This window comes from Phocoena phocoena, chromosome 14 (assembly GCF_963924675.1).
Source record: "Phocoena phocoena chromosome 14, mPhoPho1.1, whole genome shotgun sequence".
Taxonomy (NCBI): Eukaryota; Metazoa; Chordata; class Mammalia; order Artiodactyla; family Phocoenidae; genus Phocoena; species Phocoena phocoena.
Window position 1 is genome coordinate 87,064,795 of NC_089232.1, and position 144,179 is coordinate 87,208,973.

A 144,179-nucleotide genomic window follows, 5' to 3' on the forward strand; every position below is an offset into this window, starting at 1 on the left:
TGCCAAACTTGCATCCTTTCAATGTGATTTCTTTCTTCATCATAACCATGCTCACACACTTACCCACAGACAGACATCTTTCTCCCAGTGCCTCACTGAGTTATACAATCCATCACACCGCTTTAAACATCGTCACCTGTACACACCTCTTCAAACTTTTCTTCTTGGTGACCAGAAACGTCAATTAAAGAGCTTCAGGAGTGCTTGTCTCAGGATTTATCTACAGTAATTGTCCTTCTAAAATCAGAATTTGAAACGTTGAGTGTCAGATTTGCAAATGTCTCTGCCACCATGAGTTAGCTTATTACAATTAATACTTCAAATCAGAAAAGTTAACACGCCACGTATCATACAAGGGCATCATTTACTTTGTAAGCCATCACCTGATTTAATAAAATGTCAGTGTGAAGTAAGGAATGCTGCATCTGGGAGCTTTAGGTTCATATTTAAATGCCATTTGTATCCACCTGTTATAACACTGATTTATATACTGAAGAAAACAAGGATGAATCTCTTCTGAAATGTTATGAAGTTATATAACCTTTATATAAGTTATAAAGATCTTTAATAATGTGGATTTTTCCACTCTTGTTGCCATAATGCTTTTTAACAAGTATTTTGTTATTTGTGGAATTTCAGAATTATCCTTTGGAAGAAAAGGAGCTTCCTGTGCTTCTCCCTGTGACCTGTAGGTAATGATGTTTCATTGGGGCATCATGTTATAGCCAGAGTCAAAACTACTTTTCTTAAGGGAACCATCCTACACTGTTGGTGGGAATGTAAGTTGGTGCAGCCACTGTGGAAAACAGTATGGAGGTTTCTCAGAAAACCAAAAATAGAGTTGCCATATGATCCCGCAATCCCACTCCTGGGCATGTATCTGGACAAAAAGATAGATGCACCCCTATGTTCATAGCAGCACTATTCACAATAGCCAAGACATGGAATAAACCTAAATGTCCATTGACAGATGAATGGATAAAGAAGATGTGGTACATATATATAATGGAATACTACTCAGCCATAAGAAAGAATGCAACCATGCCACTTACAGCAACATGGATGGACCTAAAGGCTGTCATACTGAGTGAAGTAAGTCAGAAAGAGAAAGACAAATACCATATGATATCACTTATGTGTGGAATCTAAAATCTGACACAAATTAACCTGTCTATGAAACAGAAACAGAATCACAGACATAGAGAACAGACTGGTGGTTGCCAAGGGGGAGGGGTTTGGGGGAGGAGTGGATTTGGAGTTTGGGATTAGCAGATGTAAACTTTTATATATAGAATGGATAAACAACAAGGTCCTACTGTATAGCACAGAGAACTATATTAAATATCCTATGATAAAACCATAAAGGAAAAGAATATAAAAAGAGAATGTGTACATATACATATAACTTTGCTGTACAGCAGTAATTTTTTTTTTTTAGTTTTTTTTTTTTTTTTAAGTGTTTTCAGCCATTCTCTAATGTGGTTTAATTAATTAATTAATTTATTTTTGCTGTGTTGGGTCTTCGTTTCTGTGCGAGGGCTTTCTCCAGCTGTGGCAAGCGGGGGCCACTCTTCATCGCAGTGCGCGGGCCTCTCACTATCCTGGCCTCTCTTGTTGCGGAGCACAGGCTCCAGACGCGCAGGCTCAGTCGTTGTGGCTCACGGGCCTAGCTGCTCCACGGCATGTGGGATCCTCCCAGACCAGGGCTCGAACCCGTGTCCCCTGCATTAGCAGGCAGATTCTCAACCACTGCGCCACCAGGGAAGCCCTGTACAGCAGTAATTAACACAACATTGTAAATCAAATATACTTCTATAAAAAAATAAAAAAAAAATACTACTTCTCTTTAAGTGGCCTACATCCCTCCCAAGGACTATCTTCCAGCTCCTTACTATATTAATATTAAAGCTAATCCAAATACCACTCCCATCTCCATTTCTTTAGAAAGTCTAGGCACACCCAGCCAGGAATCTTTCTGAATGTAAAGGTGCCCCTCAGAAGGCAAGGCTGGCAGCTCAATGTAGACGGGACTAGAAGAACAGAAGACCAGCAAATTTACATACGTGTGGGAATTATAAGGACCTCAGAAGTCCAATGAAAATAGGTGGAGGACCCCGGCAGGCCTGTGAATGCTGCTTGAATGCTCACACTGTGATGAGCAATGTCTCCTAAGCATTAGCTGGAATGACTCTGGTTGACCCATGGGTCCTGTGATTCACCTGGGTGACTTCAGATCCACTGATCCAGGTGTTGGTGGAAGGAACATAACACAGGTACAAAGGAAGGAGGGGCGGGTTGCCATTTGGGTGTAACTACATGAGGAACCCAGACATGGGCATGTCTTTGGATCTTCTCTTTTTCTTCCTGGTTGTTTTTAAGGGTTTGTCTATATTGAATAATATTCCCCAACTTAATTATGCTCTTTTGAAAAAGAGCCTTGGAGGAGGGGGAGTTCTTCCATGACAGTAACGATATCTTAACAGTATCTTTGAAGTTAAGATAATGTCAGACTACCCAGGGCCTTGGGCAAATCTCTGTTCCTCTCTCTGGGCTTTCATTTTCTCATCTGGAAGACAGTAGTTGAAATTGAACTGTGTAATATCTAAGGTTCTTTACAATTTTAATTTTCTTTGGGGTAAATTTTCATAATCTGGTTTCATAGTCCTAGGTTTATAGCACCCGTTTTGGGAATACATGAGTGAGTGAAGCGGAGACAGATAGTTTAATATATGTAAACATTTAGATGTAAAGGTTATTCTAATTACTTGTAGGAACACTTTTATGTAAAAAAATGTTCTGACTGGTCGCCATCAGCAAAGCGCATGTGAGGATAATGTAGGAACACCTCCCTCAAAGAGCATGGAATCCAGTGGAGAATGAAACACAGTCATGTCAGTCACTGTGTTGTGAAGCGGCACCTGATATAAGGCATTTGAGTAGCCCATAGAATCAGACAGGAGTGGCTGGGAAGGAAGGTTTTCTGTTTGAAAGTGCCAGTGAATTTTTCAGGCTGGAGGAAGCATGTGTGCTGGACCTTGAAAATGAGCAGGGGATACTTGTGGGAAATAGAATTACAACTCCACATGCTGAGTCATTTGTCTACGCCAAGTCAGGGAGGTAAAACAGAGGGGAAATGTGTGGGAGAAGACAGAGATTTGTGTAGGAGCTGAGCATAGGTGTGGGAACAGAGGCAGTGGGAAAGCAGGGAGGGTCCAACTGAGAAAGTCTCAGCTCCAGGATCTGACGGGAGGAGGGTAGTTAGAGGGTTGTTATTGAAAATATGACTGATTTTTACAAATAGACAATCAGTTATTAGTATAATTTGATTAAATCAGAAGTAGAACGGGGGGCAAAAAGTAGTTGAAAAGAGGCCTCCATGCTTCAGTCAAAAGGTTTTGTTCTTGTTTAAGTTATTCTGGCAATTATTTAGCAACCACGAGTTCACCCCCTTGTTCAAAACACCTCAACCACTAACGACCCCTCTTTTTTCTCTAAGAGTAAATATCTAAAGTTTACCTGGCTTTTAATCTGATTACACAAAATCTCAGGATTCTGATTTTTAAAAATGTGATAGTTAAAAGTACACGTCTATTTTACTCGGGAAAAAAATAAAAGCATAGAAGAATGAATATTCACCAGATCATCAAAGACCCTGCTGTTTGGGCCCTGATGTTCCTATGTCAGTTCTGCCCTTCATCCAGCAAGAAACCAAGAAGCAGCATTCTTTAGTATGTGTACACCCAACCATGAGCAATTTGATTTTTATGAGTGTGCAAGAGCTGAATTATGTGAATTATACTAATTGCATTAATCTTGCTTCTCCAACATTGTTATTGATAATAAACCACTCAGTTGCACTTCTAACTAATCTCTCTGTGTAGTCAAAAAATCACCATTATGCTTTCTTTTCTTTTAGGACTTAGGGACTAGTGATTGGTCCTATAAAGACTTTGATCGAGTATTAGTTTTAGAAATTTAAATCAAACGTAAAACTATCCTCATTTTTAAAATCCTGCAAGCCATTTTAAGGTCATCAATCTACCAAATTTAAGATCATCAGTAATACCATTTGCGGCAACATGGATGGACCTGGAGATGCTCATGCTTAGTGAATGAAGTAAGGCAGACAGAGAAAGACAAATACCATATGATGTCACTTATTTGTGGAATCTTACCAAAGGATACAAATGAACTTCTTTACAAAACAGAAGCAATATCACAGACTTTGAAAACAAACTTATGGTTACCAAAGAGGAAATGTGGTGGGGAGAGATAAATTGGGAGTTTGGGATTAACAAGAACACACTACTATATATAAAATAGGTAACTAATAAGGACCTACCGTATAGCACAGGGAACTCTACTCAATACTCTGTAATAACCTATACGGGAAAAGAATCTGAAAAAGAATGTATATATGTATATGTATAACTGAATCACTTTGCCGTACACCTGCAACAAACACAACACTGTAAAAATCCACTACACTCCAATATAAAATAAAAATTAAATTAAAAAATTTAATCGGAAAAAATATATCAAATCCTAATTAAACATTAGGTACACAAATATATTGACAAGGCATTACACAAGTAAAACTAATACGTTGGATTTTATGTTTACACCCCTGGATACAAATATGGGTCTTAAAATGTGTTGGTAAAACCACAAAGTGCCTGTTTCCATGAATGCAGAATTCTTCACATCATTGTGAGAGAAAGTTGCTTCGCCTCGTGTCCCCTTACATTCGTGAGGACTCTGACTGGACAGGAAGCAATGAGGGGGCCCTTTGCGTCTAAAAACTCCCATGGTTTTCACCCCACGTCCCCTCAGATTGGGCGGTGACAGTGGTCACTGAGAATTGCTAAGTCGGGCCAGAGAAATAAAGGACGTGTGTGATTATAAAGAGAGAAAGAAGGGAGGATGAGAGGATCAAAGGATGCTCTTGGAGGCCATAAGTGATCCATTCATAGGGAGTTTCTCTGAACTGATTCAAGCCATGAGCTCCTATCACTCTCCTTTCTCAGTCATTCCTCAGTAACCGCTGTGACAGTTTGCACAGGGGTCTAATTATAAAAGAAGCTCACTAGTTTAATGATAACTGTACATTAAAGACTGAATGTTGAAAATAAAAATATCAAAAGTCCTGCCCAAACCCTGCTTTTTGGTTTAGCAAAATATTGACTATATTCGATCATTGTAAACAAACCCAACCATCAATGCCCTACGTTGCTAAATCTTTCCCAAACTTTCAAACTGTATTTTACCAGGATTTTGGTGTAATAATCAAGAGTGATAGTCACTGCACAACTCTCACCTCCTCTTTTCTTATTAAATTCCAGCTGCTTTTAAAATGACAAGTATTGCCATGCAATCACCAAAATCATACATATATTAGTAATAATTATCCTAACCATTTTAATCACTTGATGCCTTGAACAGTTTTAATATGTAAACACAATAATATAGGTGTCACTTGACAACTCAACACAATAGGCAATATGCTTTTTATTGCAAACAACTCCTTTGAGATAGTGAGAAACCACATTTTTTTTTTAGACAATAGTAACATTTAAACATAGCTTGCTTCAAACAAAAACAATTCCTAAAAATGTTCTAAAAAGTTAAGAAACAAAAGGAGCTGGTCTTAAGTTGATATTATAGGGCAGATTTTCTGGCTGGGGGATTACTTAAGGCAATGAAAACAATCAGAATGTTAGAAAATACTTTTGTTTTATATTCTTGATAAAGATATTTTTTTTCTCATGTCTCTAAATTAGACAGCGTTTTTCTGCTTAAAAATTGGGGTTTCCAGAAGTAAAGGCATCAACCCTTCTCTTCAGATTTGGACAGGGCTAGAACAGCCTGGTTTCAGGAGAGGTGTCCCTGGGAAGTGACAGAGCCCAGTAGGAGGCGGTGAGCTAGACAGTGGACCAGTGGCACCGTGACAAAGAGGTCTACTCCTAGGCTTGGAGCAGATGTTGACTGAACAGACAAAGTAAATGCCTTGCGCAATTTGGTGTGAGAAATGGAGTGCTTAGAACCTCTAAGAGAAAAAAAAGTATGCAAGGGAGGAAACACAGACAAGTAAAGAAGCGAAGGAGACCATTCCAAAAGCAAATTTGCAGATTTGCAGCAAGAGAAGCAGAACTCTAGTACTAACCAGAGATTGTCAATACAATCTGTGAGTTTCTGGCAAATGCCTTTTGTGTTTATTCTCCAGTAATATTCAAACCTTCATGGTTTCCTAACTAATAAGTCTATTTCACGTGTCTTGGCCATTGCACATTTTCTTCCTGTTTTGTGTGCATCCCTCCAGCCTCTGTGCACAGCCAGAGCATCCACTGGAATTCTAGGTGGGAATTCCCAAATCCCAGAGGCTTATCTAAGTGACCGGATCCTGAAAATCTGTGCCGGATTCAAAATTTGAAACGAAAAACAGTAAAATTATAATCAACCAATGTTATGTCTGCAACACATACATTATGCCAACTTTATTGTTCACTATAATTCCTAATTTCTAGAAAAAAATATTATATGTATACAAGTTCAGATGTTATATTTTCTTATTTCCATACTGGCTTGGCTAAATTATCTATAATTGCCAAGAAAGCAGAACCAACAATAATGAATATCTTCAAAACAAAATTATAAAATACCTCTAAAAATTAAAACAAATCATTCTTCAATTATACCCCAATAAAGATGTTTAAGAAAAAAAAAATCATTCTTTTCATGGATATGGATTCGTGGAGTGTTTTGTTGTTGTTGTTGTTGTTTTTGCGGTACGCAGGCGTTGTGGCCTCTCCCATTGCAGAGCACAGGCTCTGGATGCGCAGGCTCAGCGTCCACAGCTCATGGGCCTAGCCGCCCCGCGGCATGTGTGATCTTCCTGGACCGGGGCATGAACCCGTGTTCCCTGCATCAGCAGGCAGACTCTCAACCACTTCGCCACCTGGGAAGCCCCGTGGAGTGTATTTTATGAAATCAGTGTGCTGGGTGTGGGAAAGTGATCCACACAGAGACCCTGGGGATTCGGAAACACTGCTCACCCCCTTGGGAACTAGTTCACAACTCACTCTTCAACAGACTGTTGAGGTGTCAACTCTTCTGCAGAGCTTTCCCTAATCCCCTCAATCACTCACTATTTCACTCCTTTCCTCTCCTATCTGCCACATTCTGCTCTAATTATTGTTTACAAGTATGTCTTCTCTCCCAGATTAAGATCTACATTTTATTCTTCTCTTTATTCCAAGAATGCTTTGGGATTAGAATCTACATTTTATTCTTTTCATCCCAAGAACCTTTCAAAGTTTTGGAAATTTGATACAACTTAATAAATATTTGTCAAATGGAACTAAATCTATAGACAAAACCACCAAAACGAAAGCATACCAAAGACAAAAGAAAAAAAAAACATTATACAAAGAAGACGTAGCATTTCAAGACCTAAAAAAATGTAGCAGCAAAACCAAAGCATAGATCTGATGTTTGATCTCCTGGCTAGAGAACGTTTGTCCTCACCACCAGTAACACCCCATTAAGGAAGAATCGGGGAGCTCTTTTCACCCAAAATATGTGTATTGAGCACTTATTCTGTATTATGGACCGTATTGTTTGATGAGGACAGAGAAGCAAGTGTATATATTTTGCAGGTTCATAGCTAGCAGTAAAAATATAAATGAAAACATAACCCTTAGTATGTGACAAGTAGTACAGTAATGAAACATACACAGTAGTTTGAGAGAAATTATTTTTCTTGGAGAAGGTTCACAGAAACTTCACAGGGAAAGTAGGTTTAGTGCTATGTATGAAGAGTACATAGGACTCCACTAGCTTAGAACAGAGCCCTGGTCTCTGATGGGCAAGGTGGACAAAATATAAGCAAAGTTTAGGTGGGGTGGGAGATCTCAAATATTCCGGCATGGCTGAAATTAAGGATAATTAGCAACCACAGGAGGTAAAAGTGGACATGTGGGTGGTCCCAGTAGGTCAGGTCTTAAATGCTAAGCTTGTACTTAATCCTATAGCAAACCATTAAATGTTCCATTTTTCATATGGCTGTGTGTGTCTGTGTGTGTGTGGTGTGTGCACGTGTATGTGAATTTATACATATGTCTCTAGAACTACAGGATAACATACGTGCTTCACATTTAAAACTGGAAATTAGAGTTTGTATGAAAAGGGCTTTTTCTGAAACAAGATGGTTTTAATTCAGATCCTGGCTCTGCCCCTTAATGATTGGATTATCCTAGATGTGCTCCTTGAACATTTTATGCCTTTACTCATCTGAAATGGAGGGAATGGTAGTAAAGACCTCCTCAATTATGGGTCCTGATGAGACAGCTGGGCAGGAGTGGGCAGTCAGCTCTGTCTGGGGTCTTTCCAAAGACAGTGTGAGCCCTGTGGGCAGAAATGCTTTCTTATATTCACCTTTATGTCTTTCAAAGACCAAGGCAATCACAGGAATTCATCTGTGATCACAGTTAACATCTGTTCATTAAGTAGGTGTTAGATGTAAGAAAATACTAAGAATGTTTAGATTAATTTCAACCTTTCTGTCTGATCTGCCCTTCTTCCACCTCCTTTATCACCTGGTCAAGCTGTTTGGCATTTCCTAGGGTCATGTTTTTCTCTTATGCCTCTGAATTTGGTCACTTTCTCTTCCCTGTTTGTGATGCTTGAGGCGATGTGCTATTTCTCTGAGGTCTCTTCTGCTAATTGCCGCCCCTCACCACAGTGTGCTGCCTTCATCCATGAGCATCTTCCCTCCCCATCCTTTGGCTATAAGAATTGAGGGTGAAGAATATGTTCTCTATGCAGGCTCCCCAAAACCTAGCACAGGACCTTGCACCAGTGTGTGTGTAATTGTTTGTCCTAACAGGGCGGTACTGAGATGCTATACGTCATCCAATTTCATCACTGCTGCACTTTGCTCTGTTCTTTCTAAGTTGATGATTATCGTGCTCCATGCTTAAAGTATTGAGTGTTTCTTGGCTGGCTCAGCATCTTGTGGAGAGTGGGCTCCTGCTGCCGTCACTTCCCTTTCTTGGACAGTCCCCACCTCAGGGCAACTTGTTTTTGATGCTTTTGATCTTTCCTCCCTGCCCATCCCTGCTCACGTCCTTGACTCTCTCATGATTTTCTCTCTCAAACCAAAGGATCTCATAAGAGTTCTATTTCACAAGAACCAGTTTGCAGCATTTCAGGGAAAACCCTAGAAGGAACTGTACAACCAGAGAAGCTATTTTTGTCATGAAGGAAGACAAAATGAGTCAGAGCAGACCTAAATTAGTTTTTCTCTCTAGTAGATCAAAAGGCAGGTGACTAGGTGTTCATGAATTTTTGTCTTAGAGCAAATCAAAAGAACAGATGACACTGTTTGAAAGACTTAAAAGACTTAGAACCTTATCAGTATCTGTGGAAAATATTTTAATAAGAGGCATTTCCAAAGCCAACTGTTTTGGGTTTTTTTGAGGAAATTATCTTGAAGAACAACTCTGAGGAGTTTAAATAAATATTTTTATAGAGAATTCCCCAAAGAACCATAAAAGTCTCTTACTGCTTTTTTTTTTTTTTAATCAAATTTGCTTGTTTTGACCTTCTTCAGAGCGATAGTTCATGTTTAGAGGCAAATCCTTCCAGGTTCAACCACTGTGTGGGTGACTCAGGTTGAGCTTAATTTAATGACTGGCATTTTTATCTTTTGATATTTCTAAATCTGTTTATTAAATTAGCTATGGGATTCCCCTTACAATTGAGGAAACAAGTACTGTGAAATAATGTCTAAGCAGTAAGAAAAATAAAAATAATTTCTGAATAGTAACTTGGAACTTTGGAGGTATAATTATTTATTTTTTTTAGTTAGCCTTTTAAAATTTCAACCTGTTTTCTACCACTTTAAAGTTAGTCAAGGAATTACGGGGAAAAACATTAAGGAAAAAAGCCACAGCAACAACAATTACTGTGTAGCACCATCTAAACACCTGTAACTAGAGGTGTTGTGTTCTTTGGAAGACATTTAAGGCATTGATGGTGAGCATTTTCTGTTAGTATCAGACAAGAAAATGAGCATTAAACAAACACCTATTAGGAGTTAAAAATATGTAGGGAGACATTTATGCCCAAGAGATTTGCATGTAACAACACATTGGATTGAGATGGTCCTCGGGAGGAAGGGTAGGACAGACAGCCTGCACTTGAGAACATGTCAGTCAAGAGAAACTTCTACTTTTACCTCTGAAAGTCAGATGACCTCCCAGCTAGAGCTGTGCCTTACAATAAAATGACTGCAAAGAACATGGGCTTTGAGGTCAGACATAGTTATGACTTTAGTGTTATCACTTACTGAGAAGTTGTCATTTTCAGCAAATGACTGTCCATGCCTCTGTTACTTCACCAGCAAAATGAGAATACTGACTTTTCATTCTTGAGCCTCACACCATATCGGATACAAGGCAGGTTCCATTACTGGACTCTCGCATTACTATTACTAAATTTCCAATTACTTATCACTTCATTTAGGTGCTGAGATATCCTAGTTTTCTTCTTTTCTCTCTATTTTTTCCAAGACAACAGGTACTTGAGAGCAAAGACCCAGTCTACCTGCCCTTGCATTTCCTGCAGCCCTTAGCAGAAAGAGTTGATGCATAATTAAGCATACAGATTTGTTTTACAGAACAAAGTACTATAAAGATAATCCAGAGAAAATCATAGAATCTACTCAGTTTCAGGAGATCTAGAACCACCTACTTTGGCAGTAAATCTGCTTCACAGCTTCCAGATTCCAGACAGTTCTGCATTGGTTACTCCCATTTAGATATCCCATGTGACAGTAGGATGCTTGGGGTCATTGGTATCTCCCCAAAGATTCTTTCATATCACACAAAATTGCTGGTCCAAATATGGGTTCTCTTCCCCCTCAAACTTCAGTTTGACTCAGAGTTTCCTGTGCTGAACAGCAAGCACATATCATCCATTAATTTAAAATGGGATACACTCACTGCTATATTTCTCTCTTTGGTTCCTTGTCTCTGAGCTCCTGGTTGTTCCTTTAATAAGACACTTATTTTTAATAACATAGGTTAAACTAAAAAGCAAATGGGATCAGGTTTTATTTGTCCCTTTTGACAGATCTGGTTCAATATTATTCTTGATATTATGCCTCAAGTGTAAAAAACCAATTTGAATAATTTTACAAGCTTGGAATTAAAGTTGTTTTCACGGTGGATTGATGACTTAGATCATGTACTTAGTCATAATCCAGTGGTTCTGCTGTTGCCACTGAAGCTTGCTCATCCCAGCTGGAGCAGACTAGGAGCCACGGTCCTGCTCTGGGACCCTGCATGCTTCCTTCCAAGAAAACCTCTGACGTGGGCCCAAACCCCTTTGGATCATCAGTAGCCAAACCCTGCAGCTGTACCAGACCTGAGTCCGTGCAGGCCACCCGCACTGTGTTCTGAAATCCTCCACAGAAAGAAACAATCATGGAGGATTTACCTTGGTGAGAATATGAGAAAAGAAAAGAACAGGAGATGCAGTGTCCAAGGTCCAGGCCTGATTTCTGGCTATGTCATCAGTTAGCTTGGTAATCCAAGGCAATTTGGCTATAACTTCGCTGAGTTTGTTTTTTACCCTGAAAATTAAGAGTACAATTCGTTTCCTGATTAGCTTATTATGGAAAAAACAAACAAAAATGTCCAGAACGTTGCTTTTCATGTGACAGTTACTAAATAATTTTTTCTTCTGCTGCTAAAAGCAAACTCAGTACCATTTTTTCATCTCTGGACAACTTAGATTTTTAAATAGCTATGTTTTAAACTGAAGTGAAAATTTTCCTAAGAGTTTCTTTTGGTCTTGGTTTAATCCTTCAGGCCAGATAGTATATAAGTCTTATTCTTTTTTTTGCTTGAGTGTCCTTGACATATGAAGTTATTTTTATGTTCTCCTCAGCCTGTTTTCCATCAAGCTAGGGGGTTGGAATTTCTTTAACTAATTCTTAAAATATATGGTTTAAAACCTCTCAATCTTGCAGTCACTCACATCTGCACAGCTTCTAGTTTTCTGAGATCCCGCTTACATGTGTGGAACTGGATTCATGAAGATATTTTGGCTAGAGGAAAAAGGCACTAATGCATGGGACACAGCCTTCCCACACCCCATGCAAAGTTTTTGGTACTCTGTGGGCTGATGAATGATGGATAAGCCACCAGAAAGGAGAAAAACAATGAATATACTGTGGAAAGTGTCATCAGTGTGTTGCTATCATCAGTTAGATGAGTTCAAATCATCAGAATGCCTCTATTTATTCAGACCAGGGGTTACCAGAGGGAAAATCGGAAGTTTGAAAGAGACACAGGCAGTGTTGTCAACTGGATCTGCCCATTTCAAATTCTAGTGAGTTTTGAGAAAAATGAAAACTGTCCATGGAATATCGGATATTTTTAAAAACTTTGTGATAATTAAATACCTGAATATTTTTAAGTAATAAACACATGCCTGTTGGTACAGTGTAACAGTTTTTAGGTTAGGCTGTATGATGAAGTACTGTGGGTGAGAACAGATGTGAGCCTTGCTGTAGGCTCCGTGAGCACATAGGGCCCTACCTAAATCTGTGGGTACACCTTGGGAGCCCGCCTTAGAGAGGTGATCTGCCCTTCAGTGTTTCTCTAACTTGGCCTTCTTTCTTTTCACAAATGATAACATTTTATTATAGAAAAAGCATCCCAAATATAGGACTTTGTAAACACTGGTAGGTGAGCAAGTGCAACTTTAAAAGTGGGAGAATGAAAGACAGCTCCTTGGAATAAGCACAGCCTTGGATTTATATTCAGCTTGTTTCCAATCGTGTGTGTAACTTTGACGAGTTTCTAAAATATGTGAGCTTCATTTTGCATGTATGTGAAATGGGGATGATAACACTTGTCTCAAGAATCTTCAGGCATGTGTACATAACACCTTTTCCATGTAGCCTCTTCAGTTCTTGTGAACAAATCTAGGTGACGTCACCCATAGCCAGTCTTTAAGAGAACATATCACGTGAAGGCAGCAGACACTAAAAATGTGTCTTATTTTTGCTGCTCAAGAAAAATGTCAGGTTTGTACATTCTTTGGAAACAAACAAAAAACAAATCAGTGTATTTTAGTTTACAGTAATCCTTCCAAGCACTACTATGCAAGGCTCTGTTCTTAGTGTGGAGAATCCCAGAACGAAGAAGACAAAAACAGAGCTTACCTTCTCATCAGTGCAAACTGATCATACACAAGTAAACACACAAGGAGGGTGGTTTGATGTTGACAAATTTCATGCATAAATGCAACCTGGAGGTGGTATTTTAGATGAGGAGGCCAGAAGAGAGGAGGTGACACTTGAGATGAGATCTATGGGGCAATGAACATATAGTCATGGTAAACACTGGAGATAGAATCATGGTGATGATGGGACTCCCAGTTTATTGGACAAAACATCCAGGTTAAAAAAATGATAAAAATAATTGTAATATATCGTCACTGGGAATGAATTTGACTCTTGCTTATGGCGGGCCCAATGGATCATTCATATCAAAGAGTAAGTATTCATGGTGGGCAGCAAGGACCAGCCACAACTAAAGTTGCATATTTTAATGCTGTGAGTATAATGAGGAACTACAGCTGACTGTACCTGGGACAAAAGACCACGTCATGGTAGCTGATAGCACAGACAGTGAGCCGGTGAAAAGGAATGAAGGCTGATTTACTGCGTGATGGCTATGGACATGTTATTTTTCTGCATGACTGTCTTTTCTCATTTTTAACATAGAGATATCATTTTGTTGCAAAGATTTACTAAGACTATATTCATAAAATACTTCACAACTTAAGATTTGTACATCATGATATGTATACGTGTACACATATACATACGTTCATATATTTACATCTATAGACACACTTTATGTAAAATATCATATATTTTTCATTGAGGTGATGTAAACATCAAGTGAAATAAACACATATTCACATAGCAGGCCTGTGAATGGGATGGTTTTCACTAAAAGCAAAGGTGAGAAGCCCAATTGCCTAAATCCAATTGGAACACTTCACCTTAGGCATCTTGCTGGTTTACCTACTACTCCAAAGAAGATAACCCCTTGCTGCCTCAAGACTTGTGGATGAAGTTTTGCTCTTATATGACGCTGATAAAAAGCACAAGATTCTTTCTGATACTATGTGATGATCATATTTTACGGTAATACATGTCTTTTTCTTTTTTTTAAATAGTGAAGATCTCTGAAGTTAAAGAAAAAAATGGAATGTCTATGAAAAGTGATCATGCGTTCAAATTATATAAAAATTTCAAAAGCCTTTTATATTTCCCAGATGATTTTAGCCAAGCAAATTCAACATCAAGTCCACACGACGATAAATTTGTGTTTTGATTGCAAGCATACATATGTTAAGGATAACCCTACATTTGGAGGCAAGTATAAAAGAAGAGAGCACAAGAGTAAATTTTAGGTCAGGCCCCTAAAATGTTTAGAAGATGGCAATTCCTAGGTAACAAACCATGCTCATGTGTTCTTGAAACTGCACAATGAGATTTTAGTGTGTATATTTGGCTTCAGGTTGGCTTCAGATCAGTACTGGGTAAATATTGTACATGAGGATGAGGTTTTCTTAGGCCTTAATCTTGAACCCTTCAGATCATTCTAACCTGAAAATAAGCCTCTTTAAAGAATCCTACAAAAGGATTTCAGACCAAAGCCGGTGGCATGATAACATGATTATAAATCACTGATCTAGCTGAATGACTGCAGACCATTAAGAAAGAAACTGCTATTGAATCAGCAAAACCCTTTAATTACTGATTAAAGATATAAGCAAGTGACAGGGGCTACAGTTTTAGTCTTGGGCCTCATCATTGTGTCTTCTTGTAATTGGTCGGGTTCTACCACAGATCTATATTTCAAATGGATTTTTAGTTAAAAAAATAAAAAGAAGAAAGAAAAGCTTTTCAATTATATAACCACGCTATACATACACACACATTATTATATCTATTTATCTATCTATTGACAGAGAAAAAATGAACATGTTTATAAAATACATAAATCTGAGAGAGCTTTGAATGGAATATAATTGAATAAAAACAGCCATTTTCTTTAGAAAGTGAAATTATAAGTGATTTTTTCATCTTTGTATGTTTTATGTTTTTCCTTTCATCATAAAGATATATTGCTTTTATTATTTGAAGAAAAGTAAATCCTATTACCATTTTTTTGCTACTAACTGCTTCAGACTTTTCTTATGTGCAGAAATTCTCCTGTACCAAACATTTTAAAAACAATGTAACTGATAGAACCCTTTTCTCACTATTGACAAGTGTCATATCATATTTGCGGTTAAACATGTATCATTGCATGTAATTCAGTGTCGATACGTGTTACTTTCTAAGAATTAATAATTTTGTATTTTTCCTGAATTTCTAATAAATGTCCAGTACTGCCCCAACCCTCCCTGACACCTCAGTTTATTTAAACAAAAGTAGAGTGTTGGAATCTAATAGGTAGGGAGTACTTGCACCGTGAGTTGTGTGAAGAGGATAAAGATAAAACTTTTTTCTTTTACTTTTGGGGCTTCTGAAGTATCTTTAGAAGTAAGCAACTGCCTCCTACGTATAGGGAACTTGGTCTGGATGGTATAAGTCTAGAACTAGGGACACCAGTTAGTAAACATTTGATTTTGTTCTACTCAGTGGCACACCTGTTTCTGTCTCGAGCTGGCATTTAACCCTTGTGCCACTAGCTGTTTTTCTCTTCGTGACCTGTGTCCCTGAGTCTGTGACAAGCTTCTTGGGAGAAAGGAGTATGTTTCCTGCTCCTGGGTCTTCTGCCCCCAACGCAGAGCACAGTGATTCTCTCTATCTCCTAGGAGAAGCCCAGAAGGTGTTCCTATAGGCACTGTTCAGTCTAGTATAACCCATTTTACACCCCCAAACACTGATTGTATGTATTTTCCCCTTCTTTAATCAGATAATACAGCAGAGATTATTTACAAATTTCCTAATTGTAAATCACAATTGTAGTCCTGGGTAAACCTAGGGTTTGGGGGTATATATTGCACTATTTGGATTGCTATGCTTTCTTTAAGATTTAACATGTAATTGAGATTCATTAGGAGTTTGGCCAGTCATTACCTCCTTTTTACTACTATCGTATTACTCCCCAAGTTTGGTTTTGGTAAGAAGGTTACGCCATTGTCATAAATCACAGGAAGGCATGCTATCTCATTCTCTGTTCTCTGGAGCAGTTTCCATAAGATGGAATTATCTGTTTATTGTGAGATTTTTTTTTTCAATGAAATCTCCTCTATGGAAATCTAGCTTCTTGTTCTCTCTGTAGGCAAGTATTTAAGTTATGAACTCAATTTCTTTAATGTTGTATAATTATTCCTCTATTTCATCTCATCCATTTTAAGTTAACTCTTTTCTAGGAATTTGCCCATTTCCTCTAAACATTCAAAATGATTGACATGAAGTTTTTGATGGCATTTTCTTACCATTTTAAAGACAGCTGGATATGTAGCTGAGTTCCCTTATTCATTATCAATATTATTTGTGTCTTATCTCTTTATTTCTTGGATGAATCATTCCAGAGGTTTGCTGATTATTTAAACAAACTTTTAAAAAATATTTGAATAGTTTAAATACTTATAGATTTGTAGAAAAGTTGCAAATATAGTACAGAGAATTCCCATATCCCAGGTTCATATATTTGTCACAAATAAAAATCTAACATGGATACAGTATTATTAACTCAATTCCATACAGTATTCAGATTTTACTTTTATTTGTTAATAGTGCCCTTGTTATGTCCCAGGATTCTATCCAAGATACCACACTGTATTTAATCAACATGTCTCTTTAGCCTCCTATGGTCTGTAATAGTTTCTCAGACATTGCCTATTTTTCAAGATCTTGACAGTTTCAAGGCCAAGTAATTTGTAGAATAATCCTCCATTTGTATTGACTTGAGATTTTTCTCATGGTCAGCCTGAGGTTTTGGGTTTTGGGGAAGAATCCCAGAGAGGAGAAGTGCCCTTCACTACCACGAAACATCAAAAGTCCTGTTATCAACATGACATCCTGTAGGTATTCCACTTGACGACCTGGGAGATGGAGTGTTTGCCAAATTTTTTCACTATAAAGTTTCTTTGTGTATCCCCCTTTCATACTCTCTTCTTTGAAGCAAGTTACTAAGTATAGAACACACGGGGGTGGAGAATGCACAGTGAGGAAGGGAATTAACTCACCTTATCCACATACGTTATTTGGAATTCTCCTGTAAAGAAGATTTGTCTCTTCTCCCATAATAATTTATTTATAAAGTCCTTTATTTATACCACTATGGACTCAGGACATGTGTTTTATACCCTTGATTTTAATCCAATACTGCATTTTTTATCTTGTTTCTCCAATTGTTCTTCTTTTGGCCTTTGGGGGCCCCTTGGGTCCTTTTAATAAACCTCATTCTTTGTTTTCATTTTCTGAGCCCTCCCTTCCTTGGGGGGAATAGGAGATGATTCAGGCACATTATTATTTTTATGACCCAGATCTAGAATCAGCTATTTCTCCAAGGAGCCTGTGGGGCTTTTATTAGTTCTGATTTTCTATGTGTAATTAACTTTTAATTTAATTGCTTTGCTTTCAGAGAATGTACTCCATACTATACTGTTTGGTTTTTATTTTTGAAATTTGTTAAGTCTTTCTTTATGGCCTAGAATCTGGCAACTTTTTGTAAATGTTTTACATGTGCTCTGGAACAGCAGTAGATAATTGCTGGGTACAATATTTTATAGATATCTAATAAATCAAGTTTATTGATGTTTATTTTCCATTTGTATGTAACATTTAAACTTTTGGGTGCCCTTAATTAATTCAGAGAGAGGGGAGAGAGAGATGTGTTGAAATCTTCCAGTATAATGCTGGGCATGGTATTTGTGTTGCAATTCTATCATATTTTCATTTTTGCTCATTTGAGGCCACTTAAACAGTGCATCTAAAATGGGTCTGTCACATACTATGGAAGGTCCAATGCGAAAGAAAAGTGTAGGACCCTGGTCATGGGCAGAGTGGTTAATATCTTCTTCCCACAGGCCCGCCGCCCTGACCCAAGAATAATGCCCAGTGCACTGCAAACTCACACTGGTACAGGTCAGGTACTTGGATTGGGGGTGAGCAAGAGACACCATCAAGTCATCTGCCAAATGCACCGTGGTGCTGTCCGGTCACTCTGCTCTAAGACATCGTGGGACCCATGCCCATCTTTCACATGTGCATATACAGTCCACTTCTCAGTGCAGAGGGAAATGGCAGAATGTGGGCACCCCCGATTGATGTGACCAAGGAAGCAGAGAAAGAGGAGGCCAGGTAGGGACCAGGGCTCCTGGGGGCAGGTGTGAGGATCAGAAACTTGTCCCTGGGAGGTGGAGAGGTGGTACAAGCCATGACCACATGTGAGCTGAAGCTCCAAGCCACTGGCATGTGTTCCATGTTTCGCTGAATTTCACTTATAAAAATAATTTCAAGGTGAATAGTATTAAAAATTTAAAGATGGCTAATGCAAATCATGAAAACCAAGATGCAGGGTTCTCCTGAGTGCAGGACTCTGTATGACCATGTTGGGGCACACCCAGGAAGCTGGCCCTGCATGCGTGTTCTTTCTGTATTTCTTGTTGAATTTTTAAAAATTAATTTTGTAATAAATTTGTTTATCCACAAAATACTTTTTATCTTAACATTTACTAAGCCTTTATTCATTATTATTTGCTCAATATATCTTCGTCATTTCATTATCAATGTTTTGTTTGTTTAAGTTGTGCCCCTTGCAAATAGTACATAACTTCATTTAGTAATATATTTATTTATTAATCTATGTTTCTCATATTAGTGTTTTCCCCACTTACATTTATTTATTTATTTATTTTTGGATTTTCTTTTTTTTGACTGGGGTATAGTTGCTTTACAATGTTGTTAGTTTCTGTTGTACAAAAAAGTGAATCAGCTATATATACACATATATCCCTTCCCTCTTGGACCTCCTTCCTACCCACCCCCATCCCACCCATCTAGATCATCACAGAGATTTACATTTATTTTGATTTGAATATTTCACTTCACCCCTTTAACTTTGTACTATCTACTGTCTTGATTTTTCAATACATTATTTTCATTTTCCCCTTTGATTGTTTTAAAAAAATAATTTACAATTCCAGTACTCCTTTAACTGATAAAATGCAAAACATCTATTTCTATGCATTTTGTCACTGTCAGTTTTAACATGCATAATTATTCAGTTCTGACGTTTATGCCTTAAGTCCCATCCTAAAGAACAAAATAGCTTTAGAATCTGTTATGCCGATTCTTTCTTCCACTGACCCTGAATTTCTGCACACATGCTATTATCATCGATTAAGTGTTTTGATAGTAATTCCTCAGTTTATGTATATTAAAATACCTTTATTTTGCCTTTATCCACAAAATCATTTTTGGCATGCATAATTGAGAATTGGCATTTATTTTTATCTCATCTTTTTGAAGACATATCGTCCACTGTCTTCCAACTTCCATTATTAGGTTGAAGGGTGTAATGTAAATGTAATTTTTTTTCCTTTGTAAGAAAGCTGTCTTTTTCCTATTTAAAATTTCTCCTTCACTTGAGTTCTCTGGTTTCACTACAATTGGTCTAAACGTGGTTTTCTTTGTTTTAATTCTGTTTGTCACATGTTGTTTTTACTGTGGATTCTGTGGCTCTAACTGTAGACCCATGCATTTCATTAGTCTTAAAGAAGTCCCTTTTATTAGCTCTTCAAGTACTGCCTTTCCCCTACCCTCTGTAGTCTCGCCTTGTGGAGTACCCATTAGATGTTGGATAGACTTTCTCATCCTACCCCTTTATCTCTTGAATTTTTCTTCAAATTTTCTGACTCTGGTGACTTTAGGCTGCATTCTGGGTGAGTTTTGTGGATTTATCTGAGAATATGCATTTTCTCTTTATTTAATCAACTGTTAAATAATTAATTGGGTTATTATGTCTCATATATCAAACACACACATTTATATACTTACAGATAGATACATCTATACCTATCTACATCTGCCATCTAAATAGATATATCTCTACCTCTACCTATATCTATATATCTAGACTATATATAAATGTTTTATCTGTTATTTTTCAAAGCTGTGTTGTCATTTAGGAGAGTTTCTTGTTGTCTTCTCAGTTCATCGATTTAAAAATATACATATCTGATATGCATAACACTAAATAATATGTATCTTGTAATCCCAATACCAGGAAGTCTAAATGTGCTGCTTGCATTTCTAACTGAATCTCATGCACATGGTGGCTCTTTTGTATGTTTGCTGATCTTTGACTGCAGTCTCTCATATTTGGTTTATTGTAACACGTGGAAAGCCAGAATCCCGAGTCTGAGGATGTTTTTCAGGGGGGGACTTATGTTGGGTTCTATTTAGATCTTGGGTCACCATTGACATGGGACCATTTTGTTCTGAAACACTGGAGAATGATGAAGCCATTGGACGCAGTGAACAGGTTTGATCAGGTAGGAATACAGACTTTCCTTTGATAGTGGGAAGTGACTTACAAGTAGTTTGAAAAGTGTAATGTGAGTACTGGTGAAGTTCAGAACTTCAGAAAGAAAGGCTGAAGAATGGTTTTTGTAGAAATAAAAAAGCTGAAGCCCTAAGTGTGTATGAGATCATGAAAGGACTGAAAAAAATTGTAATTTTAAAGCTTTTCTATACAGTAAGTTTTCAAATTACGATATATTTAATGGAAGGAAATTGAAAGAAGTAAAGATTATTTACTATATATATAAACATATATAAATCTTTTGCTCATAATGTGTGTATAAACACACACACACACATACAATGGAATACTACTCACCATAAAAAAGAATGAAACTTTGTCATTTGCAAATAACAAATGGATGAACTTGGAAGGCATTATGCTAAGTGAAATAAGTCAGACAAAGGAAGACAAATACTATATGATATCACTTATATATGGGATCTAAAATATACAATAAACTAGTGAATATGACAAAAAAGAAGCAGACACACAGATACAGAGAACAAACTAGTGGTTACCAGTGGGGAGGGGGGAGGGGCAATTAAGGAATGAGGGGGGGGGAGGTACAAACTATTGGGTGTAAGACAGACTCAGGGATGTATGGCACAACAGGGGAATAGAGCCAATATCTTGTAATAACTGGAAATGGAAAGTAACCTTGAAAATTGTATATTTTTTTAAATTTAAAAATTATATATATAAACACACACACACACACACATACAGTCCTTGGTGTAAGTTCAAATATAATATGGCAGAGTGAGAGAAGAGTATTTAGCTTCAAGCTTCAGCTCTGTAACAGAATAACCATCTGCAGAGTGGTTGCTAGTTGTCATTCTTCCCCAGGAGCAGAACTGACTTTTATTTGGGATGGCAAAATGCACAGCAAAAGACTGCATTCTCATCTTCCTTGCAAGTCTGTGTGGCCACTATCTGTAAGTAGAAATTGTCACTAGTGTATATTCCAGAAAATACCTTTTAAAGTGTGTTGACTCAGGGACTTCCCTGATGGCGCAGTGGTTAAGAATCCACCTGCCAATGCAGGGGACACGGGTTTGATACCTGGTCTGGGAAGATCCCACACGCCGTGGAGCAACTAAGCCTGTGCACCACAACTACTGAGCCCACACGCCTCAACTAATGAAACCCACGCGCCTTGAGCCCATGCTCCGCAACAAGAGAAGCCACTGCAATGAGAAGCCCGCGCACCGCAACAAAGAGTAGGCCCCACTCCCCGCAACTAGAGAAAAGCCCGCGCGCAGCAACGAAGACCCAACGCAGCCAAAAAAAAAAAAAAAGTGTGACTCCGCTAGGAAGTAAATGTTCTTGTTCTTCCTTTCTTTCCCCTTTTTCCTGCCAGAAACTAATATCCATGACCTGTAGTAGCATCTCTGAACATTTAAGATGGAGGCAAATGATGTCAGCAGAAAAACAAACACATCCGGGGCTCTGATAACTTCCTGGATCTACCACACAGACAGTGGCTGTCTGATTCCAGAAAATCAATCAAATACACCCCTACCTGACACACTACGGAACCTTTATCAGGAGAGCTGTGACTAAACTAAGATGAAAATAGTATCTGCCTCACGGGGTGGATGAGATACACAATGATAGAGATGAGTTTGTAAGACCCTAAAGGGCTGAAGATGAGTTACTGTGTGTGCAACTCAATAATCCAGGAAACATTTCCATATTGCTTATTTTCCAAATGCACGACATCTTGTTCATGTAATGTTTAGGAATTTTTAAAATCACCGCCCTATTCAAAATGTGTGTGTTAAACTCTAGCCATTATTTATGTATTAGGGATGGTACATTTTATTTCACATCTTGGTGCCAAATGTCCAATTCTATGGGTTAGAAGGAGAAAAAGAGGAAGGAAACAGACTTAAAGGTGGCCATGTCGTAAAATTTAGCCTTTTTGCTCTTCATCCTAATGTTGTCGCCCCTCCACTGCTTTACTGAGAGTGTCAATACAGTAGGTGAGGTGTGACATCCCCTAACTTTCTGCAAGCCTTCCCTGTGACAGCTAGTGTGGTTTCCCTAGTCTGGGCTCCTGAACCATAACTCTCTTCTTCCTTGTTACACACGGAACCTCTTAGATACAACTGTTACCCCTAAAATATTCCATTTTTGACATAAATGAGTCATTTTTGAATCCTAAGAAGTGGAACAAGTTAATCAATGCTGCATTGGCTTTACTGCCTTTTGTTTCCCCATCAGCAGCTACATGGCCCTTTGGAAACAATGGCAGGATCATTGACAGTAATAGGCAGGGAGCAACGTGTATAGTCTAAGCATCCAGACTTGGAATGAGGTCTCCAGAAAGGTTACTTGCATCTGTAAGGACTCTAAGAAAGTACGGGGAATCATATACGTAACATCACTGGAAAGGAATGCGGAGAATACTTTCAAAATTCTCATGAAGCAATAGCATACGTCAGCTCTGGTGAAGACACCCCAGGGAAATGTACTTGAAAAGCCTGAATGTAGAGTGAGTGTTAGATTGTAATCAGGCTTGTCTAAGCATTCTGTAATTTCATCCAATTATAACTTTTAAAACAGGAATGATCTTGGTTTGCAATCTTTATAACAATCAGCTTCTGACCAGAAACCTTTCTAAGAGCTAATGAGGGAAAGACCCTTAAGATTGGAAGAAAGATCCACAGTAGCAGCATTGAAAGTTCGCACAACTTGAAAAGAATCGAACACCCCAGGAAAATTATTTTCTTCTAGGTAACATTTTCAATTAAATTCAAAAACTATTTACCATCTTTGTGTTTTCTGGGAGGCAAATTATATTAGGTATGGTCCCTGCCCTGGAGGAGACTTCATTCTATTGAAAGGCAGGTGATAGGCTATTCAAAAGTTATGTCTAAAAACCAAAGTGAGGGTGAGAAACATTCTGAATCAGGAGCTTGGGGTGATTCCACTAGTGAGGACAGTGTGCAGACGAGTGCTAGTGAGCAATGGTACGGAGACGGTGAAATGATATAATACCAATGGGACAGATGAATATATTGGTTTCCAAGACTGTGACTCTCGAAACCAGGATGGGCTCACAGCAGAAACGAGGGGGTGGGGAAGTGACAAGACGGGGCTCCATGTCTCCAACTCCCACTGGAGATGAAGCAGTTCTTTTAAACCTTATAATATTGTCTACATATTTTTTTGTGTGAAAATACTTTAAATTATTTGAAAGCCACTAAATTTGACTACAGAGCAGGAGTAACAGTGTGGTCTGTGGGCCTCTGAGGTGCCTTAAGAGTCTGTCAGGGGACCATGAGGTCAAAACTATTTTCACAGCACCAAGACATTTCCACCTTTTTAAATTTGCTGACGTTCATCCTGACGATACAAAAGCAGTGATGGGTAAACTGCCAATGCCTTACCGTGAATCAAGGCAGTAGCACCCAACCATGCATCCCAATACTTAAAGACTATTTTGATGATACTAATGAATCAACATTGTAAAATGTTGTTTCTGGCTATTATATAATGAAACATGCCAACATTTGGGAGATTTGCACAACTCAGTGAGGTAATATTTTATTTTCTAAATGACCAATGCATGATGTTACAAAATTATGATAGGTAAATGATCCATTCAAAGTGCAAAATAGACCAAGACGATTTAAAGTAAGCATACTAAAACTTAACTGATATGCTTTTGGATTTCACATTGAAAGTAAACTTTTAAGAAACTACTGCTTCTTGAATTTTGGTTTGCATTTAAGTGGAATAGTCACAAACATCTGAAGGGCTATTAAAATATTCCTCCTTTTTCCAACTACATATTTGTGGGAAAGAGGATGTTCTGTGTATATTTTAAACAAATCAACATATGACAATGGATAGAATCAACAAATATATATATGATTATCCAGCTTTCATTTATGAAGTCAGATGTTAGAGATTTGCCAAAATGGAAAATAACATCACTCTTTTAACAAAAATTTTTGGGGTTTGGAAATTACAAATTGTTTTTTACAAGAAATACTATGTTCATATATGATGGGCATATTACTGTTATTTTTACATGAATTATCAAATAGATAATTCAAAAATTTAAGTTTAATTTCTAAGTATCTACAAATATAACACACACAAATAAAATAATACTTGGTGTCCTCAGCAGTCTTTAAGAGTATAAATGAATACTGAGACAAAAGTATGTGAGAAACTCTGATGTATCAGGAAAGTAATTAGAGACAGATATGTAAAGATACACTAGCTCCAGACCGTGGAAGTATGGAATGTCACTGCAAAGAGCTGGCCTTTTATCAGAAGCAATACATGAAGATATTATAGCCAAAGAGTAATGCTTTCCTAATTACACTGGACTTAGAATACAACATTGATTAGGATAGGAAGTGACACAAGGTGGGAAGACCAATTAGAAGACCAGCTATAATAAGGCTCTTCCAGTGAGATCTTAGAATAGAAACTAAGAGAGTGTCGTTTGAGAATTTGCAGGAATATGAGTCAGTGACTGATTAGATATGGAAGGAGAGATTGCACAACATTGGGATTCTTGACGCAATGACTTGGAGGATAGAGACTCTGAAGGTGTTCCCTGAGACTCCAAGAGAAAAAGGTACAGGTAGAGGAGAGATTGAGGTTTCAATTCATGGCGCGCTGAATTTTTGTTTCCAGAGACTCACACGGTAGACTGGATATGGTGGGAGGAGGCTCCCCGAGAGGTAGTTGGGCAGTTTGGAATTCAACTTGAGAAAAATATCCAAGCTGGAGGTGTATGGTTGATTCTATCAAGATGGAAGGGGTCGTAGAAGCCTTGGGAATGGAAATGGACACCAGCGAAAATAACACACGTAGAGATGAAAAGTAGATATGTGGTATTTCCAGGCGGTGGGGCAGCGGGCAGGAAGAATAGGAAGAGTGAGAAAAGAAATCATCAGAGGCAGGAGAATATAAAAAATCCCATAGCAACAAATAGGGACAGGAAATTTTTGCAAAGAGTAGACTTTGCGGGACTTTTCATTAGTATCATTTACATAATTGCTAAATAAATGGCAAATAGATTTTCTTTTCCTCTTCTTGTGACACAGAGAAGAGATACTCACAGCTGTATAAATGGATATTTTTTACTTAAGTATAGCTGATATTAACTTCCATATATTCTTTTGCTGAGTTGTATTTCTAAGATTTGCATGGTATTCAGATACTTAAGCAATTTCAAATCCAGTGTTCAAGTAAGCCAGTTACTTGCCTACTGCTGCTGGAAGAGGCAAGGAAACAGATTATTTCACAGAAATCTGACATGGATTTCACTGGGGTAAAATCAAAGTATTGGATGGTGCATTGACTTCTGGAGGCTGTAGGGAGAATCCATTCCTTCATTTTACTAGATTCTAGGGGCGACCTGCCTTCCTTGGCTCATGGCCCCTTCCAGCTTCAAAGTCAAACATGGCCAATCGAGTCTTCTTAAGTCACATCATTTGACACTGAGTGTTCTGTCACCCTGTTCTACATTTCAAGACCCTTGTGATTACACTAGACCCACTGGAATAATTCAGTATAATCTCCCTACTTTAGGATCTAGTGATTAGCAGACTTAATTCTATCTGCTACCATAATTTCCCTTTGCCATGTAAGTTAACATAGTCACATATTCCAGGATTAGAATGTGGGTGGGCATCTTTGGGGACTGTTCTTCTGCTAAACTCATGTGTGCTTACTGACTCATTAATTATTTAGTAAGTATTTATAAAACTTAAGAAACCAAATCATTAACATAGCTCTACTGAGTTCCTTTTCTTTAACTGAAAAAAGTACAGAAATTTTTATGTCTTTTATTTGGGAAGAATTTTATGAATAACAAATGCATTTTATAAAATGGCAAAATAATTTCCTTCTTAAGTTACATTAATCAAAGCATGCCAACATCTTGCAAATCATACTTGTGGCAAAAAATTATCTTTGGAAGACAAAAGTTTCTGAAAAGCTGTTGATGGCAGTGGTTCCTCTGGTGTAGGAAAGAGATACTCTTTTTGTGTTATATGATCTATTGTACTGCTGAATGTTATTATTTAAAACATAAATATATGTAATTTGCATCATGAAATTGATTTATTCTTTGCTTGATTTAATACAATATGGTTTTCTATTTTACAAAGCACTTTTGATATACTGTATGATTTGCTTCCCATATCAGTTTTTATGCGTTATTATCATTTTGTTGTTGAAAAATTTTGAAATATATTTCAGAGATTTGAAGTAATTTGCCCAATGTAGCATGTCCACTAAAATATTAACAATAGAATTTAAACACATATCTTTTCACCAGAGAGCTTTCTCTTTCTACCATGCCATTTTACTATTAAAATATGTAATTTGGAGTTAATAGTTAAAAGATAATGTCAAGTCTCCTGATGGCTTATTTTATTATATTGCCTAAGAGGCCCTACAGTCATGGAAATTGACTCTATTCACTGGAGGCCCACAATTAAAGCTGATTTCTGAAAACTGTGCATTCCAAGTCATCCTGACAGCTGATGCAGGCAGATGGGTTTCTGCATGTTAAAAGGTGGTGTCTATTGTTAGAAGCAGCACAGGTACCTCATATGGAGCAACTGGGAAAAACTAATGCACCTCCAACCCCACCCATCCTTTTGAGGGAAAAATATCATTCTGGTAAAGAAGATACTCATTTGCAAAGACAGGTGAAGGGAATGTATTTTTGTTCCTGTCACGTTAAATGCAAAGTTTGAAACTTGGGCATTTGAGAGAAACGTCTCACCTTTGGAAATATTCTGAAACAATACCAGTGTGTATGGTTTCTTCCTACCTGGAAAACATCTGCTTAGTTGTTTGGTGAAACTATATTAATATGGTCTAAAAACAAATGTTACAATACATATTTATTTATTTATTCATTTATTTCTAATTCTATAAAATATTTGAGGAGCATAAGTGAAATAGGAAAAACATACAGGACATCAAGGCAAAAACCATTACTGAATGAAGTTGTCAATAAATAACCTATCATAAATTAACTGTGATCCCTTTTCTTCAATTATAAATTTAATCTGGGCCATGTCAATTCTGTCTCTTTTTCTCTTTTTGTTTGTTTCTTTGTTTGTTTAACTAGACCGAGATAGCTGCTTGGGTTTCTGGAACAGAGCCCTGGACCATGTCTTATTCTCCTTTACGGTGGAAATCTGGAATAACACTCAGGAAATTTAGGAACCTCCTTGTCAAATTCTTTTTCAACATTTCAGTCACGTTCGATTCAAGTCCTTGATTTCAATATCTTAACTCCCTTCAATATATTTATGATGATCAACATTTTCCCCACTTGGAAAGGCATGGAAATGAGTTGCCACATCTGTAATCATTGAGCAAATGCCATAAATATGCACGAATGTGCTCCTAGCTCTTATTAGGACTGTACACAAAGGTAGGGGGTGGGGGTCGATACCTTAGAAAGACTTAATATGTTTGCGTTTGACAATAAGTCATGACTCTATCCCTGGACTTCTGTAAGTGTGTTATTATCCCACAGCACCTCATTTCTATTTACGTGAAGCAGAAATATGGGATATATGAAGAGTCAGCCAACTTTTTCTGTGAATGGCCATAAGTAAGCATTTTAGAGTTTATGGGTCTGTCGCAACTACTCAGTGCTGCTGCAGGAGCAGGAAAGTTGCATAGACAATACGTAATGAAGGAGTGTGGTTGTGTGCCAATAAAAGTTTATTTCCAAATACAGGTGGTGGGTTGAATTTAGCCCATGGGCTGTAATTTGCTGACTACTGGGTTATGTACTGAGTACCATAAGTCATTTTACCTTGCAGTGAAACATAACAGAAACTCATTTGTCTAAAATCATATTGAAAAACACTAAATAAGACATTACAACTAGGTGCCAGGAGGCTGGAATGCAATATGATACCGGGTGGGGGGCTTGGAGAATAAGTAGCTTCTGTTCCTAGTTTTGAAAAATAAATCCAGAATGCAAATGATTAGCTCTATAACCTTATCTAGATTTTCTGATCTCCAGATAATCATTCTAAATCATCCTTGTAAGAGTCGAGATCTGCTCTACCTACCTCACTAGAAGCTAAGACATCTCTGGGTCTCCATTTCTCATTACATCAATCAGGGTCCCAACAGGAAACAAATGACATCCATTGGTCAACGAGGAGAGCTTACTGAAGGTATTACTCAAAGGGGTACATTCAGGGTCAGGAAAAGCAACATGAATAAGGAACTAACTTAGGGACTACAATAGTGGAAAGACATGACCAGCTCTAGACCAGAAGGAGAACCTGAAAAGCTATTGAAGGAATTCCAAGCTAGGAGGGGAGGGGAGGGTGAGAAAAAGGGAGGAAGGGAGACGGAGCCTGAGCTACAGGAAAAGGCTGTCTGACACAGCTCCCATCAACCTGTGGCAAGACAAGGTGAGAGCTGGGGAGATAAATGCCATGATTTCTACATTTTGCTTAGATTGGGAAATATGGGGGGAGGAACAATTTTGTTACAGTGTGTGAAAAGAATTTAATCAAGAGATTAGTTTTATAAACTAATTTTTTGAGTTTGGAGTGTCTTTCTTTAGTCAATATCATGGAGGTGTTAAATGAGCAGTGAGATACCAGATGAGGAGCTCAGCCTCGAAGTCAGGAATAAAATAAAACTGAGCACCGTGAGCATATTGACGATCTGTATTGTCAAAGGACAATAAGAGCCCAAGTGGGCACAGAGAGTGGAGAGAGAATTGAAGATGTCAGACCAAGAAAGAGCTCTGGGGTACTCCCACATTTAGGACTACCAGAAAAAGAAAAGACAGTGAAGACTTATGAGAAGTGGCCAGTCAGGTTGGGAGAAGACCAGCAGAGTTTGGTACCATCAATTCCATGAAAGAAAATTGTTTCAATTAGGCGAGGAGGGTCAAAGTGTTTTGAACACCCCCGCAAGGCCAATTACAATGTTGGCAGGTCATGAATATTAAATTTAATCTCTCCTATGCAGTGTGATAGGAATGGAAGTAACATTAGAAGATCATTGAGAAGTAAAAATTTGGAGAGAGGGCATCTGAATATATTTTAGGGAATTTCTTCTGTGAATCAGAAGAAGCAAAATTATAAAGTAGCTTAGGGGAATGTAGGATTCATCTGAAGTACGGAATTAATTTCATGTTAAGGCGAATATCCAGTGGAAAGAGAGAAGTGATGAGTAGGGAATGATGGTTTTTCATAAGAAGGGGAAATAAATGTTTAAATACTTATTGGCTTTTAGAAGAGCAGAGATGCATCTCCCTTTGTAATGGTAGAAGAATGTATATTCTTAGAGAAGAATTAATAGAGAAGAAATATGTGCGAGGAGGGTTGTGAATTTTGAGATGATAAATTCACTTCTGATTGCTTCTATTTTCCCCAACCAAAGGATGAGGTGATGTCATCAACTGAGACAGACTGGAATACCCTGTGGGTGAAGATTTGAGAATACAGGGAATTTGGCAAAATTTTAATAGAATCACACACAAGATTAGGGAAGTAAATTTACCAAGATTAGGGAAGTGAACTTACTGAGGAACGTAACAGGATTTCCCAGATCTGAGGTGGACTCGTTTCCTATCTGTGCTTGGCGTGGCTGCAGGGTAACCTTCAGCAGCTTCAGAACACATTCAAGAGGACCGGGGGAAATGGACATGTCTGCAGGGGCCTGGCTGTGGATGATCCAGGGAACAAAGCAAGTAGGAGGTGAAGTGAAGGGAGGAAGGTGATGGAGAGTGAAACAGTGGAGAGTCAGGACTGAGGAGCCTTTATGAGGGTCAGTTTCAGTGGGGATCTGGAGTAAATGACATGGAAGGACAGAAGATGGAGGTCAGGGAAAGCAATACTTGTGATGGATTTTTGGAGGAGGTGCAGACATTGGTCCTCAGAAGGTTTGGAGTATGAACATGGAAGTGAGTTGATTGTAGCTTGGAAACAATGATTGAACAGAGAGGTGCCAGATAACTTATTATTTTTGTGAACATGATTATGTGTAGACCCTGTTGGAAAAGAATGAGATATTTATACTGCAGTCCTGTACTCATTTGTGTGGTGGTAAGAACTGCATCTAAAACCACAAACTAAGTCAAATGTGTGACATAAAAGGGGAAAAAATGTGATGGAAGAGGGACCTGACGTTTTTTGACCTCCTTTTCTTTTCCAGACATGCTGTGATGTGTGGAATATGTTGTAATTATTTACTCTTCTCTACATGATGGGGAATATTAAGTAGTGTTTTTGATGTCTTCAAAGTATTAAAACAAATAGCAAAATATATTATCAGAGCCAGCATTCCAATTTGATTGAAATTTAAGCAATTTTGAATTTCCCCTCCTGTCCGGTGCCTTCATGAAATCGTATTGTGCCAGGGGTGGAGTGATCTTAGTGCCACATAATCTGCCCCTCTTTCTTGTCCCATATTTACTGTTGGGAAACCAAGGTCTAGAGAAACATGGAGAGCTGCCCAGAGTTTTCCACTGAGTAGGCGGCAGAGCCAGGTCGTCAGCAGTGTACCCTGGTCAGAAACTGTCACAGCCATTACTCTGAAGGCAGGCAATGGTACCAACTCCCAGTACCTTTGCTGGGCCCAAACAGCCAGGACTAGAACCAGAAACTTAAGCATAAATGTTCATTGCAGCTCTATTTACAATAGCCCGGAGATGTAAACAACCTAAGTGTCCATCATCAGATGAATGGATAAAGATGTGGCACATATATATAATGGAATATTACTCAGCCATAAAAAAGAAACTAAATTGAGCTATTTGTAATGAGGTGGATAGACCTAGAGTCTGTCATACAGAGTGAAGTAAGTCAGAAAGAGAAAGACAAATACCGTATGCTAACACATATATATGGAATTTAAGAAAAAAAAATGACATGAAGAACCTAGGGGTAAGACAGGAATAAAGACACAGACCTACTAGAGAATGGACTTGAGGATATGGGGAGGGGGAAGGGTAAACTGTGACAAAGCGAGAGAGAGTCATGGACATATATACACTAACAAACGTAAGGTAGATAGCTAGTGGGAAGCAGCCGCATGCACAGGGAGGTCAGCCTGGTGCTTTGTGACCACCTAGAAGGGTGGGATAGGGAGGGTGGGAGGGAGGGAGACACGAGAGGGAAGAGATATGGGAACATATGTATATGTATAGCTGATTCACTTTGTTATAAAGCAGAAACTAACACACTATTGTAAAGCAATTATACTCCAATAAAGATGTAAAAAAAAATTTAAAAAGCAAAAACTATAAGAATACAAGTAAAATGGGCAAAAACTCAAAAAAAATAAAAAGTGGTTGTGTCATCACCATGAGGATATCAAGTACCATTTGCTATACTTTATGTAGGAAAATCAGTTGACCAAGGTTTTTCCAGGTTTTGAGCAATGATTTGCAACTAACTAAACCTCATCATCAGTAGGACTTTACAAATAAGCACAGACTGTTTTCCCTAGGTACAGCTTTTCAAGAAATTCAAGCCCTGCATTACATAACTGAGTGTAAGACTTTTCCAAAAGGATCTCTAAAAGGTTTTTATTTATTTTTCCAGTTTTGAAATGAATCAGTGAACAAAAACTGTGGTTAAGGCAATACATTTTAACTTATTAGGAGCTGTCAGATGAGAATTATTTTGTTGAAAAAATCTACAGTATACCACTTAATGTAAAAGTTTAATTACAGAGCAGCCTGAAGTTGCCAATAGCAATTCTTTAATTTCCTGAGGGTTTAATTGTATGCCTAAGTTAAATTTGAACTGTACAGCCTCTAGTTTGTTATGTGGTAATATAGGATGTATTGTGACAGAAAAAAAGCTGAATTTCAATTACTTAATTATAAGGTCAAAGGTTTCTATCTTAGATTCTGAAGAAATGTATTGACATCTAAGCATGCTAAATATTTTATATTTTTAAATGAAACAAGTAATTCATCAAGTTAATTTATCTCACTGTATGCACTTGCTAATTCTATGCACATATTACACTAAATAGATCTATGCACATATTACACTAAATATTACACTAAATAGATGTGTCCTTATCCAGGTACCATTTAAAATTAGAAGCATATGCTAAAACATTTATCACATGTCTTCAGGACAACTGAATGCTTCTCTGTATATAAAAGATAACTTTCAGGAAAGTGTTTTCTTCTTGATATATAAACATAGATGTTAAAAATAACCAGAGTTAATAGCTATACAGAAAAATCCTAGCACTATGCAAACAGGCGTATCCAAATACTGACAAGACAAACACTTTCCTCAGACCAAGGATACAGATATTTCCTGGAAACCTTTAAAATATCTGGAAGACAGTGTTCTTGCGTTATCATTCCTTTTATAAAAGTACTTGTTGGCTCTCTAAGAGATCACCTAATTAAAGATCTAAGATTGGGCTTCCCTGGTGGCGCAGAGGTTGAGAGTCTGTCTGCCGATGCAGGGGACACGGGTTCATGCCCCGGTCCGGGAAGATCCCACGTGCTGCGGAGCAGCTGGGCCCGTGAGCCATGGCCGCTGAGCCTGCGTGTCCGGAGCCTGTGCTCCACAACGGGAGAGGCCACAACAGTGAGAGGCCTGCGTACCGCAAAAAAAAGAAAGAAAGAAAGAAAAAAAATCTAAGATATTCATTCAAAATGAAAGCCTAACTCTGCAGAGCCGAAAGCACTGAGTGGACAGTATTACAAGATATTTGCAAGATCTTAGGATAGCTTAGAAAATGGAAGGCAGAGGAACAAGAGAAGTGAATCATTTCATAGGGCAAGTTCCTTGTGAAGGATGTGGATGCTTTTCTGTTATAAATCTTGTGTAGAGAAGGCTCACCCTGTAAGTTCTCTTCCTGCACCAAGCATGGTGACATATATTGATTACTGATTAGTTGACCCACTACAGCTCTGAAATTTACTGTTCTCCCTGTTCTACAGATGGGGAGGTTAAGTCAGTGAACACGTTCCAGAGGCAGGACTAGAACCTGTGTTTCCAGGTTCCTCAGTTCACTGCTCCTCCTATCAGACTTCAGTGGAAGTCATATTCTTTTAGTGTCTCCATCAAAATTATGATAATTGCTCAGTAAAAGGTAACAGCTAGAATAAAGGTCTTCTTTCAAATGCACTGTGGCGAGTATGAACGTGCCTACTGACTCAGAGCATGTGCAGATGCAAGACATAAAATCTGCCACCCCAAGCCCTCACTACCACCACATTACCATCCGTCCAAACACAAGCAATATACAGTCATGAAATAGGGCAAGGGCAGCCACAGCAAAGACACATCTGGGATTTGGAAAATGGAAGAACAGTAGCTGTAATTGGGTCATGGCAGTGATGGTGTCTGGAGGGAACCCCTGTCCTGGTTGTGGGGAAACCCTTGACTAGGCATGGATTCTATTTACTGAGCAGAACGATCTTTCTGTTTCTCTACTGCCCCCAGCATCCCTCTCTGGGGGATGCTTCCCTGCCCAGTCTCCTTACTGGAATTACCTTAGTGGATATAGAGGAGAATACTTTCCTTGGAAGTAAATGGATGTCACAGGTCAGTTCATGCTGGTGCTAGTGTAGGTGCTGAGATGTTGGCTTGATGCTGCAGCAGTCAATCACAGGCTCCCAGTTTCTTTAGGAAAAGGCTAATAGCTCCCCTATTTCCTTTAAATTTTAACACGAATTTATTTTGTCTGCTCTTAGAAATGAATCATATCAAGTTCATCGACAAAAACGTCATATCTTTTATAATAACTATTCTATTATAAATATTTTAATCTATGTAATGCTCATGATTGAAAATAAGTAGCCCAAAATTTGAATAACAAACAATTCCCTTCCGCTCTCTACCCTACCCTCCTTTTCCCCTCCCTAAATAGAGACAACTTGAACCCTTTAACTCTTTCTTCTGTTGTTTTTATTACATCTCCAGAAAATATTGCTGTCATTTTTACTTACCACCTGTAGACATTGTCTCTTTACTTCCCTCCAAGAAGAGAGTTTACTTGGTTGCTTTTCATACTCCCCTCTGTCATCTGCCCACCATAGTTATATTTATTTATTTCTATCTACTCTGTGTCAGTCACTGTCCAAGGGCCATCTTTCCTCTGAAGCGTCCAAGAGAGGATCCTTCCTGGCGTCTCCCAGCAATCTCGACATTCCTCGCCTTACAGCTGTAGCACTCCAGTCTCTGCCCCCATTACCATATGACCTTCTTCTCCCAGTGCTTCTGTTTCTCTGTCTCTTCTCTTCTGATAAAGACACCAGTCATATTGGATTAGCACCCATCCTACTCAATATGACCTCATCTTAACTCATTACATCTGCAACAACCCTATTTCCAAATAAGGTCACATTCTGAGGTACTGGAGTTAGGGCTTCAACATAACTTTCAAGAGGATGCAATCCAAACCATAACACCCTCTTTCCCTCTTCTATTTTATTGTAATTCTTCTCATCTTTCTGTCTCTTCCTCTCTTCCTTCTACATTGTCAGATTTTTCTTCACTTTATTTCCGAAAATGCCAGTTATATTTTTATTCTGGCAATCACATGCTTAATTGATAACAACTCTTTCTCAGTCTAAAACTGTTGCTTTCTGTTCCTCTCCTGATTTTTTTCCCTTGAAGTTGTCCAAATATTCTATTTAGAATAATATCCATTTTGCTTCTTCTTTTTCTAAATTATTAGTTTTTCTGTTTGTTATCTTTTATCCTTTTCTATTCTTGGAAGTTTCTCCTTAAATCTTGGGTGATTTTTAGGTGACCCTTCATGATTAAGTACAAGACCTGGGAAAGTGGTTTTAACCAATCTATACCTATGGGTGAAGTTTATTACATGAGTTGTATTTCCATGCAGACTGACACGCACTTACCACTCTTTTCATCCTATGACTTTAAAATTTTTACAATTTTGTTATCACTATACTATGATCTCAGAACAGACAAAATATAATAGGAATATTGATGGCTTTGGTGTGTAGATTCCATCTACAATATTTGCTATATACTTATGAGGATTCTGAAAAAATGACAGAGAAAGAGACACCCTAGTTCAAGCATAGAATTTAATTTAAACTTCATTATTCCTTGCTTATTCCAAACAGCAACAACAACAAAAACAAGACCCCAGAACCTTGAATCTGTAGACTCTGATAATTTTATAAAGCTTTACAATGACATCTATTTTGCCTTCCTAATTTTCATATATTATCATGTGCTAATCAATTCAGTGTTTGACACAACAAAATGATTTGAGAAACACAACTACAGAATTACCATTTTATTCATAAGAGATTCTGGTTAATGAGGTTCACTCATATGGGTCAAGTTGATTTTGCCCATCAAGCAAGATGATTGCTTGAACAGAGAGATCCTCTTCATACATTTAAAGAGAAATGTTATCACATGACGATTATGATTAGCTTGTTTCTGCATTTTTACTCAGGTCATGTGGTTACTGATCCTCACGTGCTTCCCCTCTGATGACAAAGAGAAGTAAAGCAGGTCATCATGTTTCCATCTGTCGGATCTTCTGTAGACCAAGGAGGTGGGGTTCGTTTTTGCTCGTAACAATGAAGTATTATTTGTAGGGCTAACTATGTCTGGTTTCACAAATGACTTGCCAAGGCTGCCTTATTAATTATATGAAAATTACTCACATTTGTTACTTTAAAACGTTCTCTGCTCTTCTCTTGAAACTAGAAAGAGAAAGAGAGAACATATGAAAAAGTATCTGACTCCAGGCCTGGCAATTAAAGAAATAGAATTCAAATAAATGGCTGCCTTGGTAAAAAGTTTAAAAGTATTTATATACATGTAAATTACTTCTTTTCAGACATGGATTTCTGACTGCTTAGCAGTATCATTATCATAAAGAAATCCAATATTTCCCCTAGAGCTGGGATTGAATGAGATCAACCTGGAAAACAAAATTTGATCATTAAACAATATACAGAGGTTATCATTTCTACCAGGCAAGTCTATAAATGCCCTTAAAAAGGGGTCCTTTGTGCCAGCAGAAAATCAACTCTTAAAAACTGTGTTCTCTGTGGCAGGCAGTGAGGTGTCCAGTTTCTGTAAACCTGAAGCTTGCACTGGACAGACTTAGGGACAAGCTGGACACTCGGGCAGCACACAATTGTCACTCTCTCTGGGTTCTCACAAGGAATCCATAGTCAATATGGTCAGCCCTCTGTATCCACAGGTTCTGCACCCATGGAGTCAACCAACTGGGATCAAAAATATTTTTAAAAATTCCAGAAAGTTTCAAAAAGCAAAACTTGAATTTGCCAAACACTGGCAAATATTTACATGGCATTGACATTGTATTTACAACTATTTACACAGCATTTTCATTTTATTAGTTGTTATAAGTAATCTAGAGATGATTTAAGTATATAGGAGGATGTGTGTAGGTTATATGCAAATATCTCACCATTTATGTAAAGGCCTTGAACATCTGGATTTTGGTATCCATTAGGGCCCTGGTACCAGTACCCATAGGATACAAAGAGACGAGTGTATGAGAGTGACATAGCTGGCATTGCTAGTGAGATTTATCCACTGTCCAGACTTTGTGTCCAAGTCTGTCAGATTCAGAAGACTTCAGTCTTACCACAATACAAGCTGACCTATAAACATGCAACGTGTCTAAACTCAGACCGCTTACCACCCAGGGGTTTATACATAAGATCATACAACTTTCAGACACTCAAGGCATATCGGTTGAACAATGAGAATATTAAGTGAATAATATTTTATGTCTTCATGGGATCTATCTGAAGATTATGCCCAGACTTTACATAATATCCTGAAGTATGAAAATGTTATGTCTTAGACTGAGGGATGAAAGTGACTTAAGGCAGAAGAGACTTTCATACGCATCTTTAAATTTAGAATGATTCCAGGACGAGCTGCTCTTATGAACAAATATGTTTATGACATGCAGACATTCACATTTAGAGACAATCCAACGGAATGTGTCCTAAAGTTGTACAGGACTAAACATGTAAAATATGAGTTGGTCATCTCAACTGCTTACTAATTACAGAAAAGAACATCAAACAATAATAGAATAAAACATTTGTGATTCAAATTGCAGGTTATTAAAAAGATAATTTCATATACATTACTTTACTGGAATGTAAATTGTAACAATTACTAGAGAAAAGTTAGGTAAAAAAATGTTAAAATGAGGATATATTCTCATGATGTATTAGTATTAGAGATTATTGTGTAAACATTAAAATTATATTGATTTAGTAATGTAACTTTTTATATTAATTAAAAGGACAGCACAGATATAGATGTAGAGTATCTCAATTTGTATAAATAGTATTTAGAATAAATTAGAAAGAGGTATAACATACCACTTGATGGTGGGTTGTGGGTAATTTTATGTCTTTATTAGTCTTTCACAAACTTTCATTCATTTTGTGTTATCAGCAATACCAGCTATAGCATAAGAAAAATATTTAAACTGTCACTTCCTATTAGACAACCTGTATTACCTAATGTTTCTTCTCTGCATAATACTTTTCTTCTGACCTTTGATCTGTTTGAAATTGTACTTATTCTTCAAAGTACAACTGAAAAGTAGCCACTTCAAAATGTATTTATAACACAGAGTGTAAATAAGTAAATTAATATCTCCAAAGTTACTTAATTAAGTCTTCCCTGATTTCTTCAGTGCCAAGCAGAATTAATAACATTTTTATATGTTTTCCAATCACTGTGTGTTTATACTTTTCTGTATTCCTTACAGCAGCTCAATCACAGGGCAGCCAATGCTGAAAATATTGTCTCTTCCCCTCAACTCCAAATCCTCAGGAGAAGGTTTTATAAAATACTTATTACTCTCTTCTCCAGATAATCTCTTACAGTGACTTACAATGACTTACACAGAGGAGATATTTCAATAAACTTTTTGCTAAATTGAAATCTTTCACTCTTTTTACGAACCACTAAAAACCTTAGTTATGTGTCAAGATCAAGTGAACAAGGTAAAGAAGATTAAAAATTGAGTTGCCAAATGGTCTACATTTCTTTTGAAGGTGATTTTTTTAGTTTTTTTTCAAGGATACCTAACTGTATCGGATCTAGTCACTAACATGTTCCATTTCCAGAAATGAGATAAAACAGTGTGTATGTGTATTTAGTTCTATATAGTTATGTATACTTAATTTTATTTCCCATTTCCCCCATAAAATTTAAACTATGTTGAGAAGTTAACCACTGCCCTCCACATCTAAGTATGCATGTAAAAGTTGATGTTCAATGAACAAAATCTCCTATTATAGTCTTTTTATATTTCTTAAAGGAACACACTGGAGACATAAAGTCCCCAAGATTATTTGCAATGAGAAAAAAGAGAGATTTCTTTCACAAAGATACATTCAGGTTTTAAGATCGTATGTATTTATAATGGTTTTTAATGTACTTCTGTATTACCTTGTTGGAAGCACATGCAAACCTGTGAAGTAGGTGATTTTATTCTTAACTACACATTAAAGCAGAGGAAACAGTTGACGGGAAGCTATTTAACAAGGACTGTTTTACTTTTGGCAAATAGCATCATCCAGTTGAAATAAGGTAAGTTGAAAAAGGCTCTTTATTGTAAGGATAGAGGAATGGGCCAAAGAAGAACGTCTCTATTCTTTGTCTCCATTTCTTGGCCCCCGTTCCTGGGTTCTCCCTACATCTCCTGATGGGATTCTGTCTAGGATTCTGTCTCTCTGCCCTTTGTGGAAGTAAGAGGGGGATGTGGCGATCACAGGTCCGAGACTTACCTGCTACAGGCTCATCCAGAAGAGACAGTTTTTTCAGCCCAAATTCCAGGCAAGACGGTCTCCTTATTGTCCCATCATATCTCAAGTCCACCTCCCACACTTCAGTCCATTTGGCCACAAATAGCTGTCACAACTGAGACCTGACTGCGTGGCTGGCACATCAGTGACCATGTGAATGAACACAGGAAAGCCACCCCTGGTGGGACGGCATCCAGGAGGAATTCCATCCCCTACGAGGGCAGTTGGATGGCTCAGCTATAGTCATCCAGGTTAAAGTAACAGAACCTGGAGCAAATAGGAGGACCACTCTCAACTTCCTAACTGGAAGATTCTTGGTGAAAGGAGGGGGCAAGTTTTGACATGAATCAAGTTTAGAAGTTTAGATTGATATCTCTGGCTCAATATTCTGTTTTCTGAAGTGAGGATGAGTTTGTGTTTAAAATGAGCCTAGGAGTGTTTTCATTCAGAGACTGAACACAGCACAAAAGTGTTAGCCCTTCCCTGTTTTTGACTGAAGGGAGAGTACGGAAGGTAGAAGATTATTTTTGTACATATGACAAAGGGTCACGATAACTTTAACTGCAGCAACACCATTCTCAATTCGCATACTCTGTGTTATGTCATCTTATTAGTAACTAAAACCATGATTCTCCATTCTCCGTTTTCCAGACAAGGATTGTGGGTATAATGGTTAAGAGAGTTGTCTCAAAACATGGAGCTAATAAAAGAGAGGGTAGGGTGTATCACCACGGCTGTCACTCCAGCAGAACCAAATGGTCATGTATCTGATGTTTCCCTTGTGGAGATCCAGGCTGTCCCAGCTGCAGGCCCATTCCCACTGCCTGTTACCCACCAAGAGCAGTGGTGACTTCTGGCTGACAGTGTAAGACACAGTTTGCTGAAATAGGCGATGGTGTGAGGAGAAATCCAGAAAATGTCTCTTTGAGATTAAGAGTCATACAACAATCGAGCAACTGGGCTGGGCGCTGATTATCCCTGTATTGTGTTCATTGGTAAAATATATATTTGTCCACCTAACCTCTTGTCATGGCTGGTTTCCCTGTTCTTGACCTAAATCTTGCTTGAGATAAGTGCTCTCATGTTCAGGCCTTGTGGGCATTCAGACCCTGGAAAGGTGAGCGTTATGAAGACCAGGTGCTGACTGAGAGTAGAGAGACTAACTCTGAGAAATGAACTCAGCCTGTGGTAGGAGGGATGCAAGCAAGTTTAGGAGAAGAGCAGAAGGAAGCTGAAGAATGAGAACGAAAGGAATTTTTTTCTCAAAACAGGAAATTTTCTAATGGGATATCCAGGAAGACCAAACCAGCAAGATCTGAGAATTGCTGGATGAGGTGTTTTAGCTTCAGTCTAGAATATGGAGAGCTGGGTGTTAAGGGGTCTTTGAGAAGGACTTGAAAATATAGCCAGGTGAGTCAGAACTCAGAAGAAACCTAAGCAGAGGAGGGAGCTGCAGGTATACAGATTTTAACTTAATCACACTGTTCTCAATATTTCTGAAAATAGAATCTTCAAGTCGTGCTATACATTTAAAATTGATTCATTAGGTCATAATAACGAGACATTTCTTGGGTACTTAGATCAGAAACTGAGCATGTGCTGTGATCTCTTTAAAATTAGTAGGCAGAAGATATGACAGCTTCAAACATACAAATAACATCTAGGTTGTGCATCCTTATTCTCTGCTCTGATTCTACTTATTTAATTAGGGCTGAAGAAAATGTCATTTACAGAACTACAGTGTGTCAGATTGACAATTGACTTTATGACAATGCGCCTCTAAGTGACGCTACCGCGAAAAGACCACTGCCGACGGTCTGCGTGTGAAAATAACGATTGTAACCGACTGTCACCCCGTGCTCTTGCCTCGCTGGGAATTAACGGGCAGTCTGTGGAAAGGCAGCCCATATGTTCAAAGGTCATGATTCTGTGACTTAGGCTTGAATTTATCACAGGGATAAGGCAAGACCCACTCGCCAGGAAAAGGTCAGTTTCAGAAAGAGCATCAGAACCCGTGTGCCGGCTGGTCTCTGGTGACTTTACTAGGCGCTGCACGTCCTTTACAGCTGCCTTTGAAGCCCCGTGTCTAGTGCACTTTCTGCTTCTGACAGTAGCAGCTCCACCGTCCCAGCGACACCACTCTAATTAGGATAAAACTTCGCCCACCGAGAGGACCTGGCTCTGGCACATCACAGTCCCGCAGGAAGCAGACGTGGCACTGCCATTTTCATAAAGGAAGAGAACATTTTTTTCCAATAGATGATCATTAGCAGTCGAAGAAAGGTTAGTGGAGAGGCTGCTCTCTGGATAGAGTTAATCCAAATGCAACAGGAAATATTAAGAAAAGCGCATGCATTCTGACTGAGGCGGTCGCCCAGCATGAAATGCCAGGATGAGGCAGTTATCCTCTTTCAGAAATATTTTGAAGCACCAAATAAAACAACCTTATTTTAACCTGGTCTTAGATTAAAATAGCTTTTCCAGTGGGTTGTGCCTTTGAGACAGGCTACATTTCAGCATCACACAAGAAATTTGCAGAGATTCAAGTGGCATATCAGAGATAAAGAATCAAGTCTGTAGTTGTTTAGACTATAGCCCTTAAATAGTGGGGGTCATTTATTCTTGTAATCGATAATGGAATTAAAACTTCTTTTTTGTCTGTTAATATATAGCACTGACTTATAATTGATTTGATACAGAGATACTGACAGAGTCATGTAAAAAAACTCAGTGTTTGAAATAGAAATTTAAAACACATACCATTAGAGCATCTCTGTAAAGAAACAAAACAATTTTTAAAAAACCTCCCAACTTCTCAACCTCTACTGTAAGCACTAACCTATTAAATCCCCTCCCCTGATGATGCAAACACATGATCTATCCCCATTTGGAAAATTCAGAATTCAAATGTGAGTTTGGAAATTTAATTCTTACTGCAATAAGCATGCTTTTAATTTAAACTAAATGAATAGTTTATTTCACTCCTTCTATATACTAAATTTTATTAATCTCTTATAATTTCAATTTTTGAGATTTTATTTAGGTGAAGAGAAATTTTGGAAGTTGTGATCAATTGGAAGAAATTGAAATTTCCTTAGGAAATCACCTTGTTTATTTGCTCTATACACATACATCTGTCATGAATTATGCACTCATCTACAAACCACCCAAATCATAGAAGCCATATTTTAAAAAGGATTCCTGAGGTGTTGTTTTTTATTTCTTTGGTGGTGGGGAAACAGTTCTAATATTAATTCACCTTTTGAAAACTTGCTCACTCATAATAAATTATATCCAAATAATTATATTTCCTGTTTGTATGGAAAAGTTGTTTGTATTAATAAATCAATTATGAATAACTCTCTTGAATATTTAAACCAGTTCAGTAGCTGTTCTGGTTTACGTGTCAGAGTATGCTCACATTTAAAGTAAGTTTATTAAAGTTACACAGAAGATGAAATAATCCCTTGGTCAATTTTAGGTTTTTTTATATCTATTTATTCTTTATTTGTTAATAAATATTTATATAAACATACCAATTTTCCTTAATATCATCTTTTATTTTCTATTAATATTTCACTTACATATCAAATATTTTAATCTAATTTCTCAATTACAGTCTTTGGAAAAGTTTAACACAGAAAAAAATTTCCTCTAAGAATTCTGTACCTAAAAGTCTCTTCATTTAAAACGGCAACAACCAAACAATGAATTTGTTCTGTATTATGCTTAAATATTAGATGTTAATCATTGAGTCTGTCTTTTTTTAGAACAATTGACCATCTTTTCAAGACTTCTTTCAGAGGAAATGCCTAGTGAAAGTCTTAGAAATACACTTATTTTTAAGAACAAAAGAGTTCAGAAGTAACATAAAAAATTGTTGAAGATAGGAATTACAAAGCACTAAATAGAAAATAAAAATTGAATGTGATTTCAGGTAAAAGTACAAAGTTGCGAAAACTAGTCACGAATAAAAATGCCACTTTGCCTTTCCTAGTATCTAGTACGTTTAACACTGAATTTTTAACTGGAACATGCCATTAAGATAGTCTCTAATCGTGTTATATCTCTTTATGATAACATGTAGATTTTAATTAAGATCAAGTTAGGGATGTGACATTTTTTCAACTAAGCTAAAGCAAGAGTATTTGGTTTCTTCCCATAACATTAGGGGGCGACCTCCCCAAGGGGACAGCCTGCCCAGCAGCCCCAGTGAGACTCAAACCTCAGAAAAGCAGCCTCTGCAACACATTGCCAATAAAACATTTGTCTTATGGTTTTCCCTGATCTCATTCTGTTTCACAAGTTGAATATGGATAAGCCTGGTCAGTGTTGAAACTAGAGGTCAAGGTTGCTTCGGGAACTGCTTGAAGCCACTGATCATTTGTCAGCCAGATACCTCTTCCCTTGAAGCAGAGGATGAGGGCAGAGGAAACAGGATATCAAACCAGCAGACTTGATTGGGGTTTTGTGAGCTTCACATATATGTGTATGCTCCATATTATTGATATATATATATATATATATATATATATATACACACACACATACGAGAGACAGAGAAAGAGAATATGTATGTATGTGTGTGATCGATTTGGATTTCTATTTGTTGTCATTGCATCACACACACACACACACACACACACGCATCACTTCATAATGAGGTCTACTGGACTTTGGAGTTCTGCTACTCTGGCTAAATTCCAAGGTATGTGATTATATTTCCCTTGTTCGAATCCCTTCCCTACTGTTAATTTAAGATGAAATGGCAGTCTTCAGTTTTACGTACCACCTCCCTCAGCTGACTGAAATAAAGATTGCCTGGTAGCAATCCTGGAATGAGTGAATGAAGGGCGTGAACCGGGCATCATTATATTGATATTTCCTGATAAAATGAAACAAAAATCTATATATTTTATATCACAGCATGAAACTGTGCACATAATGTAGCAAATGTGAACCATACTATGTTGATGTTTGTATCAATATTGTTTAATTACTCTTACTTTACAAAATTGACGACATTATTTCGCTGCAGAGCAAGGAGGATAAAAAGGAAAGAAAGGTTAGGTGGGTAAATGTAGAAGTATTGAGTATTCATGGTGAATAATGAAAAGGTTTGCATCAAGCTGCAACTATTATTCAAGTCTTGTGTCATGACTAAACAATTAACTCACAAGCTTCACTGGAAAAATGCTCGACTTTGACTTAAACTACAGTATTCGGCTAACGGTCTCTCTTTTCACCAGTGAGTCTGGCTTTAGGGGTGTTTGCCTAAAACAAACACATTTTTTAAAAACCATGGAAATGCCACTTATTTTACATATATACATATAATTTATATGACTTATGCTTATGGTTGTTATTACTTCCAACAACTCTGTGAGGCAGGTTTTAATTGGTTCAACTGCACGGGTGTAAAAGCTGAGTCTCAGAGGTGTATATGTCAGAATACAGGACATGCTAATTATATACACTCGTGCTGAGATTGGAACACAAATTTTTCTAACCCAAAATCCATTGATACAAACATATAAGCATCTAGGATAATCCTAAATGCTAAAGAAAATCTTACATTCTGGGTGGACTTGTGTCTCCCATATTCATTGTCAATATTCTGCTGCCTCCGGTCACCCTATGGGTTGTATCGATACCATCTTTGTACTGATTGATTTCGTTTTTACTGGGATCCAAGCAGAAGGACTCATCACAGAGACTCAGTTAAGGGGACCAAGTGTACGAGAGCCACTCTGAGGAAAAAGAGTGACAGCCTGATGCTCTGGGGCAAATAGAACAAACAAATGAAAACAATCTATGCCTGAAAAACTGAGACTCGGTTCTTGTCCTCATGTGGGCACCAACCAACCCTCCAGTCTGGGGCATGTCACAGAGCCTTCATCTTCTCGTGAGATGCAAGACACAAGGGCAGGCTTTCCCTTCTAGCTTTCCAATTTCTTAAACTTATGTTAGTCAACAATCTGAAGAATGACATTAATAAAGTGATTTAAAAATTTGAGAGACCACAGTCTAAATCTTGGTGCAGGTACATATTAGCTATGAGACTTTGGACAAGTTATATAATCCTTTTTAGCACTGGTTTGTTCACATAGGAAGTTAGTACTAACTACTCTATGGATTTACTGAAAGGATTAGAGACAGGGCAGAGAGTCTACTGGTCAAAGTGTCTGTGGACAGAAGACAGAAAATTACTGCAGTGGTGATTGGTCATTGCTTATTTGATTCAGTTGTTCATCTAAAGAGCTGAGTGCTACCCCTGAATGTGCCCCCAGATCTCCCTTTATTACTCATCCTCGTCTTCATAAGAACTTGGAATTCATAACACACGCCTGTCTTTCTGTGTTATCCTTTCAGCAATTTAACAATTTATGTGAGGACTGGCCTTTCCTGTGGTCAAAAATCAAGCTGATAATAATCTTTCAAATCAGCTCTAGCTCTCTAAGAAAAAAGCTGTTTTAACTGAAAGAATCTCCTTTTAAAGTGCAGGTTTCCAGAGAGTGGCCACCTTAATTTTTAGTTTCGCTTTCCTCAGAACCAATTAATGGGAACCAGGCTGTGCATTTGGTGAGAGGGAATGAAGGTTTAAACGTTTAAAGAAAGGATGGAGTGAGAACTTCAAAGGGAAGAGAAAGAAGCAGCATGGACTTCTGTAGCTCCTCTTGTCTGTAGTGTAGTTCTCTTCCATCCTATTGGTCTTGTGTGTGAACCCATGTCCAAGACCAGGTGGAAGAGGCCTCAGCTTTGGAGATTTGGCTCCAAGTTGTAATTCTGCCAGGAGCCTATTCCTTGACCTTGGACATAACCTTGAACTTCTGGGACACAGTTTATTTTGTTAAGATTGGTGTCATCTCTGACTTACTTAACTAAAAGTTTCAAATGTGGCTCAAATGAGATGAAATATATGGAAATATTTTGCACATAGAACTCCTTATGCAATGGGGAGTTATTATTTCCAACATTTTAAAATACATTCTGTACTTTTTTCCAGCTTCTTATATTATCCAGTTTCTTCCAGTAGTACTACTTCTTTTGGAGGGCCACAAGATTAGATTTAATTGTCTTTAGAATTAGGCATATTTCTTATGTAAAATTAATAAGATTGTATGTAAATGCAAATTTATGTAAATATCATGCAAATGAAAATTCAATGCATCATGATGAGCTCTCTATAGAATACAGAAAACAGGCATGGCTCCATTTACAGGAGGAAACATAAGCTCAGACATACAAAGTCTATGGCATAATTAATCATATGCAATATTATAACTGTGGTAAGCCAAATTTCCAGTAAATAAAAAATGAATTATGAAGCATATATACTTTTAATTTGATAAACTGTCTTAGGGTTTGTGATGTGTGTGATCACCCCAGCAGTTGCCAGGGAGTTGGGTGTGATTCTCTTGTTCCCTCTTAGGTGGTATTGGAATTAGGACACAGTGGGGGCAGAATAAGTGGCAGAAATAAAGACTAAAAGGGTTCTCAAGTAAACATACGAAGTCTTTGAGTTATGGTCTCTAGTTTGTTTTCATTTGTAGTCTAGTACAATGTCTGTATCGTAATAGGTTTTCCATTAGCACTTGCTGGTATTTAGTATTCTATAATAAATCATCCTGGACATATTTATTTATTCAGTAGAGGTTTAATAATTACTTAATATGCACAAAATGGGGCACAAAATGCAAAGGATAGGTCTTTGCTCCCATGAAGCTCTTGGATAACTGGGAAGATAAGACAAGAAGAAAATTCATTAAAATTCATGATAGAAAACCAGAATAGGTTCATGATGGCTTTGGGGAGGTGATAGTGTCGGATTGGGGTATTGAAAGATAAATAAAATTTTTAACCATCATATATGTTTAGGATTTTGTTAAGACCTCTTTTCAGAAATAATTAATTTTCAGACTAACTTGATATCAAGGGGCCTTCATAAAATTTCTACAGGCTTAGCTTCCTCTTTAAAAAGAGGTTTTATTATTCAATATACTCTATGTGGTCTCTAGGTATTCCATTTATTAGACAAATAATTTTTAATACCTATTATATTGAGGCACTGGGTGTTAAGAATATAAAAGTTAACAAGGTACAGTTAATCCCTGGCCTCGTGGAGCATTTAGATTAGTGGAGGAAATAGATACTAAATAATTGAATATATATGTGATATATATATATATATATATATATATATATATATATATATATATATATATATATATATATATATATAATGATGGTAGTGTGAATGCTATGAAGGAAAAGAGTAAGACCCTGGAATATTTCTTGAAATGGGAAGTTTATCATATGATGGGTGTAACGATTAGGAGGTCACCAAAAATAAATAAAGCAATAAAGGAATAAAGCAATAAATACAGCAGAAAGAGGGATGGTTTAGGATTCTTTTAAAGGGACAGGATGCTGACAGGTGCCATGTCACAGTGATGGTCTTGCAGACCTGGATACTCTGCACACTGAGGATTCTGAAGAGTTCACGGTCAGCATATAGTACTGGGATATTTCACAACACGCTCAGAAGAAAACGAAGGTGATTAAGACTAGACTAGTGACAATAGAGGTTGAGATAAATGGACATGTGTGAGCAAACCTTAAATAGAAATCATTGAACTTGGTGGCTGTTCAGGTATGTTAACAGAGGAAACTATGAAGGATGACTTCCTATATATTGTTGTGAATAGTTAGGTGTGTAAGAATACCCTTCACTGAGAAGAGGGGCACTAGAAACTGAGCATTGTTTTATGGGGTGATATTAAATTGTAATTTTTTCCACGTGGAGATATTATGGATGGCTGGACATATATGTTTGGAACTCAGAACAAAGTTCTAGAAATAGCACATAAATGTGCTAGCCATGAACTTATTAGTGGTAATCACTTATAGTGATAGTAAAAAGCATGGGAAGAGAACGGACACATTGTGAAGTAGTGCATAGTGAAAAGTGGGTATAGAGCAAGAGATGCCCACAGAATGAAGAGCAAAAGGCGAGCAGTAAAGGAAGGAGAGAAAAACTGGGAGAAGCCCTGAAAATAGGAAAACTATGAAATATAAAGCGACAGAGTAACTCAAGAGGGGGAGTGCGGCATCCCCGGTGTGGAATGAACTGAGAGAAGCTGGTAGCATAGCTGTCTCCTAAGTAAGTCAGTCTTGTCCGTTTCTCCCTCTCCCACCCCAAAAGGAATAGAGAAAGGGGGGAGGAACACAGCCAAACAAGCAGAGGTAAGCACACCTCAGCACTCTGCTAGATGTATGGTGTTGGGCCAATGCCCTGACCACTCGGAGCCTCTTGGTCACCACTGTATAACGAGGATACCCATGCGTTGCCATAGAACATTGGGTTTATAACGTGTGACAATGTGTGCAAAGTTCATGGCAATATCAAAGTTACACTGCCCTAACCCAAACTCTCCCCTTTGCTCCTACTTTCTCTCCCAACAAATGCATACAGACCTGGGCTTTCATTTCCTCTTTTCTCCATCTCCAGGAAATGTTCAAAACATGTTGGAATACATAGATTATAATAACTTCTCTTAACTGGTGTATACGCATAGGCACACACACAGGTATAATTTACAAAGCCCCAAATTCCAAAATGGAGACATTTTACCTACCTGAGGGCAAGTGCTTCTAGCTTAATGCTACAGAATTTTAAACTATGAACCAAAAAATGAACAAAACAAAAAATATAGCCAGTGGATTTGTAAATATTTGTTTAATTACCAGAGTCAAAGAGGAAATCAAAGAACGAAATAATTAGAAGATAATAAACACTGAGTAAAAATGTGAACTCAGTGTAAGTCTTAAAACACTTTGCATATATCTAACCAAATAGATACTAAAAATTGAACCAAACAGCCAGCCTGAAAGTGAGACAAAACCAAAACAGAAGAGAAGGGCTGTCTTCATCCTGAGAGGGGGCCCCCCATATCTCTGGTTCTCTCCCCAGGAGCGTGATGATACGCTTTGTGACACTCAGAAGTCGGATGTGGCCATTGCCTTTCTTTAACCAAATGACGTGTGTCATTGCACGTTCGAAGCTCTAAAGGCCAGGTTCCATCGGTTATCCTGTCTCTTCCCTGTGGGGAAGCCACGGCAGTAATCCACGATGCTTTCTGGGGTCAGGACAACACAGAGAAGTGCTCCCTTCACCTTGCTGTGGGCAGAAAGCATGAGCAAGAGGTGGGTTTGATGCTTTAAGCCACTGAGATTTTGCCTTGCTTGTTACCTCAGAATCCCTATATCCTGACGGCCATGCCACTCAAATAAGTACAAACACTGAAAAGTCCTAAAAATAACAGCAGGAATTAGTAAAATAGAATGACCCACGCCACAGAAAAAGACGAATAAATAGGGCTTCCCTGGTGGCGCAGTGGTTGAGAGTCCGCCTGCAATGCGGGGAACACGGGTTCGTGCCCTGGTCCGGGAAGATCCCACATGCCGCGGAATGGCTGGGCCCGTGAGCCATGGCCGCTGAGCCTGTGCGTCTGGAGCCTGTACTCCGCAACGGGAGAGGCCACAACAGTGAGAGGCCCGCGTATCGCATTAAAAAAATCAAACAAACAAAACAAAAAAAACCGATGAATAAATAAAAGACCTCTGATAAATTTCTGATTTATTAAATTTTTAAAAATAGAGAAAGAATACACAAAATTTAGCAACAAGGGGGTAAACCACAATTCTAGAGGAGATACACTTTAAGAAAGTTTTATGAATGTTATACATTATATAAAACCTTATGTTAATAAGTGTGAAAATATACTGAAAAATATTTTTAGGACAATGTAAATAATCAAAAACAATTGTATAAAAAAGTATATGGTTCATATGTTTTAGGAACTCTATAGAGTTTTCAAGGAATACATACTTTCTAAAGTATTTCAAGCTTCAAAGCATAGAAAACGATCAATATTTTTTTAAAAACCTATATAACATAGGTATCTATAGCGGCATTAATGCAAACACACACACATCAGAATTTCAAGGTCACATGGTTGCTCCAATACTGCCAAAATATTAATGCCTATTTCCTAAATAATGTGTAAAATTCATCTAAGTAATAGGTTAAAAGAGAAACTACATCCACTCTTTTTGAGTGGCAATAAAATTAATTTTAAAATGTAAAATATTTTTCCTGATTAAAAGGAGATGTCAGTAAATTTGATATGGAAGAGAAATATCTTAATATAAGTGGAATATATCTCACACTGGAGTATCCTAATTAATGCAAAACCCAGTGGAATTCCTATTAAAGTGAGGTACAAAACAATCAGTCTCTTCATCACTACTATAATTCAACATTGTTCTTGAACTTCCAGCCAATGCATTAGGCAAGAAACATAAATACCGAGTATAAAGAATGGGAAGAATACCGTTACACTCAAAAGGTATGGCAATGTAAATAGAAAGTAGAGTAGTATCAAATGAGGAATTGTTCAAATTTTTAAACATTAATAAAAGGGAAAGAGTGACATTCAAATTTCATCTTTTAAAGATTAGATATGTTACATGTATAGCTTCCAGAGCAAGAAATTGTATTGAGTTTGCATCCAGTGAGTGCGAGTTAATGAAAACAACCCAAAAGAACATGTCTGTTAATTATATTTCTTATAAAAATAATAAAGTATTATTTAATAAGAATATTAGAATTTGTCAAAGAATGCTGTTACAAGGAGTGAGCCCTTAATAAGGGCTGAGTCCTAGTTCTAAAGCCGTGCCCATCACAATTTATCCCCAGACGTTTTTTTTCTGTTCAAGACTTAAAGATACGTCAGAAAATTGCAATCTCTTTGATTAAAGTGTTTTGTAAGAGTTACTGTCACTCTCTCCACACTCGCTAACTAATGTTTTCAAACTCTACAGGAGATGAAAGTCAAGTCCTTTGCTATTTTAAAGCATGTCCCTACCAGCCTATCTGACAAACAACATGTTTTCTCTGCAGTAACTGAGCAATAACCCCCTCACCTCCACCACCACCTCCTCCTCCCAATTTTGAGATCTGTTGCTTTTTTTTAATATGGAGCCATAAACCAGATGGCGTAGCAAGATTGAGCATCACCTATTGCATTTGTACTCCCAAAGCTAAGTATGAGAGTATGAGTATAATTTGATAAATATTTTCAATTCTATGAAATCCTTTATCGCATTTATTATTGCTAATTTGTTGGGTGTTGTCATCTGGACCAGAAGTATTCCTTTTAAGTGACTCTATTAAAGAAACTCTCCATGAGATCAGGATCAAAAAGAATTTCGCTTCTGAGTGACTTGTTTGCTCTTATCATATGGAGAGTTAACTCATGTAATTGTCATGTTTGATCTCTGTTTTGGCTACTAGGGAACTTGCACTCCATCTAGTACACAGTTTTATGATAAGTGTCTCTGTGTGCTGGATTTACCCTGGCTGCAAGCAATTCTACCCTCTTACTTCTCTCATACCTAATTCCATCTTTACTTTTTATTTTTTTTATTGAGTTTTTTGGCATATGTATGTTATCTAACTTATTTTTACAATGAACTAAGCACTATGCATATACAAATATTGCTTAAATTTCACAAGTTTGCATTGCACATCATTTTCTATTTTCTTCCTACTTTCTTCCCTCCCCATTCTCTATATCTTTCGCCTGTAACAATCATTCCTCAAATCAGAATAGTTTTGATCAAAGGAATAAGCCTTAATAAGTTATAAGCAGGCTTCCCTCTGTGAAGATGGTGGTTACTTTTCCTGTTACGGATCTGGAGGCTTTTTTACCAACACACGGGCACATATCTGAAGAAAATGAAAGAGGATAATTTTTATCAAGAACAAATGCAGACCAGTCCTTTGGGATGTCCGAGTACCCATAAGATCTTATGAACCACTAATTGCTTTAAATACAAATCTTGAAAGTGGTCCAGGGGACAGTGAGTCTGTACAGTTTCTTATTAGCTGAATCAATATCGATGCTTTAAAAATGGGCAAGAACATGAAGACTTTGAAGCTTCTTTTGTTACAAGGAAACCAAAATAGAATATTAAATATTTAAAAAGTAGGTCAGACTTAATAAATGCGTTTTCAAGTGCCCCAGCCTTTAAATTAAGCCCCAGTATGGAAGAGATGGATTAGAAATGAGTTATCAGCAGCCACACCAGTCTATGCTGGTGCTCTTGTTATGTCAAACTTCTATTTACACAGAAATAGCCTAATGAGAATTTACATCTAAAAGCCACAATAAGGACGCAGAAAATTAAATGCCTAATTCTCAGCAGAGGCAACTGTGCAGGGAGGCTGGGGATTAAGCCAAGACCTGGTGTCATAAAGTCTGGGGAGCACAGCTACAGGGAAAAGAGGCTGTAACAAACACACACACCCTGCCACTGAGCTGTCAGAATCCCCGTCCTGCTTCTACCACAAAATGACAGGATTTTCCCCACTGTGTTGAGAATGATGTTTTCCAGTCTCTGCTAACAGGCTCTGGGAATCCGGTGGTTTTAATGAAATACACCATGGGCTCTGCAATCTTTCAATGCACTAGATAGCAGGATATATATTATAAACTTTTCTCTGTCACTGTTTCTGGGATGATATTACTGGCTGTGTTCCATGAAGACCGTCTTCCTGGGGAAGGGGGCGGACCAGAACTGTCAGCAACTGTCTCTATCTGAAGCAAAGACCAGAAGACTCGGCTGATACCCGTCTCTTGAATAGAGCAGTAATGAACAAGGCACGGATCAACCCTGTATTTAAACTCTATCAATCTGTTACCAGTGCTTTGCATCACTATTGCCTGCAGTGCTGCTGGGCAATCCATATTGATCCCCAGCTACACTCAGTTGCTTTAACTTTGATCGGCACAGGTACCTACGAAAAGCACCAGATTCGTCCAATGAGAGACAATTCTAAAAATCATCTGGCATAGGTACTTCTGAATTCTGGGTGCATGTTAGAACAATTAGGGAGTTATTCTAATCCTGGCTTAGAAATAACCATGGCGAGACCTCACTCCAGATCAGCTGAATCTGAACCTTTACCTTTGGGGCCCAGGTATCCTATTGTAAAATACATCCCAGGTGAGCCTAAAGTTTAATCCAGAGTGAGAATATTTTAAGTTCTATCCCTGCCAGACATATGGATGGGCTTCAACACCGTATACAAGAATCTGTCTACTCTGTAAGAATTATTTCACTTTATAACCTACTAATGCAAAAGGCCACCAGTCCATTATTTCCATTTCAGAAAACTCTAATTTTTCTAAACTCCTTATAGTAAAAAAGTTCTCCCCTGCAATGTTCACCCTTTGGAACCACAGAGAATACATTTCACCCCTTTCTATATTTGAAGATAATTGTCATTATTATGGCTCCATTGTGTTTCTTTTCCCAGGTACCTTGACTTTCTCCTTGTGGTTCCAAGCTGTTTGTCCAGAGGGACACAGCTTCCAACTAAAATGAACAAGTAAAGTGAAGAAAGCTCCCTGGGTCTGATGGGTGAATGTCCTTGGTTACATTTGAGAACAGTGTCTCAGAAGGGCACTCGTGGATATAAGAGAAAAGCCTCAGAAAATCCCTCAAAAGCAAAAAGGTAAACCTTCTACAGAAGTATTCCTATGGAACACTGTTTTAACTAAAATTCTCATATCTGAACTAGGCCACTGAAAATTTTGTGGCCTTGAACTGAAATAAATTTGTTTACCTTGCAAGTTAATCATCCCTGCATTTTTCAAAATCTTGTAAACTATGGATATGCTTAGAAAACACAAAGATTCATGATCTCTTATATTCCTGTGCTATTTTAAGCTAAAATATGTTTAAAATTCTAATATCGATAATATTGTCTTCCTTGCATCCACCAGTCTCCTCACACTTTTAAATTTGATTTTAAAACATTATAGACATTATTTTCTAAAAGCTTCACCTTGAGGAAATTGTAATAAAATATAAAGAGAAGAGAAATTAATTTTAATGCATCTTTTCTTTAGCTGTATAATAACAGGACTATTATGTTATTTGAAGAATAACATTATGTTTAGGGTTTAATTACTTACATGGAGTGCACAAATCATCTCATTTAATTCTAAAAACACCTCTATAAATAGGCATTATTATGATTGCCATTTTACAGATGTGAATAGAAAGTTTCATAGAGGATAAAAATTTAAGCAGCCCAATAAATTGTGAATTTGCATTGATTTTAATTATTTTAATTCCAAATAGATTCATCTTTCCACATTTTCATATAAGCCAAAAAGGGGTACACATTCCTCTCTCAAACGTCAAGTGCTCCCCACATATATTGATACATTCAAAAAAGTGAGAAAAATAATTAATTACCACATTATCACAGTGAGAGCAGGGAAGAATGTGTAAACGAAATGTGTCTTTACTGAATTTCCAAAAAGCTGGAGCTACAATGACCCCTTAGTATATTTTTTTTTCTCTCTGTGCATGCATGTTTAAAGTCCTCTTCTAGGTCACTGAGGTCCATTGATTTCTAGAAAAACAGCGTCTACCTATCTTCACTTGTAAATTATGTATTTGTAGTCTCCCCTGTGCAGAACCTTAAACTGCAGAGGAACAAATGGTCTGCAAAACCAGGGAGACAAAGCCTCGCACAAAGGGCTTTCTGATAAAGGCAGCTTCTTCTCCAGGCTTTGTCAGCTGCCTCTCTGTTTCAACTTAAAATTTCCTTGTTCCTAACACCTTTAAACTAGAATGAACTTTTCTACATCTTTCATTAGGTTCAAGATCCCAGCCACCGGGGGATCTACCTGTTCACCTGTGTTTACCTTTACAGCCCAGGAGTCCGGCACTGTGCCCCACAGTCAGAGACACTCAGTAATTGTCTATTAAACAAATAAATAAATGAACTAAGAAATGAATGAAAATGCAAACTGGGGCACGTTATGGGGTGAGAGAACCAGTGCCTGGGCACAAACCCCTATTGATCTTTAGTTCCTTGACAACAAGATTCCTATCATAAAAAAAATGTATGACGAGGACTCAGAGGAGGGAGAAGATACAACCAAAAGGCAGGTATGCTTTCCGAACTTGCTGATTACCCTGATAAATCGCAGGCAGAAGTGACAAAACTGAATTCATTATGAGGCGTACACATTCATTCATTCATAAACAACTCCTGAATGCCTCCATTGCAGACGTTCTTCCGTTCTCCAGGACACCCAAGGGAATTGAAACAAGACACCTGCCATTGCAGATCTCACATCTGGGGGTTATGGTCCTGTCCCAAACCTACATCTGCAGAATCCTTTCCAGAAAGGAAATGAAGGTCACTATCCTTCTCATAGCTCAAAACACCAGGTAGAAGGATGTGGAATGAGAGAGCTGTGGTTTGCTAAGCTGAAATCTGAAAGCAAACAAGCAAGCAAACCAAACTTCTTGATTTCTGAAAGAAAAACACATATATATCGAACAAAAGATTGTTAAAAAGAGAGCGAAGGAAACTTAAACAAGCAAGCAAATGGTGACATCTGAACACAGAATAGAATGGCATATAGCACAACAAAGGAGCCACTGATTAGGTGCAGCCTCGGTGAGGTGAAGGGTTAATACCCGCTGCCCTGGCTGGAAGGTCAGAGGTCCGCAGAGGGCATCCAATTACCAGTGCAATTGATTCTGTCCTGGTGATATTTTTCTGACAACATGCAGTGTGTGAGAGGTGAGTGTCAGGGGCACCTGTGTCTGTGTAGATATCCACATGCTTGGGGATGATGGTAGCCATTGCATCCCTGAAGCCACAACCTGTCCTTGCCAGGACAGCAGCAGCCCTGACATTGCAGGGCAAGGCAGGGGGAGGTGTCTTGCAGAGCTCTGAGACCATGGCTGTCACTCAAGGAATCATTAGAAATGAAAGGGAGGCGGTGACGCTTGTTGTGTTGTCATCACACTGCAAGAAGGCTGGCTGCCGACCAAATTAGCTTGCTTAGGGAGTGTGAATCAAAATGACATGTAATCTGAATGTTAATGAAAATTTTCTCTTGCTTCAGGCTTCAGATCCCATCCAGAAAGCTGGCATCTGGAAGACATTATCTTCTTCCTCTCTCTCTCTCTCTCTCTCTCTCTCTCTCGCTCTCGCTCTCGCTCTCGCTCTCGCTCTCGCACTCATTTTGAATTTTCAAGTTTACATACACTGTAAAAATAACTTTTAGCCAACAGTGCTTGGACAGCTGATGTTTAGTAAATCATATAGCTGAGTCAGTGGTGGAGGACCTTCCCTGAGGAAGAAGATTTCAAGATAGTAATACATTTCTTTACTTCACTGTGTGTCTATGAAATATGGCAACTCTAATCCCAAGTAAAAATACTTATGAAACGTAAGTCTAATCATCATTGTGAGGGAAGCTGCATTTTTGTTTCCTCCTACACATTATAATACAAAGTGTATCACATCTCATGTGATGAGGTATTAGCAGCGCTTGTTTTAAAACGGCTAACTATGTGTAACCACCCAGTAGTATTTATTTATTTATTGCAAAGGCCTGTATCAAATTGCTTAATGTCAAGATTGTTTATGGCTTGCTATAAAATATTTTAAGAAATTTGATTTAAAAATAGCAAAATCAGGTAAGCAGAGATATACAGGTGTGGAAGAATGTTGATGCAATTTATTCACACTCTGACTGGTAGTCTTTTGTTAGTGGAGGTATATTAGAGTTCATATTTCTAAGTTAAAAATACAGAAAGATGTCTCCTTGATAAGCAGTACTCCGGTTCCACTGGGCATGGGGAGTATTAGAACAGGCTCTGTGGAACGAGATGCACGGTATTTCTTTCTGTGTTATATTCATTCTTTTGTGAATGTAGAAAAGTTGGGATCATAGGAAACTAATCCCAGAGTTTATCTAACAGAGAACCACCTGTGTGGTTTCTAAACCATAATTGAGCCAAAATTGTTCAATACTTTTTTTTTTTTTAAAGAGAGATCACTTGTCTGGAAGAAAAGAGACCTGGTATTCTAGTTCTAGTTCCATAATTATTATCTAGTTTTAGAACTTTTGAAAATCCACTTCATTCCCACATTTATAATATAAAATGTCATAAATATTTTATTTTTTTAATTTTTATTTTATATGGGAGTACAGTTGATTAACAATGTTGTGTTAGTTTCAGGAGTACAGCAAAGTGATTCAGTGATACATACACATGTATCTATTATTTTTCAAATTCTTTTCCCATTTAGGTTATTACAGAGCATTGAGCAGAGTTCCCTGAGCTATAATATAAATAATTATTTTAGATTCTTGTAATTCTAAAATATTAATGGAGACACTTAGGACTCATGAACTTATATATGAATAATAATAAACAGCAACAGCATATTGTCACTTTACTACATGCCAAGGACTGTGCTAAATACCTACTAAGCATTACTTCATTTAATTTTCACACTAAGGCTATAAAAAATATTCTTTGTTTTAAGGTGAGAAAGCTGAGACCTAGAGAGTTTAAGTAACTTATTCGAAAGCACAAGATACTACACAGCATAGTTTGATTTGAATCCAAATCTCCCTGATTCTGAAATATATTTTATTAACATTACATTCTGCTACCTCCTTTAGTGGTTCAGAAGCCTGTCAAAGTTTCCAAGGTAGTTGCTGCAAATTTGCTGTTTGAAAAAAAATAAATGAATACATAAATCAAATTAATGCGATAGGTGATTGTGCTTTCAAGCAACATTTTGTTCAAAATCTATATCTCAACATAATACATGAAATTGTTCTTTCCCTGTGGCCCTGGTGGCCATTCTCAAATATCAGCTCTAGAATGGCTTTAGCTGTGGGAGCATAGGAATAATTATCGGCAATCTACTCTATGTCAGGGACTGCACTGTGAAGTTTTAATCCTCCCAACAGCTCCACGGAATAAATATCAAAATTTAAAGGAAGAGAAAACTATGATATAGCTGCAATTAATGAGACATAGCTGGAAAAAGCTGCTAGAGAAAAGTACGGCAGCATGGTTATTTTGTGGTTATTTTTAAATTAGGCTTTATTTTTCAGAGGAGTATTAGATTTACAGAAAAATTGGGAAGATAGTACAGAGAGTTCCCATATAGTCATACAGAGTTTCCCCTGTATTAATACTTTACATTACTTTGTTACATTTGTTATAATTAATGAAAAGATACTAATAAAGTATTATTAACAATAGTCCATACTGTATTCACAGTTCCTCAGTTTTCACCAAACTGTCCTTTTTTTGTTCCAGGATTTATGCAGCACAACACACTGTATCCAGCTCTCGTCTCCCCTTAAGCCCCTCCTGACTGCGGCAGTGTTTCATATTTCCTCTTGTCCTTCATGAACTTGATCGTTTTGAGGAGCTCTGGTCAGGGATGCTGTAGGATTTTCCTCTGGTGGGATTTGTCTGGTGTTTTACTTATGGTTTGACTGGGGCTCTGAGATTTGAGGAGGAAAATCACAGGAATAAAGTGCCATTTTCATCATATTACGTCAAGGACACATAATAGCAACATAATTTATGAACTTTGATGTCGACTTGGATAACTTGTCTGAAGTGGTGGTTGTCAGGTTGTTACTGTAAAGTTACTCAAACCACCCCTCTCCCCCTGGATTCCTCTTCAGAAGGAAGTCTCTGTGTAGCTCACGCTTGCAGAGTTGGAGTTGTGATCTCTCTTCTTTAGGGCTGAATAGCTATATAAATTATTTGGAATTCTTCTGCATGGGAGGTTTATTCCTCCTTCCTCATTGATTAATTTATTAAGTCATTTATCTAGATCAGCATGGACTCATGAATATTTAGTCTACACTTGAGTTATAACCTAATATGACTTTACTGGATTTGTGACACAGACCATTCCAGCCATGGGGCTCTCTGTGTGGCCCCTGACCCCTCTGACATGCCCCATCAGTGTGAGCTCTCATTGTTCTGTTTGGGAACTTCCTTGCTTCCTGACACTGCAGGAGGCTCCAACCACGCTTGTCTTGCATGCTTCCTGGCCCAGTCCTGGAATCAGTCATTTCTCCAGGAAGCTTTGGTTTCTCTTTTTGGAGATAGGCATTAGAAACAAAGATCTGGGCATGAGGTGGGCTCCTTGCTCCTGAAGAGTTGTTTCTTTTGTCCTTTAGAGCAAAGGAATATATGTGCATCTATTAACCTGTGTATATATAAATAGCTATAACTATTTCCATATGTAACCATCTGTAATTACACTGAGTTCTCACTGATGTCTCCAACTTTAATCCATTTCCACTTGGATCATTTTAGCCTCCCATCCTTGCATGTCTGTAAATTCCCTCTCCTACCATCTTCTGTCTATTTCCTTAAGTGTTCAACTCCTATGTACCTCCACAGTAGTATGAGAATTGCTATCCAGTACTCCTGTGGGAAACAACTCTATCAACTGGAATACAGTGTTATGTGCAGTTCCCTTTGCCTTCACTTTAACAGATTTCACTCACTTCCAAAGTTATATAAGCCAGCACCTTTCCTCTACACTTCCTTCTTGAAGTTGCTTTATTTATAACCATATTAGGTTCTCTTGTCACAGTCTGCAGTCCTTTCTATAATCCCCCAACATTTTAACTTATTTTTATTTTAACTTGCATACAATAATGTTCACTTTTTGTGCTATAAAATGCTACACATGTTCACAAATGCATGTTATGTATCCATCATTATGAAACCATACAGATAGTTACACGACCTAAAATTCCCTGGTGCTTCACATCTTTATCTTTCTATTCTCTCCTTGGACACCTCGCAACTACTGGTACTTTTAAAGTCTGTGATTTTGCCTTTTCCAGAATTCCATATGATTGGCATCACAGGGTGTATAACCTTTTCCTACTGGCTACTTAACAATGTTCACTTAGGATTCCTCTGAATATTTTTCTTTTTCTTTTTTTTTTTTTTTTTTTTTTTTGCGGTACGTGGGCCTCTCACTGTTGTGGCCTCTCCCGTTGTGGAGCACAGGCTCCGGACACACAGGCCCAGCGGCCATAGCTCATGGGCCCAGCCGCTCCACGGCAGGTGAGATCTTCCCGGACCAGGGCACGAACCCGTGTCCCCTGCATCGGCAGGCGGACTCTCAACCACTGGGCCACCAGGGAAGCCCTGAGTGTTTTTCTTGATAGCTTATTTGATACAAATAGCTAGCTCTTTAAAGATTTTGCTTCAGTTACTTGACCAAATGTGCATTTTGCAAATATTCTTTCACAGTCTATGTTTTTTTTTCTTTTATTCTCTTAACTGTGTCTTTTGTGGATTAGAAGTTCTCAATTTTAATACAATCCAATTTATCAGTATTTTTCTTTCATGGATCATGCATTTGGTGTTATAATGTAAATTTACCATCAAACCCAAGATTTTCTCTTAGCTTTATTATAGTGGTTCTATAGACTTTTACTTTTATATTCAGGTGTCTGATTGAGTTGATTTTAATAAAAGATTTAAGGCTGAATCTACATTTTTCTTTTTTTTTTTGGCTTAGGGGCATCCATTTTTTCAAAAGATAAACTTTTCTTTATTGAATTGTCTTCGCACCACTGTCAAAGATCATTTGACCAAATATGTGTGGGTCTATTTATCGGCTCTGTTCTGTTCCAATAAGCAGTGATTCTGTCTCTTTCCTTTCACCAACACTGCAATGTCTTGATCACTGTATACTCACAGTAAGTCTTGAAGTCTGGTATGGACAATCCTCTAATACTTTTCTTTCTTAGTATTATGTTGCCTATTCTGTGTGTTTAGTCTTTTCATTCCAACTTTATAACCACTTTGTCAATATTTACAAAATAGCTCGCTGGGATTTTGATTGGGATTATACTGAATCTATGGATCAGCTGGAAAGAATTGACATCTTAACAATACTGAGTCTTCCAATCCATAACTATCTCTCAATTTATTTAGACCTTTTTGGATTTCTACAGTCAGAATTTTGTAGATTTCTTCATATAGATCTTGTATATATTTTATTATATTTATACCTAAGTACTTCATTTTTTGGGTGCTATTTTAAACAGTATTGTGGGTTTTTTTAAATTTCAAATTCCAGTTGTTCACTACCAGCACAAAGGAAAGCAATTGACCTTTGTATATTATCTTGGTATCCTGTGAACTTGCTATATTTGCTTATTAGTTTTAAGGTTCTTTTGTTGATTCTTTGGGGTTTTCTAGGTAGAGAATTGTGTCATCTGCTAACAAAGACAGTTTTATTTCTTCCTTCCCAATCTGAATATCTTTTATTTCCTTTTATTGTCTGATTATACTACATAGCATCCCATGTGATGTTGAATAGGAACTGTGAGAAAGGATATCTTGCCTTGTTTTTGATATTGAGAAGATATCCTGTCTCTCACCATTTAGTGATAATGTTATCTGTAAGCATTTTTTGGAGATCTTCTTTAACAAGTTCCCCTATATTTCTAGTTTTCTGTTTTTGTCATGAATGGGTGTTTTGTTTTTCAAATGCTTGTTTTGCATCAACTAATATATATTTTTTCTTCTCTAGCTTATTGATATGATAGATTACACTGATTGCTTTCAAGTACTCCACCATCTCCTGTTGCGGAGCGCAGGCTCCGGACGCGCAGGCTTAGTGGCCATGGCTCACGGGCCCAGCCGCTCCGTGGCATGTGGGATCTTCCCAGACCAGAGCACGAACCCGTGTCCCCTGCATCGGCAGGTGGACTCTCAACCACTGTGCCACCAGGGAAGCCGACTCCACCATTTTTAGTACTGTGTTGGCTGCTCTGTGTCTTTAGCCTTGTTAAATATCAACTTTAGAATCAGTTTGTCAGTATTTATAAAATAGCTTGCTGGGATTTTGATTGGGATTTGATTTAGGTTTCTACACTTCCCCATGCATCCATGTGCCTAGAGGGAGGCTAATCTCATCCCTGCTCCAGATTCTAAGGGTAATTTCATTCTTCTTGCAGTGATTTGTACAGGATAGCCGCATAACCCATGTCTGGCCAATGAGATTAGAGAAGTTGGCTAGTGGACTTCCAGAAAAAGTTTATTTGCTCCTATAAGGAGATAAAGAATTTTTTAAAATCTTTTCTTCTTCTACACATTATCATATTTGGATGTGCTTGAATATTGTTTCTCCTTACTAACAGTCTGAAAATGAAGCCAACACTATTATAGCATAAAGATTGAAAGAATCTGGGTCCTTGATGTAATCACTGGGTGGTAGAGTCTCTTGACACTGTCATGTACAATAATAAATTTTCAAATTACTTAAGACAATTTGAGTTGTGTTTTTCTTTCAGCCCATAACATCCTCACCAATGAACTGCCTTTATCACCAAGCCTCTGAATCATCTTGTACGTGCCTCCTTTTCTGCTGCATTGACTGCACTGCTATCTTCCCTCCAGACACTAAGCGTCTTTGAGAGTCAAGAGGACATAGTGTATCTTATCTCTTTAGAACCGGGGCCTGATACAGAGTAGGTACAGAAGGCATGTTGAATGAATGATTGTTCAAGTCTCAATCTCCCCAGAAGCTTGAAAGATTTTTATCAATACTATTATATTTATAATACTTATTAAAACTTCACTGTATGCCAGCTACATGCATCATCTTATAATCTTCCCAACAGCCCTTTGGAATAGATATGATTATAGTATTGCACTCATTTTATTGTCAGAAACTGAAGGTTGGGCAAGTTCAGACATCTGACAAATTTTTATAAATGATTTTTTATTTTCACTTATCTCTAATTTTTAAAAAAATTTCTCTTGAGACTTATTTGATGAAGTGTTATTATAGAAGTGCTTTGTTCGATCTCCTAGAACTTGGGATTTTCCAAGTTATTCCAAGTTATGGATTTCTAGCTTAATTCCAAAATTTTCTTATTCCTTATGATTTCTATTCTTTTAAATGTGTTAAAGTGTGTTCTATGGCCCTGTATTGGTTTTTGTTTTTTGGTGAATATTCCATGAGAGCTTGAGCAGATTGTGTATTCATCTATTCTTGGATGAAATGTTCTGTATATGTCAATTAGATCAAATTGATTAATGATACTGTTTAGTTCAACTAAATCCTTATGGATTTTCTGCCTACCGTATGTATCAGTTACAGAAAAAAGGGGACGGAAGTCTCCAAATTCCTTAGTGAATTTGTCTGTTATTTTTTTTCTTGAAGATCTCAGTTTTTGTCTCCCATATTTTGATTCTGTTTTTAGATGCATACATTCCAAGGATTGAAGTGTCTCCTTGAGAACTGACCCTTTTCTTTATCCCTGTAATCTTCCTTATTATGAAGTCTATTTTGTCTGAAACTAAGTGAGCTACTCCAAATTTATTTTGATTAGATTTTTCGGGATATATTTTTTTCTATCTCTTTCCGTTTTCCTATCTATGTCTTTATATTTAAAGCAGGTCTCTCAAAGACAACATATAGTTGGATCTAGTATTTTATCCACCTTGACAATCACTGTTTTTTTAATTGACGTGCTTAGATAATAATTAAAGTGATAATTGATTTGGTTGGCTTAATATCTAGAATTTTGCAGTTGTTTTCTATTTGTTGCATGCTTCCACTTTGTTTCCTTCCTTTTTCCATCTTCCCCTCTTTTTCTACCTTCTCTGGTTTTTAGTTGAACTTTTATTTGATGACTTTCTCTCTCTTCTCCCAGCATATCAACTATACTCTCCTTAAAGTTTAAAGTTTTGAAGTTATGAGTTTTTACTAGATTTATATATATATACCTTCAGTTAACACTATTTCAGTTCATGTGTAATTGAAGTGTCTTACAAGTATTCTCATTTCCTCTTCTGTCCCTTACAGCATTGTTGTTATTCATTTCACATATGCATATGCCATAAACACCAACACATTATTGCTAGTATTACTTTGAACAGTTCTTTATTAGGTCAGTTAAGTATAATAAATATACAATACTTTATTTTTCTTCATATATTTGCTCCCTGATGTTCTTCCTTTCTTTATATAGATAAAAATGTCTGGCTTATATTATTTTTCTTCTGAATGAAGAAGTCTTTTTAACTCTTTTTTTGGGGGGCAGGGGGATAGGGTTATGCTGCTAGTGATGAGATCCCTCAGTTTTTGTTTAAGAAAGTATTTCTTTTTCACTTTTGAAGGATAATTTCATTTTATATAGAATTTTTTTTTCTTTCAACACTTTCAATATTTTACTCTACTCTCTTCTTGCTTAAGTGTTTTCTGACAGGAAGTCTCATACAATATTTATCCTTGTTTCTCTACAGATAAATTGATTTTCCCCCCCCTTTGGCTTCTTATAAGATTTTCTCTTTGTCTTTGGTTTTTTGAAATTTTAATATGATGTTTATAGACCCAAGCTTACTGGGTCTAAGGTGGTTTAATATATGTCATTAATTTAAAAACATTGTCAGCTATTACTTCAAATATTTATTAGTTCCATTTTTCCTTTCTTCTTCTTTTGATATTCCATTTCCCATATGTTATACCTTTTGCAATTGTCCCACAGTCCTTGGATATTTTGTTCTTTTTTTATTTCAGTTTATTTTCTTTACTTTTTAGTTTGGGAAGTTGCTACTGACCTGTCTTCAAGTTCACTGATCCTTGTGTCAGCCATGTCTAGTCTACCAATGAACCCCACAAAAGCATAATTAATTTCCATTACAGTATTTTTCATTTTTAGTTTTCCCTTTTGATTCTTTCTTAAAATTCCTTTTTGCTTAATGTTGCCCATCTTTTATCACATATTCTCTGCTTTTTCCAATAGAGGCCTTAACATATTAATGATAGTCATTTTTAAGTTTCCTATCTGATTACCCAGAGTTGGTCAGACTGTGAGGTCAAATCACAGTCCTCCAGCCAACTGAGTTTGAGAGTTCTGACCCCAACTGCAAGGAGTTAGGGTCCAACTTTAAAGTCAGAGGGAAGTGTCCACAGAAGACCACTCTCACTTCTGATACCTACTGCAAGTCCACCCTCCACTTCATCTCACCAGAAACACAGAACTCACTGAAAGCTATTATACTCATAGACATCATTAATTACAGAGTGAAGATACAAATTAGAACCAGCTAAAAGGTGCATAGGGTAGAGGCCAGGGGGGTTTCTAACACAAAGCTTCCATTGTCTTCAGGACTTACTCCCATCCTGGCATCCACATGTACCTGCACATCACCTTGAAGTATTGCCAACCTGGTTTTCTGTCCACCCCTCCTTAGAGGTCACACTGACAGTCTGTGGTCTGAGGGACTTGGCATGATTCACCTTATTAGCATAACCAATCAGGTGTGGTCTGAGGGACTCATCATGTGTAACAAAGACACTTCCATCACTAAGAACTTCCAAGGGCTTAGAGGTAGCTGAGGACAGAGACCAGACTTCTGATCTAGCAAATCTTTTTTGTGGTACGCGGGCCTCTCACTGTTGTGGCCTCTCCCGTTGCGGAGCACAGGCTCAGCGGCCATGGCTCACAGACCCAGCCGCTCCGCGGCATGTGGGATCTTCCCGGACCGGGGCACGAACCCGCGTCCCCTGCATCGGCAGGCAGACTCTCAACCACTGCACCACCAGGGAAGCCCCTGATCTAGCAAATCTTTACTGCACACTGATAACCCAAAATCTGTGTTATATCTGAGTCTGTCTCCGATACTTACTTTCTCTCTTCAGACTTGTTTTTCAGTTCCTTTTTCCTTGTTTTTGCTCCCACTGTTGCTTAGTTTCCTGAGAGCTCCTTCTTAATAGAGTTTATGTCTTGCAGCAAATTCTGCTATAATTCACTGCTATTTTATTGAAACCTTGTTGATGTGATGTTAAGGTATGAGAGTGAGGGGGGAGATGAATTCTATAATCTTATGATTACATCTAAGTCTGTTGATGGGCTTATGTCCCTGTGCTGAGATCTTCAGAAGTTTTTCTTAACATTTTTATCCTTCCCTTTGGTGAGACAGGAAGGCTAGAGGGAGCTAGATTGGATAATTGCCCTTGCACCTGGTTGGTAAGGATCTGGTAATATCTTTTTCCTTGGAGGGTATGCCTTTGTTATTGATAATGCTCTAAGAGTATTTTAAAATATTTTCTTTTCTCCTTCCCCTGACAGAAGCAAGAGAGGATTTTTCTTAAGTTTTAACCATGAGAACCTGGTGGGGTTTCTGGAAATAAAACTCATGAAAATGTGAGTGTCCTCCTATGACTGGACTCCCAGGAGTTTTCACTCTAAAGTGAGACCACATTCAGCCTCCAGCAATTCCTCAAAATTAAAGTGAAGTGTTTCTACCAGTTCATGGCTTTAGCAATTCCTGCTCCTGATAAAATAATCTCTGATGAGATTCTCTATATTCACATGTCTGTCCAAATTTCAAGATAACTGTTTGCCCTGTGACCCCATTTCCCTGATAGATCTGTTGACTGAACAAAAAAAAAAGCACAATGTGAGAGATGTGTGTTAAGTTTTACACGAGGCAAAATGAGGACTATAGCCCAGGAGACAGCATCTCAGATAGTTCTGAGGAATAGCTCCAAAGAGGTAATAGGGGAAGTCAGTATATATATGATTTTGGTGAAGGTGGTGCATGCAATGAAGCACACATCTCAGTAGAAAGTTGCTACAAGGAATAGATGTCTCCATTAATGACTTTAGTGCTTTTCTAGATATGAGAAGATGCAAGAAATTGGGCTTATAAAATCTGAAAATATCTAACTATCTGAAGACCTGTTTTGCCAGTTTTTCCCAGAGCACAGATGACTCATTTCTGATCTCAGCCCTGAACTCCTTTCAGGGTATGTTAAAGGTCAGAGATTGCAGTGGCTAGTGACTCAACCCTTGTAGAGGCAGATGGCAAGCAACATTGTTTAGTTGCCAGGTCCAAAAAATTAATGGATTTTCATTTTTTTCAGCTTCTTTTCTTGTTGTACTGAAAAGAGTGAAGACTATCAAGCTCTATATGTGTTAGAGACAACTCTACTCTGATTTATTTTAAACTCTTCAAAAACTAAGCAAAATTGAGGTCATTTTGTTATATGTTACTGTAGCTTCAAAGCCCTACTTCTAGCTTTCTTGAGCTGTTTATATTTTAAATAAACAATTAGGCCATCTGCAAATAAAGAGTTTTACTTCTCTCCTTTCAATCTATATCCCTTTTCTTTTTCTTGCCTTGTTGCCCTTGCTACATACAACCTCCAGTGCAATATTGATTGGAAGTTAATTATATTCATTGATTTATGAATGATAAATCAACTGTGCATTCCTGGGATAAATCTCAGTGTCATTTTATATATTGTTGGATTTATATATTGTTTAATTTTCTAAAATTTGTTTTAGAATTATTGCATCTATGTTTGTAACATAGATGGTCCGTTGTTTCATTTGGTTTTTCTTTCTCGTCCTTCTCTTTGCCACTTTGGTATTTGATTAAAGCTGGCCTTAAAAATGCATTGGGAAGCATCTTCACTTCTTCCATTTGCTAGAAATATTTGTGTAGGTTGGTATTATTTCTTCCTTAACTGTTCGGTAGAACTAACAGTGATGGCATGTGAGCATGTAGTTTTCTTCATAGAAGACTTTTTAAGTAAAAATTCAATTCAACTTCTTTATTAACTATAAGGTATTCAGGTTTTCTATTTTTCTTGAGTGAATTTTAGCAGCTCATGTTTTTAAGAAATGTGTCTATTCCTTTCAAGTTATCATATTGATTGTTAAAATTTTGTTCAGAATATCCTTTTAATTATCCTTTAATTGTCCATAAGATGTACATTGATGTCATCTCTCCACTTCCTGCTATTGATAATTTGTGTCTTCCTTCTCTTTTTTTCTGGTCAGTCTTGCTAGAGATTTTTCGGTAATATTGATCTTCTCAATGAGCCAATTTTTTTCATTGAGTTTTGCTATTTTTTTCTGTTTGCAAAGTTATTGATTTCTCCTGTGATCCTTATTATTTCCTTTATTCTGCTTGGTTTTGATTTTCTTTGACCTTTTTTCCTAGTTTCTTGAAGTCCAATGTATGCTTATTGGATTGATATATTTCTTATATTCTAAAATAGTCATTTAGTGTTATAAATATCCCTCTAAATATTGCTTTATCAACATGCCACAAATGTTGATGTGATATGTTTTCAACTTCATTCAATTCACAATCTTTATAATATTCTCTTTGATTTCTTTGTTGACCCGTGGAGTTATTTAACAGTGTTGTTTTCCAAATTTGGGGGATAACAAGGTATCATATTGTTACTGAATTCTGACAATCAAATGTATTCAGTGAATATACTTTTGTATGAATTAAGTTTTCTACAGCCCAGGAAATAATCTATCTTAATAAATGTCTCACATACACATGAAAAGAATATATGCTTTGCTATTATTGAATGGAATGTTCTATAAATCAGTTAGGTCAAATTATTTGATGGAGTTGAGTCATTCATTATTTTTTATCAATTTTTTGACTAACTGTTACATCAGTAGTTAAGAGGGGTGCTGAAATCTCCTGCTATAAATTTGCAGTTGTCTATTTCTTCTTGCAGTTGCATTGGTTTTTGCTTCATGTATTTTGAAGCTCTGTAATTAAGTTCACAAATGTTTAAGGATATTATTTTCTCTTGATGAATTGACACACTTGTCATTATGAAATGACTTCTACACCTCTGAAAAATTATTTGATCTGAAATTGACAAATATTAACATTGTCCTTCCAGCTTTTTTTTTGAATACTGTTAGTGTGTTATATTTTTTCCCATCCAATTTCATTTAACCTATTAGTATAATTATAATATAGTACAATTCTCGTAAGCAGCATGAAGTCAAGTCTTGCTTTATTATCCAAACTGATGATTTCTGACTTTTAATTGAAGTATTTAGTCCCATTATATTCATGTAATGGTTGCTGTAGTTAGATTTAAATTCTGCCATATTCCTATTTTTTAAATTTCTATTCTTTGTTTCCTTTTTCCTCTTTTTGGATCTTTTTACAATTTTCTTCTCTTTTGTTAGCTTTCCGTCTATATGACTTTTAGTATGTTAGTGTGCACATTATAACCTCTTGTTGACAGTTTTTTGCTCTAGTATTCAGGCATAAACCTGGAGGTCAGGAATTGGAGACAGTCAGAGTGACACACAAAGGACTATGTTCAAATCCATGTGTCCTTTTTGCCCAACATCCGGTTCCTCAGAACAAATATGTGCATGTGGATGGGCTTCTCCCTGAAGGTCATGAGGTCACATGTACATAAGCATTGATGGTCAGCCTACTCTTCCCACAGTTCCAGATATCCCCTGAAACTTATGAGCCATTGTTTAACAAAATTGAGTTAAATTGTATAGAGCTCCTGGGAAAACACACCTTTAAGGCACAAGATTTTCCTCAAATAGCCTCCTAAAGAATCATTTTACAGAATATATGCCCTGTATGTTCTGAATACAGAATCTAAAAATAGTGATAATATTTAGCATTATCAGGCTCACATGACCACCAAACATTCTATTAAATGTGGAATTACATTGCTATTTAGAAAAGCGAATCACAGTTCACAGGAGTTAAGTTAGAAGCAAGCTAGTTTCATGTCATGCAAGAGGATAACAGTTTATAAAGTGGCCATTGGGGTGTATCAGGAAATGCCAAAATTATCAGAAAGATCTTCCATTTCAATATTTCTGTGGACTTTGCTTGATTCTCTTTACAAATAAGAAACATTGTCTACCTTTGTAAAAGGCATCAACAACAAAACAATCACTTTAAAATTCAATTCTATGCAGGTGTGGAACAGAAAAAAAAAAATTCTTCAGGAATACGTGTGCCTAAAATTTGACATGTTAATACTTCTGTGGGAATGCATTTTCAATATTTTTTTCATAAAGAAGTAATCTCTATACTATAACAACTAATATCTGAGGTGATAACTGTGGAAGAGAAAACTGGGTAATTTTTTAAATAATTCGACCCTTAAAATTCATGCTGTGGAAGGCTCAAATTATCTAAATTGGCTGTCATGAAAACCAGTAATCAATTTAGGTAGCCATCTCCACTGACAAAGGAAGTTTATAGCTTCGGGACAATCATCTATGCAATTTTAGCCAACTCCAGCTCCTCCCCCACCACACGTACTACACACATCCACATTCCCAATTCCCTTCCTATTTTCTAGCAAATGACCTCGATATTTAGGGTAGGGGAGAAATAGACGCTGGAATTCACACAGATTGACTATTTTTGCCTGCATTCAGAGACATGGCCTGAAAATTGATTTAAAGGGTAAGGAACTGATTATCAAACTCCCACTGCAGGCCACTGAACCTGGACTTTGCTTTTTAAAATAAAAGGTGAATATGCAACATTACACAGCACATGGGAGAGTTCATTTCAGTTCAATTTTTGTAATTAGAAATTCAAATTTCTATTCAGTGAAAAATTTAAAAAGCTGTCAAACACAAATTTTGTAAATTTCCAAAGAGAGGAAAAGTAAACATAATCGTATAGAGGTAGGGTAACCACTTTCTATTAGCACACCTCTTTTTGATACAATGTTTATTTAAACATTGTCCTTGTGTCAGTCTCTTGGTTGCAACCAAATAATTCATCTGTGTTCTCTTTAAAACAGTATTGAAAATACATAACACTTTATTAGGATACTGTTAAATGGCATCTGAGAGATTAAAATTCTATGCTTTTGTTTGTTGTAGTGATTCTCTATGGAACTAATTAGGGGAAACTTTGGATTTTTTATGGTTTTCCCAAACTGTATATGTATATATATATATATATATATATATATATATATATATATATATATCCTCAAGTGGAATTTACAAGCAATTCAAAACTGTCTGAGTTGTAAGAACTTTACATTTCAGCTTTTAAATATATAAGTAGTCTGATAAAAAGTATAATGGATTTAGATGTTAAATATGCACAAGTGAAATTTGAGGCTGAATGAAAATATAGATAAAGTGTTGAATTGAAACTTTCATGAGAAAGGGTGTCCTGGGTGAAGGTAAAGTTATATCTGCAATTGATCGATTCCTTTTTCCTCATTGTATGGATGCATGGAAAAATTGGACAATAGGATGTAAGTTTCTTGACAGCTTTATTTATTTGTTTTAACTACAATAATAAAAAACCAGGGTGTTTATTTTTTCTCCAAATTTCTGGTTTAATAAGGACTTGTTTATTTTGAGGAAAAAAGGTCCCAAACATCAGGCTATTCACAAAAATAACCCACAGTATCAACTTTAGAAAACAAATCTTAAGACTATTATACTAATTATTTTTCTAGAGGATCCATTTGACATGCCAACTCTCATTCACAAAAATACATTGTTACATTTGTGTTGAACAGCCCCACACAGCACTCATGTGGGGTATAACCCACATACCTCTAATTCAAAGCTGCTCTCAGGTGCTACTCAACTAATGAGACTGCCTTTGTAGTTAGGGAAGCAGCTACTGAACTCATACATACAACCTTTTTATTGTTAAGTCATAAAGAAGTATCAAAATTAAAAGCAAAAATTACAGGGTAAGACTTAACATAACTACTAGGAGCATCAAAGGAAGTGAAAATGGGACTAGGCACAGGGCAATGTGAATTAATGAACATGGGAAGGACAAGGATGGGGACAACAGTGAGCATGTGCTGAAGATACTAGGGGAGAGGATCTGGTGAAAATTTTGATCGTAGACAAGTGCCTAGGTAAAGAAATAATAGGACAAGGTTTCTAAACCCCACTATGTGCCTAAGAGTCATCCTCGGGCTTCCCTGGTGGCGCAGTGGTTGAGAGTCCACCTGACAATGCAGGGGACACGGGTTCATGCCCCGGTCTGGGAAGATCCCACATGTCACAGAGCGGCTAGGCCCGTGAGCCATGGCCACTGAGCTTGCACATCTGGAGCCTGTGCTCCGCAATGGGAGAGGCCACAACAGTGAAAGGCTCACATACCGCAAAAAAAAAAAAAAAAAAAAAAAAAAGAGTCATCCTCGCCATTGGCGCTGTCTCTGTCATCCTCTCCTTCCTCAGCCACTTTTTCATCAGCCTTGATCAACTCCAGCTGGTCATCCCCCCATCTTCATTATCATCATCATCCAGTAGGTCCCCCTTCTCAGCAGAGTCATCTGCACCCCCTCAGACTCCATCTTCACATTAGTCTCATCTTTCTTCAGGGAGCTGCTGCTCTGCTCCTCTTCTGACTTATCATTCTTCATCTCTACTCCTTGTTTGCTCTGTTCCTTCTCGATTTTTTCCAGGCTTTCCAGTAGAGAATCCACTTTTTGTTTTATCTGGGTCAATTACTTCTTAATGGTCTGAAGGTCATCAGCTTTCAACTTTCCAGACTTAGAAGAAGATCCCCGCTGTCCACTCTTAGAATTGAAGCCACTTTTTCCCCTTTGTGAGGTGTTTCTTGATACACGCTGGCCTTTTGAGGGCACTACAGCCCGAGCAATAGGAGGAGGAGGAGGAACACATGCTGGGTAACAGTACATCCTGTAATAATAATCCCGTTGAAAGTCATAATCCAAGTCAAAAGAGGAGCTGAGTAGAGGGGACGGAGAAGGGTGTTCTGGTACTCATCCATATTATCTCCACTGCAGATCGTTTCACACCTGAGTTTCCTCGGTTCACTTTTGGCTCTGTGGCCAGATTAATATCTAAATCCTGGCCATCAATCATTCTGCCATCCTCTCCTGCCACAGCAGCCCAAGCATTTCTCTCATTAACATACTGAACGAAGGCAACACCCTTATGAACAGAGCAACCCACGATTTTGCCATATTTCGAGAAGATTACCTCCACATCAGATTTCTTGACCACAAGAGTATTGAGATTCCTAATGAATACAAGAGAGTTCATGGAGCAAGGATGGTAACATTGTTGGTAACATTGCTGGCCATTGTCTTTGATGGTAAGGTGCCTCACAAAGCTGAAAAATGTAGCTGAAGATCAAAGAAATCTCACTCAAGCAAGTTCCACTAATTTATATATTTAAAGTGATTTGTAACTGGGGGGGGGGGAAGGGAGAAGAGATTCGATTCTGAATCTCCTACTCCTGAGATCTACGCGGAGAAGCCGACTGCTGCTCGAGGTCCGCAACGCAGCCGCAACTGCTCAGCCTTCGCCTCTTCACAAAATCGACAGCTTTATTTTTTATCTATAATTTTCTAGGTAAATTCTGTAAATTTTGTAAAAGATGTGAATATAAAATTTTTATCTATCAATATAGAAAAATGGAAATTTAATCAGACCAACTTACATCCTATAAATGGAGGATGTAAATACTAAAATCATAGGACATATTATGTATTTTAAGTTAGTATTAACTTTGGCATCATATTTCCTGGAGACCAAGAAAAAAATGATCATGTGCACAGTTATGCTGTTCCTACTTTATGACTGAAGGAAGAGAGTAGATTCTCTAGGAAATGGAAATGTTTACATGGAGCCAAGATCCTCAAGATGTTACTCATGTATGGCTTTACATAAAGAGGTAATAAAATATCACAGTCTGAATAAATATAACAATGTGAAAATGAAAAAACTGACACTAAGTAAAAACCAAGGATATTACTTGAATGTTTCTATTAGTTACTACCTTTGTGAGCGTCTAAATAAGTAGACTTATTTAATTTCCCTATTTCCAGTGACAGAAAAATAAAACTGGTGGACTATGCCCTGTAGTATGTCAATCTGAATAAAAACTTTCTGGTCAATGCTTTTGACTTCATAGCTACAGGAAATCTTTACAGACTAATAGCACAGTTGCTCTTCCTTTCTAGACTTGTGCTTGACCCAGGATAAACATACTTAGTATTCACTAAGTATAAAATATATCTCAGAAGTGATATTTAGAGTTCTGGTTCCGGAAAAGAAGTAAGCACATTTCACTTGGTCTTTTCCATTGAATGCACCTGTGAACTGGGAACAAATCCCTGAAACAGCTATCTGAGGACTCGATAAAGTGAACAGTAGCAAGTGACTTGAAGAAGAATGCCACACTGAGCTGGCAGCGAGTTTAAAGTTTTGCTTCTCTTTTTGGATTTTCCAGCTGGGAGTCAAGGCACCTAGAAATCCAGAAGTGGAAATTGATGGAGAAAGAGAGCATGGATGTGAGGGGTGGGAAAGTGGCTCTTTGCCTGGGACAGCTGTCCGGGGGTGGGGAGGAGGTGAGTAAGTGAAACTCAGAAGGACAGCCCTTCACCCCAATGGGAGGAGATGTGGTTCAAGGGAGTGGGGTAAACTTGCTGCTTCTTTTCTGTCTCTGGGTTTCCACTGTTTGGCACCAAAAGTGGGTGCCGTTGGAAGAAGTGTGGTAGAGCAGGATAAGTAAAGTCTAAATCAATAGCTGAAGGATCAAAGGGGGTGCCCCAGGAAATGAGAAGGAACCAGGGAGATAGGGCAGTGACCCTATAACATCGTATATGATCATGGGGGCTCATCTCTAAATGACACATGCAGGAATCTGTTCCTCATTAGCAGACCAAAGACCCTGAGGAACGAGCTATGGGTAGATATTCTTCCAGATCTCACATGAACCCTGGGAGATGCACCCATGGAAAGATCTGAATGGCACCAAAAAGGCTTTTAAAACTGAACAACTTTGGACCCTGAAACTAAGCCAGTCAGTTGCCTACTGAATTAAAAATACCAGCACTACACAAGTCTCATAGTCTCATAATGCACAGGATGCAATCTAAAGGTACTCATCATAGAAAGAACCACAAATACCTCAACTGGTTAAAAAAAAAATAAAAGAAAGACAATCAATTGACAGATCCCAATGACTAGATGACACAGATGTTGCAATGATACAGCAAGGACCTTAAACTGCCTATTATAAGAGTGCTAAAAGAGCTACTGGAACACAGTTAAAACAACATTAATTTAGAAAATATTGTCAAAAACTATTAAAGAAGATATCAGGAAGAACCAATTGAAAAATTTGGAACTATAAAAAATGATAATAGGGCTTCCCTTGTGGCGCAGTGGTTGAGAGTCCACCTGCCGATGCAGGGATATGGGTTCGTGCCCCAGTCTGGGAAGATCCTACATGACGCAGAGCGGCTAGGCCCGTGAGCCATGGCCACTGAGCCTGTGAGTCCGGAGCCTGTGCTCCACAACGGGAGAGGCCACAGCAGTGAGAGGCCCGTGTACCACAAAAAAATAAATAAAATAAAACTAGACAAAACTGATAGAATATGTAAAAGGAAAGAAAAACTACTAGAAATATACTTTCAGAAATAATAAACAGAGTCTCAGAAACCTGTAAGATAAGAGCAAAAAAATAACATTAACATCATCAGAGTTCCAGGAGAGGGGAAAGAGGGCAGTATAAAACAATTTTGTTGAAGAAGTAATGACAGAAAATCTCCCAAATTTGGTGAAAGACAAAAACATACAGATGTTTGATGTTCATTGAATTCAAGCAGGTAAAATCAAAAGAAGTCCAATCAAATTGCTTTAAACTAAAGTTAATAAAAAAGCAAGAAAATGGATTCATTATTTGCTAGAAGGACAGTAATTTTGGTGGTTGCAGATTTCTCATCACAAACCTTGGAAGGCAAAACTGAAGTGGAACAGTATATTTAAAGTGCTGAAAGAAGAGAACTATAATTCCAAAATTCTATATCTAGCAAATATATTCTCCAGGAATTAATATGACATAAAGACATTCTTAATAAAGAAACACTAAAAAAAAATCATTGAGAGTAGATCATTCTTAAGTATTGCTAAAGGTGATTCTTGGTCAGGGAAGTGATATGGTTAGAAAGTTATGACAGCAGGAAGGAAGGAAAAACAGCAAATATAGTAACTATCTGGGGAAATATAATGTATTATTCTTCTACTGAGTTCTTCAAAAGGTTTAGTATTTGAAAGCAAATAAAAATATTATTGTCTGATATGATTGTCAGTGTATGTAGATTAATTTACATGACACAAAAATATTTCATATATGTTATGTAGGGTAAAGGAATCTATACGGTGGCAAGGTTTCTACACTGTATTTAAAGTGGTGGTAAAATATGGATTCTAAGTAGACTGTGAAAAGTATGTAAATTATAATCACAAGATAAAACACTAAGAAACAATACAAAGAGAAATAATGAAAAATATCACATTAGATGAATTAAAATGAAATTATTTTTAAATGCTAAAATAATGTAAAGAAGGATGGGAAAACAGAGAAATGAAAAAAAAAAGGAGAAAAATAAAAATAACTATTTGAATGGTAGACCTAAATCAAATGTATCAGTCATACATTATAAGTAAGTCATACACCACAATAATTAAAAGGCAGGTTATATAAAAGTATATTTTTAAAATATGATCAACTACTTTCTATCTATAAGAAGCTCACTTCAAATATATTGATAAGCAAGACTGCAAGTCAACAGATAGACAAAGATATATCATTCATAAACAAAATAAAAGAAATCTAAAGTGGTTATATTAATAATGGGCAAAGTAGACTCAAAAAATTTCAAATTATCATGGATAAATTAATACATTACACAATGATAAAGAGTCAATTCTCCAAGAAGAAATAATAATGCAAAGTTTTATGCACCGAGCCAAAGAATAATAGAGGCCCAAACTGCATGGACACAGTGATACAATTCTTTGTTGTGTGTATATGCAGTTTTATTTAGAGACTTCAATACTCTTTTTTCTTCAGTAAATGAAGAAGCAGGTAGACAGAAAATCAGCAGGGCTACAGAAGAACTGAATGCCACTATCAACCAACTGGATTTAATTGACATTTTAGAACACCCTATACTCACCAGCAGCAGAGTACAAACTCTTCTCAAACTCAGTGAAACATTCATCGAGAAGGACCATATTCATCATTATAAATCAAACTAAACAAATTTCAAAGAATTAAAGCCTTACAGAGTATGTTTTGCTAATTACTATGGAATTAAAATATAAATCAACAATATTGTAGAAATGTAACCCCTCAAAAATCTCCAAATATTTAAAAATCAAACAACAGAATTCTACAAAATCAATGGGTAAAAGACAAAGCTCCAAAAACAATATTTTTCTTAAATATTTTAAACTGAATACATATATTTAAATGAAAATACAACAGATAATTTATGAGATGGAGCTGAGCAGTACTTAAAGGAAATTTCAAAGCATAATATGCTCATATAGGAAGAGAAGAAAGGACCCAAGTCCATCATCTATTCTTCTACCTCAGAGAATTAGAAAAAAAAAACATAAGCAAGATAAATGTAAATAATATAGAAGAAAGAAAATAATAAATATCAAAGCAAAAACCAATAAAGACAATCAAACCAAAAGCTGGTTCCTTGAAAAGACCAATGAGGTTGACAAAACTAGCAAGAGTAACTAAGAAAAGAGAAAAAAATAGTAAAAGCATTACCAATATAAGAAATATTTCAAAAATCACTACAATGTACAATACATAAAAGTATAATAAAGAAGACTACGAAAAGTTCTATGAAGGTTAATTGGACAACTTAGAAGAAATGGACCAATTCCTCAAAAAAGACAGATTACCAAAAGTTACCTAGGAATAATTAGGTAATCTGGATAGTCCTCTAACTACTAGATATATTTCATTGTAGTTAAATATACCACTTCCCCCCACCTCTAAATGCAAGCGCATGTGTGCACACACACACACACAATCTCTAGGCCCAGATGGTTCCACTGGTAAATTCTACCAGATATTTAAAGAAGAAATAATGCCAATTCTATACAATCTATTCCAAAATGTAAGAAGAGATGAAAAAACAACCTCAAACATTTTATATTCAATCATACCAGTATCACTCTCACACAAAAACCAAAGACAGTACAAGAAAGGAAAACCAATATCCCAAATGAACAAATCTTCAAAGCAATATTAACAAAACAATTTCAGTAATATATAAAATGATTACCATGACCAGCTGTGGTTTATCCTGAGAACTCAAAGCCACTTCAGCTTTTTAATCAGTCATTGTAATCCACCATAAGAAGAATCTAAAGAAGTAAAAACACATGATCATATTAATCATGCAGAAATATTACTTGACGAAGTTCAACATTATATCATAAAGAAATATAGAAATATAGAATTGTTCTTTTTGTAACAGTGAAACTTTATAGTCTATTAGAAAAAACTCACCAAAAACAAGCACAGGAGGTCCTGAATTTGTCCTCATTCAGTAAAACAATTGGTTCCAGTTAGAGGCATCTCAGTTAGAATGATCAAGCCTTCCTCAAAACTATAATTTCCTTTCCTCCCGCCCTGTCATTTGCCCAGTCTAAAATGAGTCTTCCCACTGGAATTGGATAGTAAATTAGACGTTGGCTTCTGAGTTAGTAGATGTTTGCTAATTTATTCTTCTTAGTGTATATCTTATGAACACATTTGAAGATCCCAAATAAAATTTAGCCCTTTGTCTAAACTTATCCATCGCATTTATCAGGCTATGGTCCTGTCATGGTGATAAATATCTAGGGATATTAAAAATATGGAGCACATTCCATTTGCTCTCAGAATTAAGCTCCATATAATTACGCACACACAGACACCAATGTGTACATATGTAAAATACTGTGGGGTTCAGAAGCAGAAGACTAATCTTTTGCTAGCAGAAATTTAAATCTCCGAATCTTATTTTGTTTATGTATTCACTATTATATTTATTGACCATTTGGTGCCAGGTTTTAAAAGAGGTACTAGACAGACAAGGAGGAAGAGTTCATTTCTTCTATCGCTCAACAAATATCGATCGAGTGCTTACTATTTTCCAGGCGTATAGTCTTTATTCTAAAATGGGGGTAGCGGGGAGACAGGCAGAAAGTTATAACAGAGTAAGGAGCATCAAAACAAGAGTGAATATTGTATGTGGCGGGGATAGAGGGAAACCATACAGCACATCCTGCTGGCCTGGGGCACACTTCATGGGGAAATGTCATCTGTGTTGAGCACCACAGGTGGAGCGGTGACCAGTCAGGGGCTGCGGGGATGATTCCAGGAAGAGGTGCCATGACAAATCCTCACATTTGAGTTTAGGCGGCAAGTTTGAAGACTGAAAATATTGGAATAGCTGAAAGTTTCAGGTTCTGGGTAGAGGAGGTGGTGAAAGTTGAAGGTGGCAAAATTAGCTTGAACCAGAACGTAAAAAAACCATAGGCAGTATGATAAAGCATTTGGCACAGCTATTTAGGTAGCTACTGATATATTTTAAGTAGTTGAGCAAGTGGGCGGATTTGCAAGCGAGTGGAATTGCTGCTCTTTACTCAGAGAGGAAACACAGATGGAGGAGCAGAGACCCCTCCTCAAGACACTTAAAGTCTTAAATTAAAGCTATTTCTCCTTTATCTGCCACTCCTTGACTAAGTCATTTGGACTGGCAACCAATGGACACATATTTTGTTTGTATTTCTCAGTGGAATTACATTCTTAAAAATGTAGACCTCTTATAGGCATTTGTTAATTTCAGGAATTTGAGACACACGAAATGACCACCTTTCCACAGGCACAGCAGAGCAGATGATTAAGCCCATTCTTTAGATATAAAGTATTACTCCCTGGAGTATTCTTCTCACTCCCATTACCATCTGTGCACCACACTCCAACCACCAAACACATACACCTAAACGATCCCATTGCAGCAAAGAATAAGGACAGCTAACATGTGCTGAGCAAGGCAAGGACAGCTTCTTAGAGGAGGTTACACCTAAAGGAATCTTTATGAATCCGTTCATATGGTGCGAGTGATACATCGAAGTTTCAGCTTGGAAATTTCACAAGCAGGCTCCCTTTAGAGCTTTTGTGATTATACACCAGTGGTCTTATGATTAGAAAGCCAAGGGAAGATAGAGATTCTTTTAAGTACACCATGCTTGTATTGGAACCCTTTGGTGCATTTTTGGCTTTTAACTCATTAAAATAGTGATTTCTCTGATACTACAATTCTGTCTTGGTTGGTCTCACATGATACAAGTCAATAGATATAACTTGGGGATCTCTTTTCTGTCACCTTGAGCAAGTTACTTTTTCTCTCTGTGTCCCTCTAAGTCTCAATTTCCTAATCTATACAAGACAAATGCATGACCTGGCTAATCCACAGGAATAGCATAAATATCCTAATGAATTACATATTGAAAAAAAAAAACTTTGAACTTAGAATTACTGCCTAATTGGATATTGTAGGAATATAACTACTTCACAAAGAGCACTGTCCAGATTATCCACACATTATTGTGCTTCTTTGCTATAAACAGATGTTGACTCTCAAGGAGAAACCTCATTTCCCAGTGGTACACATTTATCCTCTGACTTTTTAATAGTTAAGGAAACTGAAGCTTAAAACAATGAAGCAACTTGTCCAAGGTGACATGCCTATGAAGTGGCAGGGACTAGACTCAATCTACATGTGCCAGCTTCCCTCATAGAATGTCAATCTAAATTTTGGGCGAAGAACTAAATTAGAATCTAGAGATTCAATTTTATTGTTCATATGTTCGCTATATAATTTTGAAGGAATACTGACTAAATGTAATGATACTTTTCCTTATTTTGCCAAGTTCTACTTCTCTTGATAATTTAAGTGGAGAAAAACCCATCTCTTTTTGTGAATTATTAAAAACTGAATAAAAGGCATGAAAGATCAAGATTTAGCTTAATCTTTCATTCCTCTGTTATTTAGGTCAACTAACATTTATTGTCCACCTTCTATATACAACGAACATCATTGTAGACCAGTGGTTCTCAAAATCGCCCCACATGGAACTTTTGGAAATTATGCAGATATATTTTTTGTTATAATTAGGAGGCGGGATGCTATAGGCCTCTAGTGGGTAAAGGCTAGGGATGCTGTTAAACATGTCACAATGCACAGGATCCCTCCACCCCCAGAAAGAGTTAACCCACCCAATAAGTCAACAGTGCCAAGGTTGAGAAACCTTGGGGTGATGTGTCATACCATTGGCTACAATGAGTGATTTGCCTTTACTCTATAAAAACTCCGCAATTCCACACACATCCACTTAGGGCATTACTCTGGCTGGAATTTTCAAGCTAATTTTCTATCCACTACTCCACTTGTTACTATTCAACGTATTTTTATGACTTGGCAGCACTATGTAGAGAAAAGGGTTAAAGGATTTTCAGAAACTTTGGGTTGCATATACGTGTCCCAAACAAATAATGTTGTCCTCAGTATCAAGTGCTGTAAGCTTAAGTATCAGAGTTATTGACATTATACTGTACCTAATTCTGTATCCATGAGTACAGATCCAAAGATTGATTATATCCTAGTGAGATAAGAGAATTATCCCTGATGTACATATGGAGAGAGTTATAAAGCAGTCAATTGACTTGCCCAGGTATTTTCCAGGGATAAGTTTTAAGTCCTAAAATGTAAAAACAAATGAGCCCAAACCAATGCATTACTATATACTAGTTTGCAATTATAAATGCCCCAAGCCAATCAATTAATGTTTAGGAAAAACATGACTATGTCTAATTGATTTGCCTTCTTTTGCTATATTACCCATATAAGTCTTGGCTTCTGCACTCAAAAGGTTTTATCTGAGAAGTCAATTGTCATGTGCATTCCTCCACCCTCTCAAATATTGATATATCATATCAAGTCTGCTGGGGCAGCCGTAACAAAATACCACAGACCTGAGGGCTCAAACAACAGAGAGTTGTGTTTTCTTACAGTTTTTAAGGCTGGAAGCCCAAGATCAACGTGCTGTCTTCCTGGTTTGCAGGTGACCACCTTTTCCCTGAAAGAGAGAGCAAGACCTCTAGTGGCTGTTTCTATAAGGGCACTAATCTCACCATGGGTGCCCCACCGTTATGATATCATCTAAACCTAATTACCTCCCAAAGGCTCCACCTCCAACTACCATCACATTTGTGGGTTAGGGCTTCAATGTATGAATTGGGGAAATGCAAGTTAACATAGCATATTTCATTTGATGCTGAAAAATTAAACAGCCTCTTCTTAATAAGCAGGTGAGTAAAATAAAAAGCAGACATAACAATGACAACAAAAGGACTAAATGTTTAGTTAATAGGCATAAATATCTCAACCTCAAAATACATAATTTCCAGTTTTGAAGATAATGGAAATGTTCTTCCAGCTAATGTGATTAAGCATGCTGTGCTTTTAAATAATTTTAAAAAGCAGTTAGTAAGTTGACATATGATGACATTTATTTGGGCAATACACTACTCCCTAAAGAAAAAAAAATAGTAATATTTCCATGTGAGACCCGAACTGATCTTCACAGGTGTGGGTTAGTTTTGTGTGTGTGTGTGTGTGTGTGTGTGTGTGTCAAATAGTATTGTTAGATCAGTAAGATGATCAAAGGACCATAAAATGGTATTGTTTATTTTGCGTGTCCTCAGATCTTGCTTGTGACCCATGCCTCTGTCTGTTTAAAGCAGACTGATTCACCTGCCCCTCCTCTTGGCTCATGCAGAGAAGCTCTGAGCAAACCTGGCTGTTTCTGAACCTCTGTCTGCCTTCCCAGCCTCCCTGCTTGGAAGGGGCCTTGCCTGACCTGCCCTGCACTGAAGTGGTCCCATCTCTCTCTGAAAGTTTGGTTCTACAACCTTCCTTTGGCCTTTTGAACCTGGCTATGTTCTCTCTCCCTTTCTCATCTCATATTTTAACAATGGCTTCCCTGAGGGCTGTTGACAGATCCTGAGATGCTCTCCTGACACAGAGATGAACCCTGTCTCTAGCTCACAGTTATGAGGAACACAAGTCATCCTCTTGACCTATTATCCAAGTCAACCTCATTCTTCCATAAGAGTAGAGGATTTGGATAGATCCTTGCAGCAAACAATATCTGTCTATGAAGATATATGAGGAATTATTGTCCAGAAAGTATTTTTTCAAAGCCTTACAAGATCTTTAAAGAGAAGTCATATTTCACTTAAAATGTTTACAAGTACACATCACCCAAAATGGTTAAAATGAATCATACTGACCACATAAATGTCAGAGAAGATGAGGAACACTTGGACCTTCATACCCTGCTGATACAACTATTTTAGAAAACAATTTGAAGTTACCTGATAAAGTGTAAACTATCTTTCACTCATGACCGAACACTTTCAGTACCAGGTATATACATAAATGCATGCACACAGATCAGCAATGTTAATAATAATCCCAAACTGTAAACAAATCAATTGCGTGGATAGATAAATTGGAATAGGTTCATGTAATAGAATACTGTACAGCAATGAAAAGAGCAAGCTAAAATTACAAACTGTAATGCAGATGGATCTTACAAACATTGTGTTGAATAAAAGAACTCAGACACAGAAAGGAACTTAGTGATTGTTTATTTTATATAAAACTATAAAGGCACCAGGAAAACAAACCTAACATATTTAAGATATATGTTTAGTTCATAAAATTATAAACAAGAGCAAGGGAAGTAATTTCCATAACAGTCAGGTTAGTTGTTTCCTTGGGGGGAAGGGAAGGAAGTGATTGGATGACAATCTGAGCATGTCTGGAATGCTGTCCATATTTCACTTCTTCTCCAGGTTGTGGGTACTTTGGTATTCATATTGTCAAATTCACTGAGCTATTGCACAGTCTTTTGTGCTCTTCTGTGGGTGGTGTTATAATTTAAAGTTTATTTATTAAAGAATGGTTTATTTCAAAGAGGTTTTTGGAGAAAGGCAGGGGTGTTTTTCTCCCTGATTTATAGAGATTTCTTTAAGCAGAATCATTGATTTTACTAGTAAAAATAATGGCCTGTACATTTAAGGATGCCTCCACCTTTTGGAACACTGAACCCTCTTTGCTTTGAGTTGCAAACACATTGGAATGTGTAGGTTTCTGTTTCACCAGCTCTCTGGCCCCCATCTGGATAAGTCACAGGCCTTCAAGGAAGTGGCAGAGGGTTCAAAACAGAAAGGACGTGTCCTATTACCAAGACTGACCCTGTTCCTTATGGCCCTTCACTAATTAAAAAATTGGTTGAAAATAGGTCTGGAATTCAGTTCATAGTAATGTGCCAACATCAGTTTCTTAGTTTTGACTAATATACCATGGTAACATAAGATGTTAGCAATGGAAGATGCTGAGTGAGGAACATATGGGACGTCTCTGTACTCTTTCCAACTTTTCTGTAAATTCAATATGCAAAGTTTATCATTTTAATAAAAAGGTAGAACTATCACTGATGATACATCACACCTTATCTCTCCTCCCCGAGAGCTCTCAACAAAGAAGATGGAGAGCACTGGGGAGATAATTTAACCAATACTTCTTAAGTTCCCACAAAAGAGGAGAAACTCCAAGTCTCCTGGAGATAAAAACATGGGTCATTTACTTCTGACGTGTTTCTCCAATTGCCCTCCCTCGTTCAGTTCCCCAAAGGCAGGAAGGATTGAATTGTCCTTCAATTCAGCTTAAAAAATAAAGTTAATATTTTTATCTCCATCTGTTTCATCTCTATATTTACTTTTCCTTTGATTATGCACTTGGAAGTGAGTTCTGTTTTACTGGGAAGGGTTTGGTCTCAGTGCAGTAATCATGTAAGATTGTTAATTGACCTTACTAATCTGATTCCCTAGACTAATTCCAGTCAAGCAAACCCAGACTGCATATACTCTCATCCAGATTCAAATATAAAACAAATAGGAATAAAAAAAGATGTCCCGATATTTATATGACTTTGATAATATAATTTGAATTATGTTGTCATCCAGCTTTGATGGACAGTTTTTTTGTTGTTTTTTTGTTTTGTTTTTTGTGGTACATGGGCCTCTCACTGTTGTGGCCTCTCCTGTTGCCGAGCACAGGCTCCGGACGCGCAGGCTCAGCGACCATGGCTCATGGGCCCAGCCGCTCTGTGGCATGTGGGATCTTCCCAGACCGGGGCACGAACCCGCGTTCCCTGCATCGGCAAGTGGACTCTCAACCACTGCGACACCAGGGAAGCCCTGATGGACAGTCCTCTTGATTGGCTTTCATGATTAGTTGATAGATAGGTAGACAGATTGAGTGATAGATTATATACAGCATTTCTCTTGCAAACACAGTATTTAAGAGAGTTCACAATTAAGGAAAATAAGATAGTTTTATGATGAACTTTTGAAAGACTGTATGTGTGTTTGCTTGCAGCATTTACAGTAATGCTAGCACACTAAATAGTGCTTTATAAAAGATATTCTATACATCTTATATAGCTATTAGTATGTGCTATGCTATTAATGTCCATGAAGCATTTTCTCCTTAAATTTCTTTTAGCCAATCCATTCCCTGAAATTTCAATGGAATGACTGTAAATTCATGTTGGTTTGTTGAAATTGAAACAGCAAATTAGAGACATTTCTCTTTGCTTGGCTGGCCATCTAAATGGTTGATGGATTTTTATTTTACTTCTGAATGTTCCATTTGCTCCTCCCATCCATGCGTCCTGCACTTACCTGTAACTTCATTTGCCCTTTTGCTGTTTCTCCAAGTCCTGCTGGGGAACTTGTGTCTGAGTTGCTCTACCTACAGAGATGTCATTTCTTGCTTCCCACAGAATTTAGAATTCAGGACTAAGTTTATTTTTATCAAGGCTTGGAGATAGAATAGATTGGTAAACAGACAGACAGATAAATAAATGGATGAATAGATGGATAAATAGATTTAAAACCTCCAGGCTTTCTCTGCATCCTTGGTGATTACTAACTTCTATTTCATTCATTTTTTTGGTCTGATTAACAACAACAAAAATGACTAAACATTTATATATAATGGAACAGAAGTGACACATTTGACAAATAGTGATTCATACAGAAAAAAATTCATGTGTATTCACAGGCCAAAGAAGGAAAACTGTGGAATGGCAGGGATGGTTGCCTTGATTTGTCAGATTTAGCTTTTCTTGAGTTTGTGGTCCAGGTAATACTAAAGTAAATTAGGCAAACACACCACCCTGAAACCAAGCACAAGGAACATGTGTTTCCCTAACTGGGAAAGTATGGTTGCCAAGACCCAGCAAATATAGCCACCAATGTGATCCTAAACAATGTATCTACTTTCCTAAAGGAGAAATCGTCTCAATAATTACGAGATTTTTTAAGTCCATGACACTGATTTTCAAAGATTTATTCCTTCCTTTACTTTTGTTCATTTGATTTCAATTTTGCTACACACTAATAGAATTCCTCAAGGAAACAGACTAGTTCTTTGGAAGCCCGCTGTGACCTTAGGAATCCAGGCATGGGAGTCCTCCATCCCAGCCTGGTGGAATCCAGCTTACTCTCGCTGTTAAAACAGATGCCTGGATTGCTGAAATGTAGTCCGGAGGAGAAGAGGTTGTCAGACCCTGTCACGTAGCAGGCACGTAACGACTGTCCACGTCCCATGTGAAAGCCAGGGTTCAAGGTGACGGACAACGGTGCCCTTGTCTCACCATCTGCCCCGCCCCCCTTACCAGGATATATCATCATGCGCTTCTCTGTTTTTGCTTTCACGACCCCAAGTGTGATCCCTTCTCCTGCTCCCTAAAGAGGCTTATTTCTCACTCTATCCCTCTAGTGTCTGAGCCTTGCACTTACCAACTATGTTTTGAATTGTCTTCCCCGTTCAAATCTTGGCAAAGACACAATACCCTGGATGGGAATTTCTCCTCCAGGTTGGTTGTGTTGAAAATAACCTCAGGTCCCCATCACTGGAAAAACACCAAATCTGGCCAGCCCACCCCGCATCCCCACAAAGTGTGCGGGGAATGGGGTAAGATGGAAAGGTAGGCTGAATTCATGTATTTGGCAAAACATTTATCCCTTAGAGTGTTCTTTGAGGAACTGCGGAAGACATGCCTTTTCATAGCATCCTCATTTTATTTCACTGTTTCTGCCTAATTGCCAACAATATTGGTAATATCATAGGCACATTATTAAATACTTTGAACTTAGTGGGATACAAAAAGAAGTGCCTTTATTTACTTCCAACCACTGCCTTCAACATGCTCTCTTCTACCTCCTTTTTCTACCACCCTATGACTTCTTGGGCATAATAATATCACGTCAGCAATTTCGTCCCTTTCACATATGAATGAGTCCTGTCAAGTCTAAATCACACATCATTCTCACCTCCAGTTCAAAGTCTCCCTCCTCTCCTTACACAACCCCCTACACTTCCCCCCAGGTCTAACCAGTGGCTCACAGATCTACGTGGGCAGGAACACAGGTAGCTTGTCCTTTTCTTCACCCACCTCTTTGTTTCTTTCTCTTATGGCTCATTCAAGGTTGAGGAGGAAAAGAAACATTGGCTGAAAAGGGTTAAATATTTGTTAAGTTTGCGTGTTATCTTAATTGCTTCTGCTGTTGCAGCTGTCTCCTGGCTAACACTGGTTTGCCATTGACTCTCACTGTGGCAGGTGTTAGGTGCTGACAACTTCAGCGCATGCAACTTCCTGACATCTTAAGCTGGTCCTCACAGTTCCTGCCTGGGGAACAGCCCACAGACTGACTCTCAGTGGGTGGGCTGCCCTCTTGGTGGGGCGCCTTGAAGACAGCTCTAGTTTACCAACTTCCATGGCATCTACTCAGCCAAAAGGTGGGATACAGATTGATGAACCCCTTATCTCAGGCTGTTCCCAGCCTCTTGCCTTCAAAGTTTTCATAGAGAAGAAGCTGGTTCAATTACCTACTCAAATTCTAGGAGACGTATGTCCTACTTTTCTAAGAATTTTCTCAATGTGCTCTAGTTCAGGGACAGGGACAGCTCACAAGTGTCAAAGCTCAGCAAGTATCCAACCATGGAGACAGAAAATGCTCTTCCTCGTACCCACCACAAGGTGCACCCACCATGCTGCTGAATCTTTTTCCAGAGTCCCCCTCAATTAACCTGGCTGGGATGGGCAAGCCCTCTTCTTACCAGGGTGATAATTCACTTTTTTGTGAATTCTCCACCTCAGAGAACTGCTCTAGAGACCTGGTAGTCTCTGTTATTGTGTGGGAGAAAGATGCAGGTCACAGTGGGTGAGGGTTGCAGGCTGGGCTAGACTGCTATCTCTTCAGTTCTCTGGAGGGGATTTCTCCATGTTCAATGCTGTTGTCTCCACATGGCGCAGACACATCACAGCTGCAGCTTTCAGCTTGAGGATTTCAGACAAAATTCTGAGACAAGAAAGGTAGCATTTGGGGTCCTGAACCCCTGCCTATTGTAAAGCATTTATGGAACTTGGTTAGCAATTGCTTGACCCATTCTACAGACATTGAACATGAGATCTGAAGATCGTGAAAGACTTGATCAAATGACTAAGACAGGCATTGTAGATTATGAAATCATTTTTTAAAGTTAAGTGCAACATTTAAACCATTTGTTTCCTTAGTCAAAAAGTCTGTGCAAATGCAATTCACTTGACCTCCCTGTATGTGTATATATACATGGTTGAAAGTAAAAAATAGCACATAAGATGTTAGGTGCTTTGCAGAACACATAATTAAATACCATTCCTGTGTACTTTTTTTTAATCCAGAAGATTAATCACAAATAAGGACAATTAATGATTTTTTAAAAAATATTTCAGGTTTATTTTCAGAGTTCTTCCTTATAAAATTTCAATAAACTTAACTTCAATGATATTGTAGTATTTCAATATTAATAAAAATAAAATTCCTAAGAATAATACTGAAAGAATCAACATAAAACTTTCAAAGCTATGAGCTCATTGAGATCATAGTTTGATAACAACTTTCATTGATGGTTTAAAAAGTAAGAAAAATTTATCCCATAATTCCTTAAAGATGACATCTGAAGCTTTAGTTGTGTTTGCTTTCCATCACCTGTTTGAGGAATTCAGCTCACCAGAGTCCTGCAGAAACCAGCAAAGAGCAGAAGTACACTATATTTATGGTCACTGTTGTTAAAGCTGGAAGGTTAATAGTTGAATGGTGTCCATAAGATAAAACAAGCAGGAGTGTCTGGGAAAAAAGGGCCAGAGGTGAGTGCTGGTAGCCCTCATAGGAGTCAGACATGGGCAAAGTGAGGACCAGCCACTTACAGCAAGCGGGAGTATGGCGGGCTTACATCCTTACATCATAAGGCATCAGTATTTGAATCTGTGATCTACATTCCTCTAGTTAGTATTTGCATGAGGAGAGCTGGGAGAGGACAGACAGGTGCAGAAATTATAATATGCTTATCTCCTATTCTCCTTTTCATCTATTTAAGTATTTCCTGTTGTTTTTGTCCATATACTTGTTGAAAGACATTTATTAGTGGATTTCCTCAGTTATATTTCTGTCTATTTGTCTAATCAAGCTCTATCCTAGAGATCTACAATGTGAAGACAATGTGATGTGCACAGCGATGAATACAACCTCCTTTTCTGAGCAAGTTCTTACTTCTTCTGGTGATATTTTCTTCCTTTCAACACTGCCTTGCCCTTTGGCACTTGGAACCAGTGTATAATTGAGAATCCCCAGAAAATTCTCATGATGCAGGACGACCAACATATGGGGTTATTTTTTTTTTCTATTCCTACATGCAGGTGGTGGTCACGGGAGCTTCCATCTCTAGCAATGCACAGTGCAAATGCCACTCCAGCTTGCTTTTATTATCCCTTGTTTTCCATCCTATCCAGTCTTCATTGATCTATGAAAGATGGGAAGGAAGTCTTCAGAAGAGTACCATTCCATTCTCTGAATGTGGAGACCAAAGCCATGCTCAGCATTTGAGGTTAACAGACCCTACATCTCTGAATTTGGGGAGTGATGTAAGGAAACACACAATATCTTCCTACATTTTCCTCCAAAGGTCTGTACCAAGAAGCAAAGACAGAGTTCACCCTGAGCAGAAGGATGGGCAGGGAGAGAGCTTCGCAATACTCATCCCTTTGTCTCCTAATTAATATCATTTTTGTTTGATTCTAGCTTTAGAGCTTTAGGGGTTTTGTCATTTTATATTTTCAGTGTGAAAACTTCTTGCCTTTCTTTTTAACTCTATGATATTTTCTCAAGAATATTGGTGTAAGTATGTTGCAAGCTGCCAGTGAAATATCATGACTCTAATGCCCAAATGTGAGGGTATGAGTGATCTTCTTTTCATCACAAATTAATAACGAGACATTATTTTATAAAGTTAGAAAATGTGTTGAAATCTCATAGAAAATATTTCAAATATTGATACACAATGAATGATCTTTCCTTCAAAAACTGTCACGACACCTCTAGGGAACTAATAAAAATTTCTGCATACCTTCTGGGCCCATAATCTCTTAATCAATACTAATTTGAAGCTAATGTGATGAATTCAGGACTAATTGGAAAGATACATATTATTAATGCCAGACATTCACCCTAGCCTCACAGTCCAACAGGGTTCATTTTTGAGATGAGCAAATTAAAGATTAATTTCTATGGCAGAGAAATGCCCAGTGAGAAGGCATAATCTATTTATATAGTGCACTATTCCCTGTAGTCTAAAAGGCATATAGATTAGTAGCTAATGCATTCAAGCTTAGACCAAAAAGACAAGTAACTAATTGCACCTTTTTCAATAACTCAGTGGTATTCCATTATTTCTTCTGGGCTAAATTCCGCCAGTGGTAAAACACAGACCTGTTAGTTCACTTCTTAGCCAAGGAAATTACAGAGATTAGTGATTTTGGAAATTCCTATCTAAATGATATAGAAAATTTATTGCTACTTCCTTTGGTCCAGCCCTTTGACTGGTGGGATGAACAGAATCTTTATGTTCAATGGTACAGGATTGACATGAGCACTCAATGGGCCTTTTAAGATAATTCATAAAGTACTTAAGAGGTGAACTAAGTTTATTCTAATGAGACGGAATAATTGGATAAATAGTGTATTAGGGTTCTCCAGATAAACAGACCCAATAGAACATATATCTTCACATATATGAGGAGATTTATTATAGGAACTGGGTCACACGATTCTGGAAGCCAAGAAGTCCCACAGTCTGCCATCTGCAAGCTGAAGAACCAGAAAAGCTGGTGGTGTCATTCAGTCAAGTCCAAAGACTAGTGAACTGGGCAGCCAATGATGTAAGTAAGTCCCAGTTTAAGTCTGAAGGCCCAAGAACCAGGATCACCTATGTCTAAGGGCAGAAGAAGATGGATGTCCCAACTCAAGCAGAGAGCACATCCTTCCTTCCTTTGCTTTTTTGTCCTACTCAGCTCAGAGCATTAGCTGATACCCACTCGCGTTAATGAGGGCAATCTTTTTTACTTAGTCTCCCAACACAAATGCTAATCTCCAGAAACAACCTCAGACACGTCCAGAAATAATGTTTTACCCACTGTCTGGACATCAATTAGCCCAGTCACGTTGACACATAAAATTAACCATCACAAATAGTAATTCCCTTTTTCTAGTAAACATAAAATTAAATTGAGGCTTCAAAAATGACTTTGAAATGCTTGAGATGGGAAACTGGAGGAGGCCACGCTGACATCCACTCTTTATCTCACTTAAGCCTCACTATTTTGGACTTTTGAAGGAAGGAAATAAAAATATTCTTGGTTGACGCAATAATTTATCGAAAGTCAAAACAGAATGGATGCCTATCAAAGAAAGAATTATTAATCCTTTTATTCACTCCTAAATCACTTATTCATTCACCCAGCTAGTATTATCTGCTAAGTATTAGGGATAAAAGATTATAAAATATATTTTACCCTTAATTGTCATTTTTTCTAAATAACAGATGCAATATCATCTTTGTGAATAAGTATTGTATGTACTTAGAGACAATAATAGTACTTAGTTTAGAACAGAATTCTGAGAGCTGAAATCCTGGTTACTTTGTACATTTGCACATCATAAGTTCTGTTGTCTTATCTATGCTTCAGGCCACAGGTATGAATGTCATAGACAATTGAGTGAATTTCTGTCCATTAAACTTTTCCCAGGAGTTACTTGGAAAAGTCTAGCCATTTCATGAATTCCATATCTCCCTGTTAAAAAACATTGCTTATTTCAAGAAGGAAATATAGTCATGTAATATCCCTCCACTCTGGCAAAAATAAAGAAATAAACAAAAGACAAACTAGTTTGATAAAGAAGATGTGGTACATATATACAAAGGAATATTACTCAGCCATAAAAAGGAATGAAGTTAGGTCATTTGTAGAGACGTGGATGGACCTAGAGACTGTCATACAGAGTGAAGTAAGTCAGAAAGAGAAAAACAATTATCATATATTAACGCATATATGTGGAATCTAGAAAAATGGTACAGATGAACTGGCTTGCAAGGCAGAAATAGAAACACAGATGTAGAGAACAAATATATGGACACCAAGGGGGGAAAGCAGGGGGTGGGGGGATGAATTGGGAGATTGGGATTGACATGTAGACACTAACATGTATAAAATAGATAACTAATAAGAACCTGCTGTATAAAAAAATAAAATTCAAAAAGAAAAATAAAACTAGTTTAACAGGAAAGAGTAGCAGCTGCCTCGGGGAGAGTGGGAGTTCTTCTCATGATGATGACAGAAGTATAAGAAGTCCCTCCCACACGCCAAACCCAACTGGAAGCAAGAGGACAAGGGAACCTGCTGACACAGCCCATGGATGTCAGTCTTCTGAAGGTTGGAGAAGAGTAGAGAAGGGCCAAGGGTGGAATTGGAGGAGCAAAGAGCCCCCATGCGGACTGTGATAGAATCTGCGTACTCTATACAATGGCATGCTGGATCTCTGTTTCTGTGACCGCCAGCTGTGAGATGGCATACCTTCCGAGCAGATAGATGAGAGAAGAAGCTTGTCCTATAGGAATCCATCTCCTTTCCACCCTGGAGAGCCTCATCCATCACTTGTCGTTGCAGAGACCCAGCTGATGCGTGCTCAGCAAGGAGTTTGTGATCCTTGAAGATTCCTGTGCTTTGCGGAGGAAACTTGGCAGGCGGGCGGCGAGTCTACGAACTGTCACCAAGGCTTTGTGACTTACAGTTGATTTGAATCCATATCCCTTCGTCGAATGTACTTCTCATGGCCTTGACTTCATTTAATTAAAAACTCAAGGGGGACCTTGAAGATGGCGGAAGAGTAAGACGCGGAGATCGCCTTCCTCCCCACGGATACACCAGAAATACATCCACACGTGGAACAACTCCTACAGAACCCCTACTGAAGGCTGGCAGAAGACCTCAGACCTCCCAAAAGGCAAGAAACTCCCCATGTACCTGGGTAGGGCAAAAGAAAAAACAGAGACAAAAGAATAAGGACGGCACCTGCACCAGTGGGAGGGAGCTGTGAAGGAGGAAAAGTTTCCACACACTAGGAAGCCCCTCCGCGGGCGGAGACTGCGGTAGGCGGAGGGGGGAGTTTCGGGACCGCGGAGTAGTGCACAGCGACGGGTGCGGAGGGCAAAGCGGGGAGATTCCTGCACAGACGGTCGGTGCCGACCAGCACTCACCAACCCGAGAGGCTTGTCTGCTCACCCGCCGGGGCGGGCGGGGCTGCGAGCTGAGGCTCGGGTTTTGGTTTTGGACGGAGCTCAGGGAGAGGACTGGGGTTGGCGGCTTAAACATAGCCTGAAGGGGTTAGTGCACCACGACTAGCCGGGAGGGAGTCCGGGGAAAAGCCTGCACCTGCCGAAGAGGCAAGAGACTTTTTCTTCCCTCTTTGTTTCCTGGTGCACGAGGAGAGGGGTTTAAGAGCGCTGCTTAAAGGATCTCCAGAGACGGGCGCGAGCCGCGGCTAAAACCGCAGACCCCTGAGACGGCTAGGAGACGCTAAGGTTGCTGCTGCCGCCACCAAGGGGCCTGTGTGGGAGCACAGGTCACTCTCCACACCCCTCTTCCGCATAATAAGGCCACAGACACCCCAAAACACACCACCAGACGTGAACCTGCCCACTAGAGAGACAAGATCCAGCCTCATCCAGCACAACACAGGTACTAGTCCCCTCCACCAGGAAGCCTACACAACCCACTGAAACAACCTTAGCCACTGGAGACAGACATCAAAAACAACGGGAACTACGAAAGTGCAGCCTGCAAAAAGGAGACCCCAAACACAGTAAGATAAGCAAAATGAGAAGACAGAAAAACACACAGCAGATGAAGGAGCAAGATAAAAACCCACCAGACCTAACAAATGAAGAGGAAATAGGCAATCTACCTGAAAAAGAATTCGGAATAATGATAGTAAGGATGATCCGAAATCTTGGAAGTAGAATGGACAAAATGCAAGAAACAGTTAACAAGGACCTACAAGAACTAAAGATGAAACAAGCAACGATGAACAATGCAATAAATGAAATTAAAACCACTCTAGATAGGATCAATAGCAGAATAACTGAGGCAGAAGAACGGATAAGTGACCTGGAAGATAAAGTAGTGGAAATAACTACTGCAGAGCAGAATAAAGAAAAAAGAATGAAAAGAACTGAGGACAGTCTCAGAGACCTCTGGGACAACATGGAACGCACCAACATTCGAATTATAGGGGTTCCAGAAGAAGAAGAAAGAAAGAAAGGGACTGAGAAAATATTTGAAGAGATTATAGTTGAAAACTTCCCTAATATGGGAAAGGAAATAGTTAATCAAGTCCAGGAAGCACAGAGAGTCCCATACAGGATAAATACAAGGAGAAACACGCCAAGACACATATTAATCAAACTGTCAAAAATTAAATACAAAGAAAGCATATTAAAAGCAGCAAGGGAAAAACAACAAATAACACACAAGGGAATCCCCATAAGGTTAACAGCTGATCTCTCAGCAGAAACCCTACAAGACAGAAGGGAGTGGCAGGACATACTGAAAGTGATGAAGGAGAAAAGCCTGCAACCAAGACTACTCTACCCAGCAAGGATCTCATTCACATTTGATGGAGAAATTAAAACCTTTACAGACAAGCAAAAGCTGAGAGAGTTCAGCACCACCAAACCAGCTTTACAACAAATGCTAAAGGAACTTCTCTAGACACGAAACACAAGAGAAGGAAACGACCTATAGTAGCGAACCCAAAACAATATAGAAAATGGGAATAGGAACATACATATCGATAATTACCTTAAATGTAAATGGACTAAATGCTCCCACCAAAAGACACAGATTGGCTGAATGGATACAAAAACAAGACCCTTATATATGCTGTCTACAAGAGACCCACTTCAGACCTAGAGACACATACAGACTGAAAGTAAGGGGATAGAAAAAGATATTCCATGCAAATGGAAACCAAAAGAAAGCTGGAGTAGCAATTCTCATATCAGACAAAATAGACTTTAAAATAAGGACTATTAAAAGGGACAAAGAAGGACACTACATAATGATCAAGGGATCGATCCAAGAAGAAGATATAACAATTGTAAATATTTATGCACCCAACATAGGAGCACCTCAATACATAAGGCAAATACTAACAACCATAAAAGGGGAGATCAACAGTAACACATTCATAGTAGGGGACTTTAACACCCCACTTTCACCCATGGACAGATCATCCAAAATGAAAATAAATAAGGAAACACAAGCTTTAAATGATACATTAAACAAGATGGACTTAATTGATATTTATAGGACACTCCATCCAAAAACAACAGAATACACATTTTTCTCAAGTGCTCATGGAACATTCTCCAGGATAGATCATATCTTGGGTCACAAATCAAGCCTTGGTAAATTTAAGAAAACTGAAATTGTATCAAGTATCTTTTCCGACCACAACGCCATGAGACTAGATATCAATTACAGGAAAAGATCTGTAAAAAATACAAACACATGGAGGCTAAACAATACACTACTTAATAATGAAGTGATCACTGAAGAAATCAAAGAGGAAATAAAAAAATACCTAGAAACAAATGACAATGGAGACACAACGACCCAAAACCTATGGGATGCAGCAAAAGCAGTTCTAAGGGGGAAGTTTATAGCAATACAAGCCCACCTTAAGAAGCAGGAAACATCTCGAATAAACAACCTAACCTTGCACCTCAAGCAATTAGAGAAAGAAGAACAAAAAAACCCCAAAGCTAGCGGAAGGAAAGAAATCATAAAAATCAGATCAGAAATAAATGAAAAAGAAATGAAGGAGACGATAGCAAAGATCAATAAAACTAAAAGCTGGTTCTTTGAGAAGATAAACAAAATAGATAAACCGCTAGCCAGACTCATCAAGAAAAAAAGGGAGAAGACTCAAATCAATAGAATTAGAAATGAAAAAGGAGAAGTAACAACTGACACTGCAGAAATAAAAAAAATCATGAGAGATTACTACAAGCAACTCTATGCCAATAAAATGGACAATCTGGAAGAAATGGACAAATTCTTAGAAATGCACAACCTGCCAAGACTGAATCGCAAAGAAATAGAAAATATGAACAGACCAATCACAAGCACTGAAATTGAAACTGTGATTAAAAACCTTCCAACAAACAAAAGCCCAGGACCAGATGGCTTCACAGGTGAATTCTATCAAACGTTTAGAGAAGAGCTAACACCTATCCTTCTCAAACTCTTCCAAAATATAACAGAGGGAGGAACACTCCCAAATTCCTTCTACGAGGCCACCATCACCTTGATACCAAAACCAGACAAGGATGTCACAAAGAAAGAAAACTACAGGCCAATATCACTGATGAACATAGATGCAAAAATCCTCAACAAAATACTAGCAAACAGAATCCAACAGCACATTAAAAGGATCATACACCATGATCAAGTGGGGTTTATTCCAGGAATGCAAGGATTCTTCAATATACGCAAATCTATCAATGTGATAAACCATATTAACAAATTGAAGGAGAAAAACCATATGATCATCTCAATAGATGCAGAGAAAGCTTTCGACAAAATTCAACACCCATTTATGATAAAAACCCTCCAGAAAGTAGGCATAGAGGGAACTTTCCTCAACATAATAAAGGCCATATATGACAAGCCCACAGCAAACATCATCCTCAATGGTGAAAAACTGAAAGCATTTCCACTAAGATCAGGAACAAGACAAGGTTGCCCACTCTCACCACTCTTATTCAACATAGTTTTGGAAGTTTTAGCCACAGCAATCAGAGAAGAAAAGGAAATAAAAGGAATGCAAATCGGAAAAGAAGAAGTAAAGCTGTCACTGTTTGCAGATGACATGATACTATACATAGAGAATCCTAAAGATGCTACCAGAAAACTACTAGAGCTAATCAATGAATTTGGTAAAGTAGCAGGATACAAAAATAATGCACAGAAATCTCTGGCATTCCTATATACTAATGATGAAAAATCTGAAAGTGAAATCAAGAAAACACTCCCATTTACCATTGCAACAAAAAGAATAAAATATCTAGGAATAAACCTACCTAAGGATACGAAAGACCTGTATGCAGAAAATTATAAGACACTGATGAAAGAAATTAAAGATGATACAAATAGATGGAGAGATATACCATGTTCTTGGATGGGAAGAATCAACATTGTGAAAATGACTCTACTACCCAAAGCAATCTACAGATTCAATGCAATCCCTATCAAACTACCACTGGCATTTTTCACAGAACTAGAACAAAAAATTTCGCAATTTGTATGGAAACACAAAAGACCCCGAATAGCCAAAGCAATCTTGAGAACGAAAAAAGGAGCTGGAGGAATCAGGCTCCCTGACTTCAGACTATATTACAAAGCAACAGTAATCAAGACAGTATGGTACTGGCACAAAAACAGAAAGATAGATCAGTGGAACAGGATAGAAAGCCCAGAGATAAACCCACGCACATATGGACACCTTATCTTTGATAAAGGAGGCAGGAATGTACAGTGGAGAAAGGACAGCCTCTTCAATAAATGGTGCTGGGAAAACTTGACAGGTACATGTAAAAGTATGAGATTAGATCACTCCCTAACACCATACACAAAAATAAGCTCAAAATGGATTAAAGACCTAAATGTAAGGCCAGAAACTATCAAACTCTTAGAAGAAAACATAGGAAGAACACTCTATGACATAAATCACAGCAAGATCCTTTCTGACCCACCTCCTAGAGTAATGGAAATAAAAACAAAAATAAACAAATGGGACCTAATGAAACTTCAAAGCTTTTGCACAGCAAAGGAAACCATAACCAAGACCAAAAGACAACCCTCAGAATGGGAGAAAACATTTGCAAATGAAGCAACTGACAAAGGATTAATCTCCAAAATTTACAAGCAGCTCATGCAGCTCAATAACAAAAAAACAAACAACCCCATCCAAAAATGGGCAGAAGACCTAAATAGACATTTCTCCAAAGAAGATATACAGAATGCCAACAAACACATGAAAGAATGCTCAACATCATTAATCATTAGAGAAATGCAAATCAAAACTACAATGAGATATCATCTCACACCAGTCAGAATGGCCATCATCAAAAAATCTAGAAACAATAAATGCTGGAGAGGGTGTGGAGAAAAGGGGACACTCTTGCACTGCTGGTGGGAATGTGAAATGGTTCAGCCACTATGGAGAACAGTATGGAGGTTCCTTAAAAAACTACAAATAGAATTACCATATGACCCAGCAATCCCACTACTGGGCATATACCCTGAGAAAACGAAAATTCAAAAAGAGTCATGTACCAAAATGTTCATTGCAGCTCTATTTACAATAGTCCGGAGATGGAAACAACCTAAGCGCCCATCATCGGATGAATGGATAAAGAAGATGTGGCACATATACACAATGGAATATTACTCAGCCTTAAAAAGAAATGAAATTGAGCTATTTGTAATGAAATGGATAGACCTAGAGTCTGTCATACAGAGTGAAGTAAGTCAGAAAGAAAAAGACAAATACCGTAGGCTAACACATATATATGGAATTTAAGGGAAAAAAATGTCATGAAGAACCTAGGTGTAAGACAGGAATAAAGACGCAGACCTACTGGAGAACGGACTTGAGGATATGGGGAGGGGGAAGGGTGAGTTTTGACAGGGCGAGAGAGAGTCATGGACATATACACACTAACAAACGTAGTAAGGTAGATAGCTGGGGGGAAGCAGCCGCAAGGCACAGGGATATTAGCTCGGTGCTTTGTGACAGCCTGGAAGGGTGGGATGGGGAGAGTGGGAGGGAGGGAGACGCAAGAGGGAAGACATATGGGAACATATGTATATGTATAGCTGATTCACTTTGTTATAAAGCAGAAACTAACACACCATTGTAAAGCAATTATACCCCAATAAAGATGTTTAAAAAAAAAAAAAAAACTAGTTTAACAGCTTCTCATTCCCTTATTCATTTCACCTTCCAAATGCCAGGCAGGCTCAGATGCTGCCAGTGCCGGGGCTGAGGAGGTGAGTTGTCCAGGCTGGACATGGGCTCTTCTATTCCAATGGTGTGACCTAGGACAAGTTCCTTGGCCTTTATGTGCCTCCATTACCTCACATATGAGATGGTGATAATGTTTGCCACACAGGGTTGCTGTGAGTCAGATCGGCTAATTCTCATAGGGTGTTTAGAACAGTGCTTGGGATATAGAGAGAGCTAGTCAAGTATTATCTCCTAGTAGTAGAACCAGGGCCAAAACTATACCAGATAATCAAACAAAGCCTGGATAGAAATTAAGACGAGAGACATATAAAACAAATAAATAAAGCATGTTGTGTGTGAGTCAGTGCTATAGGCAAGGGAAGGGGCTGGAGAAAGAACAGCTATCAGATTATACATTTGGTGTGGCTGTGCCTCTTCCAGTTTCTCCAGCCCCATCTTTTCCTCGTAGTCTACACTGTATTCCCACTGATCTCCTTTCAGTGTCTGGCAGACAGCCATGTTCCTATGCAAAATACAGCCTTTGTACCTCTGTCCCTTGTTTGGAATATCTGCTCCCTCACTCCCCAGATGAGTTGATCAGGAACGATCTTCTGGTCTCTGCTCAAGGTCACTCATCTTGGTGGCCTTCCTGACCTCATGTGTTACATCAGAGTCCCCAGTTCTGCTCTCTCACATCACTGTGTACTTGTCCATCACTGTATTAGTCAAATTTGGAATCATGAATTGATCTGTGATGTTAAATTAATATCATCCTCCACGTGATATTATTAATATATTTAGGCAGAGATTCTCTGAGATTCCTCACAGTAAGTGCTCATGAAATATTTGTAAGAGTGACTGACACTGCCTTCAAAGTCAGGATCAAAATCCAGCTTCAGAAATGTCTTCCTGACCTTCCAGTGAGGTTTGATCCTTTCTAACACTGAAACCCAATAGCACTGCCTATGACTTCTGTAATAAGTATCTGTGGAAAGGGATTTTCTGCCATGCAAAGCCATAAGCAACCCAAGAAGGGGGTCCATTTATTTTCTTTATTTTTTTGGTTTGTTTTCAGCCAACCCAATTAGCAGCTTACTCATGGCTTTCTGACTAGATAGCACCATGGGAGCATCATGTGACAGAAAAAATAGTGCTTATGTGAATCCCCGACTCCCTTACAGTTAAAAAGAAAGTAGTGTGCAGGTATACTGCAGTGATTTTATTAAAATGTTGTTTAAGGGAGTTTGTAATTTAGAAATTGTCTTGAACATCCTGGAAGTTCTCTAAAAAGGGCTTGTGTTCAGGATACCTCAGTAACATAATTACTGTTGCATGAAACCAAAATTCATAACTCCTATGACCCCAGCACCAGCAACCTACTGGGTGGCATGGAGGTACCAGCCTTAGCTTACTCCTCCACAGAATGCCTGGTCCTGCCCAAGGTCAGCACACTTACCAAACCCTCCCCCTGTTTACAAATAAATCTCTTAGCTTTTTTTTTTTTTTACTTACTACTTATACCTAAGTTCTCTTTCCTTTCCTTTTCACATGAATAAGGCACAGACGAGCACTAAGGTGAAAGGAAATTTCTTGTCACTCAGAATAGCAATACAATCTAGTTTCTTCCAAGACGCTCAGAGCTTTGTATGAAATCAATTACCAACAGGTATTGATTTCGCAGATGTGTTAGCACAGTGTTAGGAAAAATTTTTTTTTTAATTCTGTGGGTTTACTGTTAAGGCAAACAGAGAAAGTCACAATTTATAGATGGTTCTCTGAATCTAACTTGAGGTTTGGGGGTGAAGCAAAGAAAATGATTCCATGGGGCTTTAAGTTATTTTCATGTAATTTACCACGTACGACTCTTACTTAGAGTCATTACCTCCAGTCCTACTCTTGCTCTGACACAATGGAAACTACCAACTACTTTTCTGATGCTTGAAATAAGTGCCATTTCTGAAGGTGCTGGAAGGACAGAGAATTGCCCTACCCTGTACAGTGCGAACTCCCATCCTTTCTGGAGTACTGGGGCTCCAGGGTTACTACTGGTCTCAAGTTAATGTTGATGGTGGCCTTGACAGAAAAGAACAACATTTATTACAATCTTCATGGATGTCAGGTCCTTCCAACTCCAGCACAACATCTAACTTTTACAAAACGCTTGTGAGATGACGGATATCAACAAGAAGTTACAAAATCCATCTAAGGTCACACTTGTAGTTGAGTAATCAGGTCTGGAATCAAATCTTGACTTACATCCCACTACGAAATACTTGCTCATTCTGCCCTATAGCATTGTCTTTGTTTGTCTGAGTAGGCAATCCACCTGCATGACACAAAATCCAAGAAGTATAATAAGGTATAGGAAAAAAAAATCTGTCTTCTTCTATGGCCCTGTTCACTCAGTTCCCTCCCCAGAGTTAAACACTATTAACCAGTAGATTTTATACCTTACAGATACAAATCATGCAGGTATATTTACAAACATATTGACATACGTAGTTTTTTTTCCCCCCAAAATGTGGTAAATCCAAAACATGGCTCTTTTCCAAAATATCTTAGAGTTCAAGTCCATATATCAACATGTACGAAGTTTTCTCATTGTTAATGTCAGGAAAGCATTTCATTATAAAGATAGACCATGATTTTTTTAGCTAGTGTCTATGAATTTCCATGTGTTTCCAACTTTCCTTCCCCTCCTTTGGGTAAAAACACAAAGAATTGTCTTTAAAACTTACTATTATGATGTGGTTGGAGGATAGAAGAGAAGGGGGACATAGAATAAGAGAGTTGTTATTACCACTCATGACCTCCTAAACTGATACAAATAGAAGCGTTTGGAAAAGGCATTGTAATTATTTTTTTTATTGGAGTATAATTGCTTTACAATGTTGTGTTAGTTTCTGCTGTATGATGAAGATAATCAGCTATACGTATACCTAAATCCCCTCCCTCTTGGACCTCCCTCCCACACTTCTCATCACACCCACCTAGGTCATCACAGAGCACCCAGCTGAGCTTCCTGTGCTTTATAGCGTGTTCCCACTAGCTATCTATTTTAGGCACGGTAGTGCATATATGTCAATCCTAATCTCCCAATTCATCCCACCCTCCCCTCCCCTCTCCATGTCCACATGTCCACTCTCTACGTCTATGTCTCTATTCCTGCCCTGCAAATAGGTCCATCCACACAATTTTTCTAGATTTCACATATATGTGTTAATATATGATATTTTTTTTTCTCTTTCTGGCTTACTTCACTCTGTATGACAGACTCTAGGTCCATTCACATCTCTACAAATGATGCCATTTCATTCTTTTTTATGGCTGAGTAATGTTCCATTGCATATATGTACCACATCTTTATCCATTCCTCTGTCATTGGACATTTAGGTGGTTTCCATGTCCTGGCTATTGTAAATAGTGCTGCAATGAACACTGAGGTACATGTGTCCTTTTGAATTATGGTTTTCTCAGGGTATGTGCCCAGTAGTGGGATTACTGGGTCATATGGTAGTTCTATTTTTAGTTTTTTAAGGAACATCCATACTGTTCCCCACAGTAGCTGTATCAATTTACATTCCCACCAATAGTGCAAAAGGGTTCCCTTTTCTCCACACCCTCTCCGGAATTTATTGTTTGTAGATTTTTTGATGATGGCCATTCTGACCAGTGTGAGGTGATACCTCACTGTATTTTTGATTTAAATTTCTCTAGTAATTAGTGACATTGAGCATCTTTTCATGTGCATCTTGGTCATCTGTATGCCTTCTTGGTGAAATGTCTATTTGGGTCTTCTGCCCATTTTTTAATTGGGTTGTTTGTTTTTTGACATTGAGTTCCATGAGCTGTTTGTATATTTTAGAGATTAATCAGTCGTCTGTGGCTTCATCTGCAAATATTTTCTCCCACTCTGAGGGTTGTCTTTTTGTCTTGTTTATGGTTTCCTTTGCTGTGCACAAGCTTTTAAGTTTCATTAGGTCTCATTTGTTTATTTTTGTTTTTATTTCTATTACTCTAGGAGGCAGGACAAAAAAGATCTTGCTGTGGTTTATGTCAAAGAGTGTTTTTCCTAAGTTTTCCTCTAAGAGTTTTATATTGTCTGGTCTTATATTTAGGTCTTTAATCCATTTTGAATTTTTTTTGTGTGTATGGTGTTAGGGAGTGTTCTAATTTCAGTATTTTACAGGTAGCTGTCCACTTTTCCCAGCACCACTTATTGAAGAGACTGTCTTTTCTCCATTGTATGTTCTTGCCTGCCTCCTTTGCCATAAATTAGGTGACCATATGTGCATGCATTTATCTCTGGACTTTCTATCCTGTACCACTGATCTATATTTCTGTTTTGTGCCAGTACCAAACTGTTTTGATTACTGTAGATTTGTAGTATAGTTTGAAGTCAGAGAGCCTGATTCCTCCAGTTCTGTTTTTAGTTCTCAAGATTGCTCTGGCTATTCAGGCTCTTTTGTGCTTCCATACAAATTGTAAAAAATTTTTGTTTTAATTCTGTAGAGAATGCCGTTGGTAATTTGATAGAGATTGCATTGAATCTGTAGCTTGTTTTGTGTAGTATAGTCATTTTCACAATATTGATTCTTCCAATCCAAGAACATGATATATTTCTCCATCTGTTTATGTCATCTTTGATTTATTTCATTAGTGTTCTATAGTTTTCTGAGTACAGGTCTTTTACCTCCTTAAGTAGGTTTATTCCTAGGTATTTTATTCTTTTTGTTGTGATGGTAAATGGGATTGTTTTCTTAATTTTTCTTTCTGATTTTTCATTGTTAGTGTATAGGAATGCAAGAGATTTCTGTGCATTAATTTTGTACCTTGCTACTTTAACAAATTCATTGATTAGCTCCAGCAGTTTTCTAATAGCATCTTTAGGATTCTCTATGTATAGTACCATGTCATCTGCAAACAGTGACAGTTTTATTTCTTCTTTTCCAATTTTTATTTCTTTTATTTCTTTTTCTTCTCTAATTTCTGTGGCTAAAACTTCCAAAACTATGCTGAATAATAGCAGTGAGAGTGGGCAACCTCGTCTTGTTCCTGATCTTGGAGGAAATGGTTTCAGTTTTCCACCATTGAGGACGATGTTGGCTGTGGGTTTGTCATATATGGCCTTTATTATGTTGAGGTAGGTTCCCTCTATGCCCACTTTCTGGAGAGTTTTTGTCATAAATGGGTGTGAATTTTGTCAAAACATTTTTCTGAATCTCTTGAGATGATCACATGGTTCTTATTCCTTAATTTGTTAATATGGTTATCACATTGATTGATTTGCATATATTAAAGAATCCTTGCATTCCTGGGTTAAATCCCACTTGATCACGGTGTATGATCCTTTTAATATGTTGTTGGATTCTGTTTGCTAATATTTTTCTGAGGATTTTTCATCTATGTTCACAGTTATATTGATCTGTAATTTTCTTTTTTTGTAATATCTTTGTCTGGTTTTGATATTAGGGTGATGGTGGCCTCATAGAATGAATTTGGGAGTGTTCCTCCCTCTATCCTTCTCAAACTCTTCCAAAAAAAATGGCATTGTAATCAAATAGTTATTTTCTCACATGCAGGATTAGTATCTCACATGCACATGTTAAAATGAGAACTGATATCAAGAATAAACAGTCAACAGGTCTATAGCATCTCAAAACTCAGGCAGCTCACCCACAGCAGAGATGCCTACTATTCTTCAGTGTTTCAAGCAAACAACATCCAATTCCCAAAACTCCATTCATACAGAAAATGTGAGCTTTTCCCCTAAGTATCATCTTCTCTTGAGATTAAAATAAAACACCACATCTCCATCAGGATTAAAATTGTCACCATGGAAGCATGGCTTTATCAGCTATAAGGTCACTACATTTATTCCAATTGCATTCAAATCTTCCTTGCTTTAAAACACATGTTCCACAAAAGTTCAAAACGTATTTTCATAATTATTTAATAGTACTCCAACTTAGAGATTTTTCCCATACATAACTTTTCTGTTGATAAAAGTGGTCTTTCAATTTTTTATTATTCATTTCAGTTTTATCATTTTTTAAAATATTTGCATATAGTGGACATAAAATCATCAACGATATCCAAATGAGCATTATTTTAAAAACTGATTAATCAGAAGCATCATCTGCATTCTGAGAAATGTGGTATGGGGAAGGGGAATAAATGGTGTTAATAAAGTAAGTTTGAAAAGAAAGAGGCAGAATAATTTAGGTGGCACCTGCCTAAAGTTTGTTCTTTTATTCAAGACACAGCTTGTTTTTTGTGTTTTTTTTAATCTATCTGAGTCAGTCATGATTAATTTGCAAGAAACTTTTACACAACATGTTTGCTTTTAAAGAAAATTACACCATCCAAATTTCAGGATTTCACCCACTAAGACAGTACCAGTCAAGAAAGGAAATAGACATATTACAGCATTGTTGGGGTATCTGTGTAATTAAGATGGAAAGTCTGTGTGGTTTAAACTCTCAGAAGCTGAGGGCTAGAGAGAGAAAGAAATGGAGATGGAGATGGGGATGGAGATGGAGATGGGGATGGAGATGGGGATGGGATGGGGATGGAGATGGGGATGGAGATGGAGATCGATAGGGGAGATGGGGAGAGGAAAAGACCAAGTAAGGAAATCATTCCATTAATTTGGTTATCCCCTTACTACTTGTGTTTATTTTGTAATTAATGGGTAGCACCCAACTAGTTAGACTTATCCTAGTCTTTAAAAGACAGTCACTCTGGTGAGTTCTGTGTTTTTCCTTGGATATACCCACCATCATACAGTAAATTATGGCATATGGCTCTCAAATGACTGTTCTTGCTTAGCATAATTTCTGTGCATAAATACTGCCTGATGTTGCTGACGAGTAGGACAAGTTAATCCTAGTAGCAGACTTTAGTGTATTCAGCTGTAGCCACAGCACTATAATTATTTACTGTACAGAAGTTAATTAGAAGATCAGCTGAGAAGGTAAAGGTATAGGAAAATATCAAGCACATTTCACCAACGAACAAGAAAATAATCTTTTTGTTTCTGGATTGCTGGTAGTTATTGTGTTTTGTATACACATTATTTCTTCAAAGACAGCAAAAGAACACTGCCCTGAAGATATAACATTGCAGAGATGTAGCTAACATAATTTTTGTGGCACCAAATTTAACTCAAAAGGATGAGGTAAGTATATCCATAGAGTTTAAACCAATCAAATCACAAAGCCAATTTCTGCATTCATTTTCCAGCTAACTTAATTATACAGCCCCAATCTCTGACTTCTCATCAATTACCCAAGCTGTAAAAATCTGAGCCCAATTCTGCAATGTATTAATCAACACATCTGATATACAGAAGCAGACTTTATTGTGGTCTCTGGGCTGAAAATCAAACCAGTAACCACTGTTGATTTAACCATACTCGGCTTAAAGAAACATTAATACATGAATTACATAATTTTTAAAAGTTGCACTGGTTGACCAGATGTGACAGCAAAATAGTTAAGAAGTGAGGAATATAAAATGTGCTAATGAGACAATGAGCTAATGTGCTAAGTAAGACAATTTTTAAAAACAAAAGAAAAAAGTCAAATAGGAGAGGTTTCAAGCAGAAGTAAAGAGCTGTTTGAATGTGGTAAAGAAGATGTAAAACCACAGTGGGCAATTAGGAACCTTCTCAAGAAAGACTGCATGAGGCCGGCTCCCCTGACCCTGCCCCAGGTGGTTTCTGTGCATTTGGTGGTAACACGTAGTCAGACTAAAGGTCACAAGCTGATCCAATGTCAAATTTCCATGTCATCTCATTGGGGGACTTTCCCCCCAAATAATTCAACAACAACATGTTAGGCTTGGATGACAACTCTATTTCAGGCAAGTTAAAAAAATGCAGAGAGGATGAGGGGAAGATGGCGCAAGAGTAAGATGTGGAGATCACCTTCCTCCCCACAGATACACCAGAAATACATCTACACGTGGAACAACTCCTACAGAACACTTACTGAACACTGGCAGAAGACCTCAGACCTCCCAAAATGCAAGAAACCCCACACATACCTGGGTACGGCAAAAGAAAAAAGAATAAACAGAGACAAAAGAATAGGGATGGGACCCCCACCAGTGGGAGGGAGCTGTGAAGGAGGAAAGGTTTCCACACACTAGAAGCCCCTTCACGGGCAGAGACTGCGGGTGGCTGAGAGGGAAAGCTTCGGAGCCGCGGAGGAGAGCGCAGCCACAGGGGTGCGGAGGGCAAAGTGGGGAGATTCCCGCACAGAGGATCGGTGCCAACCGGAACTCACCAGCCCGAGAGGCTTGTCTGCTCATCCGCTGGAGCGGGCGGGGCTGGGAGCTGAGGCTCAGGCTTTGGTCAGAGCACAGGGAGAGGATTGGGGTTGGCGGCATGAACACAGCCTGAAGGAGTTAGTGCACCACGGCTAGCCGGGAGGGAGTCCGGGTAAAAGTCTGGACCTGCAGAAGAGGCAAGAGACTTTTTCTTCCCTCTTTGTTTCCTGGTGCACGAGGAGAGGGGATTAAGAGCACTGCCTAAAGGAGCCGCGGCTAAAAGCGCAGACCGCAGAGACGGGCATGAGACGCTAAGGCTGCTGCTGCCGCCACCAAGAAGCCTGTGTGCGAGCACAGGTCACTATCCACACTCCCTTTCCAGGGAGCCTGTTGCAGCCCACCACTGCCAGGGTCCTGGGATCCAGGGACAACTTCCCCAGGAGAACGCACGGCGCACCTCAGGCTGGTGCAACGTCACACAGGTCTCTGCTGCCGCAGCCGCCCCACACTCCATACCCCTCCCTCCCCGTGGCTTGAGTGAGCGAGAGCCCCCAAATCAGCTGCTCCTTTAACCCTGTGTGTCGGAGCAAAGAACAGACGCCCTCCGGCAACCTACAGGCAGAGGCGGGGCCAAATCCAAAGCTGAACCCCGGGAGCTGTGCGAACAAAGAAAAGAGAAAGGGAAATCTCTCCCAGCAGGCTCAGAAGCAGCGGATTAAAGCTCCACAATCAACTTGATGTACTTGCATCTGTGGAACCCCTGAATACACAACGAATCATCCCAAATTGAGGAGGTGGACTTTGAGAGCAAGATTTATTATTTTTTCCCCCTTTTCCTCTTTTTGTGAGTGTATGTGTATGTTTCTGTGTGAGATTTTGTCTGTATAGCTCTGCTTCCACAATTTGTCCTAGGGTTCCATCCATCCGTTTTTTGTTTGTTTGTTTCTTTTTAAAAAAATTTTTTTTTCTTAATAATTATTTTTTATTTTAATTATTTTATCTTCTTTCTTTCTTTCTTTCCTTCCTTCCCTCCCTCCCTCCTTCCCTCCTTTCTTTCTTTCTTTCTTTCTACTTTTTCTCCCTTTTATTCTGAGCAAAGTGGAGGAAACACTATTGGTGCTGCAGCCATGAGTCAGTGCTCTGCCTCTGAGGTGGGAGAGCCAACTTCAGGACACTGGTCCACAAGAGACCTCCCAGCTCCCCATAATGTCAAATGGCAGAAATCTCCCAGACATCTCCATCTCAACACCAGCACCCAGCTTCACTCAATGACCAGCAAGCTACAATGCTGGACACCTTATGCCAAACAACTAGCAAGAAAAGAACACAACCCCACCCATTAGCAGGGAGGCTGCTTAAAATCATAATAAGGCCACAGACACCTCAAAACACACCACAAGATGTGGGCCTGCCCAACAGAGAGACAAGGTCCAGCCTCATCCACCAGAACACAGGCACTAGTCCTCTCCACCAGGAAACCTGCACAACCCACTGAACCAACCTTAGCCACTGGGAACAAACACCAAAAACAACGGGAACTACGAACCAGCAGCCTGCAAAAAGGAGACTCCAAACACAGTAAGATAAGCAAAATGAGAAGACAGAAAAACACACAGCAGATGAAGGAGCAAGATAAAAACCCACCAGACCTAACAAATGAAGAGGAAATAGGCAGTCTACTTGAAAAAGAATTCAGAATAATGATAGTAAAGATGATCCAAAATCTTGGAAATAGAATAGACAAAATGCAAGAAACATTTAACAAGGACCTAGAAGAACTAAAGATGAAACAAGCAATGATGAACAACACAATAAATGAAATTAAAAATACTCTAGATGGGATCAATAGCAAAATAACTGAGGCAGAAGAATGGATAAGTGACCTGGAAGATAAAATAGTGGAAATAACTACTGCAGAGCAGAATAAAGAAAAAAGAATGAAAAGGACTGAGGACAGTCTCAGAGACCTCTGGGACAACATTAAATGCACCAACATTCGAATTATAGGGGTTCCAGAAGAAAAAGAGAAAAAGAAAGGGACTGAGAAAATATTTGAAAAGATTATAGTTAAAACTTCCCTAATATGGGAAAGGAAATAGTTAATCAAGTCCAGGAAGCACAAAGAGTCCCATACAGGATAAATCCAAGGAGAAATATGCCAAGACACGTATTAATCAAACTGTCAAAAATTAAATACAAAGAAAACATATTTAAAGCAGCAAGGGAAAAACAACAAATAACACATAAGGGAATCCCCATAAGGTTAACAGCTGATCTTTCAGCAGAAACTCTGCAAGCCGGAAGGGACTGGCAGAACATATTTAAAGTGATGAAGGAGAAAAACCTGCAACCAAGATTACTCTACCCAGCAAAGATCTCATTCAGATTTGATGGACAAATTAAAACATTTACAGAAAAGCAAAAGCTGAGAGTTCAGCACCACCAAACCAGCCTTACTTACAACAAATGCTAAAGGAACTTCTCTAAGCAAGAAACACAAGAGAAGGAAAAGACCTATAATAACGAACCCGAAACAATTAAGAAAATGGGAATAGGAACATACATATCGATAATTACCTTAAATGTAAATGGACTAAATGCTTCCACCGAAAGACACAGATTGGTGGAATGGATACAAAAACAGGACTCATATATATGCTGTCTACAAGAGGCCCACTTCAGACCTAGAGACACATACAGACTGAAAGTAAGGGGATGGAAAAAAATATTCCATGCAAATGGAAAACAAAAGAAAGCTAGAGTAGCAATTCTCATATCAGACAAAATAGATTTTAAAATAAAGACTATTAGAAGAGACAAAGTGGGACACTACATAATGATCAAGGGATCGATCCAAGAAGAAGATATAACAATTGTAAATATTTATGCACCCAACATAGGAGAACCTCAATACATAAGGCAAATACTAGCAGCCATAAAAGGGGAAATGGACAGTAACACATTCATAGTAGGGAACTTTAACACCCCACTTTCACCAATGGACAGATCATCCAAAATGAAAATAAATAAGGAAACACAAGCCTTAAATGATACATTAAACAAGATGGACTTAATTGATATTTATAGGACATTCCATCCAAAAACAACAGAATACACATTTTTCTCAAATGCTCATGAAACATTCTCCAGGATAGATCGTATCTTGGGTCACAAATCAAGCCTTGGTAAATTTAAGAAAATTGAAATTGTATCAAGTATCTTTTCTGACCACAACGCTATGAGACTAGATATCAATTACAGGAAAAGACCTGTAAAAAATAAAAACACATGGAGGCTAAACAATACACTACATAATAACGAAGTGACCACTGAAGAAATCAAAGAGAAATCAAATGACAATGGAGACACGACAACCCAAAACCTATGGGATGCAGAAAAAGCAGTTCTAAGAGGGAAGTTTATAGCAATACAATCCTACCTTAAGAAACAGGAAATATCTCGAATAAAAACCTAACCTTGGGGACTTCCCTGGCAGTCTAGTGGTTAAGACTCTGTGCTTCCAGTGCGAGGGGCATGGGTTTGATCCCTGGTCGGGGAACTAAGATCCCACATGCCACACAGTGTGGCCAAAAAATAAAATAAAAATAAATAAAATTAAAAAAACCTAACCTTGCACCTAAAGCAATTAGAGAAAGAAGAACAAAAAAACCCCAAAGTTAGCAGACGGAAAGAAATCATAAAAATCAGATCAGAAATAAATGAGAAAGAAATGAAGGAAACGATAGCAAAGATCAATAAAACTAAAAGCTGGTTCTTTGAGAAGATAAACAAAATTGATAAACCATTAGCCAGAGTCATCAAGAAAAAAGGGAGAAGACTCAAATCAATAGAATTAGAAATGAAAAAGGAGAAGTAACAATTGACACTGCAGAAATACAAAAGATCATGAGAGATTACTACAAGCAACTCTTTGCCAATAAAATGGACAACCTGGAAGAAATGGACAAATTCTTAGAAATGCACAACCTGCCAAGACTGAACCAGGAAGAAATAGAAAATATGAACAGACCAAGCACTGAAATTGACACTGTGATTAAAAATCTTCCAACAAACAAAAGCCCAGGACCAGATGGCTTCACAGGTGAATTCTATTAAACATTTAGAGAAGAGCTAACAGCTACCCTTCTCAAACTCTTCCAAAATATAACAGAGGGAGGAACACTCCCAAACTCATTCTATGAGGCCACCATCACACTGATACCAAAAACAGACAAGGATGTCACAAATTAAGAAAACTACAGGCCAATATCACTGATAAACATAGATGCAAAAATCCTCATCAAAATATTAGCAAACAGAATCCAACAGCTCATTAAATGGATCATACACCATGATCAAGTTGGGTTTATTCCAGGAATGCAAGGATTCTTCAATATATGGAAATCAATCAACGTGATACACCATATTAACAAATTGAAGGAGAAAAACCAAATGATCATCTCAATAGATGCAGAGAAAGCTTTCGACAAAATTCAACACCCATTATGATAAAAACCCTGCACAAAGTAGGCATAGAGGGAACTTTCCTCAACATAATAAAGGCCATATATGACAAACCCACAGCCAACATTGTCCTCAATGATGAAAAACTGGAAGCATTTCCACTAAGATCAGGAACAAGACAAGGTTGCCCCCTCTCACCACTCTTATTCAACATAGTTTTGGAAGTTTTAGCAACAGCGATCAGAGAAGTAAAGGAAATAAAAGTAATCCAAATTGGAAAAGAAGAAGTAAAGCTGTCACTGTTTGCAGATGACATGATACTATACATAGAGAATCCTAAAGATGCTACCAGAAAACTACTAGAGCTAATCAATGAATTTGGTAAAGTAGCAGGATACAAAATTAATGCGCAGAAATCTCTGGCATTCCTATACACTAATGATGACAAATCTGAAAGTGAAATCAAGAAAACACTCCCATTTACCATTGCAACAAAAAGAATAAAATATCTAGGAATAAACCTACCTAAGGAGACAAAAGTCCTGTATGCAGAAAATTATAAGACACTGATGAAAGAAATTAAAGATGATACCAACAGATGGAGAGATATACCATGTTCTTGGACTGGAAGAATCAACATTGTGAAAATGACTCTACTACCCAAAGCAATCTACAGATTCAATGCAATCCCTATCAAACTACCACTGGCATTTTTCACAGAACTAGAACAAAAAATTTCACAATTTGTATGGAAGCACAAAAGACCCCGAATAGCCAAAGCAATCTTGAGAACTAAAAACGGAGCTGGAGGAATCAGGCTCCCTGACTTCAGACTATATTACAAAGCAACAGTAATCAAGACAGTATGGTACTGGCACAAAAACAGAAAGATAGATCAGTGGAACAGGATAGAAAGCCCAGAGATAAACCCACGCACATATGGACACCTTATCTTTGATAAAGGAGGCAGGAATGTACAGTGGAGAAAGGACAGCCTCTTCAGTAAGTGGTGCTGGGAAAACTGGACAGGAACATATAAGTGTATGAGATTAGATCACTCCCTAATGCTGTACACAAAAATAAGCTCAAAATGGATTAAAGACCTAAATGCAAGACCAGAAACTAGAGGAAAACAGAGGCAGAACACTCTATGACATAAATCACAGCAAGATCCTTCTTGACCCACCTCCTAGAGAAATGGAAATAAAAACAAAAATAAACACATGGGACCTAATGAAACTTCAAAGCTTTTGCACAGCAAAGGAAACCATAAACAAGACCAAAAGACAACCCTCAGAATGGGAGAAAATATTTGCAAATGAAGCAACTGACAGAGGATTAATCTCTAAAATTTTTAAGCAGCTCATGCAGCTCAATAACAAAGAAACAAACAACCCAATCCCAAAATGGGCAGAAGACCTAAATAGATATTTCTCCAAAGAAGATATACAGACTGCCAACAAACACATGAAAGAATGCTCAACATCATTAATCATTAGAGAAATGAAAATCAAAACTACAATGAGATATCATCTCACACCAGTCAGAATAGCCATCATCAAAAAATCTAGAAACAATAAATGCTGGAGCAGGTGTGGAGAAAAGGGAACACTCTTGCACTGCTGGTGGGAATGTGAATTGCTACAGTCACTATGGAGAACAGTATGGAGGTTCCTTAAAAAATTACAAATAGAACTACCATATGATCCAGCAATCCCACTACTGGGCATATATCCTGAGAACACCATAATTCAAAAAGTGTCATGTACCAAAATGTTCATTGCAGCTCTATTTACAATAGCCCAGAGATGTAAACAACCTAAATGTCAATCATCAGATGAATGGATAAAGAAGATGTGGCACATATATACAATGGAATATTACTCAGCCATAAAAAGAAACAAAATTGAGCTATTTGTAATGAGATGGATGGACCTAGAGTCTGTCATACAGAGTGAAGTAAGTCAGAAAGAGAAAGACAAATACCGTAGGCTAACACATATATATGGAATTTAAGAAAAAAAAATGTCATGAAGAACCTAGTGGTAAGACAGGAATAAAGACACAGACCTACTAGAGAATGGACTTGAGGATATGGGGAGGGGGAAGGGTGATCTGTGACAAAATGAGAGAGTGGCATGGACGTATATACACTACCAAACGTAAAATAGATAGCTAGTGGGAAGCAGCCGCATAGCACAGGGAGATCAGCTTGGTGGTTTGTGACCACCTAGAGGGGTGGGACAGGGAGGGTGGGAGGGAGGGAGACTCAAGAGAGAAGAGATATGGGAACATATGTACATGTATAACCGATTCACTTTGTTATAAAGCAGAAACTAACACACCATTGTAAAGCAATTATACTCCAATAAAGATATAAAAAAAAAATGTAAAATGGAGTTAGAGTCCACTCGTTTGTTTTATTTTTTTTTTATAAGTGGCAAGACAAAAGTGCATGACTCAATGGATTATATATCTTTAGGTACAAAATTGGTAGACATCAGAGATTTGTGGTCTACAGTTTGAAGAATAGAAGAAAAACAATTTCAGAAAGGAATGTGAATTAATTTCAATGAATAACAACTAACCGTATATGCCAATATTTTCCAAAGCCACATGACATTCAGGTCAATCTTAAATTTAAAATGAAATACGTTTTATACAGTTAAAATTTACATATAGCCTAGAGATGAGTTCTAAAGAACTTTCAAGATGCTATCGAATGTCACCTTTATATCACACTTATATGCCAAATAGAGAAGTCTTAAATACTATACAGCAGAGAGAACTATATTCAATATCTTATAATATCCTATAAGAGTGGAATGTGGAAAAGAATATATATATATGTATAAAGAATGTGGAAAAGAATACATATATATGTATATACATATATATAACTGAATCACTTTGTTGTACATCTGAAACGTTGAACTATAATAATAATAAAAATAATAAACTTGACCCAAAACATCCATTTTTAAAACCTCTCTCCTCTTTCATTTCTCTTCACTTTTGTTGAAAATCTAGTGACCACAGAATGAGTAAACAATAAAATAATATATTTTATACTTACTTTCTAAAGTAGAAAGGTAGACAACTTTTTGTTTTTAATTTAGCATCAAAAGTAAGCATTTAGTCCTTGCTAGGAAGTAAACTAGGTTGGCTACGTGCTAACACCCTCACCAGTTAAATGATGAAATCTTGCCTCCTAGGATGCAAGGAGGGATTCAACAGTGTGCTCTCCTCCAGCAAAGCTTCCAAGCTCTTCCTCCTCTCACTCGCTCAATACGCCTTGTCACTTATCATCAGAAAACAAATAGCACCCCCATCTCAAAGGATCTCAAAGCTTAAGGGATATGAAAAATTGGTCTTCCTCACACAGAGGTTACATCTACATTGAGAAATTACCATAATGGTTCCATAGGTACAGAGACCAGCGTGCCAACTGCACAGACTCATCCAGGTGCCTCTAAACTGAATTTTTAGGTTCAATTAAATGGTTGTTATCTACTTCCACATCCCCAAGTTCCTTGCTTTTTTATTTACTGCTTTTTGTTTCTCCTATATGCTCTGCTTGCAGTAGTCATGATAAGAATATGTCTGGTTTGATGAAAGCAAGATTATTGGATATAAAGTGTTTCTATATAAATTTTATACCCACATTACCGTCCCACGAGTAAGAGGAAGAGATGGATTATTCATATGTGATAAAAGGTAGGAACTATACTAGGCACTTACATTTCATTCTAGACAGGAGGAAACTCACCCTCAATATGATGTGCATGTCCCAGCTGGGATCCAATCCCAGGTGAATTTTTCTCTAAACTCTGAATGCTAATATAACGTGACGTGTTTTGTATTTCTTCATTGTCTTTCAATCCATATTGTATGCAACTCCCATTGATTTATATTTGGGTTATTTCCTTTTATTATTATCTGAATGGTGATTTAGGGAAGGTAAAATTTTGTTAATACTAGAAAAATAATTAATAATGTAAACATTTGTATATAACTATAAATCATTTTGGATTTTAAATGATACATTATTAAATAAAGGCTATCTGATTATATAGGTGATGGCTTATGGAGGATTCAGTTTACCTTTCTTGTATTTTATAACTCTTTTGTGAAAGTCCTTTTACTAAGGACTAAGAGAACATTATTTTTAAAAAGATAACTAGATTGAGGGCAAATTTGTTACTTTCTTGGTAGGTTCAAACTAAGTAAAAGCCTTAGAACTCTGTTTTTAACTGAAAAATGATTGAACTTTAATCTTATATATGTATATGTATGTCTATTAAATTCAAAGAGATTTGAATGTTTATTATCTAGAATTTACATAGTGAATAATATGAAGAATTCTAAGGATCTACAGATACAAATCTTTCACTTAATGTCAGTTATATCTACTCCCTGTTAGTTCCCTTACCCATAAAAAGGAAATAATAAATCTTCATAAGGTTATTTTGATAATTCAGTGACTTTAAAATTGATGATATGAGTGAAAAGATTAGCCAAGTATTTGGCATATTATAAGCACTCAGTATATGGAAGCTACTATATAAAATATGAAAAACCATTAGAGAGGTTTCTTCATTCATGAATATTATGGACAAGCTATTATGACCAAGTGATCAAATGATGTTCGTGTAGGTTTCAGAGAAGTGAGTTAATTTTGGAGTCATATAATTTCAGGGCTGGAAAGGACCCTGGAGAGAAAATCCAGTAATTTCCATTATATACGTGTATGCAGAAGGATGGGAGGAGGGGCGAACATGCCCTCGCACCAGAGAATCAGAATCTTTGGAGGATGTATACTTGCAATTTGAGAAGTATCTTCAAGTTACTTACAGTTTATATGATATAATCTACTTAAAAACCCCACGTCATTTCCCATTCTTGTAGGTATATACAAATGAGAATAAGCAAACACATATGGGCATTACGACCCAGGAATGGTAAGTAATATATCTGCAGCCCCATAACATATAATAGCAATGTAAGAAGTGTCCACAAGGACTTCTGACTTCTAATCTCGTGCGTTCTTCCTTTTTTTTAAAAGGACCATTGCACGACAGAATGGAATTGCTTCCTTTTACTATCTACTTACACTGAAATTGCACTCTTCTCAGCCAAAGAATTATAAATAGCTTTGAGAAAGATTGTTTTTAAACAAAACCTGGCTTAAATGAGCCCACAGTACACACCCTATGCTCTGCTTTCCCAGGAGTCATGGCTGCACCCTGACAACCAAGGCAAAGGCCCTGATTCAACAGAGAAGGACCATCTTTGATCTCGGTGGGAAACATCCTTTTTAAGCACCACTGGAAGTGATTTCAAACAGCAGGTACTTTTAGCTTTATCTCAAAGTTAGAAGTGTGTGTGCACAGGCCTGTGTGTAGGTGGGGTATGCGTGTGTTTATGTGTGAAAGAGAGAGACCCGGATATCCATGTGTGTTTAATCCTCTTGGTTTATTTTTATGAATCTGTATCATGTATTCTGTAATACATGTAATCTGTAACAGATTACACAACAAATAGCTCATGAGGTAAACAGCAAATAAAACTAAAATAGCATTTTTATTAATTAAGGTAATTTTTTCAAGTTATACTTGAAGGTATTAACACCAGATAATATGAAAAAACAAACAGGAAAAAAATTCACCCACTGAAGCCAAGCTCTCTGTCTATACTGGGAAAAGACTGCCCTTTCAAAATCAGATTAACTACCGGTAAATACCCAGCACTTTTCATTTAAATAAAGCTTGAGTACTTTTCTGTTTCCTTGTTTCCTGAAAAATAGATTTAAAGAAAGCATTAGGCTCCTTTCCAACAACAGGAACTCATAAGAAGAGAAACAGTTCCAATAATAAACTGGTTGGAAAAAGTGACCTCTCTGCAAGGTGCTGTATTCATCCTGGTACCATAGCTCCCATCCCTGTAAGACTTTCTGTCCACAGTTCAGCAGAATACTGGAGCTGGAGCAGGCTCTGCACCTGAGCAGAGGAACAGAATCCTATTACCTGTGCACCGACACCCACCTTCCAGGGCTAACCGACTCTTCTCACTGTGCAATTAGTATTTTACCTAGATTTCTAAGAAGGGTTGTAACTACCTTGTCCATAAGATTGCATGATTTTGTTGATGGGGAGAAACAACATTTAAGGAAAATAAAACAAAGCAAGCAAACCAAGAACACACACATTTTACCCGCTAGGTGAGAGAGGCAGCTCCTCTTGTTTGGTCTTTCTTAATAGTATGCTGATAAAATTATACAGAAGTAGAAAAATAAGCTTCTCGCTGCAGTTTTAACAGTTTAATCATCCCCAAAGCTGTTTAAATGCTTTAGAATCAGATAGTCCATGTTTCCATCCCCAGCAATGCTACTTTCTAATATGTGACCTCAGGAGAGTTGCCAGATGTTTCCAGCTTCAGTTTCCCCACCTGTGAAATGGGGCGATTAGCAGTAATGACTTTCCAGGCAGTGTTTTGCTGGAGTCCAGGTTCCAGATGGCCCAGGAGCCACTATGTGCATCTCTTCCAGACTCTGCCTTCTGTGACCTCACATTGGGAGATGGAATTCTGCCATCTTGGGGATTTTGCACCACAGAAATTGGCAAATACTTTTTTTTTTTTTCTAAAGAGCTGTAGTTAAACATCTGCCAGTACAAAACTGCTCTGAAGGTTGTGATAAATTGTAAATGACGCAGAAGATTTAGCACAGGTAAATGTTTAGTGGTTTATAGCTGCCATTTTTTACCCTGGTGAAGTTAGCACTTGTTCTCTTCTAATACTTCCCAAAACAACCTACAGGTTTTAGCCTGACAACTATATAGCTATCACTAAAGAGAAACAAAAGGGATTTGAGAGCCAGTAGGAGAAAAGGAAAGAAAAATATCTCAGCCACACCCATACCTGTACATGAAGTACATGGCCACAAAAAAAATCTGCCCTGATGAATCTATGTTTCGTCATCTGAGAAATAAATAGGTAAATACTTCCTTGCAGAGTCTGTATAGAGGAAACTGAAAAAGTAAAATTAAAAGACCTAGCTTGTAAAGCATTTAGTGGAAGCAATTTAATTTCCTACCTTTTTGATCTGGAGATTCCAGAAGCTTCAAATAACTATAATGACAAAAGACAATGTATTTCCCACTTCACTCAATCCCAGAGATGCCTCTTAGGATGGTATAGTAGCCAACAAACATCACACCTCTCAGGTGATTCTTCCTCAGCTAAGGGCTTTGCTCACCTGAGCACTCAACAAATACAAGGAAGTGCTGAGCAGGCAAAACCTAAAATAAAACTTCCCTGAAGGGGAGGAAGTGCTTGCAGAAAAAAATTAACAACTACTAACCTGCCAAAAAGCCACTTCACACACAGTAGTAAAGAAAAAAAGACAATAATCAAATATTAGCTATTATGACTATTAACTACAATACAAAGAAATTTAAATTTGCTTGTCAATGATGCATAAGAAAGTGTTGTAGTCTTCAGTAAATAAAACGTTGTACTTCAGAAGAGCATGACTAGGGAAACTAGTCAGTGATTTCTGGGGTACATGTTGCTTTGATTAAATATTTTTCATAGTAGTAATTTGAGCTTGGAATTTTTTTTGCCCCAACTTGCAAAACATGTTTTCCTGTTTGCAAATTAAGTACTAGATGTGCATATAGCAGTCATCTTAGGTAAAATCACTGAGGTGTTTTATTTATTTTTTTTTTATTTATTTTTTTTTTAAACATCTTTATTGGGGTATAATTGCTTTACAATGGTGTGTTAGTTTCTGCTTTACAACAAAGTGAATCAGCTATACATATACATATGTTCCCATATGTCTTCACTCTTGCGTCTCCCTCCCTCCCACTCTCCCCATCCCACCCTTCCAGGCTGTCACAAAGCACCGAGCTAATATCCCTGTGCCTTGCGGCTGCTTCCCCCCAGCTATCTACCTTACTACGTTTGTTAGTGTGTATATGTCCATGACTCTCTCTCGCCCTGTCAAAACTCACCCTTCCCCCTCCCCATATCCTCAAGTCCGTTCTCCAGTAGGTCTGCGTCTTTATTCCTGTCTTACACCTAGGTTCTTCATGACATTTTTTTCCCTTAAATTCCATATATATGTGTTAGCCTACGGTATTTGTCTTTTTCTTTCTGACTTACTTCACTCTGTATGACAGACTCTAGGTCTATCCATTTCATTACAAATAGCTCAATTTCATTTCTTTTTAAGGCTGAGTAATATTCCATTGTGTATATGTGCCACATCTTCTTTATCCATTCATCCGATGATGGGCGCTTAGGTTGTTTCCATCTCCGGACTATTGTAAATAGAGCTGCAATGAACATTTTGGTACATGACTCTTTTTGAATTTTCGTTTTCTCAGGGTATATGCCCAGTAGTGGGATTGCTGGGTCATATGGTAATTCTATTTGTAGTTTTTTAAGGAACCTCCATACTGTTCTCCATAGTGGCTGAACCATTTCACATTCCCACCAGCAGTGCAAGAGTGTCCCCTTTTCTCCACACCCTCTCCAGCATTTATTGTTTCTAGATTTTTTGATGATGGCCATTCTGACTGGTGTGAGATGATATCTCATTGTAGTTTTGATTTGCATTTCTCTAATGATTAATGATGTTGAGCATTCTTTCATGTGTTTGTTGGCATTCTGTATATCTTCTTTGGAGAAATGTCTATTTAGGTCTTCTGCCCATTTTTGGATGGGGTTGTTTGTTTTTTTGTTATTGAGCTGCATGAGCTGCTTGTAAATTTTGGAGATTAATCCTTTGTCAGTTGCTTCATTAGCAAATGTTTTCTCCCATTCTGAGGGTTGTCTTTTGGTCTTGGTTATGGTTTCCTTTGCTGTGCAAAAGCTTTGAAGTTTCATTAGGTCCCATTTGTTTATTTTTGTTTTTATTTCCATTACTCTAGGAGGTGGGTCAGAAAGGATCTTGCTGTGATTTATGTCATAGAGTGTTCTTCCTATGTTTTCTTCTAAGAGTTTGATAGTTTCTGGCCTTACATTTAGGTCTTTAATCCATTTTGAGCTTATTTTTGTGTATGGTGTTAGGGAGTGATCTAATCTCATACTTTTACATGTACCTGTCAAGTTTTCCCAGCACCATTTATTGAAGAGGCTGTCCTTTCTCCACTGTACATTCCTGCCTCCTTTATCAAAGATAAGGTGTCCATATATGCGTGGGTTTATCTCTGGGCTTTCTATCCTGTTCCACTGATCTATCTTTCTGTTTTTGTGCCAGTACCATACTGTCTTGATTACTGTTGCTTTGTAATATAGTCTGAAGTCAGGGAGCCTGATTCCTCCAGCTCCTTTTTTCGTTCTCAAGATTGCTTTGGCTATTCGGGGTCTTTTGTGTTTCCATACAAATTGCGAAATTTTTTGTTCTAGTTCTGTGAAAAATGCCAGTGGTAGTTTGATAGGGATTGCATTGAATCTGTAGATTGCTTTGGGTAGTAGAGTCATTTTCACAATGTTGATTCTTCCCATCCAAGAACATGGTATATCTCTCCATCTATTTGTATCATCTTTAATTTCTTTCATCAGTGTCTTATAATTTTCTGCATACAGGTCTTTCGTATCCTTAGGTAGGTTTATTCCTAGATATTTTATTCTTTTTGTTGCAATGGTAAATGGGAGTGTTTTCTTGATTTCACTTTCAGATTTTTCATCATTAGTATATAGGAATGCCAGAGATTTCTGTGCATTATTTTTGTATCCTGCTACTTTACCAAATTCATTGATTAGCTCTAGTAGTTTTCTGGTAGCATCTTTAGGATTCTCTATGTATAGTATCATGTCATCTGCAAACAGTGACAGCTTTACTTCTTCTTTTCCGATTTGCATTCCTTTTATTTCCTTTTCTTCTCTGATTGCTGTGGCTAAAACTTCCAAAACTATGTTGAATAAGAGTGGTGAGAGTGGGCAACCTTGTCTTGTTCCTGATCTTAGTGGAAATGCTTTCAGTTTTTCACCATTGAGGATGATGTTTGCTGTGGGCTTGTCATATATGGCCTTTATTATGTTGAGGAAAGTTCCCTCTATGCCTACTTTCTGGAGGGTTTTTATCATAAATGGGTGTTGAATTTTGTCGAAAGCTTTCTCTGCATCTATTGAGATGATCATATGGTTTTTCTCCTTCAATTTGTTAATATGGTTTATCACATTGATAGATTTGCGTATATTGAAGAATCCTTGCATTCCTGGAATAAACCCCACTTGATCATGGTGTATGATCCTTTTAATGTGCTGTTGGATTCTGTTTGCTAGTATTTTGTTGAGGATTTTTGCATCTATGTTCATCAGTGATATTGGCCTGTAGTTTTCTTTCTTTGTGACATCCTTGTCTGGTTTTGGTATCAAGGTGATGGTGGCCTCGTAGAAGGAATTTGGGAGTGTTCCTCCCTCTGTTATATTTTGGAAGAGTTTGAGAAGGATAGGTGTTAGCTCTTCTCTAAACGTTTGATAGAATTCACCTGTGAAGCCATCTGGTCCTGGGCTTTTGTTTGTTGGAAGGTTTTTAATCACAGTTTCAATTTCAGTGCTTGTGATTGGTCTGTTCATATTTTCTATTTCTTTGCGATTCAGTCTTGGCAGGTTGTGCATTTCTAAGAATTTGTCCATTTCTTCCAGATTGTCCATTTTATTGGCATAGAGTTGCTTGTAGTAATCTCTCATGATTTTTTTTATTTCTGCAGTGTCAGTTGTTACTTCTCCTTTTTCATTTCTAATTCTATTGATTTGAGTCTTCTCCCTTTTTTTCTTGATGAGTCTGGCTAGCGGTTTATCTATTTTGTTTATCTTCTCAAAGAACCAGCTTTTAGTTTTATTGATCTTTGCTATCGTCTCCTTCATTTCTTTTTCATTTATTTCTGATCTGATTTTTATGATTTCTTTCCTTCCGCTAGCTTTGGGGTTTTTTTGTTCTTCTTTCTCTAATTGCTTGAGGTGCAAGGTTAGGTTGTTTATTCGAGATGTTTCCTGCTTCTTAAGGTGGGCTTGTATTGCTATAAACTTCCCCCTTAGAACTGCTTTTGCTGCATCCCATAGGTTTTGGGTCGTTGTGTCTCCATTGTCATTTGTTTCTAGGTATTTTTTTATTTCCTCTTTGATTTCTTCAGTGATCACTTCATTATTAAGTAGTGTATTGTTTAGCCTCCATGTGTTTGTATTTTTTACAGATCTTTTCCTGTAATTGATATCTAGTCTCATGGCGTTGTGGTCGGAAAAGATACTTGATACAATTTCAGTTTTCTTAAATTTACCAAGGCTTGATTTGTGACCCAAGATATGATCTATCCTGGAGAATGTTCCATGAGCACTTGAGAAAAATGTGTATTCTGTTGTTTTTGGATGGAGTGTCCTATAAATATCAATTAAGTCCATCTTATTTAATGTATCATTTAAAGCTTGTGTTTCCTTATTTATTTTCATTTTGGATGATCTGTCCATGGGTGAAAGTGGGGTGTTAAAGTCCCCTACTATGAATGTGTTACTGTTGATCTCCCCTTTTATGGTTGTTAGTATTTGCCTTATGTATTGAGGTGCTCCTATGTTGGGTGCATAAATATTTACAATTGTTATATCTTCTTCTTGGATCGATCCCTTGATCATTATGTAGTGTCCTTCTTTGTCCCTTTTAATAGTCCTTATTTTAAAGTCTATTTTGTCTGATATGAGAATTGCTACTCCAGCTTTCTTTTGGTTTCCATTTGCATGGAATATCTTTTTCCATCCCCTTACTTTCAGTCTGTATGTGTCTCTAGGTCTGAAGTGGGTCTCTTGTAGACAGCATATATAAGGGTCTTGTTTTTGTATCCATTCAGCCAATCTGTGTCTTTTGGTGGGAGCATTTAGTCCATTTACATTTAAGGTAATTATCGATATGTATGTTCCTATTCCCATTTTCTATATTGTTTTGGGTTCGCTACTATAGGTCGTTTCCTTCTCTTGTGTTTCGTGTCTAGAGAAGTTCCTTTAGCATTTGTTGTAAAGCTGGTTTGGTGGTGCTGAACTCTCTCAGCTTTTGCTTGTCTGTAAAGGTTTTAATTTCTCCATCAAATGTGAATGAGATCCTTGCTGGGTAGAGTAGTCTTGGTTGCAGGCTTTTCTCCTTCATCACTTTCAGTATGTCCTGCCACTCCCTTCTGTCTTGTAGGGTTTCTGCTGAGAGATCAGCTGTTAACCTTATGGGGATTCCCTTGTGTGTTATTTGTTGTTTTTCCCTTGCTGCTTTTAATATGCTTTCTTTGTATTTAATTTTTGACAGTTTGATTAATATGTGTCTTGGCGTGTTTCTCCTTGTATTTATCCTGTATGGGACCCTCTGTGCTTCCTGGACTTGATTAACTATTTCCTTTCCCATATTAGGGAAGTTTTCAACTATAATCTCTTCAAATATTTTCTCAGTCCCTTTCTTTCTTTCTTCTTCTTCTGGAACCCCTATAATTCGAATGTTGGTGCGTTTCATGTTGTCCCAGAGGTCTCTGAGACTGTCCTCAGTTCTTTTCATTCTTTTTTCTTTATTCTGCTCTGCAGTAGTTATTTCCACTACTTTATCTTCCAGGTCACTTATCCGTTCTTCTGCCTCAGTTATTCTGCTATTGATCCTATCTAGAGTGATTTTAATTTCATTTATTGCATTGTTCATCGTTGCTTGTTTCATCTTTAGTTCTTGTAGGTCCTTGTTAACTGTTTCTTGCATTTTGTCCATTCTACTTCCAAGATTTCGGATCATCCTTACTATCATTATTCCGAATTCTTTTTCAGGTAGATTGCCTATTTCCTCTTCATTTGTTAGGTCTGGTGGGTTTTTATCTTGCTCCTTCATCTGCTGTGTGTTTTTCTGTCTTCTCATTTTGCTTATCTTACTGTGTTTGGGGTCTCCTTTTTGCAGGCTGCAGGTTCGTAGTTCCCGTTGTTTTTGATGTCTGTCTCCAGTGGCTAAGGTTGTTTCAGTGGGTTGTGTAGGCTTCCTGGTGGAGGGGACTAGTGCCTGTGTTGTGCTGGATGAGGCTGGATCTTTTCTCTCTAGTGGGCAGGTTCACGTCTGGTGGTGTGTTTTGGGGTGTCTGTGGCCTTATTATGATTTTAGGCAGCCTCTCTGCTAATGGGTGGGGTTGTGTTCCTGTTTTGCTAGTTGTTTGGCATAGGTTGTCCAGCACTATGGCTTGCTGGTCGTTGAGTGAAGCTGGGTGCTGGTGTTAAGATGGAGGTCTCTGGGATATTTCCACCGTTTAATATTATGTGGAGCTGGGAGGTCTCTTGTTGACCAGTGTCCTGAAGTTGGCTCTCCTACCTCAGAGGCAGAGCCCTGACTCCTGGCTGGAGCACCAAGAGCCTTTCATCCACACAGCTCAGAATAAAAGGGAGAAAAAGTAGGGAGAATTAGTAGAAGTATGAGTAAAGAAAGAGGGAAAGGAGGAAAGCAAGGAAGGAAGAAAGAAGCAAAGAAGGAAAGAAAGGAGGGAGGGAGGGAGGGAGGAAGGAAGGAAGGAGGGAAAGAAGGAAAAAAAGACAGAAAGAAAGACGATACAGTAAAAATAAAATAAAGTATAATATAGTTATTGAATTAAAAAATATTTAGAAAAAAAAAAAAAGGGACGGATAGAACCTTAGGACAAATGTTGGAAGCAAAGCTATACAGAGAAAATCTTACACAGAAGCATACACATACACCTTCACAAAAAGAGGTAAAGGGGGAAAAATCATAAATCCTGCTCCCTGAGACCACCTCCTCAATTTGGGGTGATTCGTTGTCTAAAGGAGGGAGGGAAGGAAGGAAAGAAAGAAAGAACGAAGGTAAAGTATAATAAAGTTATTACAATTAAACTTAATTATTAAGAAAAAGAATTTTTAAAAAAAAGTCATGGACGGATAGAGCCCTAGGACAAATGGTGGAAGCAAGAGTACAGACAAGATCTCACACAGAAGCATACACGTACACATTCACAAAAAGAGGAAAAGGGAAAAAAATCATAGATCTCGCTCCTAAATTCCACCTCTTCAATTTGGGATCATTCCTTGTCTATTCAGGTATTCCACAGATGCAGGGTATATCAAGTTGATTGTGGAGCTTTAATCCGCTGCTTCTGTGGCTGCTGGGAGAGATTTCCCTTTCTCTTCTTTGTTCTCACAGCTCACAGGAGCTCAGCTTTGGATTTGGCCCTGCCTCTGCGTGTAGGTCGCTGGAGGGCGTCTGTTTTTTTGCTCAGACAGGACGGGGTTAAAGGAGCCGCTGATTCGGGGCCTCCGGCTCACTCAGGCCGGGGGTTGGGGGATGGGGGAAGGAGGGGCACTGCGTGCGGGGCGGGCCTGCGGCGGCAGAGGCAGCGTGACATTGCGGCAGAGGCCGGCGTGACGTTGCACCAGCCTGAGGCCCGCTGTGCGCTGTCCCGGGGAAGTTGTCCCTGGATCCCGGGAACCTGGCAGTGGCGGGCTGCACAGGCTCCGCGGAAGAGGGGTGTGGAGAGTGACCTGTGCTCGCACACAGGCCCCTTGGTGGCGGCAGCAGCAGCCTTAGCGTCTCCCGCCCATCTCTAGGGTCAGCGGTTTTAGCCGCGGCTCGCGCCCGTCTCTGGGGTTTGCGCTTTCAGCCGCGGCTCGCGCCCGTCTCGGGGGCTCGCGCCCTCAGCCGCGGCTCGCGCCCATCTCTGGGGTTCGCGCTTTTAGCCGCGGCTCGCGCCCGTCTCTGGAGTTCCTTTAAGCAGCGCTCTTAAACCCCTCTCCTCGCGCACCAGGAGACAAAGAGGGAAGAAAAAGTCTCTTGCCTCTTCGGCCGGTGCAGGCTTTTCCCCGAACTCCCTCCCGGCTAGTCGTGGTGTACTAACCCCTTCAGGCTATGTTCAAGCCGCCAACCCCAGTCCTCTCCCTGAGCTCCGTCCAAAACCAAAACCCGAGCCTCAGCTCGCAGCCCCGCCCGCCCCGGTGGGTGAGCAGCAAGCCTCTCGGGTTGGTGAGTGCTGGTCGGCACCAATCGTCTGTGCAGGAATCTCCCCGCTTTGCCCTCCGCACCCGTCGCTGTGCACTACTCCGCGGTCCCGAAACTCCCCCCTCTGCCTCCCGCAGTCTCCGCCCGCGGAGGGGCTTCCTAGTGTGTGGAAACTTTTCCTCCTTCACAGCTCCCTCCCACTGGTGCAGGTGCCGTCCTTATTCTTTTGTCTCTGTTTTTTCTTTTGCCCTACCCAGTTACGTGGGGAGTTTCTTGCCTTTTGGGAGGTCTGAGGTCTTCTGCCAGCCTTCAGTAGGAGTTCTGTAGGAGTTGTTCCACGTGTGGATGTATTTCTGGTGTATCCGTGGGGAGGAAGGCGATCTCCGCGTCTTACTCTTCCGCCATCTTCAAGGTCCCCCCCCCACTGAGGTGTTTTAAATTTTAGTTTGGGTCTTATGTAATCTTACCCAGCCCACCCACTGCTTATTCATCAAGGACTATTCACAGAAAAATAAGGGGCGACAGAGAATATACATCCTGTTGGAAATTTGTAATAAGATAATCTAATTTACAAAGCCCTTTTCTCTTATAAAGGCATTGGGGAGCAACATAATGAAAAGACTGCCATAAAATTAAGAGAATCTATTTTCTAATCTCATTTGAAAAGTTGGCTGAGATCTTAATGTAATAGCTATGTTATTTTTATAGTTTTTCTATTCCTGTTTTTCTTCATACATCCTATAGACTCCTTAACGACTTCTGTCCATTTCTTTTAAAGTGTACTTTGAAAAAAATAAATAAATAAATAAAGTGTACTTTGTATCATTAAATGAAAATTGTTTCTATAGGTCTGCATAAAGGACTCTTTATGCAGACCTATAGAAATGGTCTATAGAATGACCTATAGAATGGTCAGGCCATGCAGTAACTGACCATTCATATGTTGAGGAAGGAGTAAAATGCCCTCCTGCATAACTTGAAAAAACATCAAAAGAGGTGTTTTTTGTTTGTTTGTTTGCCAAAGTTGAAAAAAAGAAAATAGACCAAACTGATTTATGTTGATCCTAAAATAGTCACTCAGCTATTTCCCAGTAACCCAGCCCCACCCCCATTCCCAATTCCCAATGTACAGCATCCCAGGAGGTGAATGACCGCTTTCTGAGTTCCAGGAACCCTGGAATTCAGTCTACGCACCTCACATCACAGTAATTTTTATTATAAACTCTGTGGAAATAGAACCAAACTCTCTCTCTCTCTCTCTCTCTCTCTCTCTTCTCAAGTGTTCCTGTTTATCTGGGAAGAATTGTGCTTCTTTTCACTCCAATCACAGTGGGAGAATGTTTTTGTGCCATGACAGGAGAAGGTCCTCCTTTTGTTTTCTCACCTACTCCACTAAAGACCCTCACCAGGCTCAGCCCCCTCTTATCACATTGTCACGTTCTGTCTCCTTCCTTCTCCCATGGCCCCCAACCACTCGTGGGCCATGTAGCCACCTGCAATCACTCACAGACAGACTTGGACTTTTCTTGGTAAGTTTCATGTGTTCTCACCCTCCACACTGGGCCTCCACCCCCAGCTACAAGGTAATTCCCTTGAAGTCAAGGAAAACTACAGAGAAATATCATTTAAAGACAAATTGGGGGTCACTTAGGACCTGTACAGGAAATAGAAAATACCGTGGAGATTTAAATAGAAAATAAATTCTTAGAAGAAATTCAGTGCTTCAAAAAATGTTTTGGAAAAAAGTTTAGTGGGTCTCCAGGAATGTATCACAGAATGGAAAACAAGGGACACACCAGTGATCTGATTCCTGTAAGACCATTACCAAAACCATCAAGTTCAAAGATCAGAGCTGTGATCTAGGAAATGGGGCAGCTAGAAACCAGAGGTGTGCACCATGGGAGTCATGGAGCAACTGTCTCTCATCACTGGGAAGCTTGAGCATGACCATTGTATGTCCTGCAGAAAGACTTCTCACCTTGACAGTGCTGCTAAAATCTCAGAAGAAGGTCAAGGTGACAAGTAGACACCTCCGTTTTATTTCACTGTTCCACATTGCAAAGGTGACCAGAACTCAGTTGCAAACAGACCAAAGAGTCCAGTTTTCGCTTTCTAATCTTTGCACTACCCAGCAGGATGGGGGTGGAAGGGCTGAGAATTGAGCAGCTGGTGCACAGCATCCATACACTTTCCCTGGTACAGCACAAGGGCATTGACATGAATCACATCTAATCCTCACAAACCTCCCTGTACTTGAAAATATTCCCCACATATTGGTGTCAAGGAAATTGAGATCCAGGAAAAAGGTGTTGGTAAATTATGTTTATTGAACACCTACTTGTGCCAGACACAGTTCTAGATCATTTATATACATGATTTCCCTTAATCCTTCTATCTTATAATAGCATGATTATACAGATGATATTGAGACTCAGAGAGGTGAAATATTTTCACCTGTGTAATACAGAAGCAGAAAAGTTGCCATTCAAATCCTTGTTGTCTGACAACAAAGCCCATAATCTTTTCATCAATACATTTTTTTAAAGATACTTTGCTATTTTGTTTCCTTTGTTGTTAAGCATACTGTGAAGTGATCATAGTAACATATTGATTCATTGACACTAAGTTCCTGAATAACTGCTCTTGAGTAAGAACGCCTCACATTGCTTTCTTCATGGATAGAATTAATTCCCTATTCTATCCTCTATATAATTCCTCTATAGTCTAGAAAACAAATTGTCTAAATAAATTGTGATATTATAAAGACTTTGTGACACAATATAAATTGGCTTTTTACATTTCCACATACAGAGATGCACTGTTTTGCTAAATGAGGGCCTACTAACCTAGGGGATCCTAATTTTTATACAAATGCACACACATTACAGTATGTGTTCTCCTACCATTTTATCTTATATACCGAAAATGGTAACTTTTAAAAGATTTCCTTTCTCTTACCAATAATTCTCAATTTTTTATAGTAACTAAATAGAGTTAGATTGTTGAAGGCCAGGAAAATATATGCCAGACTTTATGTAGCCGGAGAATAATTTTATTTCAACAGCATCACTCTTGCAGTGAGAAATGGCTCTTCCAACACTGAGACCAGATGAGTAAGACTGATGAAACATGACTCTGTTATCTCAAAGGCACATGACTGACTTATGGAGTGAGCAGCCTAGGTGTGCTGAGTGCCTCTGGCTCTGAGAAAGTATCAACATCTTTTCCTTTTTGGCCCTTGTAGGCTCAGCACACAGGTTTGTGGTCAAAAGAGTATGGATGAGATTAATGGATTGAGGGCATTTGGCCTCCATAAAAATTTTAAACAAACAAATAAACCAAAAGCAAATTTTGATAGCTGACTTGGGATTTTATCTGGAAGGCCACGACTTATGAACACGATATTCTGACAAGACAGTACTTTTATGAATGAGTGAAGGTGAACGACCCATGAAGTATGCAGTCTGGGCTGGCAGGAGCCCAGAGACGTGGCCGAGGAGATATTGGCATGCCTTTCCCAGGCAAGCTGCCAACTAGCTCTTAGAAGGGAAACTTTTTTTTTTCAGTTTCATCATAGAGCAGAACTATTAACAACACTGACAACTGAAAACAGTCTGTTTTACTGAAAACTAGACTGGGTGGTAAATTAGAGATGTCTAATCATAAAAACAGGTAGCTGTATCATGGGAGAAAGATTGGCAAGACCTGCAGCTAAATAAGAAGTGGTATCAGAACACCCCAGATTATAAGGAACAAAAGCAACTTGAGATTTAATTCCAAGCACTTTTCCTTCAGTAAAGATAAGGAGATCTGTTTTTCCTTGAGACGAAGCTTTGTTTTATTCTTATGCTCTTCTACTCCCCACCGCCACCCCCCTCAGCCCCTCAGCACCCTCCAGAAGAATTATGTTTGCCTTAAGAAATTCAGTGTTCTTATCATGCACACAGTTTTGGAAGTAATTAAGTCATGCTGTATTAGTCAGGATTCTCCAGAGAAATGAAAGCAATGAATATATGTATATATGTGGAAAGAGAGAGACTGATTTTAAGGAATTGGCTCATGTGATTATGGAGACTGGCGAGTCCAAATTCTGCAGAGTGGTCCAGCAGATGGAAACCCAGGAGAGCAATGTTGCTTTGAAGTCTGCATATTATCTGCAGGCAGAATCCCCCCTTGCTGGTGGGTGGCCAGGTCAGTCTTTGTTCTGTTTAGGTCTTTGACGGATTGGATGGATCCCACCCATACTATGGAGTGCAATCTGCTTTACACAAAGCTCAACAATTTAAATGTTAATCACGTCCAAAAACATCCTCACAGAAATGTACAGAATAATGTTTCACCAAATATCTGGGCACCATGGCCCAGCCGAGCTGACACAAAAAATTACCTACCACACATGCTCCCAATGAGAATATTTTTGATAATAAAACTAGGTTAGATTAATATTTGTACAAAAAAAAGCAACTACTCTAGGGTAAAATGAAAATACATGAAGAAGGAATTAGCACATTCTTTAGATTATTGAACCCAGTGAGAAATAGAGCAATTGTTGGTAGCTGGGTCATTACACTGGCAAGCAAAATTGGTGCCATGTTCATCAAACTGTTGACTAGCAGAAATGAAGAAAAAATCATGAAATACCATATAAAATAGAGTTTATCTAATTTTTAAAAGAGCACATTAGGCAAGAATGCTTTATTTAAATAGAAAAGATTAAAAGCAGGTTTCTTTAAAACCTTTTCAAACTGCCCTCGACATTTTTGGACCTTCTGTAACTGAAGTTATTTTTATACATTCATTCTACTTACTCAGCATAAAAGAAATATAGTTATATAAATATAGAGTCACGGAAGTGCAGAATTGTTGAATGTGAACGTTAGAACAGCCTTACATAATACATAATCTGACCCCCTTCTTTTTATAAATGAAGAGGCAGAAGCCCAGAGAGGTGAAATGACTTATTTTAGGTGACATAACCAGATTAAAATGAACTCTGCTGCTTCCTAGTTCATACTTTCCTCATTAAACCTGTGTTTTTACAAAAAAGCCTCCAACTGAAGAGAATATTTTTTAAATAATAATTCAGATATTATTCTAGGTGAATTGGTCAAAGGAATTGACTCTCATGCCCTGACAAAATGAGCAAAAATCAAACCAATAAAACCCAGTAAAATACTATAAGCAAAAGGGGGGGAAAATCAACAATCTTTAGAAAACTCTTCCAAAGAAACAAACCAATTTTGACATGGCTCAGTATGATTTCTTCCTTCCCCCATTCTTAAAAAGCTATTCTGCTGGGGAAGATTAAATGTAAAAAACCTTGAACTTTTGTACAACTACCCTCAATGGGGAACAGCATACAGTAGAGTAAATAATTAGGCTGGAGAACAGAAGAAGGAGGAAGTGGAGAAGGAGGAAGAGAGCAGGGGAAGAAGAAGATGGAGAAGAAGAAGAAGAAGAAGGAGAAGAAGAAGAAAAAGAAGAAGAAGAACAAGAACAAGAACAAGAAGAAGAAGAAGGAGAAGGAGGAGAAGAAGATAAAGATTTCAAGCATTGAACTTTTACCTTCAGAAGTTCGGACAAAGCAGGAACTACCTGAGAGTCTCATTCTTCGCCAAGTTGTCTACCTGCAATGGGAAATAATAAAAACTCAGAAGGTATTCTCTCATAGGAATAGGTTACACTCATAATGAATTTTGACAAAAGGTATTGAAAAACTATGAGGCAAAAATGAACAGAGCTATAGTATTAAGAGTTGCTGCTCAGAGCTCCAGCCTCAACCCCTTACATTCAAGTGTGTATTGAAAGAGAACCAAAAAGTTATGAAGAAAGTGAGAACCATGCCATATCAAAGGAATGGCCTGAGAATGTTAGAAGAGTCATATGACCATTATGCCCACTGGCCAGAGAAGAAACAGAGGGAGGGAGAAACATCTCAAGCTGCAGATAAAAGTACTCAGATGGGTATGGGATGGGGTAGGGGAGAAAGAAAAAAAGAACCTAAGTGGAGCAGGGAAACCCTTTTAAGTTCTCCTTATAGAAAACTTAATAAGACCATCAATTCACTTGAGTGAATTTAGCAAAAAGATGTTGTCAGGCAAAAAAAGACATTACAAAAACAAAGAAAATAGCAATTAGAAACAAAGACAGCATAACTAATGCACCATTCTGGTGGAACATAATGATCATGAAGGAGGTTATGCATGTGTGGGAACAAGAAGTATATGGAAATTTCTGCACCTCACTCTCAATTTTGCTGTGAAAGTAAACCTTCTATTAAAATACCTTTAAAATTAAATATTAAAAATGACAACAAAATGAGGATGGGGTAACATCAAAACAGGACAGATAGATATGGTAGAAATGTCTAAACAAGGCTAGAATTTGAATTACTGACATAGAGGTTCAGCTGGAGGTAGACTGAATGCTAGGAAAGAGCCCAGAGATTAAAGCCTTCAACACAAAGATAATTCATCAGTAGCACGAAGGAACCTTTGAATAAGCCATGTCCCTCAATTTGAGAACTCAGCCAATGGAAGAGGGAAAAAAAGGAATTTAAATATATAACAGAAGTGTATTTTCTCTAAATAAAGACCTGAGTCTGCAAGGATAAAGGCCAAAATATTTTCCCAGGGGGAATAAAAACTGATACAGAGCAATCGACACTGACTTATCTTGGATAAGTTATTGAACTTCAAGGATAATGGAAGGACTATTCAAACATTAAGTAAGTAAAGCAAGTCACTTTCAAAGATCAAAGTGGTGAACCAAACAAATAGTTTCTGTCTGCATAGACCTCACATTTCAGTGGGGAAGGAAGACAATGGAAATATCATACAATGATTGGCAGTTTTAAAGATTCCTGCAAGGAAAAACAAAGCCATATAAGGAGATAGAGAATGACAAGGAGTGATCTCAATGGAAATCTTAGTTCATAAAATGATTCCATCTTGGAAAAACTGTACATTTGTTAAGATGTGTTTCTCCTCTCGACACTGTACAGTAAATAGGACCCTTATCTATGGAGCTGGTTGATAATAAGCTATAGTCAACTGACCAAACTACTGACCAAATAATTCTCTGTTTGATGAAGACCAAGAAAGGTAATTCCATCACCAAGGAAGTTCCTGTCTGGATCAACTTTCAGTGGTTAAAGGGGCTGACTTATTACAGAGCAATTGAGCATTGGCTGTTATTTTTCTTTTTTTGACAGAAGTTAAAATATTTAACCAGATGTGATAGAGATAATACCCAAACATCCTGCCTTGATTCCCCACCCCCTTACGATGAAATATCACACAGTAATTATGTTATATTGCATGGAAATTGGAATTTTACAGATGTAATTTCAGCTACTAATCAATTGACTGTGATTTAATCAAAAAGGAGATTATCGAAGAAAATAAATGCAAATTGCCCAAACTGATAAGTTTGTGATAATTTGCTATATAGAAAGAAAAAACTAGCATAGTAATTTTATTGTACATTCCACGTAAAGGCAATGATAAAAATGCAAGTGGTGCAAATAGTGTAAATAGCCCATAAGGCAGAAACTCAGATTTGTTCCTTATTTGCTGTTAACTGGATTTGTGATGTGGATGAGAAATGTTTTCTCACTGACTCAGTTTCAGAATTTGTAGAACAATGAGGTTAGACTAGCTGCTGTCTAAAATACCTCTCACCTCCTACATTCTGTGACACACTGGGTGATTACACCTGTCAGGTGTAAACTTTCAATCACATCACCTAACGTGACATTCACTACAGCCACCTTTCTCAGTGAAGGCATCTCCTCATTGTCCAGAGTGGTCACTCCATGGATTTTGTTGGCTCAATTTGAGGCAAGCACCCAATTCTTCAGATTCCTAATATATACCCACATTATCTCCATGATTCATTTTGGGAGACATGATAATTTATTTATCTTATTTTGAGAGGTATCATTAATTTGGGGAATTTGGGTAGAAGTGTGAAGTTATATTTTCAAAATATTCTTCCCCCACATTGCCCCATTCAACATTGCCCTGGTTACACTTCCATAAGCACCCTTTTAGCTATTAAAGAAGACATTTATTTTGGTACTCGGTCATCTGGCCCAGAGCTTTCATAATTAATAAATTATAGAGGAAGTAAAACAATAGGCAAATAAATGACAATTATCTTAACTAATTTTGTTTTTACACTCTACAAGTAACTTCCTCAGTCTACCTACACACTCCAAGACCTCAGATTCCTAACTCCAAATTTGGATTGTGAATCCTCAACTATGTACTGGGAAGGAGTAAACCAACTCTTGTTGAGGTAAAGGGTAAACCTCTATAGGAAGAGTGAGATTCTTCAGTGATAAGCAGTTATAACACACAGTGGTACTAATAAATACTTGTGATTGATGTGTGGAAAATTATCCTGCTTAAAGAAAATTATCTTTAGCATACTGCTAGCATTAGATGGATTAGGAAATAACTGAAGATATAATCAAAGCTTTAAACAAAAAAGTTTAGCATTACACTACCTAAGATAGCCACAGTATATAAATAGGCAATGATTATCAGTAGGTAATTGGTTAATTAAATTATGCCACATTTACTTAGTAGAATAATATAGTCATTTAAAAGATGGTTATTATGTGTTAATATAGAAAACTATATATGCAAAGGAATAAAACCAAATTCTTCTGTAGTTATATTTGGATGAAAGGATCATGAGTAGATTTTATTCTGTTTGCTTAACTACACTTTTAGGCTGTATTATATGACTGTTTAGTTCATATGTAAGTTTAAAAAATTTTTAAACCATGCTAAAACTATACCATTTCTAGATTTATTACAAAGCATCATGCATGTTGTAACTCGGTGTGCAGTGGTATATGTGTGTAGTGTGTGTGTGCATGTATGTTGTACTCTGTGTGTGTGCATGTACTTGCCATTTCTCCTGTGGCCTTGGTTGGCACCATCACTGAGGTCAGTGAGGTATGACTTGACGCAGGCATCCGTAGACACCTGGCAGATCTGCCCTGTGAGTCAGTCCTCAGAGTTACATGCAGGCGGATGTACTGGACACCTTCCCAACTCACCACGTGAGTCAACACCCTTTACCTTACCCAGCAATGCCAGCTCCGTGTCAATGGAGAAAGCATGGTGGTCAGCAAGGGAGTGCTAATGACATCAGATCATGAAGGAGGCTAAGTGGAGATAGGAGACTGGCAATGGATTTCTCTGTGGAATAACCTGGAAGGATTCCTTCTTTGTGGAATAACCTAGGAATGTTATTGTAGAAAGTGCAGTGGCCACTTAACTCCTACTCCTGCCATGAGGGAATTTGAGGTTCAGGAGAGGAAAGGGTGTCTAAGACCTAGTGGGAAGAAGCAGAAATAGAGAGGAAGGAGCCCATGATTCAGAATCTCATGTCCTGGGTCAACATCTTGAGTGTGCCCCTAAGTGGTGTTTCCCTTGAGCAAATTGCAGTCCTCCTGAACCAGTAGTTATGGTCACTAATCTCATGTTTACTAAGTCAACATTCTCAAATGGTCCAGCCCTCTCTTTTATCTGATCACAGTGTTGCCCTTTCAGAATTTATGATCCACTTTTGGCAGAATTGGGTAGTTAGACTTTGCTCTCCTGAATCTTTATATGATAATCCATGATTCTTTTCCACTTCTTTGCCCTTCCCTTCAAAAAAGTCAGATTAACCTCATTTTGGAATGTATAGCCTGTCTGTTTCCTGCCACTTCAACCTCTTACCTAAGAAAGGTAACTGAGGGCTGTGGTAAAATCAAAGACCGAATGTCAAGGTACCTTTTCCTCACTGTCACTCTCTGGAGCAGATGAACTTTACCTTGACAAGAGATTCTGTAATGCACGTATTGTTATATTTTGGTTTCTACTCATTTACTTAACAAACATTTATTTGGTGCCAGTTCTGTACCAAGCTCCATCCTAGGTATTGGATTAAATAGACATGGTCTCTACTCTCATGAATGAAGTTTCACTTGAGAGATGCTCTCTGGAGAAAACAGGCAGAATGCTCTGAGGACCTATTAAGAGCTGAATTGTGCCCCTCCCGCAAATTCGTATGTTGAAGCCCAAAGCCCCAGTGCCTCCAAATGTGACCTTACTGGGAGATAGGGTCTTTAAAGAGGTAACTAAGGTTAAATGAGGACATTATTGTTGGCCCTAATCCAATATGACTGATGTCCTTATAAAAAGAGATTAGGACACAGACACACACAGAGGAAAGACCACCGTGAGGACACAGTGAGATGGGGGTCATCCACAAGCCTAAGGGAGAGGTCTCAGCAGAAACTAACCCAGCTGACACCCTGACCTCAGGTTTCTACCTCCAGAGCTGTGAGAGAATAAATTTCTGTTGCTTAAGCCACATAGTTTATGCTTCTTGACTATGGCCTAGTGCTGAGGATTCCCTGTAAGAAAGATTCACTCTTCTTAAGTTTTGTCTCCTCAATCACTTTCTTATTTAAGGGATATGAAAAGATGCTTGTTCAAACTCTTTTGGGAGCTTGTTTCCTCCAGAATCTTTCTTTGGTCCTTTCTGTTAGGAGATTGGCAGTATATGTCCAGATGTAAAGTCCTGCATGAATTCAAATAAATCTTCAAGGCTCTCTGTGAACTTCCTGTCACTTTTCACTCTTTAATTTCTCCTGGTGCACTTAATCCCATTGTTTCAAGCACTGTGCCTTTCCCTCCTTCTTTTCTTTCTCCTGGAACATGGAAGTTGGCACCCTCCCTCTCACCTCTCCCCACCTCCTCAGCTGGCTTGGACTCCTTGCTTTCCTTCTTACTTCTTCCATTTCAGAAATAGCTACTTCTTTTGAAATTCTCTGTCCAAGGTTTCCCTGCTGCTTTATTGCTATGTTTTTCAACACTGGTGACTTTCCCTGTTTCTTATCACCTTAAATAGTTTTTACCCCAATGTGAAATGCACATTTTCCTCCTATCAGGCCTTCCATTCCAGATCCCTTTCTTGACTGCTATTCTGTTTTTATGGCTTTTCATTTTGAGCCTCTATAATGGTGGGGTTTTTTATGATAAACTTATTGGCATTTTGAGTTGATAATTCTAGTCAAGAAATTTCAGAAAGTCTACCAGGCAGAAACATTCTCTATCCATCTGTCAACTAGCCTTTATATTCCACATTTGAGGAGAGGGAGATCTCAGAAATCAAGGAAGATCAGTGAATAGTTTAGGGACAGATGCACAAATGATGGATAGAAGGGGAAACACCTCCTTTCCACACTCTCACCATGTGCCACTCACTGCGAACTAAATAGATTTTATCCTCTTAGTACTTTGTAAAGTAGATGGGAGAGAACAGGTATATTGTCATGAGAAAGGTGTAGACAAGCAAAGAAAGAAAGAAAAAAAAACAGTCAGTGTGAGTAAGGCACACAGGAAGTTCTCATCAGATCTGGAGCTCAGTTTTCCCAGTCTCACCGGAATTTGCTTTTCATGAAATCATCAGATTCTGACTCAGTACACATATATATGGAGCAGCTGCTGATAAATTATGCATTGCCACAAGCACATAACAAAACCTCTGCTTTCTCCTTTGTCTCCATAGTGACATCTAAAGATGTGGCTGGACCAGCTAAAGCCTGGTGTTGGAGGGTCACTCCTGTGAGCAGACCTCCTTAGGGTAACACATCAGGCTCTGGGATTCTGCAGTAGGCGCATCCTCCATGGGACTCAGACTCCCCAGGCCTCAAGTCCACCCAGAGCCTTCACACAGCTGCACAGAGGCAAGATTACCCCAGGGTCTTTACCAGGCAAATTTTGGAGAAAACCTATTTCCCCCTTTCTTTCTTCAATCTCTCCATTTGGTCTTGTTTTCTTTTAGAACATGTTTTCTTAATTTTCTTAGCTTCTATGGTTTTCTCTTTTAATACCATATAGAATTTTGTCACCTTTTCTAATGTAAACCATTCACCCTCAAATAAAGATTTCTTCCACAAAGAATTGTACTGTCAGTTTGGTATTGTACGAAGTTATAAAAGAGCTCTTAAGATGTACTCTGAAAGAGAAATGGTGAGAAACACTACATCAGAAGGCACTTTGAGGAGATCCACAACACCATTTTCAATCAGTGACATTCTGATTGGAATCCAAAAAGGACTATTAAAATTATCTGTTGTGCTTTGGATTAAAGGGATGGAAAGATGAACAGAGTCAACCTGAGTCAAAACAAGTCAACTCTAGTGAAAGCAGGGAGGAGACAACGGTACAAATCCGAGTGATCAAGGGTAAAATTTGTTTTCTCAAAATTTGTTAATAGAATATCACAAATTATTAACTGCAGTGGCTTGCCCAAATGCGAGTGCCTTTGGGTCAATGCTGACATAATATCTGAACAAGTCATTTAGACTCTTCATTTTATATAATTCCTATAATTTTATAGGAATTATATAAAATCCTGGTGAAAATGTAATATCTAAAATGAACTTTGTCTGTACCCAAATAATTTTTACTAAAGAATTGTGAGTTCAGAGACCTTTGCAACCATAGCAGCGACACACAAAATTTACCAGATTTATTTTCTTTTAGTTCGTGTTTTTCTATGTAATTTGATAGTGGATTTGACATCCTAAACTCTTTATTTAAATAGGATTTTGGTGAAAGATACATTAAATCTCAAAACTATCTTAGCTCTAAGGGCGTTTAAGACAAGATCTGACTTACTTCTGGTAATAATGTTCCATAGTTAAATGTTTAAATAAGCTACTACATACGTGTTTTGTATAGATGCATTTCTAAGAATCAATGGCACTCTGTTTATAGCTAGTACACATAGTATACATTATTGTTGAGCTTGACGTGTCTTTTGTATGTCCTGGATACATGTTCTTCATCTAATTTGCAGTTTGCAAATGTTTCCTCCTGGTCTGTGGCTTTTTAAAAAATTAAGTATCGGGCTTCCCTGGTGGCGCAGTGGTTGAGAGTCCGCCTGCCGATGGAGGGGACACGGGTTCGTGCCCCGGTCCGGGAGGATCCCACATGCCGCAGAGCGGCTGGGCCCATGAGCCTGCACGTCCGGAGCCTGTGCTCTGCAACGGGAGAGGCCACAACAGTGAGTGAGAGGCCCGCATACCGGAAAAAAAAAAAAATTAAGTGTCACTGGCATGCAGTATGTTACTTTCAGGTGTACCATATAGTGATTTTACAATCAACTACATTACAAAATCAAAGTAAGTTTAGTAACCATCTATCACTATGCAAAATTATTACAGTATTACTGACTATATTCCTAATTCTGTATATTGAATCCCCATGATTGGAAATGTATACCTCTTAATTCCTTTCATCTATTTTTCCCAATCCCCCATCTCCCTCCCCTCTGGCAACCACCAGTTTGCTCTCTGTATCTATAAGTCTGTTTCTGTATTGTTTTGTTTGTCCTTTTGTTTTGTTTTTTAGATTCTGCATATAAGTGTAATCATACTATGTCTTTCTTTTTCTGTCTGACTTATTTCACTTAGTATAATACCATTTAGGTCCACCCATGTTGTTGCAAATTACAATATTTCATTCTTTCTTATTGCTGAGAGATATACCATTGCATGTATATACCACATCTTTATCCATTCAGCTATGGATAAGCATTTAGGTTTCTCCCATACATTGACTACCGTAAATAATGCTGCAATGAGCATAAGAGTGCATATATCTTTCCAAATTCCAAGTGTATTTGTTTTCTTCAGTTAAATGCCCAGAAGTGGAATTGCTGGGTAGTAGGTAGTTGTTTTGTTTTTTTGTTTTGTTTTGTTTTTTTAATTATTTGAGGAATCTTTATAGTTTTTCCATGTGACTGCACCAATTTACATGTTACATCATGTAATAATACATGATGGTTCCCTTTTCTCCACACCTTTGCTTTGCTATTTCTTGTCTTTTTGATGAAAGACATTTGGACAGGTGCGAGCTGATATCTTGTTGTGGTTTTGATTTGCATTTCTCTGATGATTAGTGATGCTGAGCACTTTTTCATGTGTCTTTTGGCCTTCTGTATGTCTTCTATGAAGGAATGTTTATTCAGGTCTTTTGCCCACTTGTTAATCATTTTTATTTTTTAAATTGAGTTGCATTATTTGTTTATATAATTTGGGTATTAACCCCTTATTGGATATACCATTTGGAAATATCTTCTCCCATTCAGTAAGTAGGTTGTCTTTTCATTTTGTTGATAGTTTCCTTTGCTGTGCAAAACATTTTTAGTGGTAGTTGCATTTGTTGATTTTGCTTTTGTTGCCCTTGCCCTAGGAGAAAGTTCCATTCTTCTCTTGAATTTGCTGAGTATCATTATGACTATTTCTTTCAACTCCTTATCTGGACAGTTACATATCTCCTTTTTACTTAGTTCTTTTTCTGAGATTTTGTATTCTTCTTTTGCTTGTAACATATTCCATTGTCTCCTCATTTTGCCTAACTCTCTGTTTCTATGTTTAGGTAGATCAGCTACATTTCCTGATCTTGAAAAAGTGGCTTTGTGTGGAAGACATCCTGTGAGGCCCACTAGTGCACTCCTCCCTGTTCTCCAGTGCCAGGAGCTCCAAGAGTGTCCACTGTGTGGGTTGTGGGTGTCCTTCTGTTGTGGCTGAACCATGTTTGCTGCTGGTGCACGAATGTGTGGGGTTGGCCCTGGTGAGGCTGGTAGTAAGGTCTGGTCACAACTATATTCGGTGCTATGCTGTGCAGGGCCTGCCCTCAGGGTGGGATCCACTTTAGGGGGACTCATGCAGATTAAGGGCACCCAGGATTCTGGCAGTGCAGAGGGCTGATTTGAAGGGGCTCATGTGTGTAGTTTTTGAAAAATATTTTTCAGTGTGTTTTACAGACCAAAATTTTTGAGTTTTAATAAAATCCAACCTGTACATTATTTTTATTTCATGGATCATACTTTTGGTGTATTATCTAAAAACCTATTGTCAATCCAAGGCCATGCACGTTTCTCCTGTTTTCTTTTAGAAGTTTTATAGTTTTATGTTACACATTTAGGACTGTGATCAACTTGTAGTTAGCTTCTGTTATAAGATATGAGGTAAGTGTTGAGGTTGCTTTATGTATGTAACTGCATATGGATATCTGATTGATCTAGACTTATTTGTTGAAATGACTAACCTTACTCTATTGAATTACCTTTATCACCTTTTGTAAAACTCAGTTAACTTATTTATATGCATCTATTTCTGGTATTATGATCAAGTAGAAAAAAATTATATTCTTTCTTTTTGTACTTTTCACCTCTAGAATGACAATTTATATAGTTGATCCTTCCTGTCTGTACCTTTATTGGTACCATGTTTTCCTTTAATTAACTGAGCATATTTTCTTTAATTTTGTGAATGTTATATTTAATATCTTATTTGAAGTATTTGTCTGCTAAATACTACCTCTTCTTTTTTTTTTTTTTAATTTTGGTCCTTTTATTTTATACCATGTTAGTTCATGCTGGTAGTTGTACACAAGGAGAGCTACATCAAATGAGTCCCTTCAAGAGAATAAGACTGGGCCTCAAATCAATAATTTTATTTCTAAGGCTAAATATTTTTATTATCTTAAAATATCCTTTTGCTTTTTATTTATAGGTTGCCATTGGTTTTCAAACTTAAAGACAGTGTTTTCACTGATGGTGAGCAAGAAGATTCTGAGAGATCTTTTATTCTTTACTATGTGGATGTTCCACAGGAAGAAGTGCCATTCAGGTAAAAATCCCTCATCAGCTTAGCAACACTTTAGCAAGTATTGAGGCAAACTAAGAACTATTGCTTTAGAGCAAAATCTAATAATTTGTTGTTGGACTCTCTTAGAGAACTTTGGTGATAGGTTAAAAAATAAAGGAAGAAACACAAAAAGCAAACCTGCTTTATCTCATTTTCCACAGTGTATTTCTTCTTGCCTTGCACTTGTATTAAGAATGGTTGGGTAAGTACCTATTTGACTACTTCTAGTCGTTCCCACTCCATGTTCCTTATCATCAATTCCTTTTTGATCCTCGTCTCCAGGAGCACATTTTCACCCACCCCCAAAACTGGTTTCTTCTTTTCACATTGCATCTGCTTTTAAGATATACTATGTTCTGCAGTTTGGAAGATTTGGCAAATGTGCATGAGGTTTAGAGAATATGAGAAAGGGAGTAGAAAATAGACTCCTGAGGAAATATTAAAGGAATTAGGATGGTTGAGTAGGAAGCGAAATGCTGAAGCCTAAATTAGTACCTTTAAGTATATGAAAAGTAAATATATATTGTTTGGTGAGAAACTACCTTTAATATTCCTTAAATGTAAAACGAAATGTAGCAGGTATGATATACGTAAATATAAAGGAAAAAAAGACACCCCCAAACAAGTTTCTGGGTGTTGGAAACTAGAATAATTTACCCCCAAATTTATACTCTTTTCTTAATGACTTTAAGAATAATACAAAATCCCATTCGACAGGAGGAGTTTCAAACCAACATGATGCAAGTTAGGACTAAATGTGAGTCAAATCACATTCTGGTTACAAATTTCTGTGATTCTAATTCATTCTTACTGAACATTATTTTTTCCCAAAGTTCTCTATTATTTACAGACTTTAAGAGGGTCGCCATTCTGTAAGGCTCAACCAGTGCTGTGTAAAAATATATGCTATTACCAGTAGAATTTTAAAGCTTAAGCATTTAAAATATATCAGACAAATTAAGTAAGGATTTTGAAGCTAACCTTTTAAAATTAGCTAAGAACAGCTAGGTAGGGAGAGATGTGACTGCCTTTTAACACAATCCAGAAATGTTAGGTTAAACCACATGAAAATTTTTTTACGTTAAAAAAAAATGGTCTGATAACTATAGTTTTCATTTGATTCAATCTAACGTATTAATAGAAGAAGTAAATATTCTGGCTTTGAGCATCTGTCATTATAGTTTGCTTACCTTC

General features: G+C 38.0%; 1 pseudogene; it reads right to left on the reverse strand.

Moving 5' to 3' along the window:
* Positions 1–11,251: 11,251 nt before the first annotated feature.
* On the reverse strand, positions 11,252–73,258 carry LOC136133635 (heterogeneous nuclear ribonucleoprotein C-like; annotated as a pseudogene).
* Positions 73,259–144,179: the final 70,921 nt, after the last annotated feature.